Source organism: Lacerta agilis, chromosome 12, assembly GCF_009819535.1.
Source record: "Lacerta agilis isolate rLacAgi1 chromosome 12, rLacAgi1.pri, whole genome shotgun sequence".
Lineage (NCBI taxonomy): Eukaryota > Metazoa > Chordata > Lepidosauria > Squamata > Lacertidae > Lacerta > Lacerta agilis.
The window spans coordinates 41,688,880-41,833,058 of record NC_046323.1 but is presented as its reverse complement, the minus strand read 5'-3'; the positions used below and the strand labels follow the sequence as shown (position 1 = coordinate 41,833,058).

Genomic DNA, 144,179 nt, shown 5'->3' with positions numbered 1-144,179 from the left:
GTTGCTCTTCTGAGGTCAATTGCTAATTTGCTTTGGAGAGAGCCTCCCGTGTTAACATTTGCATTTCCTACCAATGCAAATAGCAATTTCAAAGGGGTGGTTTTCATAAGGACCACAACAGGTGTGGAAAGGGTTGAACTCTCCATCTGCTGTGGCCCTGATTATTATCAACTGCCCCAATTGATGCTATTTGCATTTAAAACAATAACAGCAAGCCAGCACACTGGATGCAAAGACACATTTAACATCACATCTTGCTTGCCCCTAGAAATGCTTGTAAGGAAAAAGAAAAAGAAAACCTTTTGGAGCAGCACTATAATCTCTATCTGTTACTGCTATTCAGAGACTGTGCATAAGATGAGTTATTTCCACTATGCTAACACATATATCTGCCTGACCAGAAGCTTAATTTTAGCACATATTCTGTTATAGTGATCCATTTATTTATTCGATATAAAAATTCTGTCAATGTTCTACTTCTGCCTGTGTCTCCATCTGTTCACGAAGATCCACAAATACCATTTGGACACAATTTCAGATGCAGTGTTCAGAACTGGGCTCTATCAGTACTTGACATCCTGATCATATGCATATTGTTTCAGTCTGAATCAAAGTTGAAATAGTAACAAACTATCTAAATATCACCTCCTGGCAAATAGAAGGGGAAGAAATGGAGGCAATGAGAGATTTTACTTTCTTGGGCTCCATGATCACTGCAGATGGTGACAGCAGTCACGAAATTAGAAGACGCCTGCTTCTTGGGAGAAAAGCAATGACAAACCTAGACAGCATCTTAAAAAGCAGAGACATCACCTTGCCGACAAAGGTCCGTATACTTAAAGCTATAGTTTTCCCAGTAGTGATGTATGGAAGGGGGAGCTGGACCATAAAGAAGGCTGATCGCCAAAGAATTGATGCTTTTGAATTATGGTGCTGGAGGAGGCTCTTTAGAGTCCCATGGACTGCAAGAAGATCAAACCTATCCATTCTTAAAGAAATCAGCCCTGAGTGCTCACTAGAAGGACAGATCCTGATGTTGAGGCTACAGTACTTTGGCCACCTCATGAGAAGAGAAGACTCCCTAGAAAAGACCCTGATGTTGGGAAAGATGGAGGGCACAAGGAGAAGGGGATGACAGAGGATGAGATGGTTGGACAGTGTTCTCGAAGCTACTAACATGAATTTGGCCAAACTACGAGAGGCAGTGAAGGATAGGCGTGCCTGGCATGCTCTGGTCCATGGGGTCACGAAGAGTCGGACACAACTGAACGACTGAACAACAACAAGGCTTGTTCCATACAATGTCAGTCTGGCATATAATCATTATTACAAGTTGAGTATCCCTTTGTCTAAAATACATGCACATGTAGAGTTTATGGGTTTTTTTCAATAAAAAACTGTAACATTGAAAACTTTGTTATTGTGTTTTACTTTTACTTTTAAGACTGCAAATGTTTGGACAACTGTAGGTGTTTTTTCTAACTAAAAACCTCGATATTCAGGTTTAATTGCAGTGTTGGCACTTTGAAATAAAAAAGTTGGTTTTCCGCTGCAGTTTGGGCACTCGGGCTCAAAAAGGTTCGCCATCACTGATCTATGGACTAGAGCCCATGAGATGGGTGGCATTTTATTAGAGGTGTGGGGAGAGAGTTAATAGGGTCACCAATAGACCTTGAAATGCAAGAGGTACATTCTGGGATGATTCAGTAGCTCATTTTGCATGGTCTGCATGCAACATTCATCTCCACTGACCCCCCCCCCCCAACATCTCCACAGTAAGTGAGATTTCTGCATTGCAGGAGGTTGGACTAGATGACCCTTGAGGTCCTTTCCAACTTTACAGTTCTATGATTCTTTGATTCTAGGTGTGGGTGTCTGACTCCTTCACACATGTAAGCTGGCCTTTGTTTCATCCAGGTATTTACATACTGGATATTCAGAATTTTCTGTTCATCATTAACTGTTTCATGTTTATATTTTGTGCACTGATTTTATATAATAAAGTTTTTTTAAAAAAAAAACAGAAAAATAAGTATCTTTTATTATCTATAAGGTAAAGGGTAAAGGTAAAGGACCCCTGGATGGTTAAGTCCAGTCAAAGGCGATTATAGGGTTGCGGTGCTCATCTCACTTTCTGGCCAAGGGAACCGGTGTTTGTCCACAGACAGCTTTCCGGGTCATGTAGCCGGCATGATTAAATTGCTTCTGGCACAACGGGACACTGTGATGGAAACCAGAGCGCACGGAAATGTAGGTGGCCCTGTGGTCTAAACCAGTGTTCCCCAACCTTTGGCCTACAACTGTTTTTGGCCTACAATTCCCACCATCCCTGACCACTGGCCTTGCTAGCTAGGGATGATGGGAGCTGTAGTCCAAAAACAGCTGGAGGCCCAAGGTTGGGGAACACTGGTCCAGACCACTGAGCCTCTTGGGCTTGCCAATCAGAAGGTCAGCGGTTCGGATTCATGCAACGTTGCTCTGTCCCAGCTCCTGCCAACTAGCAATTTGAAAGCACGCCAGTGCAATTAGATAAATAGGTACCACTGCAGCGGGAAGGTAAACAGCGTAGTATCTATAATTTATATATTTCTGCACATAAAATAAATTTACAAGTGTTGTACAAGTAAAGTGTGCAGTGATAAAACAACAGCTAAAATGACAGCCATAGTTTCAAAAAAACATTAGACTACTAAGCCACAACACATTGTAGGGGGGGGGGCGGACATTTCAACAAGCAGGGAAAGTCTAAATAAATGAGTAGGGTTTTTAAATCTCAGCACCCTTGACAAGAGTAGGGGTGGTGGGTGCTTGAATTCGCACTTGCATCACCCTTTGACCTCTGGCATTTTATCCATTCATCATTTCCCATTCATAAGTTTCCATTTCACCGTAATCCATGGGTCTCCAAAGTCGGTTTTGGCGACACCTTCCACTTCCTTGGGCAAAAATGAGCACATACCATCTTTCAATGAAGACTTTCGTGCAAGTTGAGACACAGGCACAGGATTTCTGGGCATTGTTTGAATTAGTATTTGGTGTGCAGGAAGGGAAAGAGAGGGTTGTAAATGAACTGCTTTCCACGCCCTCCCCAAAACATCCTTTTATGCTTCTGACACTTGCCATGCTCTGCTCTCAAATGTGCTGCAATGAAGTGTTACTTAGGAAACTAGCCTGTGGTTACAGTATCACCAGCTGAATGATGTTTTTAAAATGGATAAAAGAAACGGTTTCACTACCGGACTATTGAAGTTTGAGAAAGAATTGTTACAAAATAATGTGAAACTACTTTCTAAAATGTATAAACTATTGTTGGAATGGTTCGCCAAAGATGAAGAAGTTAAATTGGTAATGATTCAGTGGGCAAGAGATTTGGGGTATAATATGCAGTTTGCGGAATGGGAAAAACTTTGGAGAGAGGATTTAAAATTCACAGTGTGTTACACATTGAAAGAAAATTATATGAAAATGATGTACCGTTGCTATTTAACTTGGGTGTGGGTGGCCCTGTGGTCTAAACCAGAGTGGCTGGGGAAACTCAGCCAGATGGGCAGGGTACAAATAAATTATTATTATAAATTATTATAAACTACTGAGCCTAGGGCTTGCCAATTGGAAGGACGGCGGTTTGAATCCCCACAATGGGGTGTGCTCCCGTTGCTCAGTCCCGGCTCCTGCCAACCTAGCAGTTTGAAAGCATACCAAAAAGTGCAAGTAGATAAATAGGTACCACTCTGGTGGGAAGGTAAACGGCATTTCTGTGCGCTGCTCTGGTTTTGGTGTTCCATTGTGCCACATGATGTGGAAAAATTGTCATGCTGGCCACATGATGCAGAAAAACTGTCTGTGGACAAACGCTGGCTCCCTCGGCCTGTAAAGCGAGATGAGCGCCGCAACCCCAGAGTCATCTGTGACTGGACTTAACTGTCAGGGGTCCCTTTACCTTTACCTTTTTTTAAGTTAGCAAAAATGTACAGGACTAATTCAAATGTCTGTTGGAAATGTAAGGAAAAGGAGGGCACCTTTTATCGTATGTGGTGGAATTGTAAAGTAATAAAGGAATTCTGGGAAATGATATATAATGAACTGAAATAAATGTTTCAAATAACCTTTGTTCAAAAACCAGAAACCTTTTGCTTCCGGTTTGATCGCCGTAGCGAGCGGTCGGGTGCTGCCTCCGTTCCGCGGCAGCGCCGGTGTTTTTCGGGACGTGGAGCGACCGCAACCGCATTGCGGGCTCCGAAAACTTCGGAAAGGGAGTTCCGAAGCCGAGGGTTCTAGCGGGCGCCAGAAAGTGCCGCCCCAGCTCTCAGGAACCTCTTGTAAAGGAGGAAGACTGAGCGAGCTGGGCAACGGTACGGTGCTGAGGAGCCATCTTCTACCCGGAGACACGAAGCGGCGTGACTGCAACTCGCGAGCGATCGACCCTTCCTCAATTTGGCACAAAAAAGACCTCCGTAAGTACTGCTTTAGATTTGGACCTAAATTGGAAATTTGGCTTGCGGGGAGAAAATAAAACGAGGAAGCCTTTCTCCCTCGGAACGCGACCAAGAAAGTAACGGGAATGAGCTTGAGCCATTCGAACTTGCTTTAAAGTTGCGGAGCTAATTCCTTTGACTGAGAAAACCCCATTTCGGGGGGTATTTCTTGCGATATCGCTATTTTATGGTGGATCTCTTTACGATGGATTTATAATTGAGCCGCTTCACCCTCTGGAGTACGGAGTGCCGGGTCAGTAAGCGGGCGACAGAGTGAATGGATACTTTGTTTTTGATTGTTTCCAAAGGACCTTTCTGTTTGAGTGTTGACTGATACAAGTTGGCTAAGACTGCTAAAAGACACACTGGAATTTGACTTTAAGTAACGATCGGGCTGGATTTCTCTTCTTTGGATTATTTTGTGACTTTGGAATACTTTTTGGTGACTTGGCTGTAGTTTAAAAAACTTTTGGAAGGCTTCCGGCGGCGACGCCATCGCCGGGTGGTCGAAGGCTGCTTCGGGTCCGAAGCGCCTTGTCCATCCCGGGGGTTAGGAGCCGCGCTACCGCAGCGCGCGGCTCCGGTTGGGGTGCGGGAAGAGCGTCCCGCACCCTGGGCTCCCCGGCTGCGCCCGCGGAGGCTCTGAACCCTTCCCTTGCCCCCCCTGTAAAGGGGGAGTGGGGGTGAAGGGCAAACGGAGCCGGGCTTCGGGGACATGCCCCAACCGGGATGCAAATGCGGCGACAGAGCCCGCGGTGAGCGTCCAAGTTCTACCTGTGAAGAATGGAGCTAAAAGAACCCGGTGGTCGTGAGTAAAGAATTTGATTAGAAATTGTGCTTTTGGAACGATCCGGGGGGAAGGAGAATGGCAGCCTGCCCTCCCTCCCTTCGAGCTCAAGAATCTAACCAATCTGAGTGATTGCTGCTACAGAACTGGTTACAATGTATTTAAAATTGACACAGGAGACTGGCAAACTTTTCTTTTGGGAAGTTAACTAGAGGAAAATATCTCCTTTTAAAGTTGCGGTATTTGCGCTCCAGTTCAGGAAAATGGCGACGAACAAAGAGGGGAGTAGAAATATGACACCCGCTTCCTCCTCCTCTGCCAGTATGCTGGGTTTCGTCCTTGAACTGGCACTGAACTCTGGACTAACGGACGAACAGAGACTCACTGCCTTGAAGGTGGAACTGCTTTATAGAAAAGTCAAAGTCTTGTGTGGGGGTCTGAAATGGAACCAATTGCCCACAGAGGAGGCTTACAAAACTTTTGATACTTTGGAAGAAAGCCTTGCCAAAGAGCTGAGAGGATGGATGCAAAGATGGAGTGAAATGAATGAGCTACTTCGGAGAAGAAAATCGCCTTTTGGGGGTGGCAGCCCCAAGGCGACGTTAAGATTTCGTATATCCAGTCCCCGAGGTGTGAGCTCGGGGGCCAGGGACAGAGAATTAAGGCATCTGCAAGAAGAAAAGGAATGTTACAAAGAACCGAAGAAGCTGAGAGATGATGAGAGGGACACCTCTGAACTCGCGGCAAGGAGAGGTTTGGACTATGCCTGGATCTGTGGACGCTTGGAGAGGGAAGAGATATGGAAGTTCAGTGCTGATGCCATCAGGAGAAGAATAATGGACAGAGGGGGTGTGGGGTGAAGCATTAAGTAAACTCTAAGCAGCCTGATATGGTAAATTGAAATCGGAGGGTGAATACTGTCAACAACATTTTGTTATATTTTTATTTGAACATGAAAGGAGATATTTCAAGTTTTTACGTTACTAGCAGCAACCTTAAGGATAGAAGAGATAGATTAGATGCGAATGATTTGCGAAGATCTATGAGGTGGAGTATAAGCAAAGTGAATTTAAGTGGATTAAGTTTATGGATTTAGAAGATTAAATGGTGAGGTATTATTATGATGATGCATTTTTAGTAAATGTTGAAGATATAATTGAATGTAATTATACAATTGAAGTTAATGTTTTTTTTTTGTAGGAGAAATGGTTATAAAATAGATTAAGGATACAAACTCGAAGGTGAAAAGGCAGGGGAAGTCAAAAGTCAAGATATGGAATTAGAAATTTTTTTTTCTAGAAAGATGCAATAAGAAAGCTTGACATTGTTTGTATTTGTTTTATCTGTTTTGCATTTGTTTAATTGTAGGTGTGGGTGTGGGTATATGTTTGTTATAGAAAAATGCCAATAAATTCTTATAAAAAAAAAAAAAAAAAAAAACTTTTGGAAAGTTGGAGTGGAGAAGCTTCTGTGGAAACCGAAACTGTGTGAGGACTCCTGTTGACAAAGAGCAGGATTGCTCTGAATGTCTCTTTGTTCTCTGGCAGTAATTTGACTCTGGCCACCTGGTGTTTATTTTGAGGAATTGTTTGGGAACTGGTCAACTGGAACTGTTTCTGTGAGAGTGACCTTGAATCCAGCAGCCAACTTTAGAAATGCATGAGCCTACCTCCACCCCCCCGGTGTCAGCTAGTACAAGAACTAAATTAAAGCTAAAGGACGAGGAGGGGGAGAAGAAACGAAAAGGTTCAACAACAAAAAGTCTGGAGGAGCAAATGCTTGCTGCTTTTGACAAAGTTAATGAGAAGCTGCAGGCAGTCTCAGATACATTAGAAAACAAAATTAAAGATCTGTCAGAGAATTTAAAATCTGAGATAAAGGAATCTTCGGAAAAATTAGACTCTTCAATTAAATCAATTGAAAAGACGGTGAAGGAGAATAGAGTGGCAATTCAGTCAATTAATAAAGAAGTCAAAGTATTGAAAAAGGAATCTGAGGAATTTAAAGAAAAAATTTCTATTGTGGAAACTAAAATCAAGAATCTGGATTTTGAAAAGGTGGAGAGAGTTGAGGCACAACAAAGAGACGTCCAAGAATCTCTGGCGTTTTTGCAATTGAAGGAAAGAGAGGCTAACCTGAGATTGAGAAATCTTCCGGAGCTCGAGGAGGGAAGCTTAAAGGACTTTATTGTGAAAGAATTATCGGCATTTTGGCAGCTGAAGGAAGACGACCTACAGTCATTCATCGTGAAGGCTTACAGATTTGGAGTTAAGGGAAAGAAAAACCCTAAAAGAGTGAATGATTGTATGGTGATACTCCAGAACAGACACCAGAGAGACCAGATCCTAGACTTTCATTACAAGAATAACCTAGTGGTGCAGCAGAAGAAAGTAATAATTTATAAAGACGTTCCAAGGTACTTTTTGAACCTGAGGCTTAACTACAACGACTTGTCAACAGCTCTACGATTGAAGAAGATACCTTTCAGCTGGGAATTCCCGCAGGGCCTAACATTTAAATACAGAGATAGAAGAGTGAGAATTCGATCATTTGAGGACAAGAAGAAATTTCTGGACCGTTACTCAGACGACTTCAAGGTTGCTTCAAGTGGCCCTGCGGCTTCAATCCCAGCGAGACCAGAAGACAAGGAACTAGAAGAAGACGAAGCGACATCCTCGTCAGAAGAAGAGCTAGAAGGAGCTACAGGTGGAACTGGAAAGTAAGATGGCAATGAAAGTGCTGACATGGAATGTCCACGGTTTGAACCAGAGGCCGAAGAGACACAGAGTGTATCATGCATTGGAAAAGAAAAATTTGGATATAATTTGTTTGCAGGAGACCCATGTGGTTCGGCACCACAGAAGGATCCTACAAAATAAAAAGCTAGGCCAAGAATTCATTTCATCAGATAAAGTCAAGAAGAGAGGTGTAGTAATATATGCAAGAGAAAAATTCAACCCAAAGCAGTTATTTAAGGATGAAGAAGGAAGATATATTGCAATTGAAATCAACGCACAAGGTGACAAATTTTTAATTCTGGGACTGTACGCACCAAATGAGGGGAAGTCAACGTTTTATAAAAAGATTCATGATATATTGTTGGACTATTTGGACTATAAAATTATTTGTCTTGGAGATTTCAATGGAGCAGTCTCCACTTTGATGGACAGATCACAAAGATCTAAAATTACAAATGAAGGGAAACTGCCCAGGACTTTGTTTGACATGGTGGACAATTTGGACTTGATAGATTCATGGAGAGTGAAAAATCCAACAGCAACAGAGGCAACGTACTTTTCTGAACCACAACAGTCGTGGTCACGGCTGGATTACATCTGGATTTCGAGAGAGTTGACACCCAAAATTCAAAGGGCGGAAATCTGCCCAAAGACCTGTTCAGATCATAATGCAGTGCAATTGGATTTAAAACTATATCCAAAGGATTCTTTCAGATGGAGAATGGACGATGGTTTGTTGAGAGATACAAAAGTAGTGGAAGAAGTTGTTAAAAAGATTAAAGAATATTTTCAAATAAATTTGAATGCTCAAGTAGAAACTAGGGTTGTGTGGGATGCAAGTAAAGCGGTAATGAGAGGGGTCCTCATAAGAGAAAAAGCAATGAAGAAAAGGAAACAGAATCAGGAGAAAGAAAAACTTTTAGATCAAATTAAAGATAAAGAAAAGAAGTTGAGAGGACATCCCAAAAATCAGCAAATCCAAAAAGAGATAAAATTGTTGCAGACCCAATATGCAAAAATTCTGAATCAGGATATTGAGTGGAAAATTAAAATGATGAAACAAAAAACTTTCGAATCAGCCAATAAATGTGGAAAAATGTTAGCATGGCAACTTAAGAAAAGGCAAAGAATGAATACCATCACTAATTTGAAGGTTAACGATAAGGAAGTGGAGAATCCAGAGGAGATTAGAAAATGTTTCCAGAAATTCTTCAAACAATTGTATAAAGAGGAAAATATTAAAGAGGAATTAATTGAACAGTTCTTAGAAAAGAATGGCTTGCGAGCAGTCCCAGAAGACAAAATTAATATACTCAACCACCCTATTACAGTACAAGAGATTTTCGATGCAATTAATAATATGCAACTAGGAAAAGCCCCAGGACCGGATGGATTAACTGCAAAGTATTACAAGATATTAAAAGATTGGTTAATTCAACCATTGAAAGAAGTTTGCAATGGACTTTTAGAAGGAGGTAGGGCACCCGACTCATGGAGAGAAGCGTATATCACGTTAATTTTGAAACCTGACTCTGATAAAACTTTAATGAAGAATTACCGACCCATATCGCTTCTGAATGGGGATTATAAAATTTTTGCTAATGTCATGGCCACGAGGTTGAAGAGAGTGCTGAAAGAATATATTCACAAGGATCAAGCGGGTTTTCTACCTGGAAGACATATAGGCAGCAATACAAGAAATATTGTGAATATATTAGAGAGATTAGAGAAAAAGATAAATACGGAAGCAGTGTTGATGTTTATTGACGCGGAGAAGGCCTTTGATAACATATCTTGGACGTTTATGAAAAAGAACTTGGAAAGGATGAAGGTTGGAGATAAATTTATGAATGGCATCAACGCCATTTATAAAGAACAGAAAGCTAAAATTATTGTAAATAACGTGATATGCGAAGAAATTAGAATTGAAAAGGGAACGAGACAAGGGTGCCCTATATCTCCGTTGCTCTTTATTACGGTCCTGGAGGTCCTCTTGAATATGATCAGAACAGAGAAACAAATAAAAGGAATTAGGGTGGGAGAGAAGGAATACAAACTGAGAGCCTTTGCGGATGATTTAGTATTGTCCTTACAGGACCCTGAAACCAGTGTGCCCAAAGCATTAGAGATAAATTGACTTATTTGGAAAAGTAGCAGGATTTAAGCTAAACAAATTAAAGACTAAGGTATTGTCAAAGAATATGTCTTCGTTGCAGATACAGAAATTACAAGAACAAACTGGATTAAGTTTTGTTAAAAAGGTAAAATATTTAGGAGTAATTTTGACATCAAGGAATCTGAACCTTTTCAAGGACAATTACGAGAAATTGTGGAACGAGATTAAAAGAGAGCTGGATATATGGACAAGATTAAAATTATCTTTGATGGGCAGGATAGCAGCCATAAAGATGAATATATTGCCTAAGATATTGTTCCTTTTCCAAGTACTTCCGATTATAGATAAGTTGGATTGTTTTAAAAGATGGCAAAAGGACTTATCAAAATTTATCTGGCAGGGAAAGAAACCCAGAATAAAATATAAGATATTAACGGACTCGAAAGAAAGAGGTGGATTTTCCCTGCCGGATCTAAGAATTTATTATGAAGCTGCAGCATTTTGCTGGTTGAAAGACTGGATTAAGTTAGAAGATACAGATGTTTTGGATCTGGAAGGACATGATAATGTTTTTGGCTGGCACGCTTATTTATGGTATGACAAGGTTAAGGCCCATAACGCGTTTAAAAATCATATCATTAGAAACTCCTTGTATAAGGTTTGGATTCGCAATAAGGACTTGTTAGAAAGGAAAACTCCGAGATGGTTATCTCCAGTGGAAGCTAAAGCGGTTAAAAGACCTAACATGTCTGCAAGGTGGTTGAAATATTCTGATATACTGGAACAGGAGGGTCAGAACTTTAAGCTGAAAAGTTACGAGCAACTGAAGGAAGGTCTGACCGACTGGTTGCAGTATTATCAATTAAATGAAGTCTTCAAATTGGATAAGAAACAAGGCTTTCAGACAGAAAGATCTAAGTTGGAAACTGAACTAATAGAACCAAATACAAAGAATCTTTCCAGGATGTACAAACTGTTGCTAGAGTGGCATACAAAAGATGAAATGGTGAAATCGGTGATGATTGACTGGGCTAAAGATGTTGGACATAACATAATGATGGAGGATTGGGAAAGGTTGTGGAGGGAAGGTACTAAGTTTACTGCATGCAATGTATTAAGAGAGAATATGATGAAAATGATGTATAGATGGTATTTAACACCAGTAAAATTAGCAAAGATGTATCATAATGTTAGTAATCAATGCTGGAAATGTAAACAGACTGAAGGTACCTTCTACCACATGTGGTGGACATGCCCAAAAGTAAAGGATTTCTGGGAAAAAATTTATAATGAACTAAAGAAAGTGTTGAAAAACACTTTTTTAAAGAAACCAGAGGCCTTCCTGTTGGGCATGGTTAATCAGGTGATACCTAACAAGGATAGAACTTTCTTTATGTATGCCACAACAGCGGCAAGAATTTTGATGGCTAAAAACTGGAAAACAGAAGATTTACCAACAGTGGAAGATTGGCAAGTTAAGATGATTGAATATATGGAACTCGCGGAACTGACAGCGAAACTCCGTGACCAGAGGGAGGAGAAGGTGCAAGAAGAATGGAAGAAATTCAAAGACTATCTAAAGAAACGAGAAAAAATAGAGATTTAATGGGAATTAGATGAAAGAAATAGGCGATAGTAATAAGTTGTTAAGGTGAAGTAGGATGTAAGTAGGTAGTATTGTAAATTATGATGTTTTAATTTTGAGATAAAAGTGTGACTAGAAGATATTAAATATGAGGTAGATAAGTTTGTTAAAAAAGGTTTTAAAGAGGTTACAAAGTTACTACAGTATATTCGAAATGAACGCAGAAGAGAGAGTAGGGGGAAGTTCATCAAGATTTTATAAGTTTAATATGTATGGATGCAACTTTGTTTTGATATAGTATTTTTTTTGTCCTTTTTTTGTTTTTTGTCTCTTTGTATTGTTTTGTTGTTGTGTAGTTGTTTGTGGAATGTTTTTATTTCTTTTCTATTTTGGAAAATCTTTAATAAATTTCTTTAAAAAAAAAAAAAAAAAACCCAGAAACCTTTTGGTTAGGAATAACAGGTGCAGAGATACCGAAAGAACTGAAAAGACTGTTTATGTACATTACAACAGCTGCAAGGATGCTGTTTGCCCAGAGCTGGAAAGATGGTAAGATACCTACGAGAGCAGACTGGCAGATGAAATTACTGGAGTATGCAGAGATGGCAAGACTGACCAGGGAAATCTGAAACCAGCAGGATCAAAACTTCAATAGAGAATGGGACATATATAGATCATTTATAAAATAATACTGTAAACACTTGAACTCTTTGGCAGGCTTTCAATAACACTTGCAATGATACAAAGACTTTGAATAAAATGGAGGACTGTAATTTGGAAGAATTTATAATATGCAGTTGATAAAGGTATTTAAAGAACCCACGGAGGGGAGGAGGGGAGTCCTAAGATTTGGAAGAATCTTGTTTTAATTCTAAGATTTGCAAGTATTTTATTCATGTGAATGAACTTGTAAAACCAATAAAAACTGTATGAAGAGGGAGGGAAAGGAAACTACCCTGTGCTGAGTCAGACCACTCAGTGTTTTCCAGATCGGATGTAGGCAATGTGGTGCTTTTCCCTAAAGATGTTGCTCTCCTGCAACTTCCACCATGCCTCACCATTGGTCACGTGGGCCAGAGAGGGTGGGATTTGGAGTCCAAGAATATCCCGTAGGTCTCACATTGACTACCCTTGGGTCAATGACTGGCAGGTGACCTCCAGAATTTCGTACAGCTGCCTCTCCTAGCCTCCCTAGGATGCTTGAATCTTCTGCACACAAAGCATGTGGTCTAGCATGCATGTGATCCAGAAAATGGCAGCCAAGATGATATAAAGAATGGAGAACCCCACACCACCCCCCAAGGAAATGTTGCCACATTTGGGACTTTTTAGATTAGAGAAAAGGCAAATAATACGAGACATAACAGAAGTGTATAAAAAATTATGCATGGCATGGAGAACTCGTGGACATCCAATGAAGCTGAACATTATATTTGTGTCAATTAGTTCAATGTTTTTTTATTACAGTCGTACGTTGGAAGTCGAACGGAATCCGTTCCAGAAGTCCTTTGACTTCCAAAATGTTCAGAAACCAAAACACAGCTTCTGACTGGCTGCAGGAAACTCCTGCAGCCAATCGGAAGCTGTGGAAACCGCATCGGATGTTCGGCTTCCAAAAAAAGTTCGAAAACCAGAACACTCACTTCTCGTTTTCGATCGTTTGGGAGACGAAACGTTCAGCAACTAAGCTGTTTGAGATCCAAGGTACGGCTGTATATTTATTCTTTGTTTTATTTATATCCCACTTTTCTTCCAAGTAGCTTAAGGTGGCTTGTTATCATCACAGCCCTGTAGCGTAGATTAGGCTAAGAAGTAGTAACTGGCCCAAGATCACTCAATGAGATTCATGGCTGACTAGGGATTTGAACCTAGTTCAGCACTCTAACCATTGCACCATATTGGCTCTCAAAACTGCTGCACATCTTGACAAAGCACTTAAAGGACTTCCAACCTTCCTGTTGGATCAGTCAAAGTACTGCTTTTACAGCAGATGAAAAACATTGTTGCATAGGCAAGGAGGAATTCACCTTTTCAAAATTGAGGTTAACACCTGCCAAGTCCATGCTAACCTGTACAGTGATAAGCCAGGAAATACACTTCTTAAAAAGAAAAAAGGAAAGGGGTTGGGCAGACAAGGAGCCTGTGTAAACCTGACTTCTACTGACAGAGACTTCCTCTCCTCCTCTCCCACCCCAAAATAAAATCATTTCACTTTCAGTTTTCAGAAATTAAGAAAAGGAATAGAAAGAGAGAAAGGCACACAGAGAAAAGAGTGCATAGATCATTTCCAATAATAGGCAAAAGGGACATATGTGTGCATGACTTGAAAAATTTGCATATAAAGTCATAATTTGCTTACGTGATCATCTCTTGGGAAATTTCAGGTGATACTACTTATATAACATGCTCGTGTGCTTTTTTCTCTTAAATTGTTGTTTGTTTTCTTATTTCTCTTAACACAGCATGAGAGACATTTACAAGAAAGCCCATTGAAATGGATGTCCCTGAATTTTGTTCATGAATTTTGTTCCATTCATGAATGAATTGTTTTTTTTAAAGAAATTCATTAGTTGATTGTAATCAAATCTCAAAGTGGCTTACAAAAAGACTAAAACAATAAAATTATCAGGAAAGAATCCCAGTCTAAAACAACTATTTGAAACATAAAAAATAAACTAAAATTGGATTAAAATACATGTCTGTATATGCTTTCCAATTAAGATTAAGATTGCCGGAAAAAATATCAACAACCTCAGATATGCTGATGATACTACCTTGATGGCAGAAAGTGAGGAGGAATTAAAGAACCTTTTAATGAGGGTGAAAGAGGAAAGTGCAAAATATGGTCTGAAGCTCAACATCAAAAAAACTAAGATCATGGCCACTGGTCCCATCACCTCCTGGCAAATAGAAGGGGGGGAAATGGAGGCAGTGAGAGATTTCACTTTCTTGGGTTCCATGATCACTGCAGATGGTGACAGCAGTCACAAAATTAGAAGACGCCTGCTTCTTGGGAGAAAAGCAATGACAAACCTAGACAGCATCTTAAAAAGCAAAGACATCACCTTGCCGACAAAGGTCCGTATAGTTAAAGCTATGGTTTTCCCAGTAGTAATGTACGGAAGTGAGAGCTGGACCATAAAGAAGGCTGATCGCCGAAGAATTGATGCTTTTGAATTATGGTGCTGGAGGAGACTCTTGAGAGTCCCATGGACTGCAAGAAGATCAAACCTATCCATCCTTAAAGAAATCAGCCCTGAGTGCTCACTGGAAGGACAGATCCTGAAGTTGAGGCTCCAGTACTTTGGCCACCTCATGAGAAGAGAAGACTCCCTGGAAAAGACCCTGATGCTGGGAAAGATGGAGGGCACAAGCAGAAGGGGATGACAGAGGATGAGATGGTTGGACAGTGTTCTCGAAGCTACTAACATGAGTTTGGCCAAACTGCGAGAAGCAGTGAAGGATAGGCGTGCCTGGCGTGCTCTGGTCCATGGGGTCACGAAGAGTCGGACACGACTGAACGACTGAACAACAACATATGCTTTCCAAAACAAAACAAAAAACATATCCAGCAGGTGCCAAATGAATGAATTTTGCAGAAGGGAAGAGTACCAGTATTTCTTTTCTGTTGTAGATTTCAAGATAGTTTGCAACCTAAAATTACAATAGATAAAACACAAAATGAATTACAAAAATACAGTAGAAACAAAGGCAAACCACTAATCCCTCCTTCAACAATGAATTTAAAAGGGCATGAGATGTCAATCAGCCAAAGGCCTGGTTAAAGAGAAATGTTTTTGCCTGGCATATAAACGTGTATAATGAAGACGCCAGCTGAGCTTCCCTGGGGAGAGCATTCCACAAATGTGGAACAAGACTCATACAAAGGTGTAACTCTTGCAGTTCAAGGATTCTACATGAATGGAAGATACTGTCAGGGACTGGGTGGATGAGGAAGAATGGTGGAGACCGCAGCCCCAGGAATCACCTAGAGAGGAGGAAGGGGCCGGTAGCATAGACCTCCAGGAGTGGATTGGCACAGGGCATACCTCAGAGGGAGATGAGGGCAAAAGTTGGGAAATAATGGGAGAGGAGGAGGAGGAGGAAGTAGATAGCATTCAGCAGGCAGAGCCCGAGCAGCAGTTGAATGAGACGCTGTCACTGGAGAGAATCCCAGAACCCGTACCCTTGCCCCCAAACCAGGTGTTCACTGAGAATAGCAGAACAGAGAGCTCAGAAGCAATTGTCATGTACAAGCCACCGTCGGAGGCCGGAGGGAGGAGTCAGATGAAGTAACGGAGAAGGGGGTGGAGCTTCACTTGGGGCAACGCTAGGCATTACGGTGCATCTCAAATTCGTCTCTGTAAATTGTATTGATAAACAGAAATGAAAAAGCTTACCAGTTCCAGAAAGGATACCAGTTCCTCCCCTCCCACTGGGAATTTCCCTGAACAGTATCTCTAGTGCCATGGGACCCTCCAGATTCACTTTTTAGAGGTACAGAGGACTAGAGACTCACTGTCTCAAACCGCAGAGTGGTGGAGAAAGTTTCATGCCACAATTGGAAGTCTCTTGTGCTAGTGGAACAGCAATGTTTGAGACTATCCTAGGCTATCTGCATATCTGTTCTCCCCAAAAAGAATAAGATGGTAGAACAAGGGCTCCGATTAAGATGTATTTGCACTTGTGAAACAAACATGCTGAGGAATCGATTCTGGGGCCTTCTGCAGCAAGCCACATATTCTACCAAACATGTGGGCCACCTTGCCCCTGTGGTTGAGGGGGCCTGGGGCCATGAGACATCAGCACACCTTGTGTGCACGCCCCACAGTGTGCACACACGTCATCAGCATGCCCTGCAGTGTGTTGTGCAGACACACTGCAGCTTGTGTGTGGGACACAAACATGCCCCATGTCGTGCATACACTGCTACCATGGAACTTTGGGGTGCAGCCCTTTCATAGGAAATATTGATTTTTGAATACAGCTGTATTCAAAAATATTGAAATATTTTTGAATACAGCTGTCCTTGCTGGACTGCTTATGACTGTCTGCCAAGAGATATACCTATATTTTATTGATTTACGTTATATAAATATATATATATATACACACACACACACACACTGCTTTTTCAGGCAAAGCTCACAAAGCAGTTGTCAGGAGATTTCTACAACAATAAGAGCCACTCTTTAAACAAACAGAAATAAGGTTACAATAAAATGGATAAGACAAGTTATTTGTTTAGAAATAGCTGCTGCTGATGATCCCCTCCTCTCAGGGTAAAGATGCTCTTTCAGATTCCCCTGTGGTAGCATTTGTGGAGACCACTGTACATAATGTCTGATATTGAGATTCTGTGTCCATTCCTTAGCTGTATTAACATGTGTTTCTATCACTGTTATCAGTTGTAATTGTCAGTTGTTCTAAAATGTTTTAATGGTCTGCTGGCTGCAGATAAAGAAAACCCTTCCATCACTGAAGTACTAATATTACTACTAATATCGTGGCAGGTTACTACTACTACTGTTGCTATTATTACACGTAGTACAAATATTATTACATGCATTATTACATATTGCTAATATTACATGTCCATCTGAAATCGCACCAGATCAACATCTCAAATTCGGTTGTTGACTCCTGTGAATATGATGCTGAATTCTAGGAATGAGGGTTCCCCCCCCCCCTCTTCTAACCTTGCCACCCACACATCACATTTTTTCATTGCCTGGAATTAAATTTACCTGAACAGGTGGAATACTGAAAGAAGGAAGTGTTTCATGCTTTATTGAGAAGTGGGCAGGACAGTGATGGAAGGGGAGATGGATATTTATAAGGCACTCGACACAGCCTGCAGAATGGGGTCTCCAACTCTTTTCCAAAGCGGTGTGTCAAGATCTGAATTGCCTCGGCGAGGTAAGAATCTGTCAACTTCTCTTTGAAAGCTATTGCCTAAGTAACATTCTTCCACCACCACTGTGATGAAGAGGATAAAGTAGTTCCTTTGAACTACTTAGCCATGAAACTCACTGGGTGGTCTTAGGCCAGATATTCTGTTGTCAGCCTAGTTTGCCTCACAGGGTTTCTGTGAGGGTAAAAGGATATAAGGATTTATGTCCCCTCAGCTCCTTGGAGAATGAATAGGATATAAATGTAATAGATGGGTAGTTCCCAAACATCTTCCGCACCACAAACGTTTGGGGGAAACACCTAATGCTTTTTCTGCCTGCTGTAGCAATTGTAATGCCCTGTGCTGGGTGGGTTTTTTTTAATTGTGAAGAATACAACAGTAGAGGGAAAGTTTAGTTCCTCGACTGGTGGCTCCATTTTGGCTTCTTTGGGTACCTTCCAGCAGATGTGGCTTTCCAAGCAAGAATACAAAGGAGGAAAGCAATGTGTAGAAAGGAAATGCCCATAAAAATCTGTGATTAAAAAAAAGAAGAAGCAAAAACTGCTGCCTTCCCCAGCACTTCTAATATTAGATAGCTTTAGCATACTCAGGAATCCAAAGTTTTGTGTCTCTTTTTTTAGGATATGTATAATTTTGTGGCTTCTGCAATTTCCATTGCTCCTTTTATTTCATATATATTGCATTTTATTGTATCGCTCAGAATTTGAATTGTAATACAACGAAATACAATATAGGAAATCAAAGAAGAAATAAAAACGTAACTAAAATCAACATGAAGGCTTAATGCGATGGATGTGCCACATCACAGATCCACAGCCATGGCGTGGAGCACTTGAATGAAGCTCATGGACCACAGTTTAGGAACCTCTGATGTAGAGGATGCCATGTTTTCATTGAATCAGGATGAGCTGATGTGTGATGTAGAGCAAGGGGTTCACAAAGTGTGATCCATGGACCACCGGCGGTCCGTGAGCTTCATTCAGGCGGCCTGCAGCATGTCTGCATTCAATATTCATGAAGAAATCTGGAACGATTATTTAAGTGATAAGGCGGATAGTGATGGGAAGTAGGGGGAGGAGAGAGAGGTGGGAAAATAGTGTTTAAAAAGGTGTAGCCATAGGTATATCAGTGTATTCAAAACTGAATTGTCAAATAGTGTTGTTATTGTTATTATGGTTTTTGTTGTATGTGTCTTTTGCGGTTGATGTTTGTATCGAAAAAATGATTAAATAAATTAAAAAAAATGTTTGGGAGCAACTGATGTAGAGTGTGATGTAGAGCTGATGGAGCTAGGAGCTCTGCTTCCTTTCTCCCCTTTTACTAGAGCCTGATTCTGCCAGTTGGGGGGAAGGAGGACACTGATGGAGCTAGTCTTTCAGTAAAGTCATTGGGGTTAGAATAAATCCCCATTCCCAATGCCCATGGTGTTACCACTAGCAGCACAGACAACTATGCTGACATTCATTCTCATGATCAGGACACGAAAATGCAAAAGAAACTATAAGCCGTTCCTTCTTGATCAAAAAGGAGTTGAAACATAGGAGAAATCCTCACTAGAAGGCTGTGCTAGGGCAGTAATTTTTTCCCCCAGGTGCGGGATAGCACAGAAAGTTATCCCATACATGCAACATCATTTTGTCATGTGCAAAAGTGTGTTACTGGCAAACATGGGCAAAGATCTTTGACACTGTTTCAAAGCAAGCGACAGCTGCTGTTGCAGTTGCTAAAGTTTGATGTGGGTTAATGTTAAGACCAAGTTTCTATCTGTCAGAAAATGTGCTGGTTCGGAAGCCTCCTTTTCTTGGCAACTGGCTGCTTCCTTGCACAGGCTCTGGTGCATGCCAGAACCATTGAGGAAAACTGTCCCACGGTGAGGAGGTTGCGTGAAACTTGGAAGGAAATTGAAAAACTGGTAAGATTGCTCTCTCCTCCTTTTCTTCCTAATGTCTCGACAACAAAAACTGATTTGTAAAAATGTTATATGGAAAAATATGAGAGAGACATTGCACTAACTTTGTAAATCAAGAAAATCTTTAATAAAAATATTTTTTAAAAAACAAAAAACAAAAAACTGGTAAGTAGCATTGGCACTGTTATGTGTACACCAATCTTTGAGAGATTTCGGTTTGGTTTCCTTGGAACGAAGGTCACCAGAGACTGAGGGAGTTTTTGGTGATAGAAGGTTTTTTTTTGGGGGGGGGGTATAGTCAGGGCTTTTTTTCAGCCAGAACTTGCTGGAACGCCATTACCATTCTAAGAGAATGAGGGCGGTGTTCATGGTGAGTTCTGGTACCTCTTTTTTCTAGAAAAATAGCACTGGCATAGTGATTAGTGTGTTGGGCTAGGACCTGGGAGGTGGGGGTTCAAATCCTTGCTCCACCGTGAAGCACACCAGGGGACCCTGGGCCTGTCATAGTCTCTTGGCCCAACCAACCTCAAAGGGTTATTGTGAGGATAAAATGGGGAGGAAGAGAACCATGTGTGTCACCTTGAGATCCTTGGAGGAAATAATAAGGGGAAGCAGATAAACAAAAAATAAGGTGGGAGCCTCACAGAATTAACTCTCCTGCTCCCCTGTTTGGTATCTGCTCCGCCATTAGATTTCTACAGGGGGTCACCAAAGGCATAGCTTTGGATTCTCACATAGAAAAGCAGACCAGTTCTAGAACCAAAGATGCTTGTTTGTTTTGTTCTCTTTCACATCACCTCTAGTCAGAGGAGGAAGGGAAGCGAGATCTGCCCCCTTCCGCTGACCTTCCAGAAGCTTCTTTATCTTTTAGCTCCAGTGACAACAGGTCACCAGCACTTGGCCTACTTTTTGGATAAGCAAAGACCCATTTCCCCCCAACAAAATGAGATGTGCCAAGCTATCTACTTAACAAAAGAAACTGTTTTGACCATTCCCCCCCCCAATCCTCTTTTTCTACAGGGTCAGATCTTTGAGCTGTAATATTTCAGAGCTGGAAGCACAACACTGTCCCCTCACAATACTATAATATTACAAATAAGCCTTACACTTTCCATGATTTACCAGCTGCCTCAACATGATTTGTGTTTTTGTTCTGTTTTTTTGATGAACCATTGTATGTGTTGTAAATGGTGTTCCTTTTCGCTTTGTAAACCTTCTTTTCCTGATCTAAGAATGGAGGAGGCTCGTCCCAGGAATGTGCATTTATGAACAAAAGCAGTTTGTGTGAACCAGCACAGATCGTGAAAATGGTAAGATGTTGAGCTTCAGTTATGCATTGCAACCCTTCTGCTGTTAAATGTTTTCAATGTAAGCCATGATATCAGCCTACTGGCTGAAAATGTGAGATAGAAATAAGTGATAATGCATTTTCGATGGGTATATGTTTATTTCAGCAATTTATATACTGCTTCATTACAAGAATCTCTAAGTGGTGTACTGTAAGTCAAAACAATAAAAAATAAAATACATTCCCCATCCTTGTACTTTTAAACTAGTTTCACAAAGTAGTAGTCCATCTCAGTGGATTTTTTAGGAACAGAAAACACCCCAAATTTTTAAAAAGTACAGTTCTCTAAATTCAGGGTAGTAGCCAGCACGATACTCCCCAAATGTTATGTGCTAAAGCTCCCAGGATCCTTGGTGCTGCTAGTGGCAGCTCATGTGAGCTGCAATTCAACATCTGAAATGCACCATTTGGGCTACCCCCTCCTCTAAATCGTTCTTTTACAATTTATTTTGCAGGGTGTCTCTGATAAAGCAGCTATTGTTCTTCAAATCCTCAATGAAACAGCTAAGCTCTTTGAAAGGAAGGACGTCCCCTTCTCCAATGTGAGAGGCATTCTGGAGTATATCTATTATATACAAGATCAGCTAAAACCTTGCGTAAGTACTAAGAATTATTTTCCTAAGGAGTTATTACGGCAACATGAAGCAGAATAAAACTTGGTGTGCAAAAGAAACAGAGGGCAAGACAGAAAAAAAAATGGATTTGTACATGCCTGTCTCTCTATTAATGTAGGTGTGTCCTCATGGCATATTCCCCAATGTTGTCCCAGACCTTTCTCCTCTTTGAAAGTGCTCCCACAGGTCCTGGCCCTTTTGGATTTTCTAAGTATAGAGGGGGGAAACATTTTTAAAGGAGAAAAGGTCTGAGACAACACTGAGAAGCCCCTAAATTTATGGGGAGACAGACAGATGCAAATCCACATTTTGCTCCAGTGTTGACAAGCCCAGAATTTGCATATTCCTCACTTTAACTGCTGCAGCATGGGTTGGCAAACTAAGGCCCACGGGCCGGATCAGGCCCAAATTGCCTTCTGGATTTGTCCCGCGGGCGGTCCAGGAATCACCACGTGGATTGCCAGCATGCACATTCTTTCCCTCTCCCTCCCTCTCCCTCACACGGCGGCAGCACCTCCTCCCTCCCTCCTCCTGGCTTCTCCCTACCCTGCCTAGAGGAGGAAGGGGGCTGGGCTTTGTTGCTGCCAGCAGCAGCAGCGCTCGAGCAGCCACCATTTTCAGCATCCCCTCTCCGGAGCCCTTTTGCGCGCTGCTGTTTGTCCCGCCACTGCCGCCAGCCCCTGTCGCTCGCAAGACACAGGTAAGCAGCCCTGGGGCTCGTGGTGCTGTTGCATCATTTTTTTTTCTTTCCAAAATATAGTCCAGCCCCCCACAAGGCCTGAGGGATAGCTGAAAAAGTTTGCTGACCCCTGTGCTACAGGGAAGTCATTTGTCTTCAGTTTACTCTATAGCAGATAGCTGAATAGAAACTGAGCCTCAAATAGCCAATCTCCAAACATCACCTCTCTTTCTGTTTTCTTCAGAGGTGGGAAACAACCTGATCTTGCCAACTATACAAGTAAGGGTCTGTGTTCAAATTCTCTTCCCACTTAATTTACAGCTGCAATCCAAAACCAGTCTTCCTCTGACGGAGAGCCCGATAGAAGATTGTTTCAAAAAGCTGCAGATATTTTTGAACGATGTAAGTAGACTGAGCATCTCTTCAATGAAGCTTTTAATTCTAGGAATGCTTCTAACTCATTCTGAGTTTCCAGCTGATCATGTAGGCCAATCACGTAAATCAAGAATGGGGCGCTTGCAGGTCTTCCAGATGTTGTTGGACTCTAGCTGCCATCGTTCCTGACAGTTAGCCAAGCTGGCAGGGGCTGATGCGAGCTGGCATTCAATCACATCTAGAGGGCCAGAGGTTCCCCCTCTGCCATAAATGGTTTCTCAAGGTCAGTGCTCCCCAAACTTTGTTTCCCACAGACCACTAGAAAATTGCTGAGGGTCTCCACAAACCACTGAGTGCTGTTTCCCCCCCCCCCCGCTTGCTGTAGAACTTGTAATGCACTGCGCTAGATGCAATGTGATTTCAAATTGCATTTTTATTGCTTATTTTATTTCCAAAATACTTCTGTTTTATCGCATCACAATTTGAATTCCACAGAGGTCAAATTGTAATACTGTAAAATTTGAAAGAAGAAATAAAAGCAGCAATAAAAAATACAATTAAAGACTCAATATCAGTGTTTAATGCAATGGATGTGGTGTCTCCACAACCTTCAACCACAAATGCACAGACAAATCATGGACCACCAGAAGGAAACTCACGGACCACAGACTGGGAAGCTTTCGTTGATGTTTTGCTGCCACCTCCCACCATACTGCTTCATCACCAGGGTTTTCCAGATGACAGCTCATGGGGGGGGGCAGGGATAAAGTGTGCCTGTCCCTATATCTGCATATGAGGCCCTTTAAAAAGAACAGGATTATTGTTATTATAATAATAATATGATTTTATTACCCACCCTCCGCCATAAGGGTGTGCTATAACGATTTCAAATACAATATATAAAGTGGTTTTAAACAAACTACAGTCACAAGGATAGAGTGGGTCCTAAATATATAAGCCTACCTGATTTCAGTAGTGCACCTGAAATTCCCAAACAAAAATTAGGAGAGAAATTGCTCTAATGATCTGATCCCAGCCTCGCTAAGATGTGCAGGGGTGGTTTGGGGACAGCAGCGTGAGCAGTGCACTCCCCCCAAAAATGCATTTGGCAGCCCCCCCCCCCATGCTACACCCCTGCTCTCAGCCTAGCCTACCTCAATTGGGAATTCAGTTGGGAGGAGAACTTTGTATTGAGCTCATTGGAGTCAGGACCGGTGCTAGGGTTTATTGCGCCCTAGGCAGACCCCCATCGCCCGCCCCCCGCCAAAGCCTGCTTTAGCGGGAGGTGGGGAGTGGTGGAGAGGCGAGCAGCAGCTTCTCCGCTACAGCTTCTCCTGCTTTAGCGGGAGCCGGGGGGTGGTGTAGGGGGCAAGCAGCACCTCTCTGCTACAGCGGAGAAGCTGCTGCTAGCTCGCCCCGCCCCCCTGCCCAATCCTGGCTAGCGCCCCCTCCATTTTGGCGCCCTAGGCAATTGCCTAGTTCGCCTTAATGGACATGCCGGCCCTGATTGGGGTATAAGTACCAAAAATAAATAGCAAATGAACCCAAGAAATCCTTTACCATTCTTCCTTGTTTTTAGACTGTTAGCGGTCCTGGGAAAGTAGGATATCAATGTTTTAAATAAATAAATACTGTATTTTTTCCGTGTATAGGACTATATTTTTCCCTGAATTTTTGAAGTTTAAAATAAGGGGTCATCTTATACATAGATAGTGCCTGGTGCATTTTCTTAATTTTGAGTCCCCCCCCCCCAAAAAATAGGGGGTGACTTATACACGGGGGCGTGTTATACACAGAAAAATATGGTAATACCTGCAACAACATATTCCACCAGATGACTAAAATGGACCCGTGACTATATGGGAGTAAACAAACCACCTGCCAGAGAGCAGCACAGTATATAAAGGGCTGTAAAGTGGGTAATAAATATAGAAATAGATTAATGAGGATTCCTTTTTTGTGTGTGTTCGCCATGCTTGAAACAGGGGATCAGTCACTGCACTTGGCAAGTGGCTCGCGAAGATGTCATGGTGGTTTTCCAACAACTTGAACTTGAGATTTCTGCTTCACGGCATCGACTGCGAAGAGCTGAGGTGAAGAATCTTCTGCTTCCATGAGTCGACCGATGCCACCACATGGGCCTGTAGTGTTGAATATATCTGTAAAATAATATTTGTTTCCAAAACTAATTATAATAAATGTATTTTGAATAGAACATCGGGTGTCACTCATTTGCTCCATTTCAGGGCTGGGGAAATGTTTTCATCTCAAAGGCCACAATCACTTCTGGGCAAGATATACTGGCAAGCTCCTTGACTATTCCTTACTTGTGTGCATGTTACTATTAATTGAATTTGTTTGCAAACTACTTTCCCCAGCAGCATCATTAGCAAATTCATTTGCAAGCACCTTGTTGTTGCCGCTGCTGAATTTATTTGCAAAATACTTATTTTCTTTCATCATAATTGTTAAGTTTACATACAAAATATAAAGACTACTTTTTATTCAAAGTGCACAAAGTGATGTACAATCAACTCAAGTTAAAACAACGCACACATACACAACCAGAAATCCAAATGGAAGAAAAATGTATCCTAATGTTATAAGAAACAAAAACTGCTCCCTTTCCCTTCTGGGGTATTCCAGAGCCCTTATAGCAGGGGACGGCAACCTAAGGCCTATGGGCCACAAGCTCCCATGGGGGTCATTTAACTGGCCCACGAGCTGCCCCCAAACCGAGCCACCCACTTGGTAAGTCCCCGCGCGCTGCACTAAACTGGTGCAGTGCGGCGCAGGGACTTGCTTCCGCAGCGCCAGAAATCGCATCTGCACAGATGCTGGAAATCATGGGCACACACGCAATCTGGCCCATGGAGGGATCTCCGCTGGAGTGAACCGGCCCAGAGGAGGTAAACCTTGCCGACCCCTGCCTTATAGTTACCAGTTGTCCCCGTTTCCCGGGGACAGTCCCCGGATTTGCGAATAAGTCCCGGGACAAATTCCATCCCTGAAATGTTCCCAGATTTCATCTAATGTCCCTGGGTAACGCAGCAGCGGCAGTCTCAGCAGCCCGGAGCAGTTGGCTCTGGCTGGCTTCAAGAGCTCCTCGTAAGTCCCCATATGATGGTGGCGCAGGGGCTCTAAGATGCAGCTTCCGGGCTGCCTCCCCCTTCCCTGACCCCAGCAACTAAGCTGTGAAGGGAGGCCTATCAGAGCAGCCTCCCAACTCCTACTTGCGTGCAAGCAGGAGGGGGCAGAGATCTCTCAGTTAGGCAACGGGAAGCCTCCCTTCCCAGCTGAGGGATCCCTGCCCCCTCCTGCTTGCAAGTAGGAATGTGATTGGGGCTGCTCCAATGGGAAGGGAGGCATCGCGCTGCCTGAGCCTCGCCGCCTCGCATGCCTGACCCACGTTGCACCGCTTCCCCACCACCATCACCACCGAAGAACCAACAGCTCAGGGGCTGCCCAGACTCATGGAGAAAGGAGATAGAAGCCTCAGAGGAAGGGGAAACATGGCGGTTGAGGTCAAGGTGGCAGCTGCCCCTCTTCCACCGCCATTGCTGCAGCATCGGTGTCCCGAATGTGTAGTATTTATTTATTTGTTTGTTTGTTTGTTTGTTTGTTTAAAGTGTCCCCAGATTCATTGAAAAAAATCTGGTAACCTTATTATAGAGTCCTTAAGTGGGTTCCCTATCGGTAGGAGAAAAACAACAGAGGTCAACCAGAGTATATTGAGAAGCAAAGCGGCTAGTAAGCCTGATCTTTATTGAAGGGAAACAAGCTGTTGCAACATGGTCCCCACTCACCACACGCAGGAGAAACTCAGTATCAGCAACAATATGAAAACAAAGCAAGCTAAGTAAGCCCAGGGAAAGCTCATTTGAAACAGCCAAATTGTAATTCAGTGGGGGGGGGGCAGCATAAAATGATGGAAATAAGTTGTACATTGCAAAGCTCTCTCACTGTTGTTATTGGTTTATTGCTAAAATGTTCAAAGCAGTTTCTCTGTTGAGTAAACGGTCCTAGCTGGGTCTGCTAAATATCTGCTTTGTTATGTAGAAACGAAATAGCTGCGAGGTAAACAGAAGGGACGCGGGTGGCGCTGTGGGTTAAACCACTGAGCCTAGGGCTTGCCAATCACTGCGTTTTGAATCCCCGCAACAGCGTGATCTCCCGTTGCTGGGTCCCAGCTCCTGCCCACCTAGCAGTTCGAAAGCACCTCAAAGTGCAGGTAGATAAATAGGCGGGAAGGTAAATGGCATTTCCGTGCGCTGCTCTGGTTCGCCAGAAGCGGCTTTGTCATGCTGGCCACATGACCCAGAAGCTGTATGCCGGCTCCCTCGGCCAGTAAAGCGAGATGAGCGCCGCAACCCCAGAGTCAGACATGACTGGACCTAATGGTCCAGGGTACCTTTACCTTTACCTTTACCAAACAGAAGGGGGTATGCTCTTTCTCCTTTCCCTGGCTCTGGTCATCATGGGTGCTGAGTGTATGAAAGGGAACACCAGGCTGGCAGTCTTGTCATGGAATTGGCTTGGAAACAGAGAGACCTGATTCTCTCTCTGTAACAATCCAGTGCCATGACTTTGGGGAGTCCACTCCTTAGACACCTATTGGGAGATATCTGCTGTAGTGACAATGCTGCGGATCTTCCAGCTTATGCTCAGCCCATAGATAAGTGTAAACAAGCCATATATCACAGGGAAAAAAACCTCTACCTCCAGTGACCTCCATTCCAAGGAAACCCAACCCAACACATGAGCTTGGACTCTTGAGATCTCACAGCTTGGAAATTTGGGTACACCCAATTTTATTTTGGGAAATTAATTAATAGCACAATATTAGGCTAAGTGGGCAATTGGATGGAGTCGGTGTAAGGCAACTCGTAACTTTGTTTGGAACACTGTCCTTAACACTACACAAAGATTTGTTTGCTGCCAAAACTTTTACAGTGGTACCTCAGGTTACAGACGCTTCAGGTTACAGACTCCGCTAACCCAGAAATAACGCTTCAGGTTAACAACTTTGCTTCAGGTTAAGAACAGTTTCATGTTAAGAACGGACCTCCAGAACAAATTAAGTACTTAACCCGAGGTACCACTGGTACTAAGTTTGGCTCTGCAGAAGTTGCTGTGCTCCGACTCCCATGGGCCCAACTAGCATGCCAGGGAAAGCAGGAGTTTAATTCAGCACCTTCTATCTAGAGGGTCATACAGCTTCCCTAACCCTGCTCTAAGTACTTAAAAAAAACGGAAAGCATAATTTTGTACAATATGACTCGTCGTAACGCATGTCTATTCATTTTTTTTTTTTTAGCAAGGTCAATAAAATAACATTCCAAACTTGGTTAATGTGTGTGAAAATGTGGAAGGGGGTCATGAGAAGGAAGTTTTGACCATATAAATTGGGAATACGACATCTACTGGGCTGCAGATTACAAAAAGCTCATCTTTCCTGCGGTTTCAAGCAGGAGGGAAATCTGGAAAATAAACCAATGCCGCTGTTTCAGAGCCAGGGTATATATGAAGCTCACCACGCGAGAGCAGTCTGGAGCTGTCTGTTGAGAATGACTTCCCTGCTGACAGAGAAAGTGAGAGAGGAGACCACAGTAAAGTACCAGCACCCAGGATGAGGAAAAAGTCACTGGCTGCTCTGTTCTCTTTCCCAGTCTCTCACTCTCTCCCTCTCTCTCTCTCAGCAGAGAAAGCAGGAGCACACACCCCAACACAGCAATTATATAAACAACTATAAACCAAGAATACTGTAAAAACTATAAAAAGTGGGCTCATATATTAAACCATTTAAAAAAATTCCATATGTGAAATTTTAAAACAATTCCACATACAGAAACAGCTAAAAAATAAGATCCAAATACTATTATGCACCACCCTAATCTCCAAGTGGTGCGAGGTTCCAGGAGCTATAGTTGCTAGTTATATAAAGGTTTCCCAAACTTGGGTCTCCAGCTGTTTTTGGACTAAAACTCCCATCATCCCTAGCTAGCAGGATCAATGGTCAGGGATGATGGGAACTGGAGTCCAAAAACAGCAGGAGACCCACTAAGCTGTGACAACATTCACATGAACTGCTAACCGTTTCTTACATTATCTTTTTGGCAGTTTTGTGAGCTCAGTGGTATTTCTCCGCTTCTTCCTAAGACTGGAATTCTTTTCCTCCCTCTATTTATGATGCTTTACTCTTCTAAAAATGCTTCTTTTGATGAATTAACTTTCTCTTGGTTCATCCCCTCTCACATTTCTCTTCTTTGTATGTGTGTGTGTATTGCATATAACCCAACCAAAGGAAATTTACATCTTTTTTAACACTGCTTGTCCATTTTTACGAAGGCATTTGCTTTTATAAATTACGCATTATCTCCTCCCATTCTATCTGATTCCCCTCTCTGTTCTTCCTGCTCTTTTCCTACTGGTGGTTGAACCTTACTAGATTATGTTGTAAGAACTTTAAGGTCTTTCATAAATAATAATTGTTATTAATGTACCAAACAAATAAGGCCACATGTCTGAAAACAGCCCAGGAAGACAGGCCTCACTCCATTTTGATCCTAGCTGGCCAAGTGTTTTCATCTGCAGGGAGGAGGTGAGAAGTCTCTGCCTGAGTGCCAGATGATGGGCCATTTCCCTCACAAAGGAACAGCCATTAGCCCTACCGGCCAGGGCAGGAAACCTTTTGTTTTGCAGAAATGTGTGTCTGGGAGGGGTCAAGGAGAGATGGCACAGGTGTGGAAAACTCCCAAGTTACCTCCTCTGACCCTCCCCAATTTGTGATGTAGCTCTGATGTATGGGGGGGGGGGTTGGTCTTGGGTTACATCTCTTCTGTTGATTGGATGATGTTTCTGGGGGTGAACTAGACTCCAGGAGGGATTTTGAAATGTCTTTATAAGAGTATGGCTGCATTGTTCTGGGTCTTTTCCCCTGAAAATCACCACTGTTGCAACAGCTTCAATAAAGATCAAGCTTACTAGCTGCTTTGCTTCTCAATCTTCTCTGGTTGGCCTCTGTTTTTTACTCCTACCAATGGAGAACCTGCAAAGGACTTTGCAAGGGCTCTTGTGTACCCCATAAGGGAATAAGGGCAGATTTTTTTCCTATAACAATTACCTGCATGGCAGGCAGGAGTCTGTTCAATTCCAATGCCTCAGCCAATACCACTCACATTCTGTAACCAATAAAACCGTGGCCTTAATTATTCCATTAACCTGAAATTCTGGTGTCCATGTGTTTTATTATTCAGCAAATTGGGGAGGGCTCAGGGCCTTGAGATGACAAGTGCTTCTGGGACAGCAGAAACAGCCTTGAAAAGTATTGACATTATATACTTAGGAGTCTTCTGGGAGAACTACATTATTCAAAAAAGAAGATAAAGTAGTTTGAGCTCAAGCGTAACCACATCTTCCTGCTCAGGAGTTTTGACAAAGGAAACCGGAAGAGGCAGGGCTTCCTGCTTTCTAAGTTGTTGGCATTCTACACCGTTATCTGATGGAATAGGAATAGGGATAGTAGATTTCTTTAAACAATTTACTTGTTGGCCTTTAACCAATTAATCACTTACATGTGCAGACAAATTACATGTGGTACGTATCATGTAACCTAAATAACGGTCTTTTCTAAAATCCTGACGGAAGGGGGCAGTTTCTGTTACAAGTGAGATAACATTCAAATTTAACCAAAAATACACTAATCTTTTTGAAGAACAGGGCATCTTTATATTGATCATTTGCAGTTATGAGGTATTTTAGTGTTTTGATTTCTTGTTGAGACTAACAGCCACCTTATTCTTTCTTATTTCTGATTCTATTATATTCCTTTAGGCAAAAGGGCCTGAAAAATATTGTTGTGAAAGAGGGACATATAAATGACATAAGAGCTTCATCTACCTGAAGTTTTTATAAGGAAGGAAAGCAATGGCACTTTTGCCAGGAAAGGAAAATTACATTCCACCCTCTCTAAACCGGAAAGGTGTTTTGGCACAGAGCAGCTGGAAAGAACAAACGCTTCTGGCTGATTTCCCAGGATGCAACTGACTCATGGGGAAAAATAGGTCCTGGGAGAATTCCTGTGCTCCTAATTGTACACGGTACCACCCAGCAAGGTTTGTGAGGAGCTACCTTCTTGATGATGGGACGTGGGTGGCACTGTGGGTTAAACCACAGAGCCTAGGGCTTGCTGATCAGAAGGCCGGCGGTTTGAATCCCCGCCACGGGGTGAGCTCCCGTTGCTCAGTCCCAGCTCCTGCCCACCTAGCAGTTTGAAAGCACGTCAAAGTGCAAGTAGATAAATAGGTACCGCTCCGGCGGGAAGGTAAACAGCATTTCCGTGTGCTGCTCTGGTTCGCCAGAAGCGGCTTTGTCATGCTGGCCACATGACCCAGAAGCTGTATGCCAGCTCCCTCGGCCATTAACGCAAGATGAGCGCTGCAACCCCAGAGCTGTACACGACTGGACCTGATGGTCAGGGTCCCTTTACCTACTTGATGTACCCTTTAAAAGGAAAGTTCGTGGTCACTTAATGGAGAACAGGTTAGTTGTCCTCAACACACACTGTAACAAAACCTTTTGCGGTCATATAATTGGGGTGGTGATCAATGCATGCTAACAGGTGAAGCAGGGAGCCGGGTATGCCTTCCTGATTGTGAATATAGATCCAAAAAGGTGTTTGCTTTTTCTAGCCAAATATACCGGACCTGATGTCTGCAGTGTAAGATTCAGTGAAGCTGGAACACTATGAGGAATGCTATCCCTTATTAAAGAGGTAATAAACATTTCAGAAATCTGCTGAGCCATACATTTCTGTCTGTTTCACTCTGCATTTCTAGACATGTAAGCAATTTGAAATATTTGCCTTGTCTGTGCCACAGAGGCAATCATTTTTTTTGCATGCTTTAAAAAAAAAAAAAAAACTCACCCCATTCATGAAGGCTGCTGTTTGGAACAAACAAACAAAAAATGTAAAACAGCACATTAAGTGGCCTGGCTTGTTCAGCAGCACAGAAGGCAAGCTTAAAATAGCACAAGATCTTAAGATGCACTTGAATGAACACATCCCCCAAAGGGGACAATTTTTGAAGTTTTATTAGTAAGTGATGTGGAATATTAAAACGACCAATGCTGGTGTGATGATGTAGTTTAGTGAAAGGGATTTGAGGCAGTGTTTATAATTTGCACTACCTTTTAAAAGTAGGTGTGAAGAGGGGAAAAAATAGTAGGGTAGGTGGGTAATAAGAACCTAAAATGTCCCCATTAAACAGACCAAAAAGGATAATCAGGGGTAAAACTGGGTGGTTTTTGAGGTTGGTCTTGAAATTTACTGGTAGATTTCAGATTTCTTCGATGTTTCCTATGGTGTTCTTCATCATCTAAGAGAGCCTTTCTCAGCCTTAAGCCACCCAAATGTTTTGAAACTACAGTTCCCATAAGCCCCATCCAGCATGGCCAACGGTGAGTCGTGATGGGAGTTGTAGTCCAAAGCATGTGGGGGGGCACCAGTTTGGGGAAGGCTGAGTTAAGCATGAACGGTATATTATGTCCTGCCTCAGATGAGATGAGAGTCTGCAGGGAGCAAGGGTCATTTGGCACTGGTTAGCCTTATCAGGTGTCAGGCAACAGGATGCTAGATTCCTGATAGCAGGAGTCTGCAGGACCAGGGAGGGAGAGATCTCAGTGACAGATGATGCTTCCACAAACAAAAGCAGTCTGAGATCAAATAGCTGAATTACAATGAAGACCTGCTGAGTGCCCCTAAGATGCAGGAATTTAAAGAGACTTTGAGCTGTGAACTCAAAGATTGCTGGGCTTTCCGGTATGTCAGGAAGATCTTTTGGAAGAATGAGGGGTTGGGGACATTTAGTGAGGTGGTTCCTCATTTGAGTCTGAGTCCTGGGTAGAGTCTGGTGTCACATTCTTTTCCACTGGCTTAGATTCTGTGCAGTAGACATTAAGGCAGACTCCTGCTGACCTCAGTCAGATGTCTTTGCTTTGCTCACTGTCCAAACATCCAGGAATTGAGACTTGCAGACACTCAATGTTCACTGCATTTCCAACATTCCACAATATGATAAAACATACTGGTACCCCCTGTGGGTTTTCAGTGATGGAAATATACTCTGAAAAGTGCACTGTGAGATGCAGCACAGCACATAATGTAGATTTCACAGGCAGGATGCCCAGCCGCAAGCAAAGCTCTTTATGCGCTTGTCTGTGCTCTCTAGATGCCTCAGTAGACAAGATGTCTCTCTCCTCAAGCTGAGTCATTGCAGGTCCTTCCTTGAACTTTCATGAATGACTCAGTATATGATGGGGCGGGTGAATATCTGAAGAGGTCTTCAGAAGCCTTGCCAAGGATGCTTTAAAAAGCAGTAAACAAAGTAGCAAGACAGTGTATTGATCTGATGAATCATGACCACTGTTTCTCTTCTGGAGAACTGACCATTAATAAATGATAGGTGTGATCAGAATGGAGCATATACTGGCAAATATATTGAAAGCTAGGAATTTCAGACTTCACATTTTAACAAGTCTGAAATGGGGCATTTCACCTTGTTCACATTTTATTACAGAGCAACAAAAGTCTTTTATGTATTTCATACATCCATGATTGTTCCATTTAAACTCAGAATCTGGATACTGAGAATGTCAGCTTTCATTTAGAGAAAATAATGGGATTCAAGCCCTTGTGTTATGGAGATAAGCTTGTAAACATATTGGTTTGCCGGTGCGTGATAAAATCTCACAAACCAGGGAAGAGCTTGGCAGGACTTGCATTGAAAGGGGGGTTAGGCTAGCGATAATATGTTGTGCTCTCCAGATGTTGTAAGGTGATGACTCCCACCAGTTCCAAGCAGTGTTGCCAATGGCTAGTGCTGATGTGAATTGTGGTCTGCCAGTGCTTTGGCACAGCCATAGCACCTTGGTGTTTGTCATGCCTAGGCAAACAACAATACATTGTGGAGAACAAGTGTACATAATACACACTTGATTAACAACTCAGACAAGTAGTGTAGCCTTGCATTTCTTGCTCAGCATTCTGGCTATTGTTGTTGTTGTTAATAATAAAAATAATGATAATAAATGTATTTCTAAATAGCTCTTCATCTCATGATCTCATGCATTGCATTCAACAATGCAGGAATATGCAGCTATCTCTTACCTGTAACCTTGGCGTCGTCCACACATTTTCAAAAGTCCTTGCATTCATAAGGACTAGAAGATTGCTCTTAAAAAAAATGAAAGTGGATGTGGTCATGCCACCTTTTGTGCTCATGAAAATGATGGCATATTCACAATCCTCTGCATGAGTAAAAGCAGCCAAAGAAATATTTCCTTGGGAATGATGTGGACAGATGACTTCCCCCCCACTAGTTAGCTGATAGGTTCTTGGCCTCTGTAGTGACATCTGTATGCACAATTGAATTGCAATTGGATATAATAGATTTTCCCCTGACAGGTGACATAATAAAAGTAACCTCATTTGCTGTTGTTTCTGGTCAGTGGAAGACAGCATAATTTATTATAAAATGAACCTTTCCATTTGCCTTACATAGGATCAATACAAGAGACTACTATCCATTTAGGTTTTCGTTGCCAGTTGGAACCATTGTCATAATTCCATCCAAAACCATGGGAGCAGCATCTTCATTCTAAAAGTTTCAAATCCTTTGCTTTGGAAGATCTCCAGTAAAGTAAACCAAAGGGTTGCCTGTTTATTTTTAAAAGGTGATGAAAGGCATAAACATCTTGGTTGTTTTCCTTCACGTTTATCAGGCTGTTACTTAGTCTTTTTCTTCACTGAGTGTTTTTACCACTAAAAGGATCTGGAAAAGTCATTTTGGAACAATGCAGGTTGGCTTTTAAGAGCCAGCTTAAAAGGAATCTCTGCTGATAGCACCTTTGACTGTCAGATACTTTAGCTGAGTCTACAAGTTAATGGTTTAATGCCTTGATTTTTCACTGGTGCTCAATAAGCATTATGAAAGCTCTAACCTAAACAGAGAAGAACAGCTACACCTGTTTTAAGATGTGTTACCTTAATTATTAGGGACGCGGGTGGCGCTGTAGTCTAAACCACAGAGCCTAGGGCTTGTTGATGGAGTGAGCTACCGTTGCTTGGTCCCTGCTCCTGCCAACCTAGCAGTTCGAAAGCACATCAAAGTGCAAGTAGATAAATAGGTACTGCTCCAGCGGGAAGGAAAACGGCATTTCCGTGTACTGCTCTGGTTTGCCAGAAGCGGATTAGTCATGCTGGCCACATGACCTGGAAGCTGTATGCCGGCTCCCTCAGCCAGTAAAGCGAGATGAGCGCCACAACCCCAGAGTCGTCCGTGACTGGACCTAACGGTCAGGGGTACCTTTACCTTTACCTTAATTATTATTTTCTTGAGGAGATCTATATCCCACCTTTTGTTTTCTAAAAAGAAATACACAAGGCAGATTCTCGAGCAAACCTTATAGTTAAACAGAAAATTACCACTGGATTCCATACAATGCCTGCAAACGTTATGGGCATATCTAGCAGGAAATGAATGTGCAGATGTAACTTAGACTAAGCATTTTTGAATACTGGATCAAATTAAGTACTTGACATTGCTCAGAGGTAAACACTTTGAACAGGGCAATCCAAACCAGTGTGAGACAAGATCTAAATATTGTCCAGACCATTAGGCATACCCGGTACTTACAGGTGAAATAGATAAACATTCATAATTTGATAAACATTCAAGGGATGCATACTTTGATATGCAGAACCTCCTCTTCTATCATCCATTATTATATCCTATAATTCAACCTGAAAGCTTAGTCCTGCTACTGCAGCAAATTGGTGGATATGTGAAATGTGTTGCGACCACTTTGTGCCCTGAGGGGCTCCAAAAGTTCAGTTTTCCAGTGAGCTGAAGATGCAGAATGACAATGGTAAACACAGACCAAGCATTGATTACAGGTTTTGGACTCTAAATTTTGGGTTAGTTTTACCTCAAAATGTTTGTTTTGAATGACTGTTGTGATGATAGAACAGAGAGTTGTTTGTCCACTCACTCCCAGACTCTTTTTTTTTTTTTTACAGGCTTCTGACCTTGATGAGATACAGCTAGCTGATAACACTCAGGCTGCAGCAACAGTGAGTCTTAGACTTAGAGGATGTCATTATATGTAGTTATTAAAAAACACAGAAGCCACAACTACGTCTCAGAGCCAGACTCAGGGCAATATTGGTCTAAGTGCTTTTCCTTATGATTATATATAATTGAACATGGAAACCTTGGCTGGTGCCACTTTTTATGATTCTAAGATCATCCTTCCACTGCAAATGGTTTCTCAGTCATTGATCTTCAGAATTGTTTCTTAGTCTCAGTGTGACCCTATAACAAACTTGCCAGATGGTTTAGAGTAGGGGTAGGTAACCTAAGGCCTGGGGGCCGGATGCGGCCCAATCGCCTTCTAAATCCGGCCCGCGGATGGTCGGGGAATCAGCATGTTTTTACATGAGTAGAATGTGTCCTTTTATTTAAAATGCATCTCTGGGTTATTTGTGGGGCCTGCCAGGTGTTTTTACATGAGTAGAATGTGTGCTTTTATTTAAAATGCATCTCTGAGTTATTTGTCGGGTATAGGAATTTGTTCATTTTTATATATTTTTTTCAAAATATAGTCCAGCCCACCACATGGTCTGAAGGACGGTGGACCGGCCCACGGTTGAAAAAGGTTGCTGACCCCTGGTTTAGAGAGCCATTTGCCTGGTGAAAATGCGTCCTTGGACTCTTTGCATGGAGGACTGAGAGGACTGTGTGAGGACACTAGACTGCTGTGCAGAGATGAAATTTACATTTGTTGCCCTGATCACCGCTGGCAAATGACCTTGATGCTCAGGCCTCAACAGCAACCTGTGAACCTAACAGGATATTATTATAAATAGTTAGAGGAGAAGAGAGAAGAAACCACAATAAAAGGGTGGGGAATCTTTTTCAGCCTGAGGGCTGTATGGAAAATATACGGAAGACATGTTGGGATCACAAGAAGAGAGCTGGCATTTCAATGGGTTTAATTTTTGTGAGCCGCCTTGAGTCCTGGTTCTGGGGAAAAGGTGGGATGATGATGATTTCATCTCTCTGAGGCCTTCTGCAGCTAAACCCCAAACTAATAAAGAGCTAATAATAGGCTCTTGCATCCTACATAAGTTGTGTAGAAATGTGTGGTCTTCTGAGGAAGGGATGTGGCATTCTGCTAAGACCACAGCGTGAGAAAGTACACTCATAATGGTGGTGTGCTCCCCTCAGAGACCACCAAGATAAGGCACCGGAGAGCTGATGCACGATGACAGCATAAAAGTAATGAACCACCCCCCCCCCTCGGCCACTGGCCAGGCCTCTGCAGTCCCCAGTCGGGAGAGTTGGAAAGCTTGTGATATCGTCATAGGATATTTAAGAACAATATAAAGCCCAGTAGTATCCTTGCTTAATTGAAGATCCTACTGCCAGCTGCACTGAAGGAATAGAGGGACATGCTGCTGTTCTGGAAGAGCTTTCCCAGAAACTCAGAGGGCAGTGAGAGCTCTTCTTTTATGCTTTTATGCTTCTTGTTTAGCAAATAAACCCTATTGAAGTCTCAGCTTGGTGTTTCCTTTCTTGCTTGCCCTGGTGGGAAAGTCTCTCACACAGAGTGCAAATGGTCAAAGGAAGCAGCCTGCTCCTCTTCAGCAATTTTTTTAGGTCCCATTGGAATTTTTGCACATTTGAGATAAATGATATCTGCACGGACACTATGTCCCCCGTGAAAAGGAAGGATAGGCAGCACAAGGGCCTGCTCAGGTTCGACTGTTCCCTCCTAAAACACAACGGCCGACTTTACATCTTATATCCTTTGTTTTGGGTATTTTAAAATGGTATACCTCCTTGGGTGCCTTGGCAGAAAGGTGACTGGCAAGTGCAATAACAACCGAAGTAAAATGTTTTTGGGTAAATAAAATATGCTGTTGGAACTTGCTATGTTAGGGCGGGCCACATCTTGTGGCCGCCCATGGGCTAGAAAATTCCCTCTATTTTCCTGTCCCAAGAATGAAAGCAGAAAGGGGGGACACCAATTGTGGCAGGTGGATTGAAGTCTGTTTGGTGGGTTGTACAAGTTGTGCAGACCCTGTATATCTTCACATATCCAAAACAATCTCAGAGAAAAATCAGCTAGGCAGAAGCTTAGCAATGGGTTTTAATAAAAGGTAGATTTCAATTAAACATTGGGGGGATGTCTAAACTAGGAGTTAGCCAATAAAAAGAAGATCACTGAAGCTTTCCCCTCCCTTGAGGTTTCACAGGAAATGTTGGGCCACACATTGGGCCGATCCACCTCTAGAGTTTGGCATATTTATATATATGCAACACATTATTTCAGTCCAGTAAACGAGTTATACAATGATTCCCCTCCCCCAAAAGGCAAGAATTTCTGCTGTCTCAGACTGAGTGCTCTTATGTAAGCACCAACATTGCCAATTCCACACACACACACACCCACACACACCCACACACCTCACCCTCCTGCATCATGCGCCCTATAAAAAGAAAGCATTGTTATGTGAATTTGGGTCTCTGACTTGCAGAAAACCCGAAGCTTTTCCTCTGGTTACTTTGAACTGTAGCAAACTGGGGTGGTTATTTGCTTCACTGTTTTTATTGTTTTTTAAGAAAATATATAAACAAAAGTCACAATTCTCAGCTACAACGCCTCGCCATCTGTAGTGTAAGGCAATACCAAACAGAATCATTGCAGAGATTTCATAGTTAATGTATGTGATTGCCTGTACGTACCATTTAAGGAGGGCAGGAGGAAAAGACCTCCCCCCCCCCCCCGTCCTTTGAACCATTTGTGATTATTCCCCAGGCAAATGCTAATATAGCCTATGCAGCTTTTTAGCAGAGCGCTTTTGAACATATCCAAAACAGGCTTTTTATATATATATATATAAATTTATTAAATTTCCCAATAAGACAAAATACAAACCACAATCAAACAAACAATAACAAACAAACAAACAAAAACAGATATCAAACCTACAAAAAAAAAACCAAAAATACAAAACTATAATACTACAAAAATACAAAAATCTCATTATCTTTCCCAGGTTTTTAACATTCTATTGGGACCTCCTCACGTCCTCTCCTCTGCGTTCATTTCCAATCCTCTTTTAGTAACTTTGTAACATTGTCCAAAACAGGCTTTTGGACCTTGCACCTTAAAACTGTCATATAAGTATAAAAGTATGACTCATTTATACTATCAAACTGCTCCTTTATTAACCTGGGGCTTAATTCCTCACTTCCTTATCTCAAGGAATTTCATTTTTAATTAATTTCACCCACCAGTTTTTTATGCTTAAAGCATGACTCAAGGAGCCCAAGCAGCAAAGGCCTTGTAGCTACGTCACAGTAAACTATAGTTAGCAGTTTGCTGCAAACACACTGAACTAGTTCAGTTTGCTCCTCTCTGCTAGTGTGACAAAATAACCAAAATGGTGTTTTCTTCCCTCCCTCCACCATCTTTTTTTTACTCTCTAAGGAAAACGGCTATGCAGACCATACTCCTATCATGGCTGTTGGATGAAGCCCCTTCAGATCCTATCCCATGGAAGGCAATAGCCCATTGAAGCTAAGGAAGGCTGATTCCTCTCTTTAAAAGGCCATTTCGACCTGCTGCTCAAATGGCAAAATAGGTTTGCCAACTTCTCAACCTGACTCCTGTAACTATGCCTGTAACACTAACACCATCTTGAGAGGCAGGCGATTAGCAGGTGGATAATGTTTATTTCCGTGCAGAATCGGCTGCTGACAACTGGCCATCAAGCTGAAGTTCAAGAGAAGGCCTGGCTAAGTGTCCCCCACCTGGCAACCATATTTGCAAAAGGGCTCCGTGGAACATATTGCAGTCTGTGAACCAAATGAATTTCAAACAAGACAACAAAGTTTATGCTGTATAAATATTTGCTTTTCCTTACAGAGTTATTGTTTCATAAGTGAGACACGGAACAATCCTAACCACAGCCTCCAAATTTTGATCAACCAATGCTCAGGTTTTGTAGGTTTTCAAAAATTTGGTGTGAGGATAGGCCTGCTACCCTGTTATTTCTTTTATTACATTTATGCCCCATCTCCCCCACCCCAGGAGCTCAAGGTGGCACGCACAGCTCTCCCCATTTTATTCTCACAACAACCCACGGAGGTAGGTGCAGCTGGAAGACCAAATGACAAGCTGAAGGTCACCTAGTCAGCTTCAGGGCTGAACAGGGATTTGAACCTGTGCCTCCGTCCAGTGCCCTAACCACTACACCCCATTGCCTGTCAATGTGCTCAGTGTTCGTTCAGACCATGGACAAGACACACATATAATATAAATGCAAAAGAATCCAACAGAGTAAATTAAAAACACTTAAAAACCTCCCCTCATAGCAGACTTGGCGTGTTGCATTGGGCAAAAGGCCCTTCTTCTGAGCTACGCCAATAAAACTCAAGAGACTAGAGCAGCTAGGAGTCCATTTTGTTTTCTTTATTGCAAAGCAATAAGGGTTACAGTGGAATCGTTTCACAAATCTGCAACCCCGCCCAAAGGTCTGGGCAGGGGTATTTATAACATTTCAAACAAAGGATTTCAAATTAACCAATCGTATTTCATTACCTCATTTCAGTTTAGTACGCATGTACATTACCTAATCTAATACGCATGCGCAATAAGCATTGTTAACTAACCTTGATTTTCAGAGATTGTTACATTCTGTGAGTGTGCCAATGCATGGGAACCATTGTAGCCATTTTCATGTATCAACTTATGCTCTAGCTTATGAATGGCATCTTTGTGCGATTGACATATTCGCTGTACTACTTTCCCTGTAGGGAAGGTCTCATGCCAAATCATCTGTTCCTTAAAGCTGCAGGTTACCATAATTCTCTATTAGAAGCATATTAAATGATTTATTGGGGTTCACATTATCATATTCATTGTGGCCCCTTTGGGCCACTGCTACAGGTGACCTTACCCACCAACCACCCAGCCACTGCAAGACAAGTGGCTTTTGCCGGGTGAGCAGACTCCCTAGAAAGGCAGAAAAATGTTTTTAAAAAACAAAATGCAAATAATAACTCTATCGCTACCACACACACACACACACACACCCTCCCGATGAGGGCCGCACATGAGCAAAGCTCCACACGAGCTGAACATTTTATTTTATTAAGGCCTGGTTTATGCTCACAACAACCCTGTGTGGTAGGTAGGCCAGGCTAGAAAACAGTGATTGGCCCAAGGTCACCCAGTGATCTGACAGGGATGAAATGGAGGGAGGGGAAGAGAGAGCAGGGAGATGGCAGTTGATGGCAGTTAATGGCAGTTGGTCTGGGGGTGAAATCCCAGCAGAGCGCATAGGTCTTGTAGGGTTTTGGAGCAAGGAAAGGTATACACAGCAGCAGCAACAGCAACAGCAACAGCAACAGCAGCAAGATGTCGGAAAGTAAGTCCATAAGGAAAGGTTTTTAAATGATGTAAATGGAAGGGAATGAGTGATGGAGTGCCGCATTAGAAGAAGGTAGGTGGGTGACATTGTAGCGCAGAGGAAGAAAACGGGGCGCTGGCGGTTTCAAAGCCATAGATAAGGCACCCACATTTGGGGAGCAGCAATTTATCAGCGTTAGAAAAGAAACCAGAAACCCAGGTAAAGGAAAGGTATGGATGCAAGTGCCAGGACAGAAATTTAGTGAGGGGGGAAATGAAGGCAGTCGTGGAAAAATTGGGTATATCCATAGTATGAACTTGTATGTGTGTGCAAAAAATAAAAAGGGTTTTATATACAACTCCACTCCAACATGTAAAGGCAGTGTTGTATAGTGGTGAGAGGGTCGGACCAGGACCTGGGAAACCCGGGTTCGAATCCCCAGTCGGCCATGAATCTCACTGGGGTGACTTTGGGCCAGTTCGCTGGCCGTCTCCCTAGCCTACCTTACAGGGTTGTTGCAGGGATTAATTGAGGAGAGGGAGAACCGTGAATGCCACTTTGAGCAACTTGGAGAAAAATAGCAGGATATTAAGGCAAACCCAGTGGGAAGACCAAAACCAAAACAGGTTTAGTTTAAGTTCAGTTACAGGCTGCTAATAATAGTCCAGTAAGATATTTCTGAGGCCCTCCAGGAGATTTCTAAAACAGATCAAAGTGATATTTGAGAGCAGATTGTCAAAACACCCAGAATCAAAATAATAACAATGGTTCGAATCCCTGAGACGGGGTGAGCTCCCGTTGCTCGGTCCCAGCTCCTGCCCACCTAACAGTTCGAAAACACGTCAAAGTGCAAGCAGATAAATAGGGACCGCTCCAGCAGGAAGGTAAACGGTGTTTCCATGCGCTGCTCTGGTTCACCCAAAGCGGCTTAGTCATGCTGGCCACATGACCCGGAAGCTGTACGCCGGCTCCCTCGGCCAATAAAGCGAGATGAGCACCGCAACCCCAGAGTCGGACACGACTGGACCAATGGTCAGGGGTCCCTTTACCTTTACCATAAGGCCCCATGGCGAGCTACAGTGATTTAAAATACAATATTAAAAGCAGTTTATAACACTAGCCAACTGTAAGTAGGTTAGCAGAGCTGTTGCCAGTTTAGTAACTTTAAGACAATGCTTTTCTCAGCAGTTCAGTATAGCAGCTCTCTTTCCTATGTACACCTGAAAAGGAGATGCCTAATTTTGTACCTACTGTAAGGGATTTAAAATCATGTTTCAACTTCTACTCAACAACTTTCGGGGTGTCCTGGTTTTTACTTTTTGCCAGTTGTCATATATTGGGACTTTGACTGCATATGGCTTGGACTGCAGACTTTTCTCTGTTGTCAGCCCAATCATAACCATGCAAATTGTCCTGAATTCATTGAGGCTTGCTCTCAGGTAAGTAGGGTTAGGATTGCTGTCTTAAGTTTTTCCTTTGCTAACTTCCGAAGAAAGGATATAATAACAAAGTGACCATAATAATTTACTTTAGTGAAAGAAGATTTAATTTTATGGTAGATCTCATTATACTATAGTATAACTGCAGCTCAAAAACATACAAGTACATTTGCTATCATGATAGGGGAGAGGCATGGAAGGGAAGGACATTGCATGTATTTCTCTTCATGCTCCCTGGGGTCAATGTCCATCTTACAACCTACGAACTTATTCTAGAGACTTTTTGTCAGGGGGCTGAAATCTGAAGAATCACAACTCTAGCAACTCACATGAAGATTTTTTTGGGGGGAAGAAAGGCACCCTCAAATTTATCCAAAACATAAAATATGGACCAAGCAGGAACAATGATATATCAATATAAGTACCAGAAAACAGGGACTGTTACCTGGTAAAGGGATGATACAGATCATAGACTCCAATCTAGGTAGTCTGGACGAATCTCTAATACTTAATTGGGCTATCACGCAAGGCAGGGAGTGGAGAGGAGGTTTGTAGGCTCTAGTAAAACATATAAGCCCAAGCCTCAACATATTTACTCTGAAGTAAGCCCCACAGAGTTCAGTGGCATATGCCCACAGAAAGCACTGCAGCTCAGTTTCCTCTGCCTGTCCTAAACTCATTGAAATAACTTGGTTTATGTGTGTCTCATAGCCACATATTTGGAAGTAATTCCTGTTAAATACATTGTGGTTTATTTCTAAATAAACATGCATAGGACAGGGCTATGAGTGTGTTTATCTGCTTGCACTGATAATTTGCTATATTTAATTAGGGCTAATATAATTAAATCCTTATCACTTCTTCAGAGAAAACTTTGGTGTAAACAAAAAGCAACATAAATGGTTTTCATTAAAGTGGTAGGCATACTCTCCTTACAGATCATCAATACAAAAGACATTAAAAAGATGCATTGGGATTGTTAAACAAACATCATAAAAGAGTAACAACAGAAATGCATTCTAGGGAACAAAATCTTTCCTAAACTTGGTTACTGCATATGAGTGGGTTGCACAGATAGCTGCATTTCACACTTTTTTGTGTGCATGATCCAGGTAGGACTTAACTAGATTAGCTAACGAAAATCCTATTATGCACCAACCATATAAAAGCTGCTCTTAGAGCCTCTGCTGCAGACAGTTCAGGGTGGCAATAAACTTAGGGTTGTAATGGTTTCAGCAAACTGCTTTAACTGTTCCTTTAACCTATGTTAAGACAGATACGTGGATGGTGCGAGGTATAGTTGACACTGGAGATGGTGGATCTGGGTGACATAGGATTCCTTCTGAAGGTTGATGTCCACAATTTTGGGGATATGGTGGACCCTTCACTTGTTCTGGAAACTCAGGTAGCAGTCAGATCCATGAATCTGAAGTTGGTTTGCCAGCTGTAACCACACCAAGAAAAGTGTGGCCTAACTACCGGCATATGACGCACTTCCTGGCAATCTCCAGGCTGGACTACTGCAATGTGTGGGGAATTGTCACTGAAGACTGTTCTGAAACTTCAGATACTTCCAAATGCATTAGCCTCTGTTTTAGTGGGAATGACTTGCAACTAAAAGCTGTGCAACATTTCCCCCCTAGCCCTTTTCAACCTATTTATTTATTTATTTGGAATACTTGTTTTCCATTTTACAGACCCAAGAAGCTCTCAGAAAGGGCATACAAAAGATGTTTGCAATAAAAATCACATTCAAGTCTGGCATAAGGAACAGAACCAAAGTCCATGAAGGAAGCCTATGCTACAATACCTTTGTTAGTCTACAGTGGGAGGTAGTAATGCTTCTGAATGCCAGTTGCTGAGGTCCAGCGCCAAGGGCCTTCTGCTGGTTCCCTGACTGTGAGAAGTGAGGTTATAGGGAACCAGGCAGAGGGCCTTCTCGGTAGTGACCCTCACCCTGTGGAACGCCCTCCCATCAGATGTCAAAGAAATTAACAACTACAGTGGTACCTCGGGTTACAGACGCTTCAGGTTACAGACTCTGCTAACCCAGAAATACAGTACCTCTGGTTAAGAACTTTGCTTCAGGATGAGAACAGAAATCGCACGGTGGCGAGGCAGTGGCAGTGGGAGGCCCCATTAGCTAAAGTGGTACCTCAGGTTAAGAACAGTTTCAGGTTAAGAACGGACCTCCAGAACGAATTAAGTTCTTAACACAAGGTACCACTGTATCAGACTTTTAGAAGACATCTGTTTAGGGAAGTTTTTAATACTGGATGAATCATTATATTTTAATATTCTGCTGGAAGCTGCCCAGAGTGGCTGGGGAAACCCAGCCTGACTGGCGGGGTATAAATAATAATAATAATAATAATAATAATAATAATAATAATTGCTACAAACTCCAGGAAGGGAGAGTGCTCTTGTGCTTGGGATTCTCCTTGCTAGTTTCCCACAGGCATCTGGCTGGCCACTGTGAGACCAGGATGCTGGGACTAGATCAGGGCCGGATCTAGGTTAGATGAGGCCCTAAGCTACTGAAGGTAACGGGGCCCTTTATATGTCCAGCTGTCCTTTGTCAACAACAAACTGTTGCTTTTTTGTGTTGAATATATGCTATATGGTTATTTATGGACCTAATAGGTATCTCAAGTCATTTGCACATAACAAATAGGAGCCTACACAACAGAAAACACTGTTGCTGTATGTAGGTTTTATTTTATTTGTTTTTTATCTTATATTTTGTAAATGTACATGCAGGTTTTTCCCCCCTTTAAATTTTTTGGGGGCCCCCAAGAGAGTGGGGCCCTAAGCTATAGCTTGTTTAGCTTATATGTAAATCCGGCACTGGCAGCAGCCTCATCTTATGTTCTCATGTTTAAGGTGCTACTAGACTCGCCCCCCAAGCCCCTCTTCTTCCCTCCCCTCTGCTCTCCACGCATTACTCTCCCTTCCACTCCACCTAAGCATCTTTACACCTCCGAGTCCGACGTCACTCGCAACCCGACGCAAGATCTACCTCCCGCCCCTGCATGCGCTTTGCCATTGGCTCTTTCTTCCTGCCCGTCAAAGTGCCGACAAGCGGCTTTCTCCGGGGAGGAGGCGGGGCTGCTGCTGCTGCTTGGCGTAGAGCTGTCACCGGAGGGAGATTGGGAAGGAAGAGTCTATCGTGTCGCCACTGCAGGAGGAGGGGGGACTCCTGCTTGCGCCGCCCGGTTTGCACGCACAGCCTCTCTCTCTGCCGGGTTTAATCGTTTCTCTTTCTCTTCTTCCCCGCTCCCTCCCTCCCCCCGGGATTTAGGAAGCAGCCAGGTCTATTATTCGTTCAAAATCCAAACTTTGCGCGTGGAGTCCGTGCACAGCCCTCCTCCGGCCGAGGGTGCCGTCCAGCAGCAGCGCTCCGAGGCGCCGCGCTCCGCCTCGCCGAAGGAAGCAGCCGTCGCTTCGCCCAAGGAAGGAGCGAGACCCAAGGAAGGGGCGCCAGGCAAGGAAGCTCCTTCACCCACCGAAGGAGCCAGACCCAAGGAAGTTGCTTCGCTTAAGGAGGCTCGTTCACCCAACGAAGGAGCCAGACCCAAGGAAGTCGCGCCAGGCAAGCAGGGCTCGGCGCCTGCGCTGCACCAGCTCCTTTCCCCCGGCGACAGGGACAAAGGCGTCCAGGATCCTGCCCCGAAAGTCTTCATCCCTTCCTCCGACAGCATGCCAGACAAGAAGTTCTTCGAGAATCTCTCGGGAGAAGGGAAAGCCATCGGGGTGTTGACCAGCGGAGGCGATGCGCAAGGTAAGACAGTTACCCACAATTATTATTATTTTTTTGGGGGGGGGGAGGGTAATGCTATGCGCACTCCCCAACCCCACCGAAGGGGGGGAGCTCATTGTCAGATGCTAGTCTAGGGGGTGGACCTGAAAGGGGACTGGACGTGGTTTCCGTGTGGGGAGTCTTCAGCTGCGCACGCATGGCTCCGGGAAATAAACTGCTTTACAGGTGGAAAGGGAGGGGTCCCTAAGAAGGAATAGGGTAGTGGACGTGAGACGGCTGGGCCAGAAAGCAGTGGGGATTCATATATTCAGGAGCAGGGGGGGGAAGGGTTGGTGGGGGTGTTGACAGGTGAAGATTGCAAGAATAAGCTTAGGTGGTGGAGGGATAAAGTAAAATGAAAGAGGGTACGCGCTGCGTAGCTAAGATGATTATTTTTCTGCTGGTGGTAAAGTAGCTAAGAACTGAGGTGCAGTTTAACAGGAGAAACCCCTAAACCTTTTTGCAAAGGTTGAGCTAAAAATGTGCTTGGAGTGAGAGTGAAACAGACTGGGGGGGGGGGGTCGCTTCTGCCATTCCTCCTCCCTCTCTCATCACATTCCCAAACGTGTGACCTTCCTCTTAAAGGACCAAGCACCGCCAGGCTCTCTGGGAACTCTGTTATCATTCAGATGAGGATGTCTTTCCCCTCTCTGGGAGGAGAGGGAAGACCAGAGGAGGGGGGAAGGCCGAAGGAGGCATTTGTTGTATGGGCTGGTTTTGTAAGTGATGCCTGCTACAAGAGGGAAGAGGAAACCCACTGGGTGGTATTCAACTAACTTATTCATCTCAGAGCTGTTGAAACCAAGGGACCTAACTTAGTCATGTTCATTGATTTCACTGGGTCTGCTTAGTCATACCACCCTCTGTACCGCTTTGGTTCTGCCAGATCTGATCTGATATCCTCAGGCTTTCCCTTCACTTTATATTACACACAATTGATCCGGAATAGACAAAGGGCTCTCCAAGACAGCCTTATACTGTATGGCTAAAAACAACAAGCCACTTAGTGGAAATAGTAGTATGACTTGTGTGTTTGGCCAAAGAGGAAATTGGTTTTTAATTCTTAAGAATTTAAGAGGCTGCTGGATGAGGCCCATCTAGTCCAGCATCCTGTTCTCAAGGATGCCCGTGGGACCTAAGCTCCCTCCCTTCTTGCAGTTTCCAGCAACTAACACGTTAATTCTGGACAGTTAATTCTGGATTCACTTCCTTATGCATTCATTCAATTCGAATCATGCACTGAGGCTTCAGAGGGCAAAGACAGTGGCTTTAGGGATGACAAATCCGCGGTTAAGTGAACTTGACCATGCACCCTAAGAGGAAGAAATGGCGATGGCGCGGTGGTAAACGTGCATGGGAATCACGCACGTGTCTAACGAGGGCCAGGATAGCACCCTGCGTCTCATTCATAACTTCCCCCAACAGTTGCAACTGGTGACTAAGAGGCTGCATGGGATTTCCAGGGGGTGGTAGGCTCGCGTTGCAAGACGCCTGGCTCCTTCTTGGGCAGCAGCCAACTGGGGTTTGTTCTTCGCCTGCTCCTGTTGGCATCCGTCTGTCTCGGGAGGCAATGGAGGATTAACACCTCTGGAATTTGCAACACGACCAAGAGCCACCATTTCCGTTAAGGGCTGAACCGGCTCGAGATCACTCCCCTGCGGCTAACTGAGTCGGTTGTTTCCGTTGAGATTCCTGCATTGTAGGGGGTTGGACTAGATGAGACTGCCCTGTGCAGCGGGTCTACTCAGAAGTAAAGCCCACCGACTTCATTGGAGGTTTCTAACCGGAGCTTGGATAGGCATCTGTCAGGCATGCTTTAGCTGTAATTCGTGCCTTGCAACGGGGTTGGACTAGATGGCCCTTTGGGATCCCTTCCAAGTGTACGATTCGGTGATTCGATTATTCTATGACGACTCCGCTTGCAACTCGCGGCCCCGCGTGCCCTTCTTCCCGGTATCCTCGGAGGCAGGGCTCTTCTGGCCGGCGCAGGCTCCGCCTCCAGTGCGTACGTGATCCTTTGCGAGTCGCTGCGGATTGTGCTTCGGTACGTCACGCTCGCTTGTTGGACGCATCGGCGGCACATCATCTCCCCGTCTGCCTTGTTCCACCGGGAACATTGCCCATCCATCAGCTAGTAACTGGACCCCGGCTTGCTTTGAGACCGGGAGTTAAAGCCTGGGGGTTCTCCTTGCGTACACGTGAAGGAAAACCGTTCACCTGAGAGTGTGCAGAGGGCAGCCACCTCGCCAGTGCTGTGGAGCAAGCTTTCCAAGCGGAAGGTTGCTAAGTTGCGTTATTAACTTGCACAGAAGCAATTTCACTGAACTACTTGGGGTCAAATAGTTTTATTACCCGCCCCCCCCAAACTCCTCCACGTGTATATACACACATACACACAGAAAGAGAGAAATCGACCTGCTTTCTTAAGCTTTCATCATACCGGCGAAAGAACGTGACTAGGTAGCAACCCGAGTACAGTAATCCACACTCAAGTGCTGCCTCTGTGAAGTGGGAGGAGGGCAAATCCTAGTTTTCCCAAGGATATAAACTGCATCATTCGGAGGGCGAGCCCTGGCACTCATTCCAGCGTGACTGGGGCTTATATAATAAAGGCAACAGCAGCCGGGGGGGGGGGCGGTGAGAGAGAGAGAGAGAGAAGAAAAATATATTTTTTGCCACAAGGCAGTCCATTGCTGCATTTAAACCTTCTCCTGAAATTGTCCCTCTGTTTGGTTACCTAAATAGCCCATTGACAACTGTAGCATGTGAACAGCCAAGAGGGAAGAAGAAAAGTTTGCATTGCAAACGCGTGGACATCAGCCAAACCCTTTTGTTTTCTTCCAGGAGGGGAAGAGCACGGGCTGAATCCAGCGAGTTTGAATGATTATTTTTTCTGGAGGGTGTAACGGAAATTTCTGTAACAAGGGAGATTAAAGGGACCCCTCTGGAAAAAGTAGGGGTGTGTGTGTGTTTCTGTTTTATTAACCTGCCAGGGAAACAGAAACACAGGCAGAGTTCTGTATCCACATCCCGGAAGGAGAGAGTAAAGCATGCACTGGTTGCCTTTGAGTCATAATCTTTCAAGGTCATTGAGACAAGGTGGAGCAAGTGCAACTTCTGACTAAAAGTTGCAATGATGGAGGTTACAGAGGAAAGCTTATGCAAAGCAGCTCTTTAGATCCACTAGTTTTTCCTTGTTCGCTGGTCCTTTAGTGCCCAAACCTTTTCTTTCAACAGGCTTTATAGTCGGAGATATGTCATTTGTACGCATCAGTAATTGGAGCTGGAAATTCGAAAAACTGAATGCACATTCTTGTTCTGAAAGTCAATCACTGATTTAAGTGTCACGTGTGCACATCTCTATTATATCAAGTTTCTCCTTATTTGCTCCCGTATATTCATACAATCCTAGAATTTTAGTTTTGTATGTGTGTATAGTCGAACTAGACTGGAGAATACATACAGATATTAATACTTCATATTTTAAAGCAAGGATTAAGAATGTTGTCATGAACACAATTACTTAGGAGTAAGTCTCGCTGACTTTGGCAGGACTCTTAATTAGGCTACTGATGCATATGATTTGGGCTGCATATTTTCTAAGCTGCACACTGCTATACTATAGTTCCTTTTCAGTAAAAGACTTGCCAATGTCCTGTCTGAAAGCGAAGACAGTACACTCATGATGTGAGAGACATTGCAAGGCTGCCTTTTCAGGCACTGCAAAAAAAAAAGTCTCTCAGGGTAGATTCCGGAATTGTACCAGCTCCTTAATGGTATGCTCTGGGATATATTCACAGCTGGTAGAAATCGGCATCATCATTATGATGTCAGGCGACAAATGGAAAGGGTCTAGCATTTGAAATCCATTTGCGGTTTTGGTTCAAACTCTTACACAAACTCCCTTCAAGAGATGTCTCAGTGCCCATCAACTGATCAGAGCTGAGAGAAGTCCATTTGCAAACAGTTTATTATTGATAGGTGGCTCATATTGGGGATAGGGCAATATTTATGACAGTTGTCATAAATACTGTGGTTGAGGATGAAATTTCTTTGTAATTCACCAGCCACTAAAACCTACCTATACTAAAATGCCACTATTTCTGTAAAATCCACTGTATTTAGTCCTGTATTTGTCCTGCTGAATTAAAGGGGACAGGTTGTTGTGAAAATTGGTAGTACTGAATTGTAAGTTATTTTGCATTATCATGTCACATGTCTAGTAGTTCCATCCATCAAACAAACAAACAAACAAACAAACAGTATCCATCTATAAACTCCTTCGCGGCCAAAATAAAAGGCTCAGCATACTCATAAAGTGCTGCTAAAATCTGATGTCTGCAGCTGTGCAGCAGTGACTGAGCACTGTTAATGCTTGAGGATAGTTTTCTGAATATGAGAAGATAATTACATTGCTGTAGATATAATTGAATTTCTATTACGGCAGTGAAGAAACCAAGGTTAATAAAATAAAGCCTTTCTTTCCATGGCCTCTCGTTAGCCTTCTAACAGAAATACAATTCCTCTGTGTCTCTGCATATTCTCGTTGCCTGATTAGAAGTTTCAAGATTAAATTGAAAATGCAAACTGTGACAAAAGTCTTAGGTTCTCTGAGAAGTAACATGACATTTAAAAGTGTTGAGAAGTGACATTGGATTGGAGTTAGTTGAACTTTGGTGCCATTGAAACCAGCCTGACCAAACTCTCTTAAGACTATTGGAACCCATATTCCATGGCCTAGAAATCTTTTCCCTAGATTAATATGCATAGTGGTCAGCTGCAGTCACTCAGAAATGACACCTTGGTTTTCCTGCAGGTCCTCCATGGCTGAGCAGTGGAATAGAGAATAGGGCCTGGTAACTAAACTATAGCAAAATTGCTCGGAAACAATAGGGAAGGGAAAAAGTTGCAAGGAAACAACTCGAAGATCTGACCAGACACTTTCATTTTAGTTGAAATGTTACCTAACAAGAGCAATCAGCAGCTGAGCTTCATTAATATAGAAGGCATGCAAGGGAGGAAAAACCCTGTTAACCTACCTATTCCATTTTACTTTTCTAATTTGGGGAAAAACTTACTATAGAAAAGGATTACCAGGAAAAAAAATCGTTAAAGTGAGGACACTACTTACTAAGAAGGGCAGATTTTGGGTTCCCTTTGGGAAATATAAATTATGCAGCTTTAATCATGGCTTATGAGATTATCATGGCTGTAGGATATCTGATATTATTTTTATTGAAATACAGCATGACTTTGATTAAAGCACCTTATTAGTTCTGTTCAAAATGAAACAATAAGTATTGTGTCATTTTATTGGAGACCTACAGCTACTGTCGGAGAGATCCAGCATCACATCAGCAGGCATGGCTGGGCTTTTCCTTCTCTCCTCCATTTGCAGCCTCCGCGTTCTCAGTCTTCTCTGGACAATTCCTCGACCTGCTGGAGCAGATTTTTAGGGTGGGGTAGGAACTGTGGCATTGGGGTAGAGGAGAGGAAGGGAAAGCCCCATACATTCTAGTGGAAGTCTGTTCCACAAGTGGGATCCTGCAAGTGAAAATAATTCAGTGCTATGGTGTGTCACGCTTTTGCGTTATGCAATATGGGTGATCCTTTCTTTTGACTTTGATGTGGGCTGATTATTGATAGATAATGAGCATCAATGAGCAATTGATTATTTTGAGCTGCTGAAATTTGAGTCGTCACCATCGATCAGGATAGAGGCCGAAAACGTTTTGTCTGACATGGTTTGCACCAGAAGGGCTAGACATCAGCCGGTTTTAAATTTGATTTGGGGAGAATTGATCTGGATTCTTGCGAACAGGGTGATACCGCTGAATTCAGTGCTGTATTTTCTCCTACACCCACACAGTGAGCACTCAGAATAAAGGCTGCACTTGACTTGGAGGAGACATGAAACTGCATAATCCAAGCTCTCTGGATAACAATCAGATCAGATTCAAATTACTGTAAGTGAGGGTTCAGGAAGAGGACTAGGGAGGAATACATTCACACTAGGCCCAAGACAACAAAGAACCCTATGGTGTCTTCAAGAATATCAAATTTGTTGTTATTGCATGAGCTTTCCTGGACTGAGGCCCAGTTAGCTACTGTGGCAAAATTATCCTAAGACATAATAATGTCACCTACAACATCAGGGATTCTTTCACTTGTTCATTTTCCAGGGTGATTGTGCTATGATGCTATCATCTGCCCACGCTGGGACGCGGGTGGTACTGTGGTCTAAACCACTGAGCCTCTTGGGCTTGCCGATTGGAAGGTCAGCGGTTCGAATCCCCGCAACGGGGTGAGCTCCCGTTGCTCGTTCCCTGCTCCTGCCAACCTAGCAGTTCGAAAGCATGTCAAAGTGCAAGTAGATAAATAGGTACCGCTCCAGCGGGAAGGTAAATGGCATTTCCATGCGCTGCTCTGGTTCGCACAGAAGCGGCTTTGTCATGCTGGCCACATGACCCGGAAGCTGTACGCCGGCTCCCTTGGCCAGTAAAGCGAGATGAGTGCAGCAACCCCAGAGTCATCCACGACATGTGTTAATTATCTTACCAATGCCTGGACATCTGTGCTATCTATAACTGTAGCTTGTGATTAGCTCCATGCCCAACTGCAGGTATTAAATAATAATAATAATAATAATAATAATAATAATAATAATAATAATAATAATAATAATAAATTTTATTTATTTATTTATTTATTTATTTACTTATACATACATACCCCGCTCATCTGGCTGCCCCACTCTGGGCAGCTTCCAACTAAATATTAAAATACAGTAGTCCGCCAGCCATTAAAAGCTTCCCTAAACATTAATTCACTCAGCAATGCTGAGGTTGATTGCATTATCACCAATCTGCTTCCTTTGTAAAAGGTTAAAGATGTGCTTATTTAACATACACTTAAATTCTAATTAAGACTGACTTCATTGCAAGGTGAGAGCTAAAGGTCAAATGCATGAAGCGAAGTCTTAGGTATGAAAAGCAGAACATTGACAAAGTGGACTTACCGTAAGTTCAAGAAAGCTTATGCCAGGGGTAGTCAGGATTTTGCCTATCAGGTGTTGTTGGTACACCTGTTGGAGTGCAGCAGTGCCTTGTGAGTGCCACATTGGCTAACCCTGGCGTATGCCATAAAATTTAGCTAGTTCTTAAGGTACCCCAATATTATTTTGTGGGTTTCTTGAGGGGGGTGACTGCAAGGGTTCCCCTCTGGAAATTTTTACAAGGTCGTGACTTTCAAATCCAGGTGTCAGTAGTGGTTTGGCAGGTGACCCTCCTAAGTTCCGATGGGAGGTGTACTTCAAGACCCTAGTTCAGTGAATGTCAAGATCCAGAAACCGCTGAGGTGCATGCAACTCACAAATAAGTGACTTAGGTTCTGACTGTAATCTTTGGCAGAGTGAGTATTTTCTGGCAAATTTCTCTGGAATTTTGATGAGGCTGTTGAAGCAGAACAATAGACAATTTCCCCTCTCTTCATTTAGTGCAGAGAGTGCAAGGGGGCCATTAACAAATACAAAGCTACCTTATAATGAGTCAGGTATTTCCAAATATGGCTGACTATAGATGCCTAGGATTGAACCATGTGAGACACGAACTTTACAACTGAGCTGCAATCCCACCAAAGGTGCTATATGCCAGCTGCTCACCGATATCTCTTGTTTCAGGCCACATGTGGTTACTCATCTCTGGTCAACTCACTGATTCTCAGTGGATTTTAGAATAATTGAATGTGTACTGTACTAGCTGTGCACGTGTGCTGAAGGCACAGAACTCTTTGCTCCCCGGATTACATGACAGAATTGTTTTGCCATGGCACATGCTGAACTTTAGATCTGCTCACACATGTCCAGTTGATCATGGCGTTTAAATAGTCATAATTTCAGGGTTCTCTGCATGTACCAAATGACTCAGGGAAGGGAGGCAACTGTCTCATATCATACTTCTGTCTGCATCAGTTTTTAGTGTGACTCCACCCCACATTCTCTCTGAATTTGTGTGCTGGGCACTGTGTGCTACTGGACATGCTACCTTGCCAGGGCACAAGGGGCATTTGTCCTTCAACAAGCTGGTACTGGATTCTTGAAGATCTATTTTCTGCTGTTGTGGGCCTGTGCTCCCAAGCCATAAATGATCTTCAGTGCATAAGACACCTTCAGGCAATTAAAACCGCAGTTGAATGTTCAGGAAGGTGAATGGATCCAGCTACCTATTTGGCAATAGCGCGTTGCTGTCATACAGGCAGTCAGGCCATATTAATGTTCATCATCGGTGATGGGATTAGGTATTTGGGTCATCTTGTTCACTGGTCTGCGCAACTGGTTCCAAGGATGCCATTGGTGCATCTTTGGAGCCTTGTGAGTGGGTCATCAAGTTGTTGGGAAAGGATGTTGATCCAGGGAAGAGGACAGGAAAAAGTTTTCATTTGGGGTGGGGGGGGGTTACAATTCTCTTTACAGACCCATTTGTAAAAAAGCTTGGGAGCTACTAGCCTCTGCTTGTCTTATGCTTTGTAAATCAAGAAGCTTTTAAAGTATTGAACCCTAGTTTGTGGAACAAGGATATTAGTAACTAATTTCTGGTAGCTTGTACAGACTTTTGTTATGAATCAGTGAAACTTGCAAACAAAGAAAGCTCTTATGAACCTAACCGGGTCTGTAACATCCACACAGTAAGACTGGAGTTTGGAGTGGTGTTCTGGAATACTGCCAGACAGGAATACTTTTTCTTAAGATAACTAAGGGGGGAGGGAATCTTGGTGTAGATTTTACAGTATAACCATTGCAGCTAGCTCCATCATCTGCATCGTTCCACTTCCCAATTTAGATCCCTTTGTGTTCCATTTACAAATTCCTTGATATGTAACCCTCATACCCAGTAGGGCAATCCTGCACTCCACCACTTAGAGATTACTGTGTGCTATACAGGGCAAATTAAAGCACATCACTGTTAGATCTGCCTGGCGGTTGCTCATGAGTAACCAAGCACGAGTCCCAACTGTCTTTTAACAGTTTATTGGTGCAGACTATTTACAGTGTGGAGAAACAGAAAAACACGACCGTCCTAGTCACTAGCAGAATTCCGGCTGTGACCCCAACAAAGGAATTTCGGCATCCCCAGGCGCCTCCTCCCCTGTCTCCTTTTGACCCCCCTGCGCAACTGGGGTGATGGAAGTGGCATGCTCCCCTCTAAACGAATGTCGCAGGAGGCGCTGGGGCTCACAGCAACATCCTCAAGCTGCTGCCTCTCCGGACTGCTGGTTCCCTGACTTTCCCCACCAGAGGAGGAGTAGCTTTGCCCGCTGGGAGATGTATCACTGCCTAGGAGGTGTCTGGGCTCTCTGTACATCAGCGAGACCTCTCGCGGGGCCAAGGGCAGTTCCCTGACAATCACAGATATTGGAAATTCTTTATTGTGACATATTGCAATATCATAATACTGCCTTACACTTACCCTTCAATTTATCCTGAAAGGAAATTGCCGTCAGGACTACTCAAACCCAAATTCTGCAGGGCTCTGTGGTTCACAGTGGTACCCTGAGGTTATTCAGCAAACACATGGTGACTTGTCATACCACATGCAGAACATTTTGCAATTTACTGAAGAAAATGGGACAATGTTGAAGGAGATCTTGATATTTTGTTTGTATCTTGCCTCCCCCGATGGAGCTCAGGGTGATTGATGTACATGAAGATTCGACTATTGGTAGTTCAGGTGAGAGGTAGTAATTGGCTCAGGGTCATCCAATGAGCTTCATGGCTGAGCAGGGAATTGTCTCTCTTGTATCTCTGTCCATGCTGGCACCGTGCAGGCCTGACGGTGTGATGGTCTCCTGTTGGTTGTGGCGGGTCTTTGGGACATCCTGGAATGTTGCGTCAACAAATATTCGACCATTCCTTTTTTTATTTCATTTCATAATGAAATAATTAAGAATGTATTTGAGAGTAGATATAAGAGATAGTATGGGATTGTAAGCATTCATATTAATTGCAGTTTAAGCAAAGGGGTTTGTCAGGAAGTCGGTCTAGAGGATTTGGAATACATGGTATGTGAAAATTAAACAGGGGAAACCCTGTGTGTGTGTTTTTGTTTTTTGTTTTGTTTTTTCCTCTCTTTCTTTTTCTTCTTCTCTTTTTTTCCTTTTTTCTTTTTGTTTCTTCTGTTTTTGTTTTTGTTGTTGTTGTTTTTCTTTACAGTGATTGGTATGGGATACAGTAATTGGTTATAGTGCAAAAGTAAGACATAGACAAATATAATATTATTGTAAATAATTTTATTGGCACTGAAAGGTTCTTTGTTCATATTTGCTGTTTGATGTATCTGAAATTCTGGAATTCTGTTTGTGGAAAATTTAAATTTTGCAAATAAAATTTACAAAAAACAAACAAACATCCGACCATTCCTTGATGCCATGTGAATTTCCCCAGAGTGGCTGGGGAAACTCAGCCAGATGGCCGGGGTACAAATAATAAATTACTATTATAAATTATTATTATTATTATTATGGAGAGACTGCACATTTCTACATGGGCTTCCTGTGCCGGTCAACTGGAGTGCATTGCTTCAAGCATTCATTAATCTCTCTCTATATGGCAACGAAACATATAATTACAATACACAGTGTCCGTTCTCCGGACACAATCAGAATTAGTTTTGTAATATGCCTTTCATGCTAAAAATTACAGTTTGTTTATCGTTAAAGACACTTCAAGTTACTGTTTCTTTGGCAACAATGTTAACCTTTCCTCTCTTTGCTTTCTCTTTTCCAGGTATGAATGCAGCAGTCCGTGCGGTAGTGCGTATGGGAATTTATGTTGAAGCAAAAGTATATTTTATCTATGAGGTTGGTGTTCACATTTGTTATATGTATGCCCCCACGGTCCATCTTTTGGTCTATGCAGAGAGAGAGAGAAAAAAAAACACTCCTTTGGAAAGTGTGGAATGACAAGGAGAAAAGCAGGGACAAATTGAGAAATGCAGCCATTGTCTTCTCAGCACTACATGCTTGACTGAAAGTATAGGAAACAAAAAAGGGGGGATCAGCAAAATATGGCGACACAGAGAGGGAAAGTAAGGACCCCCCCTAATTTTATCCTCCTCCTCTGCTCCACACCTTTGCTTTTTTCCTTGATCCAACTAAGGAGGTCCACACATGGAAGCAGCCTTCTCTGTGCATGACACTTGCTCAATCTGAAGCCAGGAGCTTGATTGCTGGTTCTAATACTTCGTTCTGCATATCCATCCAAGTTGTTTTTATAGTGGGTGGTTTCCTTATTGTGGGACATAATAATATTTGAATCTATGCATGCTGAATGTTCATTGGACTTCTTCCAAAGCCACACAATGAGCCTATTGTCCTTAAGTTTATAAGCTAATAAAGCATTCGGCTCTTGATGAAGTTGCATCTGAATTGATGTGATTGTAGAGATTCAAAGTGCATTAGGAAGTGTTTTTATAAGGAAAATTATTCCCCCCCTCCCCCGTCTGGCTCTTTCTCTTTGCTGACCCATGCCTGTCTACTTCTGTAACTTGTGAGTCGAGGAACTGTAAAACATATGAATATACAGGCAAGCGGAACTCTGTGCACCACAATCCTCTGTAGTATTGCCACAGCAACTAACCAAGTATTTGTGTGTCATGCCAGCTCTGGAAGTTCCTGTTTTTACTGACAAGTATTTTGCCACCTTGCTTGAAAGAAGCTGGGTGCTTTTATGGTTGGAAAGATTTTTCTTTCCCTTATCTCTGCAAAAAGGTATCTCAAATCTGTCCTCTAATAGTGCTGGCTGACTGGGGGGGGGGTGTCACATCCTGAACTGAACACTGGCTCTCCACAGAATCCCTGAGCAGAGGTTCAGGCAAAGGGCCTCTTAAGCCCCACTTTGGCACAGGCCCCTCTGATGACCCACATTACGTTTAGCATGAGATACATACTAAAGAAAGTCTCTCTAGCTGTTCACCCTGGAGGAGGATGTTAAACAGCCCTCTGCCTGTCTCTTTGCTCAAGTGGCAAAAAGCAACTGATACATTTAATAGGAATACGGAGACTATGCAGGTGGGCAGAGTCACTAATGGTTTATCCCTGGCATGATTTCATTGGCATTCTGGATGCAATCTTCTGTTTTCTGTATGCAATGCATTTGAAGTGCTGCCTTTTTTTTTTTGTTCGTGCAGAAAACTTATTCTATAATGGAAGTGATTTCATTACATTAACATTATTTTAAGCAAATGCTTCAAAAAGACTCTCAAAACCTTTTAGTAGTTAAAAAGACAATTTCCTAAGATTATGAAAAGGTAAATTTCATGGTAGAGCACCTGTTTTGCAGGCAGGAGTTCCCCAGGTTCAGTTTCTGACATCTCTAGGTAAAGCTAGGCAGACAATAATAATCATAATAACAACAACTAGATGCTGCCACTATGTACATGTATATCACTGGAAGAATTGCATAAATATGAAACTAAACTGACAATATCATAATGCAAAGGGCATTTATAAATATTTCACCAGAGGCAAACCTATATATGCTTTAAATCATCAAAGTGCTAGTACAAAGTGCAAAAATACAAAGTGCCATATAATGTTCAATATAATGATGAAGATGGTATAGCAAATGTCTATCAGACGCGTAGGTCCATCCTCACAATGTTGGGGAAGGTTATTCAGAATCCCTCCAACATGTGGGTGTGTTCTCCCGACGGGTGGCTAGCTTCAAACTTCCCGTTTCACCAACGGTTTCTTCAAGGTCTGGACTTTTCTTTGGTAACAACAATACAAACCATCAACTTCACTACAGATATAAATTCAATTATAGAATAAAAATTCAATTATACAATAAAAAATTCATGTACTCACCATCAAATCAGAACAAAGGAAGAAAACATAACTCAGCTATTCACAGTGCCTCAGACTCCCATCCTTCCAATACAGCTAATGAGGACTCAAAGTATCTCCAAGTTAAATACTTGCAGGCAGGCTAGCATTTAAAGGAACAGATTACTATTTGTGCTTGATGTAAATATTTAAAGATATAGCTCCATTCAAAGATCTAAACTCATTGACAACATCAGTACATGATATACAGACTTTAACCACTTCTCAAGTATTTTTTCTGAAGTACAGATACCGTGACTGTCTGTTGTTGTTTCTACTATGTACATGTAGGCTGCACTGTATGTACCTATAGCTGACTTGATACAAGGCAGCGTAATATATCCATATCAGTAATTAACCTAACTATGCTCTGGGACTATTTCCTCTTTAAGTTCCAAAGGTCAAAGTTAAAACTTGGGAGGTAATAGCTAACTCCTACTTGCTTCCGTTGTTTTGACCTTTGAAGGTGGGAAGGTTGGCAAATGTTTGATACCTTTTTAAAAAGTTTAATTTGACTAGTAGCGCAGCTTACTCCAAAGTAAGTCTCACTGATTTCAGTGGGCCTTACTCTCTACTGCATAGAATTGCAGCCTATTTGTGTTTAGGATAATTGTCCCCTGATTGTACCCTGAGCCAAGTCGTGGAGTTCCGGGTCTTACATTAATGTGCTACAGAGCTGTAGTCCCTAGCATCTTTATTCTGCTTCTTTTTTTTATCCCGTTTCCTCCCAGCGAGAGTTTTATTTGTTCAGTGAAGTAATTATGCTTGAGGTCGTGGGGAAAAGTAGCCCCCATGTCGGCACTGCTGCAGTTTTCTGTCAGCTGTGCATTCCAAGCTGTCATAACCTGGAAGTTGTGCTGACTGTAACTTAGCAAAGGCAGAAATGCAAACTGGCTGCGGACAAGTTGCGGGGTGTTTTGTCTTCAATATCCCTTTCTTTTTAAACACACAAGTGCCTATCAGAAAAATAACTTTTCTCTAAGAGCCCCCTGGAATGACGGAAGTGTTTGGTGTGTATTTGTATTAGTGATGATTAATAGACTGTAATCCCATCTCGGCACAAAATAATCTAGTAAAAACACCTTGAACTATTTATTTTGATACCACTTCTCTGGTGAATCTTACAAATCTTACCAAAAAATCCCCAGAAAGTATTAAAAGTATATGATAAAACAATATTTGTTTTAACTTTCTGGTGGCTACATGCCAGCCAGCAGTGGGTGAGGACCCAGAGGAATGGAGCCATAGATGTGGTCTTTGTAGGTAAAGCTAAAAAAAAGATAAAAGACCCCTGGACAGTTAAGTGCAGTCAAAGGCAATTATGGGGTTGTGGCACTAATCTCGCTTTCAGGCCGACGTTTGTCCACAGACAGCTTTCCGGGTCACGTGGCCAGCATGACTAAACCACTTCTGGTGCACAGGGGACTGTGACGGAAGCCAGAGCACACAGAAACGCCATTTACTTTCCTGCCGGAGTGGTACCTATTTATCTACTTGCACTGGCTTGCTTTCGAATTGCTAGGTTGGCAGGAGCAGGGACCGAGCAATGGGAGCTCACCCCGTCGTGGGAATCCGAACCACCGACCTTCCGATCAGCAAGCCCAAGCTGGCAATGCTCCAGCCACATGAAAGCCAGAAGTTTCCACTCACACAGCCACATTCAGGCAAAAGCACTTCTGTAGAGCTCAGAGCAGGATTAGTAAGGGGTATGCCCTTGGAAGAATCTAGAGAGATACATAGAGTGTTGCATTTACTCCCACCCCAGATTCCCTACCTTGTGGTAAGGTTTCAGGGTACAATGTTTATGAGGAGAAATTATAATTATTGCTCATTAATATGGATGAACAGGTTATTGAGTGGCTAATAGTCTCTAGGTATAAATCAAGAGAAATTAGATATCTGGGAATTTGTCAGATTATGCCTTTATTACGCACAATATTTTTCAAGTGTATGAGAAAGCAACATTAGATAAGAAAAAGTGGGCCACTTTAGCTCAACATGTGTATATGTGTGTGTGTGTGTGTTGTGATATATTCAAGAAGAAAAGGTTGCTGAATATATTTAGACTGCAGCAGTTAGCTTGTCCTAAATGAGAAGTTTAATACACTGCTTAACCTCACAATGGATCAGGATTTACTATAGAATAGATTTAATTCAAACACATTCAGCACCATCTATTACATAGCTGTCAACTTTTTCCTTTTTTTAAGGGAAATTCTCTTATTCCAAATAGGATTCCTCGCAAGAAAAGGGAAAAGTTGACAGCTATTATCTGGATAGAAGGGTGTTGGGGCAATAGAGGGAGAAGTTTATTTCCAATTCTATCTCCCACCCCACCACCCACAAAAGTCTGGCCATTGGTTTTTCTTTTAAGAAGTGTGTGATATGAGATTCAGGTAACTAGAAAACCACAAATGCCTTCTAGCATTATAAGGCAAAGTAAACCTTACCAGCTACAGTCTGTGAAATAATCTTTGTTTAAGATGTGGTGTGCATCTGCTTCTAGAGAATTTGGGGGTGGTGCTGAAATGTAACAAATGGAAAATTTAGCAACTCTAGTGCCTATTGTACCAACTTAAACATTAAAATTAAGGTACTCCCCATCCCAAATCTCAAAAATCAAAAGAGTGAGAAAATTGACCCGCTATTTTTTAGGAATAGGGATCAGAAATTCAGGACTACCCTGGGAGAACTGGAGCATATGATGAGATGCAGTTTAAAAAACAAAAACAAAACTCCCCGCTTCATTAGCTGAAGAATAAATGATAGCCAACATCTCTTGAATGCATGGGTCTGCCACAAAGAGGTATTTGTTGTAGGTACAGTACCAGAATATAATCGGGCAAATCCGGTGCCTTGGCACGTAGGCTGGGAAATTCCAAAGGATATGTTGAAAGGACAGAGATTTCCTCCGCTCCACTTCAGAAACCATCATGAGCACAGCAGCTTCAATGGACATTGTTGTTCTGGTGATTTGCCCTCTGTCTGCAATGGAGAGTAGCCATGGTTGCTGTAACATGCTTGCACTTGTTAATTAGTGTAGCATTTTCTGTGTTTGTGTGTGAATACCTTTGTCTCTGTGCTTACTCTGTCTCTGTGAACACTGCAACATTCTCAGGTTTATCAGCTGCAAAACTGTTTGGATTTACATTACCTCAGCTGGAAGTACAGTCAAATTATGTAGGAAATGGATACGCATTAAATGTTAAGGCTTTCAACAAGCAATCTGCTCTTTTCAAAGAAAAAGCAACAACGTTTGGAAATTATAGATCAGAGGTTTGTTCTGAAATGTATATTCAGAGAAAGGGACAGGTAGCACTTAGGAATTTTGCAGATGATCACAATGCCCTAATACCGTATGCATACAGCCTGAGTGAATTTTTACACAAAATGTTTATCTACACTACAAATGTATAGTTCTTAACATGTTTATAGTGCCATAGCTTCCCTCAAAGACTACTGGGAATTACATGTGTGTAGTTCGGCCTTTTTCCTTCTCTTGCAGCAATGTGACCTCTTTGGATTTGTCTTGACTGCATACAACTGAAATGCACTTTTTCTGTCCAGCTCTGAACAAAACAAAACAAAACAACAAAAATACGATTTGGCAACAGAAGCTGGTTCTAAATGCTGCATCATGATGGGCTGCGACATATATCTGGCAATAACCCCCATCCCCAGACCAGTCTTCACTTTTTAAAAGCATGCTTTAAAAAAAAAAGATAGATAAGCTGTAAGAAAACCCTCTGCATGGATCCTAAAAGGCAATTTCCCCCAATAACCATGTCCACAAATATTGCAGCTTGCCCCTCAGGTTATTTCTCCAAGAGGGCACAAGAAAATGAGAAGAAAACTAGTCTTGACCAGGGCTAGCCCAAGACATTTTACCTCTGAGGTGAAACACAAAATGGTGCCCCCTTCCTCCAGGGAAGAGAGTGAGTGAATATCTACATCAGGTACAAGGGTGGGAATAAAGATTTACACCAGGATCAGCTGCTTCTGTGGATCCTGCTGCCTGAGGCAGTTGCCTCAACTTGCCTCATGGGTGGGCCAGCCCTGGTATTGACATGTATACAGCAACTGTTAGTAGTATAGTATTCAACTGGCGTGGATGCATCATATCTCTGAGCAACCACATAAGATCATGGGGCTATTCTTGAAGTTGGAAGGGCTTGTTGCATGGCAATACCTGACCCCTCCCGTGGTGAAATAAAGACTCAGGACACAATAAGTAAGGATAATGGGCATAGAAAGGCCACAACTTTATTGGTTACGGATGTTGAGCAGTATTGGCCCCAGGCATTGGATCTAACCAACTATATCTGGCTCACTCCAGCCTGATGTGCTGGGAGTCCGGGAAGTGTTAACCACCGATGGGGAGCCCTGTTGCTGCACATTAACTAGGAACTTGCCCTGGGGCCACCAATGAGGGCGTGCCTTAGGCCCTCACCTTCCACGGCTTCGGACAGGGCCACGCCCCCCAGACTCCTTTAATGGAATACCCTTCAGCATTTCGGGGGAGGTGATGGCCCAATCTCTCCCCCCCTTCAGCCTTCCAGAGATAACCCAAAGCCAGTGTGGTGTAGTGGTTAAGAGCGGTAGACTCGTAATCTGGGGAACCGGGTTCGCGTCCCCACTCCTCCACATGCAGCTGCTGGGTGACCTTGGGCTAGTCACACTTCTTTGAAGTCTCTCAGCCCCATTCACCTCACAGAGTGTTTGTTGTGGGGGCGGAAGGGAAAGGAGAATGTTAGCTGCTTTGAGACTCTTTGGGTAGTGATAAAGCGGGATATCAAATCCAAACTCTTCTTCTTCTTCTTCTTCTTCTTCTTCTTCTTCTTCTTCTTCTTACCGCGAAAACCAAAGTTGTGACGAATTGCTACGAGGTAGGCGAAAACCACCAGGCCATAGCCAATTTGCCAAGCGGGAAAATTCCTACCAGGCCCCTCAACAGCGACCAACCGAGGTCCATAGCAAAGTCAGGAGAAACCTGCCTAAAGGGTGGGTGGGTGGGAAAATCTTCATGGCTGGGAGCAGGAAGCAAGAGATTGAGCCCAGGCCGCGGGCTTGCTTAAATGCAGCAAGCCATGCCCCCCCGGAGCGACCAGGTTGTTCGCTCAGAGCAGTAATGCGCCCGGGGCTCAACCAATGGCTCAGGGGATGGCAGCCATCCCCTGAGCACGTGAAGGGCTCGTGGCGCCTGCAACCCCCCCTCCTTGCTATGGGCGGAAGGGGCTTTATATTTAAAAATGACATCTATCAGCTGAAGCTTGTGTCACATATGGTGTAGATAGTGGAGGAAGAATACATCTGATAAGAGAGAGCAGCTAGCTAGTTTTATGAAATATATTAGTTCTCGATAAGCTCCACTCTTGTGTTTTATCAGCCTTCTAATAACTTCAATGGGATCTATGTTGGCATCCATCTGTCTCGGAAGCCAATGGAGTGAAACCTTTGCATTAGCAGCAGTGAAGTGACCTCCTTGGGACGCAAGCCTGGGCAGTGTGTATGGAGGTCTTGGGCTGCCCGGACGACAAGACCCTCCTCTCAGCCTCACTGATGTGGTTCAAAGGAAAGCAGATCAATACATTTGGCATCAGCTGGGCTGCAGGAGCTGCAGAGGATCTATAAAAATATGAATCTATAAGCAGCGATTCACAAAATGTCCAGGTCTGCCTTAAGAGTTCCAACCCCCACCGGTTAAAGTGCATGCATTCTGGAAACCTTCAAGAGAGTGAGGAAGGGGAGTTGTTAGGCTTCAGATTGAACATGTAGGCACCAAGTATGTGATATGTGGCCCTGTGTTTGAGGAGAGGTGTTTCCATAGAATATGTTTGCAGATACAGTCGTACCTCAGCTCCCGAACGACTTGGGAGTCGGACATTTTGACTCCCGAATGATTGAAAACCGGAAGTGAGTGTTCCGGTTTTCAAACATTCTTTCGGATGCCAAATATCTGACGGGGCTTCTGCAGCTTCCGATTGGCTGCAGGAAGTCGAAGCCGTGCTTTGGAAGTCGAATGTTTTGGAAGTCAAACGGACTTCTGGAACAGATTCTGTTCGACTTCCGAAGTACGACTGTAGTTGGCTGAAGATTGTTGAATGTGCAGGCCTGGGATGGCTCTTTTGTATTGAATTGAGAGCTGCTGTGATGTTGAGCAGCTCTCAGTTTTTTTGTTACTGTTGGCATTCAAGAAGCCATTTCATTTTTTTTATGTTCTTCGAGAAGGCCCACGTCGAATCTTTTCAGTGCAATTATTTATCTGCTGAAGTCTGCCCTAAAACAATCATTTTATGGTTGAGATAGCCTTATTTCACAAACTGAAATCCTTTGGTTAGTACCCCACTGTTCCTCCAAGGTGTTAAGTAAAGCATACTTGTTGAAATCATGTGTGCTGATGTACCATGAAATATCAAACTGAAGCAGGAGTTTATAACCAGGTTTTCTGAGTTCAGTGCTGTATGTATGGATGTTGACAGGGGTGACAACTTGAATAAAATATTGGGGAAGCACAGGAAAGCCATGATCATATGACTGGGCACACACACACACACACACACACACACAATTTGAATGCCAATGCCCATAATCGGGGGGGGGGGCTGTCCCCCTCAAATATCTTATTGGTTGGGGGTGAGGTCCCCTCAGCCCCTAAGAGTTGGCTCCTGTGGTTGCTGATGCTATAAACCACTTTAGCCTTTCATTTCAAATCTTCATGCTTGCAGTGGTGACACCATTCTCTTTCTTTCCTGTCCGTCTTACTTGATCATAAGCTTAGCATAGGTTTTATCATAAAAACCCTTTTATGCTACAATTGTCTTTCATCCCCTCTTAAATAAATGCTCTTTTTTATATGTCAGGTTTCTATAATGTTTCTCTCTTGTCACAGGGTTACGAGGGCATGGTTGATGGAGGTGACAACATTGTTGAAGTCACATGGGAAAGTGTTTCAAGCATCCTCCAAGTGGTAGGTCCTGAATTAAGAATTATTTTCATGCAAGTGCGTTACTTTTCTAAAAAACCATCCCTAAATATCTAATGAATAAAATGTTTTAGCAATTAAGCAAAATGCTTTGCACTAAACAGCTTTGTGTTTTGGTCCCAAGCCTGTTTATTTGAAAGTAAGTCTTAGATATACTTACTTAGAATTTTTGCTTCTGTCACCATCCAACATTTTCAGTGCACAAATATCTGGGCATTCTTGTTCTCTCTCTTTTTTATGCTCAGGGAAGAGAAATGGAGCAGCATTCAAGCAGAAGGATGCCAGCAGAGCTTGGTGTCTCTCTTTCCTTTTTATTTCTCCCTCCTAGTATGAGTCAGTATAAAAAATGTTCCTAATAACTGTTTTGTGTTGGCTTGAGTTTGGCTCCTCTTGCAGGAAAATTCCCTGCCTGCTGTGACTTGCATCACGTATGGGTATGGTAGTGCCAAGAAAAAAATTCAGCCTAGATGAGCCCTGTGCCACAGTAAATTGACACTGTTCTGAGAGCAAAATATGGACATAGCCTTAATTCTTTTTCCTGCATCAAAAAAGAGGAATTAATATTGCATAATCAGCAACTAGCACGTTTTCAGCAAAGGAAATTACATAACAGTTTTCTCTTATATTGACATTCTTCTAGTATGCAAAAAATAAAAATCCTTTTGCCACTTCTGACCGGTGGCAGAACTTCAGTCAAGGATAATAAATGTGATTTAAACCTTGACTGAAGGGATTTATGCCTTTGAACCATATACTATAAAACTAACTGAACAGATAATCTGTTTCATAAGATTCAGCTGAAACACTGATTCTTCCTGACTTTTAAATCTTACACAGCAGCCGTTCTGAAGGTGTGGAGGGACAGAATACCAAGTCCAGATTGAAAAATAGATAAAGAAATAAAGGAAACTGTTGTGCAATGATAGCAGGAAGGCGAAAATGAATGTGGCTGAAATTCTACTTTGTCCTATAGTCATGAGTAACAGTAATGTGTGTAACAAAATAAATTTTTTTTTTAAAAAAAATCCTTCTAGTAGCACCTTAAAGACCAACTGTCTTATTACAAAGCTGTCTTATTACAAAGGAATTTCAGAAATAGACTGGAAAGAGAAGTTGCCAATTGCAGTCCTTAACAGTCGCCAACAGGTTTACCTCACCTATCAGCCAATCACCCATTCCCACCACCCTTCTGAGTAATACCCCTCCCCACTCTCTCACTATATATAAGGGTCTGGTGACTTCTATTTCAGTGTATCTGAAGAAGTGTGCATGCACACGAAAGCTCATACCAAGAACAAACCTAGTTGGTCTCTAAGGTGCTACTGGAAGGAATTTTTTTTATTTTTTATTTTGTTTCGACTATGGCAGACCAACACAGCTGCCTACCAGTAATGTGTATGTTACTTATTAAGGAACTTGTCATTAATGTTGTTTATTCCCCAGTAGCAATCACTTTATCATCTCATCTGTTATCTATAATTCAAGTTTATATATAACTGACTACCGGTACCAGCCATCATTTTTAGTCACCATCTGTACCAGGCGACCATAAATGATTTGCTTTGTACATAAGCCAAGTAAAGAGGATTAAAGTCCGCTAAATGTAAGATATTGGATCATCTGGTCAATGTCATACTTTCACACCTGCATCCTGCCCCTTCTCCGTGGAGTTCCGCGTAGCACGCATGGGCTTACCCCATTTAATACTCACAACAACGACCCTAGTCTCTCCTTTTCTTGTTTCTTGCCCCCGATCTGAAATGAAATGACCTCTGCAGAAAATCAACATACTGTTGCTGCTCTATGTTGGACAAGCACTGCATATGGTGTAGGGAAGCCTTTCCATATCAACGTTCTCTGCTTTTGTCTTAGCCTGGATCTCAGGCATGAGAGGGATGTAGCAACAAGCTCTCTACTGCCCTCAACATTTTTCGTGGTCAGGGGGAGTCCCCCCAAACCCCGAGCAGCCCCTGAGGGAAATATCGACACGGGACTACGTTCTATGGGATTAAAATTGGCCACAACTTTATTAAGATTCAGATGTAGGGAGACCTTGGCTCAGGCATTGGGCGTTTATCCTTCCCAGCCCCCAGCCGGGGATCTGGGAAACTTCAGGGTTATCCAGAATGTGTGGGGATTGGGCTAGCTCTGGAGAACTTATGTTCAAGCAGAGAGCAAGCCCCCCTGTTCGCTGCCGCTGGAGGGGGAGGGCAATGACGACCTCTGGGCGTATGGGCCAATGCCTCCCCCTAAGACCCCTTTAACGGGAACCCTGGTATCACCGCCGCAATGGGGGCGGGGGTCACCACCCCACCCCCACCCCATTTTAGGTAGATGACTAAAGGATTCCGCCCAAGGCCTGCAACCGCCAAAGTTGTGACGAATTGCTACGGGAAAGGCGAAACCTGCCAATGCAGGGAAATTCCTTTAAGGCCCTTCAATACTGACCTTGACATAGCAGCGCCTGCGTGCCTGTGTGGCTGTGGAAAAGAAAAGGTTAAACTGCAAAATAAACGTTGATTGGGGGGAGTGGAGGGTGGGGAAGCTCTGAAGCCAACAGCCACTTCCCAGGTATGACTCAACTTCTATTGTGTGCACTGTGTATTCCCTCCTTCTACCTGGCCAATCCCCCCCCCCCCGCAACACCTCCCCAGGCGGGATTGGGTGGCTGCTGGAGTAGGTGAAGACCACAGGTATCCAGCCCGGGAAGGTGGTGCCAGACCCAACTGCCAGCAGCTGCCCTGGGAACTCAGGCAGCTACGCAAAATGTGCACCCCATTTGATGTGGGGAACGGTCATTACCAGCTGAGGCTTCCTGGACTGATCCTTCTTGTCTGGTGCTTAGCTGACTTATGAACAGGTTTGACAGGAAACCCACCCTTAGCTACCCAGCCCCTGGCCACCTCCAGGCTTCCTGGCAAGAGAGGAAGTGTCTCTCTTGTTACAGCAATTGAGTCAACTCTCCCTGCCACCTTGCTTTCCGTCTCTGCCATCCTGAGTTCTCAGTCCCCTGTCAATAAAGGCATTGCTATGGCAAGTATCAACCATGTGTCAGAGTAGCTGTTATTTGACCGTTTATAATGAATTTTGTCCCTAGAATAAAAGGAATAGTTTGGAACCAGGGACCTACAAAATAAGCACAATAGATTAAAATAATTTTCAATCCCCCCAAAGGCAAGGAAATGTATATGTGTCGCATATTTCTTTAACCAAGTAGTGTTTACAGCTGACAACAGAGGTAGGAAATGTATACAGACCAGGGGTCAGCAAACTTTTTCAGCAGGGGGCCGGTCCACTGTCCCTCAGAACTTGTGGGGGGCCGGACTATATTTTGAAGAAAAAATAATGAACGAATTCTATGCCCCACAAATAACCCAGAGATACATTTTAAATAAAAGGGCACATTCTACTCATGTAAAAACATACTGATTCCTGAACTGTCTGCGGGCTGAATTTAGAAGGTGATTGGGCCGGATCAGGCCCCCGGGTCTTAGTTTGCCTACCCATGGACTATATGCCCCATCATACTCCTGTCAGCGCCAGCTTCTGCATTAGTGCTTATTGTTCCCTCAAGCAGATTCTTCTCTTTTACCTTGAAGGGAGGAACGGTCATTGGCAGTGCACGCTGCAAAGCTTTTCGGACCCGGGAGGGCCGCTTGAAGGCAGCCTGCAACCTGGTGAAGTGTGGCATCACCAACCTTTGTGTGATTGGTGGGGACGGCAGCTTAACAGGGGCTAATCTTTTCCGTGAGGAGTGGAATAGCCTTTTAGAGGAACTGGCACAAAATGGTAAGTCATGGTTAAGCTTGTGGGACATTAAGCTCCTCAAGTTCTATGTCAATTATTTTAGTATTTTAAAATTGCAAACCACCTTTGGTACATCAGCAGAAAAGTGCTGCATAAGTGCACAGAAAACGTATTTGTTGTGCTGTACAAGCGCTTACGTTCTTAGTTTATTGTATAAGATTTATATCCCTCCCTACATCACCATGATCTCGGAGCATTTCGCAATTAAGTAAAAACCAAGTAGAACATACTTTAAAGTGCAATCATCTCCCTTCTATTAAATATATCTGTCAGATTAGACATGCACCAACAAATATCACTTGGACTCATGACAGCCCATTCAAAAACCCTTTGTGAAATAGGAGAGTCTTCAGCTGTTGTTAAAATATAACCAAGGTTTGTGCTGGTCAAAGCTTGGAGGGGAGAGTATTCTATACCTGGGGAGCATTTACAATAGGATTGCAAGTTGATACAGAGGTGGAGGTGCTTGGATTGACGTACTAGTGTTACACAATGATGCAGTTTGTCACTTATTTCCTTGTTGATTCCAAGAAGGCACCTGAGAGACAAACTGTACCTAGACTGTTCTGTTCTCCCACTTGCCTCTGTCACAGAATTAGGCTCTTAATCCTAGCTTTTGCCCTTAAAAGCCAGTAGAGTACTGATAGCCACTGCCGTGTAGTTTTATCCCTGGTTGAGAGCGCGTAGCACTGTGGTAACATCTTATTTGGCAGTAGAGCTTTAATGGCCCTTGATACAATTAACTGGTTTTGTGAAACTCTTAATAACAAATAAAGAGCATATGGCTGCTTTGAAAATGGCCGGCATTTGTAATACAGTCATACCTCTGGTTGTGTTCGCTGCGGGTTGTGTTCGCTACGGGTTACAAACGCGCCAAACCTGGAAGTACTGGAACGGGTTACTTCCGGGTTCCAGCATGCATGCATGCACAGAAACACTAAATCGTGCTTTGCGCATGCACAGAAGCACCGAATCGCACCGTGCACATGTGCAGATATGGCGCTTCAGGTTGCGCTCTTTTCATGTTGCAAACGGGCCTCTGGAACTGATCCCATTTGCAACCAGAGGTACCACTGTATATGGATGACAAATGAGAATTTGAGTCACCGTTTCAGGGTTGGTCAGCTACTCTATTCTGTAGTGGATGCTCTTTTGTCCAGCCTGTGCTCTGGGTAACAGAAGTGTATTTTGCCTCTCAAGCAGTACTCAGTTTGGTCAAACTCTGAAGTACAGTTAGTGACATCTGGCAATCATATTTTCACACCACAAAACCTAAAGAGATCAAGAGTTTTAAACCTAAAAATTTCAATGTGAGCTCTCTCTCTTGTGTGAAAACAATTGCTTTTTCTTTGGAGTGAAACTGTGAACAAGCATTCTACCCTTAGAACATTACTTAGGGGGCAGAAGTGGCTCTGAGACCACCAATTGGACCGCCTTGTGTTGTATTGAGCACAGCTGAATACGTTTAAAGGTTAATAGTTTTTTTGTGTATTCATACAAGCACAGTCTTATCAAAACTTCAGTTCCATAACCCCAATAAAGTGAGGACATCTCTGGTTTCCCAGCTCACTTCCCATTCTTTCCCAATAACTAAAGGCAGAAATAAAACTTCCATTCATTGGTGAAGCTTCATGTGGCATTAATTCACTTAATCCTTTCTTCATAAAGAGCATTTTCTTGCCTCTTACACATGCCAAAACTGTAATAAATGATAAAGCTACATTGCTTTAACTTCATGGGGGGGGCGTGTTTGTCAGACATTTCTGGATCTATTTTTCTATTGCTTTTTTGCCAGGTGAGATTGAAAAAGGGGCTGTCAAGAAGTACGCTTACCTCAACATTGTGGGAATGGTTGGCTCCATCGACAATGACTTCTGTGGTACCGATATGACCATTGGCACTGACTCTGCCTTGCACAGAATCATTGAAGTTGTGGATGCCATTATGACCACTGCTCAAAGGTACTTTGAACTCAGGATGTGAGATTTTAAGATGGCCACTTGGGCAATGGCGAAGAGCCATGGTTCTTTTCTTTAGCAGTACTAAAGTGTACCAAAGTTGTATTAATTTCATCCTTTTGCCAAAGTTGAAAGGGTGGTTATGTGCACACAGCAAACCCGCCTGCGTTGCATTTTATGACAAAGGGAGGAGCCAGGTGAGAATCTAAACATGGATGTCAAAAATGGCATCCCTATCTTTCCTGTATTGTGTGTTTGTGGAAAGATGTGGCAGCCTTTGACTGCATCCACTATCATTTTTAACCCTGCCACCATTGGCATGCACAGAATGCTGCCCTCGGGATAAAAAGGGGTTATCACTCTCAATTTAAACTAACTGGAGCTCCCAGTTCCAATGGATTGAGGAACTGCTTAGTTTAAACTAGGAAGCACATATACCTCTAATCTCCTCACAGCTGTTCCAGAGGAGGAGCGGGGAGCAAGTGAGGTCAAGGCTTACAGTTACTCATTCACACAATGCTAAAACACAGATTGGCGTTGCATTCAAACTTTTGACCATAGTCTGCTTAAATACTATTGAAGTCAATGGAATTTAAGCAGTTTCTGTGGAGGCTTGCAGCCTTCTGCATTGTGTAGCCAGAGGAAAACGGAGCTCTGGAAGGCATTTCTGGATTCCTGGGAATGGCAGCTGAGTCCTGTCAACACTTGGGCTGGTATTTATCACATCATCAGACACATGCAGTGGTATGAAAACTGCATGTGGAGGTCAACAGGGAGGGGGGGAGCCCATCTTGCATAGATCAGGGGTTTTTAAGTTGGGCTTTGCTTTAATATTGCTTTTTTTGAATATAGTTTAGTTCTGTGAACAAATGGGGGGGGGGTTGAGATTTTATTGTGAGGACTTGCCTAGTTCTGCGGTTATTCAAATCTGTCTTTCAGTGAAAGGCAATTAAGATTTGAGGAATAACCTGTACACTCTCTTAAATGGCATGACTTCATTAAATTTAGTGTGACACAGTGGTCTGCAATCTTAGTTTGGGGGGTGGAAATAATAATGCAAAGAATAATGGCACATGATAGTATGCTGCAAACCAGAAAAATATGAAGTGCCTGGGGGAAGACTGAAAACGCAAGCGCAAATGTAGTTTCTGCAGTGCCAAACAACCGTCTGTCTTCTTTCTGTGCATTCATACTTTGATGCTGTTGTGACGCTATTAATATTTATTGTAATTGTTACAGCCATCAGAGGACCTTTGTCCTGGAGGTGATGGGGAGACACTGTGGGTATGTATGTCTGCCAACACCACATTTAATTAAAATTGCCGAAATATACAGTTCACGCTCTCATTTGGATTTTCTGATTCTATTCTAGGTACCTAGCTCTTGTTAGTGCCTTAGCCTGTGGTGCAGATTATGTCTTTATTCCTGAATATCCACCTGAGGAAGGATGGGAAGATCATATGTGTTCTAGGCTTTCTGAGGTAATTATTTTCTGCAGTGGCTTTCAAACTCTGTCCTGGGATCTCTTAGGCTTCTTTGAAAGCTTACTAGGTTCCTCAATGAAAAGATCAGAGATGGCCGGAAAGCTTTCAATCCCACCATGTCCTAGGTAGAGCCAAAATGAAGGAAGTGTTCCATGGCATTGTTTTCCTACTGTGAAATTGTCCTCTTTTTTCATGATCTTTCCATTCCCACCTAGTAAAGACCACCCACCCCCCTGCATCACATGGGGCAGCGTAGAGGGTGGCCCAAAACATTTTGGCACCTGAGGTAAACCACAAAATGGCGCCCCCCTCCCCGCCAGGAAAGAAGGGGTGGGTGAAAAACTACATCAGGAACAGGGGGGGGGGGAAATAAAGATCCACATTGGAATTTGCTGCCCCTGTGGATCCTGCCACCCGAAGCAGTCACCTTGCCTCATGGGTGGGCCGACCCTGTCTGTGGAACATGTTCAGGTAGCAGGCACCTGGCATTTAGGTGACAGCACTCCCTTGTGAACTGCTTTTTAGCCCACCTGACTCTTATCTTTGGTTCTATTGTACAGAATGGAAGATATCGCTAGTGTTGACGATTTAGACCTGATCACCTCAGGCATGTCCAACAGGTAGATCATGATCTACCAGTAGATCACTGGATGTCTGTGGTAGATCATTGGTAGATCAGTGGTTACCCCCAAAGAAGCTAAAAAACTTTGGCTGCCCTAAAAAAAACCTCAACTTCTTTGCCCTGCACCCTTAAAATGACCTGAACCACCAAAAAAGGGCTTTCCTTCCTTTTTTTATTGAAAATTGTCGTTTATTTATCAGATATACAATGTTTACCACAGTTATACAACAAATGTTCCAAACGCAAATAAAGATAAAAATAAAAAACCTTTTAAAAGCTCTGTGTCGTTTTCCTCCTCCCTAAAGAAGCTCAACAACTTTTACGTGAACCCCCCAAAAACAGGGCTTTCCTTCCTAAAAAAAGCTCAACAACTTTGCAAAAGGGGGTAGATCACTGCCAATTTTTAACCCTGTGAGTAGATCACAGTCTCTTGGAAGTTGGCCACCCCTGACCTATATGATCTGCTGTTGCAGTGAGGAAGGGTTATTTGCCAACAAGGCAATCCACAGCTGGCTGGGGTTGCCAACAGTAATGAGGTGGCAAAAACGTGTTAGGAAGGACTATTTTTTATCCTGGCTTAGTAAGGTCTGTGGGGTGATTAATGTTCATTTTCGAAATGGCAACAGCGCATTAAGTAGTTGTAATAGTCTGAGAAGCTTTCAAGGTACAGCCCAACTTTGATCTTCAGCTATTTTCTGTGGTCTCAGACCATGAGGCAGATTTAATGGCTTTTCTGCATTATTATTTTTTAACCCTAGAACCGTGCACGAAAGAAAAGGCTGAATATCATAATCGTAGCAGAAGGTGCCATTGATTGCCACAACCAGCCTATAACTTCAGAGCAAGTTAAGGATGTAAGTATCAAGCTGCCAATCAAATCTGCTACCAAGGATATATGTAACTGAATGCTTCCTCTTCCACAAAGTCTAAAGCATGTATCATTTCTCTATTAACATTGTTATGCCTTACTTTATATTGTTGATTGCATTTTAATAATTTCAGGCGATACAATAAGTATTACGTGTCCTTTAGCAGTAACGTAATCAGGAATTATGGTTATAACCTAGCTGCTGCCTTTCAAAAGGCATAAAACATAAACATGCAAATACAAATGAGTATACAATGTTATTTGGGTATTTTGTAGGACCTGGTCAAAACATTCAAAACAAGGAGGACGCCTTCAGTTCTCAGTGCTGAACTGATTTTTGTTAAAAAATATATATCCATTATATGAACTAAGTGTGGTATTTATCAACTTGGCTACAATCCCAGCAATTTGAGCCTGCTCTTATCATGAAGGCTTCTCAGAACAAACTGTTACACTGTTCAGCCAGACAGTGACCCAGAAGTGCTATAAAAGGAAAGAAAAATCTTCACTTTAATGTGGATTGGAAAATAGTTCCAAGATGAGTAAGATGATGCTGCACAAACCACGAGGAGGCCATAACTTACCTTGACATATTATGGGTTTCTTCCGTGTTTGCAAGTGGGGGTGGGGTGGGGTTGAACACACAGCCTTTCAAAATTGTGTGGCCATTCCCTGCTGCATACACTCTAGCTTTGCTTCTGCCGCCAACACATTTATACTTGTAAAAATTCTTTTAAACCACCTCTGACCCAGATGTAGAGCCTGGAGTCTGTTTGGACTTTATTTTCTGTCACATCAGCACACTGCAAACTTTCAAGTGCTTTGCGTGGTTCCTTACCCATTCTCCACTTCCTCACAATGTACAAAAGGCAGGGGCATTCTTAGCCCCTTGGCTGCCCGGGGCGGGAAGCCAAGAGGCACCCCTGGGGGCGGGGCATCGTGGTGCGTGCGTGCGTCATGACGTCGCCTGCATGAAGGGGTACCGGGAGGTGGATTTGGGAGTCTCTGTGGGCTGCAAAGACTCCCGAATCCGCCGCCCGGGCTCCCTTGGCGGAGCGCAAGTCGGGGCAGGGAGAGGGACGGGTCAGCGAGGAGGGGTGTCCCTCCTCGCTGGCCCGCCCCTCTCCATGCCCCAGCTCCGCAAGCCAGCCAGCAGCGGAGCTCAGCATAGAGGCAAGGGATGGGCCAGCGAGGAGGGGGTGGCACCCCACCTCGCTGGCCCGCCCCTTGCCTCCATGCTGAGCTCCACCGCTGGAAGGGGGGGACTATTTTCGGCGCTGCTGGGGCGGAGCCGCAGGGGCGGCCAGCGAGGGGGAGGTGACACCCCTCCTCACTGGCCGCCCCTGTGGCTCCACCCCAGCAGTGCCGAAAATAGCCTAAAAATAGCCCCCGCCTCCTCCGCCCCCCTTGCTACGCCTCTGCAAAAGGGAATGCCAAACAGGGAGATCTCACAGTAGTTCAGATAAAAGGTCTCTCTCTAACCCCATATACCAAAACCCCTTTCTGTATCACTTTCTGCACCCTGGGTTAAGAGAGATCTTGCATTCAGACAATTGCAGGTCTCTTGGTTTGGGCTTTCACTTCTGTACCTCAAGGCCTTGTCCCAAAGTTACCATACATGGAGGTAGGTGAAGGATTAATGCCCAAACATTCCCACTAAGATGTCCAGTCAAAGTCTGGGGTTACAGGGTCACAGTGTCGGGTTGTAATTCTTAATCTTGATCTGCAAGAGGCCAGATTCTCCAGGAATCTTGCCCCACAAATGGAGTGGACTTTTCAGAAAGAAACATTTTCACAGATCTGTAGTTAGGAGAGTATAGGCTTGATTGTAACAAGGAATAGGACAATACTGGATTCCTCCCCCCTTGCTATTACTCCTCTGTATACAATGGTAGATATTTTTGTAACATACACCAAAAGTTATTCTTTTGTTTGTGTAATATTTGCGCACTAGAGTTAAGTGATTTCAAAATGTTCTATTTTAATTATTATAGGGAACAGTCTTTCAGGATGAAGACAAACAATAGTTTTTCAAAGACTCGAAGTGGGAGTAGTGGTGACAACGTTGCCAGTGCTGTACACACCTTTTTTTTTTTATCCTGCTGTTGCTTCAAGTCAAACTGGTTCTGAAACCTTGTCACCTTCACTTTTTAAAAATACTTGCTGAATACATAGGGATCAATTTTGCTTGCCCTAAGGTTAAGGGGATTTGAGAGCGTTGCTCCATCGCTATGAAAGAATCCTAACTCTTCATAATCTTTGTATTGTATGCATTCTTAAAGTTTTAAACTAGGATTTCCACCTATTGTTCAGGCACAATAGTACCCCCCGCCAGTGTGTTTCTGCAGCTGTTACAGCTCATAATCCTGTCCTCGTCTTTAACTTGACACTTTGTCTTTTTTGCAGCTTGTGGTGCAGCGACTAGGGTATGACACTCGCGTGACTATCCTTGGCCATGTGCAAAGGGGAGGCACTCCCTCTGCATTTGATAGGATTTTGGTAAGTAGACGCAGGCAGCCTGTGTGCTCAGCACCGTTGTTTACGGTGTTACATAGTTCCTTATCCTCATTCAGATTGTAGAACAGTCACCAACGTCACTGGCTCTCTAGTGTGTGGCGCAGTGAAGGGAAACAAGTCATGAATTTAAATTTGTACTCCGCCATTATGTTCTCTGGATGGATTTTGGACAGTAAGTGTCTCTCAGCCTAACCTTTAGGATAAAACAAGATAGAATCATGTATGCCACTCTAACCACGGAGGACTAGGTAATTCTTTAATGCACATACTTGGCAGGGGTGTGGGTCATACTCCCCGCAACAGTTGGGCGTCGTTCCGCCAACTCATGTGCCATCTTACCTATCATCTCTCTCTATTGCCAGTCATCGTTTTGCTTTTATCAAAGCACGTTTTAATGTTTCCCCTTCGAATTCCCTTTTTCATAGATTCTCTAAAGGTCAAGTTTCGGTTTTATGTTCTTGTGATAATAGAACGATTGAAACACTTCATCATATAGTGTTTATATCCCCTTTATACTGTGCTGTCTGGAAGAATTTATTGTTACCATTAATTCACAAATTGTCTGTGCACCCGGCAGATTTCCAACTTACTTTTTTTATTGCAAGATACAGATCAGTTTGTAACTTTACAAATGGCGAAATTTTTAACATCCGTTTTGACATACAAATTTTTAACTTCCGTTTTGACATAGGCTGCTGTTTAGGACCTGAAATCTCCTTATAATATTTATCTAATTCTCCCTGCTTAATAAGTCTTTTATTGTTACCAATTTTAAATCAAACAGTGTGTGTGTATTTCCCTTGTAGTTGCTTTTGTTTTTTCTATGAGCTTTAAGCTGAAATAAAATCGATTGATTTAATGCACATACAGCATCTAACACTGAAATCAGTTTTCTGTCTGTCTCATAATTTCCTGCTGTGACATTCCATCAAAATGGCTGGTCCAGAGTAAATGAAGCCATAGCATAAGAGGTCTGCACCTGGCAGCACTTAGCACAGAGCTAGCCTTCTGAAGGGTGCTATCTGCCCACTGCTCATTTTCTTCTCCATAGGAAAAAGGGGAGAATGGATAAGCAATATTTGTGGCAGTGGGGACTGGACTTCTTTTTGCCTATTTCCTGCAAGATTTGACCTTCCAGCACAATGAGTTGCTGATCAGGGAATAGCATTGAAACTGCCAAGGACGTACAGTATATAGGTGCTTAGCAAAATGGAAGTAGAGGCCGTATAGATAAAGAAGTAGACTCTTAATCAGCTATGGAATTATGTACACGATTGAGGAGCTCTTTGCGTTCTCATCTGTTCCGCGATAGATTTTAAAGCAACCTGTGGTCATTTGTTCCAGAGCCTAGGGCTTGCCGATCAGAAGGTCGGCGGTTCGAATCCCTGCGACGGGGTGAGCTCCCGTTGCCCTGTCCCAGCTCCTGCACACCTAGCAGTTTGAAAGCACGTCAAAGTGCAAGTAGATAAATAGGTACCGCTCTGGCGGGAAGGTAAACGGCGTTTCCATGGGCTGCTCTGGTTCGCCAGAAGTGACTTATTTATACTGGCCACATGACCTGGAAAAACTGTCTGTGGACAAACGTCGGCTCCTTCGGCCAGTAAAGCGAGATGAGCGCCACAACCCCAGAGTCGTCCGTGACTGGACCTACTGGTCAGGGGTCCCTTGACCTTTACCTATTTCTAATTCTAATGCTGTGAAATTGATCTTTACAAAGAACATTCTGTAGATGCTTGTTGGCATGTATCAAAGTCTGCATAGCCTCCATGTAAACTGTTCTCGTATCGGCAAAGGTTTCTTACGGATTTCTTATGGGGTTTTTTCATTTTCAGGCAAGTCGCATGGGTGTGGAGGCTGTCCTTGCCCTTCTAGAGGGCACACCTGAAACTCCTGCCTGTGTGGTCTCCCTGTCTGGAAACCAAGCTGTCCGCCTGCCTTTAATGGAGTGTGTGCAGATGGTGAGTTGCTGAAAAGAAGCAGTTGTGTTTGTTCATTGACACTCTCTTGTTGGTTAGCCATCAATAGTCGGTTGTTACTTGGAGCCTGGAAATGTGTGAGCAGAACTCTTACCCACGTTGGGCACAATGAACTCCAGTCATTCCTTCAGTGACAGTAACTGGGCTATTTGTTACTGTCCCATGAATCTCGACAGCAAACAGCACTGCTTACCTTTTGTAATGCTGATCCCTTTAACAGTGTAGCCGCACATTTATATTCGCAACGAGTCTCTTGCTATCTAAACTTTCATTTCTGGTTGCTAGTTTAGTGACTACACAGTAACACCCGCATACCATAATACACCTACCAATGAGCTGCATGCTGAGATTATTCTGGTTTCCCAAAACCTTCGCAGTAATGTTCAATTGGGGCGTTCTGTATGTTGCAATCTTATAATGCATGATTTGAGACCATGAACCCAATAAAAGATGGTCCTTTCCTGTTTATTTCTGATTTAAAATTTATGCTTTAACTTTCCCAGGCATTGAAGTAACATTGGCTGAAGTGCCAAGCCGGTTAAGAGTCCAGTTATACACATATCTACTGAGACACCAGTCCCATTGAACTCAATGGGGCTTATTTCTAAGTAGACAGATTGCGTTATAAATCCCACTGAAATAATTTGGATTTGCTAACCTGAGCAAGGCTATAGCGATTGTTACCATTCGGAACTACTTCATAGCCTTCTAGCATTGTGATAGATAATATCATTTTCTAATAAATGATGACCTTTTTTCTTCTTTATTTCAAAAAGACCCAAGAAGTACAGAAAGCCATGGATGGAAAAAGATTCAGTGAGGCTGTGCAACTTCGTGGAAGGTGCTCCTCTGTTGTTTATTTCTCTGCTGGCAGCAATAACTTTTCCAGTAAATCATAGCTAATTGTGTTAAGGCAGGCATAGGCAAACTCAGCCCTCCAGGTGTTTTGGGACTACAACTCCCATCATCCATAGCTAACAGGACCAGTGGTCAGGGATGATGGGAGTTGTAGTCCCAAAACATCTGGAGGGCCGAGTTTGCCTATGCCTGTGTTAAGGGATTATTTTTCACGGCTAAGGAATAGGCGGGAAATAGATTCTTTTACTCTAGTTTCTTTTTGGAAATGTGTACACATTTTAACCCCAAAATCCCTCCAAAGTTATATGACTATACTAGGCCAATTCTATACCAGAAAAGGAATTCACTACCAGTATTATCTCTGCAGAATTTAAAAGGCCATTTCATCAGAAATGGTGCTTGCATTGCCTTTCACAGTTCATAGAGCACATAATATTGAATGCTAAGTGGGTATCAGTTGTGGAGTTGCACAGGGAGGAGCAAATGTAATTTCTGAAAGATTCCCTCAAATGGCAGATCATAAGTGGTCTATCTCAAATGTACATGAGACATTTGTTGTTGCTGCTGTCTATCTCAAGAGACATTGGAGTGCGCCTCTGGAGGTGAAATCAAACCGTTGAAAGCAGAGTGAAGATATTTCCCATTCAGTCCTCTCCAAAATAAAACAAGTTGCACGAGGGAAAATCATTCACATTCCATGATTTGCATCCAGTGATGTTGAAGGGCCGATGATGGAAAGCACTGGTGGAAATGGAGGAATCTACTAGCCGGGAAGGGGGGAATTTTTCACCAGTCCCCTAAACCACATTTCACATTGTTCCATTCGTTCCTAAGCCAACTAGGGCGGGTTGTGCCCGAAGCGGAATTGGTGACTCTGTCAGCGGAGAGACACCAATGGATGCAACCTATGTCTCAAATACAATCTCACAAGTTACTAAATGCTCTGAGTGACACTTTAGGTTAGAAAAATACCTCTCGGTATTCTCTAACATTGTGAAATAGCTTTATTATTCAGACAACAGCATGAAAATATCGTTTTCTGTTGCAGGAGTTTTGAGAACAACTTGAATACTTACAAGCTGCTGTCTACCAAAAAGTCGGCTGCCGACCTTCCCAAGGTACTTCTTAGATAGTTGTCAAGTTTTGTCTGGTTAATTCCTCATTCCTGTGTCCTTAGGGTGGCCAATTAAGTGCATCACCAAGAAAGGGCATGCCAATTTGCATAAAATTTGAAAATGCTAATGTATATGAATTTAAAAATAGTTGCTACAATTTAAATAGAAACACCATCTTGCCGTTGTGGGGAAGACCTTCCTCCTTACTCAGTTTGCTGTCCCAAGAGCTAATGGATGGCTTACAGCAAACATGCCAATCTGTAGATTGGCCCTTCCTCTTCCTCCTTACGGTTCTTTGTACTTTTCTTGCTTTTCAACTGCTTTCAAATAGAGGGCTGTCCTCTGTATAGTAGAAGACGATACATGTTTTGTTGAGAAAGCATCTAAACACACACAGCAGGTTGTTCAGAATTTTGAAAACTGTCTCCATGGAAACATCTATGGACTATGGACTTGTATATTGAGTTGAGTGATCTAAATTTTGTAAATATAGCATTTTGTATACAGTCTAAATTTTGTAAACATTGCCACGTCTATTTCCATTTTTAAACTACCAAAATAGCATTTTTCCTGAAAGGTCTAGGCCTCTCTCAGATAACCAATTCCATGTCTAGTTGTGAAATTCAAAGGTGTGCCTAACAACAGGTACTGAATGCATCTATATACAGCAAGCTGTGTTACAGTGGTCTACCAGTTAGTCAGCTGAACAGTATTTTAAAACAAGGTTTTTCGTATTTCGGGAGAAATGTACATACTGGTTTTGCAAAATGGCTCAATAAGTGGGAAATATCTGCAGCTACAGTATTACTTTTAAATCTTTCTGTTTTCTTTAACAGGATGGCATCTCATGTAGCGTATGTAAAAAATAAATAAGTAAAGTGACTAACCTTAGCAAGGTCTTTCGCTTGCTAGGCAGGCTCTATTATTTTTGCATGGCAATGGGACTTGCTATATAGTTCTTTTTTGTTTTTTGACTGTGCACTTCTTTGCTTAAAGCTGGACAACCACTATGCTCTTCTGATTTACACTAAGCGTGCCTTTGCAGAAGCTTTAATAGAGCGCATAAGAAGTGCTTCTTGTGTAGTTGAAAGAATTCTCCAGAAAATGCGAAAGGTCCCCATTTATTGTCATGGTGAAAAGGCAGAAAAATGCCATGTATTTCAAGAATCGCTTGAAATACCGCATGACTTTTATACCCCTCATTTTCAGTTCCACTGTTTTTATATGACTTGGCATAGGCAGACATGGTCCTCTGAAAATACCCCTTGTTGTGAGGCCTCCTCATTTTCCACACAAAAAGTGACATAAATGGCTCCACGTGAGGCCTGCCATACTACCAGACTCTCCAGTAGGGCTGCCATTTTTGTGATGAAGAAGGTAGAAGGAGCATGAGCAGGTTGTGCTTTCTTTTCTGCTTTCTGAGACTCATAAGAGGCAGATGATACATTAAAATGGCCTTGAAGTGGCTCTCATTTTTCATTTACGCCACAGAAGCTGGCAGGCTTAGGAGAATTCCAGCCATTCTTGCAACATACGCAAGCATGAATTAATTACCGGAGACCGTGAGAGCCATAGGGAAGGAGGGATTATAAGGGCACCAGTTTTCCAGGGAGGCACTCCCAACATACGCTTCCTTCTTAGAAAGTACAGGAGAAAGATTCTTCAGAAAAATGCTTTTTGATGAAATGCTGTGCAGCGGTGGGAATAAGACCTCAGTCAGAGGAGTGACGTATAGGCCTGTGCTTTCCAAGAGCCCAAATTTTCTCTCGAGAGGGCGGGTAATTGCCGATTTAGTCAGTTGTCTAGATAAGAGTAGACTAGCCTCCTTAAAGACACACTCACATTCCAGTGCTGCTATGAAACTAGATAGCAAATGGACAGTAGATAACGAAAGGAAAAGATCATGGAAACAACTGGCGGCCATGGCTTATTTTGATCGCACATTGGCCTGCTTCTCACAGACAGTAGATAAGGAGGCAAACCTCTTTCTGCCTTCGTCGTTTCAGGTGGAGGCTCATGTGACAATGCACCTTAAAAGTCCTTGCACAGAACTTTCCATGTGCAGGAGACTTTAATGCAGGGGTCAGCAAACTTTTTCAGCAGGGGGCCGGTCCACATTCCCTCAGACCTTGTGGGGGGCCGGACTATATTTTGAAAAAAAAAATACGAACGAATTCCTATTCCCCACAAATAACCCAGAGATGCATTTTAAATAAAAGGGCACATTCTACTCATGTAAAAACACCAGGCAGGCCCCACAAATAACTCAGAGATGCATTTTAAATAAAAGGACACATTCTACTCATGTAAAAACAAACTGATCCCCGGACCGTCCGCGGGCTGCATTTAGAAGGCGTTTGGACTGCATCCGGCCCCCGGGCCTTAGTTTGGGCACCCCTGCTTTAATGAAATGTGAAGTGACGTTCTGTCATGTGAACATAGTCCTGTTGTCTGTACTCTCACAGTCCAGACATAGGTTTAGGGGTACTCTTATTTTGGCTCAAGAAAATCACCATTTCATAGTTCAAATCAGGAAAAATAAATACAATAAATGAACAAACGTACAAAGATTCACAAAATGTTTAGGGGTACCCCTGCATCCCCCCAGAAAAAAGCACTGGGTTTAGCACTTCATCTGCTGTTTACAAGAACTAGGTCATAGTTGCTATTGGAGACAGGAGGTATATTATATTGCCTGCGAAAGGGCTTGGGAAACATTAACTGCATCATGCCAGTTGTGCCCCTAATGCAACTAAACTTCATTAACTCAGAACCACAAATAGAATTCAGAATTATTTTATTCAGCCGGCTCGTGATTCATCACCCCTTGTCTGTGTTTAATGATGCTATGTAGACGGTCCTTTAAATTACTTGGTGTGGTGGCTGTTGAAATGTGAGCTATTTGTGTAGATCTGCTTTAGACAAGCTGTGTTTCTCCACATCTGTGCAAACCTTTCCTTCTCAGACATTTCTGCTAGAGGTTTTTTTGGGGGGTGGGGGTGGAGATGCCCCAAACACATGCTGAGTTGTCCCACATAAGTGCCATGCCTATCACCTGAACCAGAGCCTATCCGCAACTTGCAAGTTGTGACTATTTGCTACGCGGCAGGCAAAACCCAAATGGCACCAGCCAATCAGCCAAGTGGGGGAAATTCCTGCCGTGCCCCTGCCCCAACGGCAGACGACACACGACGGCATAGCAAGGTCAAGCGCAAGCCCTAAATATAGGGAGAAGTGGGCGGGTGTTCCGATGCAAAAGCCCCAAAGAGGAAGCTCAGTAGCCTCGCATGGGCTTATATAGGTCCCGTGTTGCTGCTCTTTTGTGACACCCCGTTGGTCAGATTGCACCCCAGCAACACGGGACCGACCTATCAGGGGTTGTGGCCGATTCCAGATTACGCCCCACAACACCGGGTCAGGTGGTCAGGTCACACCACAACACGTGCCCTCTTTTATGGAGGACATGCTCTATCGGATGTAAATCCCACTGAGTCCAATACGGCTAAGTCCCAGTTAAATTTTTATGCTCCCACCCAATTCTTTTGCACCTGGCTAGAACAGCTCGTTTACCTTCCTGCTGGAGCGGTACCTATTTATCTACTTGCACTTTGACGTGCTTTCGAACTGCTAGGTGGGCAGGAGCTGGGACCGAGCAATGGGAGCTCACCCCGTCACGGGGATTCAAACCGCCAACCTTCTGATCGGCAAGCCGTAGGCTCTGTGGTTTAACCCACAGCGTTTATCCCACACTTGAGCAAACTAAAGGCAGATGGTATGGCAATAGTTTTATAACACTGAAAAGAGTGGTTGTCAAATGCCAAACGGATAGGGTTCTCACATACTTTAAAACATTGTTAGGTGCTGGCAATAATGCATCAATCGCTTGTGCCATAGGTCAACACAATGCGGCATGTGGCATCACATACTTTAGTTGCAATGGGCCAAGGAACAACATTGCACAAAAGCCATGTATGCATGCATATAGTTGTTTGGGTTACAATTCCTATTCTGTATTAATATGTTTCTGTATGTAATGCATGTGCTTGTTTCTCTATGTTGGGTTATTGTTATGCCAGAATCTGGACTGGATAGTTCAGTGCCTCACGTTTTAATTTGGACCTGCTGCTGATTGCAAATAGCTGAAGGCTCCCTGAGTGCTATGAATGGTTGACCCCACAATCTAATATTAGTGTTTTTTGATGTTTTAAAATTAAGTTCTATATAATGTGACGGGGTTCAGAAGGTAAGGCGTGTGTCTTGCTTTCTTTTGATGCACTTTTATATATTTGTCACTGGAGATACGGTAGCAGCAGGATAAAAGGTAAACTGGATGTTCAGATTTACTGCTTGATGATTCCTTTTGCCTGCTATGGGGTTTATGTCCCTGACTATATTTTCTCTTCCTTCTGCTGCAGACTAACTTCAATGTAGCTGTTTTAAATGTTGGTGCTCCAGCAGCTGGAATGAATGCTGCAGTCCGCTCTGCCGTGAGGATCGGTATAACTGAAGGACACAAAATGTTTGCTGTCACTGATGGATTTGAAGGCTTTTCTAGAGGGCTGGTTCGTATATCCCAAGGATTGTATTTTTTAAGAAATCTTAATACTATGGGAAGTGTTCCAGTTGCTGGAAACCAGAGGAGGGGAGAGAGAACAGGATGCTGGACTGGATAGGCCAGCAGGCTCTTCTTATTTTCCTATTTTTAATTTTGTTTTAACTTGCCCTCTGGCAGGCCCCCAAAACTTAATTTTCCAGCTTTCAAAATGCACTTTCGTACAAAGATTGCAATTCAAAGAAACCAGAGCTAGGTTTTCCACTGATAGTTACGATGCAATGGGAATGGAGAAGAGAGGGTCCTCCTTGGGGAGAACATACGTCGACTGCAGAGATAAATTTAGTGAAATTTATCGTGGGAGGGGTGTTTGAGGTATTTTTAGAACACTAAACACAAGTGACTAACACCACCAAAAAACACTAAGCAGGAGTCTTGTTATGACAGATGGATATTGTGCATCTCCCACACGGGCTCTCCTCGTAGAGGCAAGACTATCCAGTTTCAAATATAGTAAGAGCAGTAACGGTTTGATCTATTTTTGTTTGCATTGCGGCTAATTCTACCCCACACATCTTAAAAATACCCTTAAAATCTTCTTGAAGAAGGAATGATTAACTATGTTTACATGAAGTATTTGTTTCTTTGATACTTCATGAGAAATCTTCCATATCAGAGTCAATATATTTGGTCTCAAGGGTAGCTTTGAAGTGACCCTGGCAAGAGGCCATATTTGGCAGTTTGCCTATCCTGGAATAGCTGTGGGAGTCTGAAATCTATGGAGATAAGAATACATGCTAGATAAACTATTCCTGAAATTATATCACAAAATCTGTTGTGTTTGATTCCTGTTTCTCAGTTGTTAAGGTGGTGTTTGTTAAATGCTACATTTATGGTGTACCCAGTCCTGGGACTCCTGATGCGGCATGCAAAATATATTTATATATGTTATTATAAATTGTTCAAAAGAAATCCAGATTGCCTCTTCGTTAGACAGGTAGAAATTGGCTTAAACATTTCACTCCATATGTCAGCTGCATTACATTGTGACACTTGTTAGGACTGCAGAATGGTAGTCAACTAAATTTTACTCAGACTAGATCTACTGAAATTAATGGACTTAACGTAGATTGATTCATTTTAGTGCGTCTTCTCCGAGTAAAACATAACTGAATACCACCTGCAAAATTTCATTCCCAAACCATTGACAAGTTTAGGCCCAGCCTGCTTTCCACCATAAGGAGAGACCATTGCTCAAAAGTACTAAAAATATATATGTAGCTGTAGCTTATAAGAATGCATTTTGACTTCCATTTTGTTTAACCCATTAGATAAAGTAGAGCTGAGCAAAAATTCTCAGAAGACATTTTGCTGAGATTTTTCTTTTTCTGAACCCCCTCCACCCCGCAAAAAAAGAAAGCCACTCTAAATTTTCTGTGCCACATATTTGTTGGAGCCACCATTCTCTGCCCTTCCATGTCTGTGAATGACTCTAGATCTGGGGCTTTGTGGAGGACACAAAATGGTGGTCAGAGGATCAGCACAGTTAGCACTTGCAGCAGCAGCAGCAAAACATGCACACACAGCCCTGCACCATTGTGGGAGTGGGGAGAAAGAAACTGTGCTGCTGCCATTGCTAATACCGAGCCACATCTTGGAGAAGCTGCCGCCGACTTTATCCTCCCCCTGGAAAAATGTTGATTTCCCCAGTTTCTCCGCTCACAGACAAGGGTGGAGAATATTGAGTGGCCATTTGTGCACGACTGGAGAAAAAGAATGCCAGAGCCCCAGGCCATGTTCTATCTATTTTTGTTTCACTTCTTGCAATGTTTTTGTGCAATCGTTCAGGACAGAAGGCTTGTATCCCTCCCCATTTCACTAGATGGTTCCCTTGTCTGCTTTATTATCCTCACTGGAAAAGTGGAGGTCAAAAACTGAAATGGAAGAAACACTGGTTTGGACACTCTGTACAGTGTAGTGCTTAATGAAGTTAACTTTTGTATCCATTGCAGAAATGACCTACAATGAGTATCTAAACTAGGCCATAGTAATTCAAAAACTATGTCTTTTTTGTTTTGAATTATAGATCAAAGAAATCAGCTGGGGAGATGTTGGAGGTTGGACTGGCCAAGGCGGGTCAATTCTTGGCACAAAACGGTAATGTGATCTTTCATATTGATGTCTTTGAGAAAATTGACTTTCACGTGCGTGTGTTTGTGTGTAATTTAGTGTGAAGATTTATATACAGACTTCATGCAGCAGTCAATAAAGGGGAAATTATTGTGAACATTGCTAGTGCAGATTTGGAAGATCATAGGGGCGAGAGAAGAGGACTGTGAAGTCCCATTTCTTAAGCAGATCTGCTCATGCAACATTGGATTCTGCCTCATGGTTTTAATTAATGCTTATTATAAAAAGGGAGAGAAGACTCAGTGGCGTACCAAGGAGGGGCGATGGGGGTGGAGCACCCTGGCTGCCAGCCTGGGGGGAGGGTGACACTTGGCGCCACACCCCCCCCACTCCCAAGCCGCCGCCCAGCACCCCTTCTGTGTGGCGGCGGCAACTTTTAAGGCTGCAGCGCGCAAGCAGCAGCACAAATCAAAGTTGCCGGTGCCGGCTGCTCACGCCTGGATGCTGCACATGCGTCATGACGTCAAGGCGCGCATGCGTGCTAGGGAGTGGCGCCCCACCCCCAGGGGGTGCCCCCACATTTGCCGCTCCAGGCGGCAAAGCAGCTCCCTACGCCACTGAGAAGACTTGCTTAATGGTGTAATAGAAAGAGCTTCTATAACTTGATCCTGAAATTTAAATGTTTTTACCTCTGCATGTATTATAGATAGATATTGTAAAGGGGGAAATATAATTTTTTAAAGGAACATAATTAATTTGCAGTTACATTTTTATGAAGCGTAAAGTGTGTGTAGGTTGGACAATGTCAACCAGTCATCACAGGAAGCAAAGGCTTTTCAGAAAGTGCTATAATGTATTAGTTTAGAGATTGGGTGTAACCTTCAAAACTAAGATGTGGAAAAACACTTAGTGTAAAAAATTATTCTCTCTTAATCATATAGCCTTAAGTGCCCAGCAAAAAGCCTTTTTTAATGTTTTTATTGAAGATTTTCAAAGGTAGTACAATGTCTCTCTCGAATTTTTCCATATAACATTTAAAAGCCTTTTTAACAGAGATGTGTATATATTTTAGTGCACTCCCTGGAAAGTATTTGGAGAAGATTGCAGAACAAATGCGAACTCATAACATCAGTGCCCTCCTGGTAATTGGTGGATTTGAGGTATGTCACTTTGTTTTGTTTCCCTTGCAAATTCTTGTTGAATGAGCATGTAACAGCTGAAATATTGTAGTCAAGGATTAACGTTAGAATTTAGATTCCAGTAAGACTAGCAAGATTATTTAACTTAAACCTAACCAATCAGTCCACAAGGCTCCAATATGTTAAATGTCTAGACATGAACTAAGTTACATTACAGTTATATAGTAGGAGTTAGAACTCTATGGGGGGTTTCTATTTTCATGTATCTTATTATGCTTAGAATTATGCTGTGGGTATTTTTTAATGAATTGCATTTAATTAATCTTCCCACAGCATGGGGCCAATTCTGAAAGCCAAGCTCCTGTTCAGGAGTCCAACTTTCCTAAACATAGCTTTCGTAAACCTGTTATTTAATCAACATTATTGAAATACTGGTGTCATCCATGTAGGATTTGGGGGGGGACCTTAAATTTGTAAGATTTTATTCTCTGTGTTATACAAAACTTGGAGGAATGTTTAGATGTATTTACAGTATTATGCTTGTCTGTTGTCTTACATATTCTGTTTTGGCCTTTCCTAGTGTGTCTCTGTGGCTGGCAATAGATAGTCGTTTTCAAGTGCGTTTTGAGAGAGGCTTCACTTCCCATATAATACACATTTGTTTTTGTTCTACTAACATCTGTAGTGAAACAGAATTTCAAAACATTGCGAAAGCCTGTTTACCAAATGTGTCATGAGCAGTGATTCCCTCTTTCAAATCACTTTTGACTCTCTGGAAAAAAACCCAAACAAACCACTATTTCCAGCATGTGTGTGTTTGTGATACAGTAACCAAACCCCTCTGCCCAAACCCCATCCATGTTGCAAGCCTTGTCCTCTTGTTGTCCCCTCTAATTTTGCATTCGTTACCACATGTGCCCATCAGGCCTACTTGGGACTTTTGGAACTGTCCGCTGCCCGGGAGAAATTTGAGGAGTTCTGTATTCCCATGGTTATGGTTCCTGCAACCGTATCCAACAATGTACCGGGTTCTGATTTCAGCATTGGTGCAGACACTGCTCTGAACACTATCACTGATGTAAGTTTCTCTTCTCTTGGTGCATGCTCACTAACATAGCTATCCCGGGTGCTGCTGACCACGGCTGGAGCTGGAGACTTGTGAACCAGAATGCCCCAAAAACATGATTGTGGCAGAAACTAGGTGTAAAATCATGTGCGTGCACACACACACACAATTTTTTTTTATTCGCCCACTGATTTCAGAAAGTTTGAAAACCACATTTTAATTTTATTCATTCATACAAAAATTATATTGCACCTTTCCCAAAATTTGATCTTCAAGGTTTTTTTTTTACAAATACAGTGGTGCCCCGCTAGACGAATGCCTCGCTAGACGAAAAACTCGCTAGACGAAAGGCATTCGCTAGCGGAAGGCTGCCCCGCAAGACGAAAAAGTCAATGGGCTTGCCTCGCAAGACAAATCCCCCCCCCCCCGGTGAAAACCGCTATTTTGCATTGGTGCTTCGCAAGACGAAAAAATCGCTATACGAAGACACTCGCAGAACGAATTATTTTCGGCTTGCGAGGCACCACTGTACTTAAAACAATGTAAAAACATATATAATAATGGAACCAGTCAGAAAATAGCAGCGAAGACAGATAACCATTAAAAGCTCAGAGTTAATTTGGCATCTAAAAGATTGTCATTATGAATTTGGGTGAATGGTTTTAGTTAATCATCACTCTTTGGCTATTTACTTTCTGAGGATAGAAAGAAGCCTGTTTATTTCCATCAAACCTACAATGTGCTTGTGCACATCTGTGTGACTTGAATTCATGGCTAGCATGCTCAGGATTGGGGGACCATTTCTGATGAAGGATTTACCATTTTTTAATAGAATTATCTAGATTATTGCAAAGCAGACTGCTATCGTATCACTGGAAAATAAATGCATAGCTGCTTATCCATCTCCAAGGGCACTTGGGGTAGATTTTCCTCAAGCAGTCTCTTTTCTCCATTCTGTTTGGCAAACTGCAACATGCAATGAGCTATATAAATCTTTAAAGAACCCTGTAAAAAATTACATGTTTGATTGTAACACGTTTCATAGTTGCAAGCCTACTTTATTAGATGCAAAAAAAAGAAGACACGGAGAGCTCAAAGCAGTTCTTCTTTTTCCTGCTGATGTCATTCTTGGCAATTAAAGTTTTCTTCCTCACAAGACACTTAACGTATTTCCAGTTCTGGTACATAACATTCTCCACCTCTAGTTTTATAGGCAAACTAAGGTGAGTAATGGTCTCATGCATGTTTCTTGTTATCCTCTCTGCTTCATGGATTTTCTTGGGAGCTGTAGATTGCTTTTCTTAAAGAAGTGGTTTCTCCTTCTTTTGCATTATACTCAAAATGCAGATGTCACCAAGTTGGACTAGACTGTAGGTAGATGGTAGGTTCTACATTTCTTTCAGTAGAAGTTGAACCATCTTAGAATCGCTGTGGCTTCTATACGAGGGAAGCATTGTGGCTGGTTTAGCATTTGTTTTCTTCAGTCAGTAGTTCGCAAATGGTATTATGGTGGTGGTAAGGAACAGAGAAGTTTCTCACCACTGTGATCTTCTGCTACCACGTTCAACCACTGAGGATTATGGAATACATACTCCGCTTCCAACAGGTACAGCTTGCTCCACACAGGAACTGACCATGTGCCCTAAAGATACCTCAGAATCCTCTGCAACCTGGAAGATGTTGATGAAGAAAGGAAGTTCTAAAAACAATGGCATATATGTCGCTTCCAGGTGGATGTTTAGCTTTCAAACTTTTATTTTTGCCTTGGGCGTCTGTCCTTCAGGCTGCCACCTGTCGTCCGAAGACAGGAAGTGCAACATCGTTGAGAATTGCAATGCCGTTACCTGTTCTCACCTGTCCATTTCCTGTCTTCATCCGAGATTGTTCTCTCCCAGTCCTAGCTGTTACATTTGATTTTGTGAGATCTTAACTGGTCTGTCCTTTTGTCCATTTTTCTTCTCTCGCCATTCTTTCCCCCTCAGTTTCTTTGTCCTTCATTTTGTTTCCTTTCTGCTTCCCTCTCTGTCTCCTTTTCTCATTCCCTGCAGCCATCTTGGGCTCAGGAGTGATTGGTTTTGTGCTTTTTAAAAATACAACTCTAGTTTACAGCCACCTCTTTCTGCTCATCTGCCTCCTCCACTGTGGTGGTTGCTCTGTTGAAGGCCACTCAAGGCCACAACTGATCGCCAGTTGAGCAAGTCTTACTGCCCAAGTGAAACGGCTTGTAACCTTGGGAAGAAAGTTACCGTGTCATGTTGGAATTTGTAAGCAATGTGAAAATTGTGCGTATTTGGAGATGTACCCTGAACTTTAGGAAGAGCTCAGATTAAAATTGAGTACAATCCTATGGCTTGAAATTTTGAAAGAGAAAAGTGTTCAAGAGGGGTGAGAGATTCTAGAAAGTGAAATACTGAAGTCATAGTTGCAGACATTTCCAATGAGGAGAAAAAATGTGAGACATCTAAGTGGCTGCACAGGGGTATGGAGATGGAAGGAAAAACATTTAACTAAGGACAAATACAGCAGAGTGACTTGAACCCATAAGGACTGTGTCAGGAAGGCTAAATCTCAGAATGAACAAAGGCTTCCAGGGGTTTCTGAACACAACAAAAATGGATTCTGTGTTCAGAGCAAGAAGGTAAAGAAACAAGCAAATTTCCTGTTTAGGAAAGGTGGCGAAGCGTTAACAGAGGATGGAGAGAAGGTAGAACTACTCAACTCCCATTTCAGGAAAAGTTAGACAAACTATATATGGATGGATTTGTAGTCCAGGATAGGCAAGGAAATAGCTGGAGAAGAGAACACATAACAACTTTAAGTAAGTTGACGTCTCCAGTGTCAGATGAAGTACATCTGAAAGTGCTGAAGGGGCTTGCAGAGTTTATTTCAGAACTGCTCTCTGTAATCTTTGAGAATTCCTGGAGAATGTCTGAGAGCCTGGACAGAGACAAATGTACCTATTTTCAAAAAGAGGGAAAGGTGAATCTACAAAACCACAGACCAGTTGGCTTGATGCTGGTACCTGGCAAAACTGTAGAACATATTAGTAAGCAGTCCATCTATGAGCATATAAAAATGAATGCACTGATTACTAGGAGCTTTCACAGGTTTATCAAGAATGAGTCCTGCCAGACAACCATCTCTCCTTTCCTGATAGAATGACTATTTTGGTAGGTCATGGAAATGCCATGGACATAGTGTATCTTGATTTCATTTTGTTGGCTGAACAAAACTACTGTTAAGCAGATTCACAACTGGTTGAACCCTTGTACCCAGTGCATGCTTCTTACTGGCTCTGCATCAAACTAGGTATCAGTATAGTGATATTTGTTAGTGTTTGTTCGACCTCGACTAGGGAGGCTGGGCTCAATTCCCTATTCAACCATCAGGCTCATTGACAGTTACAAGTTGACATACCTTACAGGATTGTGTGGATGAATTGAATCCTCAAACAATACTTCACGTATGCTAACCTGTGATCCTTGGGAGAGAGGATTATGTTTGAAAGCTTAAATGTGTAATACAATAAATCTCCTTCAAACTGATTGTCAAATTCTTGGTTTGTTAGTTCACTAAATGTAGGAGCTGGTCTCCACATTATGCAGAAGGAGTTGGTGGAAATTATGGACTGTGGTACTTGGGATAGCTATATTCTTTAATGTGTTCTTTCGAAAACAAAAACAAAATCCTACCTGCACATCAAAGTGATTGTTATGCTAACCCTTTCTGTTTGACGTATTAGTTTTCTACATGTTCTTCTTCCTCCTTTTTCTGATTCAGGGGAATTAAAAAGTTATGAACCTATCCATAGAATCCTGTCACCACATTCTGCATAACTTGTGTAGTCCAGTTTTTTTTTTTTAAAAAAGGATTCTTTATAGGAAGGGTTTTTTCAAATATTAAGTATGCCTCTTCAGTACACTTGATGTTTCTCAGTCACACAGACAGCTACTCTCCCATGACATAGCAGGAAGCAGCAATATCAGTGTGACACACAACAGTCTAAATGGATTAAGTGCAAAGGATAGACTATAAATGTGAATAAGTGTTTTACATGTAATTTGCGCTTCACAACCAAAAGTTAACAAATAGGATAAAATAAGATAAAATGCAAAAGGCTACACACTCTGTAAACCGAAGACATTGAAACCATTTCTAAAATCACACAATTAGTAAAATAAAAGGACTGAGTCAGACTTCATGGAAATCCTTCTTAAACACAAATATCTTGATTAGCTGCCCAAATGTAAAAATACTCAAGGCATTTCTGATTCCAGTTAGTAACTCATTCCAGAGGGCTGGAGCCGCAACACTTAAAAGCCTGCTTTCTAGTGAATACAGTACAGTGCAAGAGTGTAGTTGACAGGCACTGATGTTTGGGGAAGGCAATCCTTTAGGTCACTTTGTCCCAAGTTGTTTAGGGCTTTTAATGCTAAAAGTAAATCCTTGACTTGTGGTAAGGTTGCATATTAGCACCCAGTACAGTTCCCTCAGCAGATGTTACACGGTGCGAATGGCATGTCAGAGCCAGCTACCTTGTTCTGCACCAGCTGCAATGGGAGATTTAGTGCTTATACATACATGAGAAACTTCTTTTGAGAGGAATGAATGAATGAAGTAAAACCACATGGCCAAAATCTGAAGATTTTCATCGCTTGATAGAACACTGCTATATAAAAAGTTCAGTTCTATTAAGTTAGTGGTTGCATCATTCAGAAGTAAGAATTTAAATTCATCTTGTCAGGGATAAAGGCATCTTGTAATAGGGCTGCTCTTGACAGGCCTTCACCAATCTGCTTACCAGGGCCTTTTTGCTTTGGCCTTCTCACATGGCCTGTGTACAGCATTACATGAGAAACACCCTGTCCCCTTGACTTTGGAGATAGAAGGAGAGTTGTCTCATGTCGTGCTTAACTTTGGCAAGCCTTGGCCTGCTCCACAGCCCAGTGTGATGATATGACTGTCCCCAACCTCTCTGGCATGTACAGAAAACGAGAGGAAGATTAGCAGTGTGCCCACAAATGACGGCCGGCTAGTAAGCTGTGCCTAGCTCCTTCCGTGCTCCTAATCCATTTTGAAAGCTGAGTTTGACATGCAGGGTATAAATAACCTAAATGGTTATTTTCCTTAACCTTTCAGAAAACAGAACCGTTGCTAATTTCCTTTACTACTAAAGAACTTCAGTCTCTCTGTGCTTTCCACGTTCTGCTTGTTTCACCTTTCTACTAACTTCTGCCAATCTTTCTTCTGCACCAATGCAAATCCAGCAACCTGTGGTGGGTCTACACGAGCAAAGCCCTTCTTAAAAATCACCAGCTTGGGAAGTCTTTGCACCCTCGGAAAGTCAGACCTTCCATTGCCACGCACAAAGAGCCACTAGCATAATGCCTAATCAGTAACTATGCAAAGCAAGGGCACCAAGAGTGTTGCTTATCATTCCTTGTACCACCACTTCAGGCCTTCGATGGCTGTTTGCAGTTATTTGAAGCACGGCCCCGTTTTGAGGAGTTTTGCATTCCTATCTGCGTTGTGCCTGCTACTATTAGCAACAATGTGCCCGGCACTGACCTCAGTATCGGTGCTGACACTTCCCTGAATGCCATTGTAGAGGTAAGACGGAAAATACTTAAACCCATGTCTGCAAGACGAAAGAGAAGAAACATTTCCCTTTGGTTTTATGCCACTAAGTTATTGGGGCTGAATCAAAATTGTGGTTTCAAATTCTGAAGTTCAAAACTCCTGAAATTTAGCCAGGATCCCATGCAGCAGATCTCTTCAACAATACCAGCCCATAAAATGCAGGTGCTGGTGCACAGGGAAGAAGTCAAAACGCCAAGTTATGCTCCCAACCGTCAGTCATTTGAGCTCCCTAAATTTTGGTTGCTTTAACTATGTGCTTTTGGAGCAGAAAGGTGGCACGAGCATTTAATTGCAACAAATTATTATTATTATTATTATTATTATTATTATTATTATTATTGCATCATCAGTGATTTTTTTTGAGGGGGGAGGTGCTGGTACTCACCATGACGTTGTTACAATAAGTGCCACACTTGTAACATTTGGAGAGAGAAAAAGGTGCTGGTACTGCATATAATTAATAATAATTATAATAATTTATTATTTTTATCCCGCCCATCTGGCTGGGTTTCCCCAGCCACTCTGCGCGGCTTCCAACAAAAGAGTAAAAATACATTAAAACATCAGTCACTGAAAACTTCCCTAAACAGGGCTGCCTTCAGATGTCTTCTGAACATCAGATAGTTGTTTAATTCTTTGACATCTGATGGGAGGGCGTTCCACAGGGCAGGTGCCACTACTGAGAAGGCCCTCTGCTTGAGTACCCCTAGAAAAGCTACAGTAGTAGTAGTAGTAGTAGTAGTAGTAGTTAAAGATACTTCCTTTGTGGTTGCTATCCTCCAGGAATTCAGAAAAGTGTTGTAAGATCAAAACAGAGATGTTAGAAAGGCACAGTCTCCTACAGCTGAAAGCAGTGTTCTTCAACCTTTGGTGGATCACAACTCCCATCATCCACAGGCCAAAGATGATGGGAGTTGGGTTTCCAGATGTGGGTGAGTTAGAAGGTTGAAGAGCACTGATCCTAGAGGCTTGGGCTGCCAGCTGTGCATCAAACTCCCTCCTTATGGAAGAGTAAGCCTGAGCCGGCACAAAGACAGGTGCTTTTGATGTTCTAAATAAATGGACCCTGTGGTGCCGGGTTGGGGGGCAGGTTGCATTCAAGGGACAATCAAAACCATGAGATCTCCTTCTCCAGGTGAAAGAGAAAACTCTGACTTCATAGAGGGCAGTTACAGGTAGGTAGCATTGTTGGTCTGCCATAGTCAAAACAAAATGAAAAATAAAAAAATTCCTTCCAGTAGCACCTTAGAGACCAACTAAGTTTGTTCTTGGTATGAGCTTTCGTGTGCATGCACACTTCTAAAGCTCATACCAAGAACAAACTTAGTTGGTCTCTAAGGTGCTACTGGAAGGATTTTTTATTTTTATTTTTTATTTTGTTTTCATAGAGGGCAGTTCTGATGTTGGATTCCCATTGTCTGCAGTGTGAAATTTTCTACTGTCCTATCCAGTGTCACAGCTCCAGATGTTGATAGGGGTGAGATGGGTGTGTGTGCTGAGGTTGACCAGAGGAAGGCTTGGATGAGGAGGGGAATGATTTTTTGAATTTATATACTGCCCCATATCCGGAAGTCTCAGGGTGGTTGGATCTGAAGGACCCAACACTTTCCCACTCTTCCAAGTCAGCCCTGAAGCTGGTATAGCTCAGTCTCTTTTATTTACTTGGAGGGAAGTGTTTTGTTCTGATTTGAAGAAATGTAAGAAGTAGGGAGGTGCCCAAGAGCATTTCCACCCTGCTGCAAAAATCTTTCAGAGCACTAGATAGGCTAGAACCTTCAGTTCTCTCCCTTCCCTGCCCAAGACCCATGGTCCTATAAAATAGGCAGTTGAAGAAACTATTAGTTAATATTGTGACAATATATATCACATGTCAGGCTGTTAAGTTACCCAACTGATTGCTTTAGAAGGTAGTAAAGTGTAAGTAACAGTTCTATCTGGATCCACATATTATAAAATATATAACATCTCAGCAAACTTTTTCAGCAGGGGGCCGGTCCACTGTCCCTCAGACCTTGTGGGGGGCGGGAGTATATATATATATATTTGGGGGGTGAACAAATTCCTATGCCCCACAAATAACCCAGAGATGCATTTTAAATAAATGGACACATTCTACTCATGTAAAAACACATTGATTCCCTGACTGTCTGCGGGCCGGTTTTAGAAGGTGATTGGGCCGGATCCGGCCCCCGGGCCTTAGTTTGCCTACCCATGTAACATCTGTTTCCTTGCAAGTAATATACACATGAATGGAACAGTGTTTCTAGAATGGGCCTTGTCTACATTTACCCCCAAAATTGGATCTGGAAGGTTGGGGGATATGTTGTATTTTGAGGAGGTGAGAGCAGTTGGAAATGATCGTCTCTCTTATATGTACTGAGGAACAACTTTGGATCTGGCAGCGCAATGCTAGCCATGCTTACTCAGAAGTAAGTCCTATTGAAGTCAGTGGGACTTGCTTCCAAGAATGTGGGGTTAGGATTTCAGGTGAAGCCCGAATCATTAGAGGGAAAACCTTCTGATTTATAGCAAAGACTTGATCTCGGTCATAGCTTATGTTGAAATCTAAGAATCAAGAGGAGTCATGGATCTTTGCTCCAGAAAAATGGCATTTGTAATATTTTCGGGGGGGGGAGGGGAACTACTGGTTTTTTATGCCAATTTTCACCTAATGTTGTGTGAAGCATTGCAGATGACATGTGGAAATCTCAGAGAAACGTTTTTTCAACTAATTATTTTTAGTTCTCATGCTGCATGATAAAAACAAAGCAGCTGTGGTCCAAATGATACTAAAATATCATCCTTAAAGGGTGGTGAGCATTTTGGTTTGAAAGTCATTAATAGACCATTCTTTGCTAGACATGCGACCGAATCAAACTGTCGGCAAGTGGGACAAAGCGACGTGTGTTCATCATTGAAACTATGGGCGGCTATTGCGGCTACTTGGCAAATATGGGTGCCCTCGCTGCAGGAGCTGATGCTGCATACATCTTTGAAGAGAAATTTGATATCAGAGAGCTCCAGGTATGCTGATCCTATATTTTACCTATTGGCTACCTTGTGCTCCATTGGGAGGAAGGGCAGAATGTGGACTGAACTCAGTAAGTAATAATATGTAAATTCAATGTCTGTGGAGCAGGTATATCAACAGATTTATCAATGGCTGATGGCTCAACGCTGCGCGTGAGAACCCTTCTCTCTTGACTAGAGTTGTATTAGGGGTGATATAAAGTAATGGGATTTCTGTGTGGCAGGCCTCCTTAAGGATGTGCACAAGGCAAAGGTTAGCAGTGGGCAAATTTCCATCACTTGACTCACAGTCTTAAATGATGCATTCTTTTTAGGCCAACGTGGAACATTTGACTGAAAAGATGAAAACCAGCATTCAACGTGGTTTGGTGCTGAGGTAAGATGACTGCTCACTAAAGTGCACTGTAAAAGGAAGTTAATTTGTTGTTGGGATGGTACTTTGGATGGGGAGGGGAGAAGAATGGCAAATGTCACCACTGGAAAGTGCTGTAGTTCACTGATAGAGTGCAGGTTCAATCCCAGAGTGCAGGATCTCTGATGAAAGGAACAGCAGAGACCTCTGCCTGAACTCTTGGGAGAGCTCTTGCCAGTTATAGGAGACCAGACTGGAATAGTTGGACCAATAATCTAGCCTAGTATAGGAGTAAGCATGGACCAATGGTACCAAATAGTGTGGGAAACAGCCTTACTAGAAAAATTAACCAATAAACTAAAACTTAGAGGAAGACGCCTTCACCCCGGTATGGCTCCCCTTTATCACATACACAGCCCAGCAAGACAATGACAAGAACCCACCAACAGCATACGAATCAATATGGCTAACCTGATTCAAAAACACCCAGCCACCCCACTCACACATGAAAACAAAGATCACCACAGCCAATCACAAACAAGCAACCACACCCTAAGCCAACCCCAATTTCTCTCACCACCAAAGGAACACAAGCGAATAGCAAAGAGAGCCTGCAAAAACGACGCTGACACAAAACCCCACACATACATTAAGTAAAATGGAAACATTGCCACCTGACCCCACCCCTACCCAACATGGCCCCATCTACCTCTTCCCCCCTTTTCTTCCCAATGTAACCCTAATGTCTCAACAAATGAAACTGACCTGTAGAAAATGTAACTTGAAAAAAGAGACATTGCACAGACTTTTGTAAACCAAAAAAAAAAAAAAAAAAAATTATCTATCTATCTATCTATCTATCTATCTATCTATCTATCTATCTACAGGTGAAACTCGACAAATTAGAATATCGTGGAAAAGTCCATTTATGTAAGCAATTGTTTTCATTAGCTACTGGAGTTTAATATATGAGATAGACTCATGACATGCAAAGCGAGATATGTCAAGCCTTTGTTTGTTATAATTGTGATGATTATGGCATGCAGCTGATGAAAACCCCAAAGTTGAAATTGTGAATTTGGGGTTCTTATCAGCTGTACACCATAATAATCACAATTATAACAAATATAGGCTTGACATATCTTGCTTTGCATGTCACGAGTCTATCTCATATATTAGTTTAACCTTTTAAGTTGAATTACTGAACGAAATGAACCTTTCCACAATATTCTAATTTTTCGAGTTTCACCTGTATCTATCTATCTGTCTGTCTGTCTGTCTGTCTGTCTGTCTGTCTGTCTGTCTGTCTGTCTGTCTATATAGAGAGTGAGTCTAGCCTAGTATAGGCAGAGCCATCTCCACTTCCAAAGGGGGCACCTTTGAAAAGTTATGTTGGCTGCCAAGTCAGTTCACCCACCCCCCCACCCCCATACCCTGGTGAGCTTGTGGTGGTTGGCAGTGGCAGTGCAATAGCCCACCACAGGCAGTGGCGAAGTCCTTGCTATTTGAGATTTCACTCCAGGACATAGCAAGAAATTTTGGAATGGCAGGCAGCTTCCAGTCACCACACAAACTAAGAAAAGGCCAGACTGGGACTACAATTAGACCCAAGCCAGCTCAGGTATCAGTGCCATACGCCGACACTGAGCCTGGTTAAAGGCAGTTGCATATGCTCAGCCATTCTCTCTCTCCCTGTCTGTACATTGCAGCTGGACAGCTGCTTTTTTTAATGTAGTGTCCTACAGTATTTCAGTTTTGAAGGCGATAAGCTGTAGGGATTTCTACTGACAATTCCCTTCAGTCGTATTTGCACCACTGTTACTTGTTTGAGAGTCAAATTTAAGGGCACGGAGTTCCTTCTGGATTTTGTTTTGCTTGGTTTTGTTCTTTTTTAAAAAAAAGCTCCGGGTGTTTGGGTCTGGTCCGTGCCTGGATGGAAGGCTTGGGTTCCATAACATGTAATTTGATAAATATAAGCCAACCACACTTATGCTTGTGTTGTACAGGAATGAAAACAGTAGCGAGAATTACACAACTGACTTCATTTACCAGCTCTATTCCGAAGAAGGGAAAGGAGTCTTTGACTGCAGAAAGAACGTACTGGGTCACATGCAGCAGGTAGGCATGCCTTACAGTATTCTAGTGCTGCAGTTGTGAGTGCAGGAGCTGGTTTCATGTTTCCTGCTGGACTGGAAACCTCCCAGGACAAATGCTGCAGGGCACATGGCTTCCAGTGCTTAATTCCTGCATCCATCGCCTGGGACAAAATCTGCCATAGATGCACATACATCTGCATAGCTTGAAAGGACCTTTTTGCCTACTTCAGTGTTGCAGATAGTATTACATAACAAATAGCTCCGTTGGCAGAGCAGGAGACTCTTAATCTCAGGGTCGTTAGTTCGAGCCCCATGGTGGATGAAAGATGCCTGCCTTGCAGGGGGTTGGACTAGATTGGCCCTTGTGGTCCCTTCCAACTCTACAATTCTCTGCTTCTAAGTTTAACAGCATTTAGCTAGTTTTAATACTAATTCATTGGTAACACTGAGGCATGAAGATATTAGCACTGGGACCACAACCACTGAATTGAGGACTTGCAGCTCTGTGTGTCAGTCAGTATGATTTAAATTATAACTATCCGATGCTGCACAAAGAGTTGTATGTAGAAGCAGTCATTTGTTTATGATGCTGCCTTTGTTCAGTGGAGACCAAGTTCACTGCAGGCGCAGGTCATCTTCCAACCTGGATCCCTAGTTGCTGTCCATGACTATGGGCATGTGGCCATGCCTCAATTTCTGCCTAAGTGTGAGACACTAAGTCTCATAATTGCTTTGTAACTCCAAACAGAGTCCTAAAACTTCAACTCACTGTTAACGTACGTGTTGAATTTCACAGGGTGGCGCTCCTTCGCCATTTGACAGAAACTTTGGGACAAAAATTTCAGCGAAAGCTGTGCTTTGGCTCTCCAAGAAACTCCAAGAATGCTATCGAAGAGGTAAGGAAATGCTGATGGCATTTTTTAAAAAATAAAAAATTAAGTAGTTTAATGTGTCAGCTGCTAACATCAATGTTTAGGACCAAGGTTGTTTGCATTATCAAGAATATGTGATGCTGATAATTCAGAATACTTAATCCACAATTTTTTATTTACAGGGGCTAAAGTATCCTTGCATGTTAGGTATACCTCATGGTATTCTATATATCAAGCCACATTCAAGTGGTTGCAACAGAACTAAGTAAAAACCTGTCAGTTACTAATGAATTCTTTCATTTAACGGACTTCTAATTTTCTGAGCAAAACTAAGTCTAGACAAGCTTACTCAGGGTGTAAGATCCACCAAATTCTAATGGTACATTGTTTGAGTAAACCTGCGTAGGATAAGGCTTCAGATTTCTTAGAATATTAGGCAAATTACCAAAGCTTGCCATGATTTGGTCATGTTGATTGTTATTTTACTTCAGGGTAGTCAACTTGGTGCTGTCTGGAGTTTTGGACTACAGCTTCCATAATTTCTGGTTGGTTAAGCTGATGGGCATTATAATTCAAAATGTCTGAAAGGCACCATGTTGGCTATCCCAGCTCTACTTTTTTTTTATTATGAACGATTCCTTCAACTGTACTAAAATTTGTGAGTAATCTCAGAATTCCAACCCCAACCCCGCAAGACTTAAAAGTTTCTGACAATAATTTGTAAAAGCATAGGAATAAACTGCATGAGTTACATATATTCTTCCTTTCTTGTTTTGTTTTCTTGGTTGCTGCATGGATCACAGATGAAGGTAACATGCTTCATTCTTTTGCAGTTTTATAAGGTTTGAGGAACAGTTCTTACTGTAACAATGAACAATTTCTAGCGAAAATTAACTATCGCCAATGACACCAGTTATTCATCCATTCTTTCACTCTAATTACCGATTTGAAAACCATGCCCTCTAACACTTTCCCAGTCCCTAATTTTTGTTGTTGTTCTTCCCGGAATATTTCAGCTAAACAAATTCAATTAAAAACCCTATGTGGAATTCTTTAACATTTCATTTCCCCCCCTACACTATTCCCGTATGTTACTCTTTGTATAGCTAAAATGAGAAAATGTATTTTTTCCCCAAAGGAAGGGTATTTGCCAACACTGAGGACAGTGCTTGCCTCCTGGGAATGCGCCGGAGGAACTTTATTTTCCAGCCTGTGGTTCAACTAAAGGATGAAACAGACTTTGAGTAAGTAAAGACAGTGCGGAAAAAAACACCGGTGTCCACACGAAGATTAGAATTAAGAATTGCACATATTGGTATCTCTATGGGGACAAATGGTAGACTCTAGTTCAGAGGTCGCCAAACTAAGGTCCATGGGCCGGATACAGCCCACCAGGCTTGTTAATCCGGCCCGCGAACCTTGCAGACCCTGCCTCCTGCTCAGTCCCCACATTAAACAGGCGCGGTGCGGAGGCCTCACTGTGCAGAGACTGACTTCCGTGATGTGGCACGGCTTCCGATTGGCTGCAGGAAGTTCTTGCAGCCAATCAGAAGCCGCGGACGCCTCTGGGTGCCGCCCCTTCCTTCCCGCTGAGGCGGCTGAGCAGGAGGAAGCGGCAGTGGCACGGAGGCTGCCTCCGCCGCCCAGGCCAGCGTCATGGGCTCTGTGCTCCGCCGAGACAAAGGACGCCGACACTGCCGAGGACGAGGTGTCGGCGTGTCATCAGCGGGGTGTGTGTGCTTTTGGCAGGGGGTGGGTCCGGCCCCCCACAAGGTCTGAGGCACAGTGGACCGGCCCCCTCGTAACAAAGTTTGCTGACCCCTGCTCTAGTTCAACTTTAGACTTGACGTGCACCCCCCAAAAAAAACTCCTGGGATTCTAGTCCCTCTGCCAATTATGTACAGCCACCATTCCAAACTCAAATGCTCAAGGTGGCATACATGGCCCCTCCCTCATTTCACAACAACCCTCTGAGGTAGGTTAGGCTGAGAGGCAGTAGCTGGCCCAAGCTCACTCAGAGAGCTTCATGGCTGAGTGGGGATTTGAACCCTGGTCTCCCAGGTCCTAGGCAGACACCCTAACCACTACTCCATACTGACTCTCTTAAAACAACTTGTTTTAGGGTGTTCAGTGATCAGTCCTATATGAAAGATCTTTAAATGCATTCTGGTTGCATGCAAGGAATCCATACATGCCCATGATAGTTTCCCTTGTAAATTCTCTTGGTCTAAGGATAGTCTCTGAACAGTTGAAGGAAATGGCGAGTTTAGATCCCAGAATTAGTGACAGTTAAGGGTGGAGATTCCCTTCTCCCTTCCTCAGCACCATTACTGGACACCTCTGGGGTAGCCTTGTCCCCCCTTCACACATGTATGGCAGTCCCATTTCTCCCCATCTATAAGAGCCAGAAGATGGGGAACCAGAGGCAGAAGTGGTGCAGAACAATTCAGCTTGGTATCAGTCCTTTCAGGGATTTTTTTTTCCAAAGGAGAATTTATCTTTTACAAGGACCTGGCAGCGCTGAACCAGACACAATCTTCTTTAACCCCCCTTTTAATCTTGTAATAGCAAATGCTTCCAATGTACTGTTGCTGTTGTGGGTGGTGCCCAGCTATTGGGTAGCATGGCAACTGAATTTTTCAAAATTCTCTTAATCCCTGCATCATCTCTACTGTGCCTTTTGCCCAGCCAAGCTAGGTGCCAAGCCTGAAGCTTGGATTTTAAGAGAAGCAACATGCCCCAGTGGAAGAGCATAAACTTTGCATGTTTACATTTTGCTTCTGCGGTATTATTTAGTGGTATCAGTAAAGACCTCAGCTTGAGCCATTTGACTGCTTTGGCTACCTGCACCAGACAAGCCAAGAGTCTCACTGAGCCCATGGTAATGTTGGCAGACTTGCGTTAAATTGCTTGTCTAACCAGCAAAACCAGCAAATTAGAATCTTCGTTTTAACGGAAGAAGGGGAGTGTGTTCCCATGATCTGTTGGCTCTCCTATTGCATCGCTTGTGCAAACAGGCAGCTAGTTTATCTGCTGGTCACAAGTTGACATGACAGCGTGTCACTAGCACAAACTCTCAATATAAACCAGCTATTTATATGAGCAGTGACAACAGACCCTATTGCAAAGTTCCTGTGTCTTGTTTCAAGTTGAGCAGCACCCTCAGTTGTTGGTGTTCCTTATAGCCTGCCTGCCTATAAGCTTAAATAATGATGATGATGACAATAATAATAATATTTATTATTTGTACCCCGCCCATCTGGCTGGGCTTCCTCAGCCACCCTGGGCGGCTTCCAACAAATGTTTAAATACATTTAAAATGAGAACTTCTAAAAGCATTTTCCCTCTCTCTTGCTAAACAGGCACCGAATTCCCCGCGAACAGTGGTGGCTGAAGTTACGGCCCCTGATGAAAATTCTGGCCAAATACAAGACCAGCTATGATGTGTCAGATTCGGGCCAGTTGGAGCATGTGCGCAGACCAAAACAGGCAGAAGCGTGAGCCGACGGGTCCAAGGTGTCCTCCTGTTAAAAGGTTGCAATAGCTCTCCATTGTGTGTCAACGATGTTTTAGAATACTTGTTGCAGCTTCGTTTCGTAACATCTTAAGTTATTGTACCAGCACTTTATGTGGAAAAACAAAAAGCCGCCATCACAGACACTCTCTGCCTGTTATTGTCCTAGGCTTCTTAAAAAGACACCACACAAAACACCCTAGAGCCTAACTTAACAACAAAAAACCCAACTTACCAATGTGCTCCTTACCAATAACCTGTGCAAAAACGGTTCTATGCACTCCGTGTGATGCTATTCATCTCTTGCACTTTTACCAGATAGTGTTTACACTTAGAGAGTATGTTACAGAGGCTTAGTTTTGTGTCAAACTAAAAAGGAAACATATATGTCCCCCAACAAAATAAAATACTATATTAAAAGTAAGCTCTGGAGTCATTTGTTCTGTACAACCTGGGACGAGCTTGCTTCATCCTACCCACTGGCTAGAACTTCTTGGGCCAATGTGGCATCTTCCCCATGTTATTGGTACAACTTTACCAGCCCAAGCTAATGTGACCAATGGTCAGAGGTGATAGGAGCTGTAGTGTGGCAAATGTTGGCTAACCTGCACTAGCTGAACGTGCTCTTAAAAGGAAAAAAAAACCATTGGATTTCAAGGCCTACAAATTCAAGGCAATTTCTTGCTTGTGTAGTGCAACCAACTTCAGTCCAGCTGCTTGGGTATCTAAAGAGCAAGAGTAAAAATAGCAATTTAGCAAATGCAAGACTATGATTTTTCTCTGCTGTCATTACAAAGAGAGACCCCAGCTTCAAAACTAATGTTGCCACAACCCCTGCAGTGGCCTGGATTCCAAAGCAGATGCAAAGATCTGCTCTGGAATCCACTTGCATGGGGTGTGACTTTTGCTTTGAAGACAAGTGACTTCTCCCTATGCTTAGAGCCCCCAACCAGGGGCGGAGTTAGCAGAGCAGCCACATGGTACCCAAGTAGGCTGGGGCCAAGTAAGAAGACAGCTGGAATGCATCGCCATGCGTAAAATCACCACCTGCTTGTGCTGCATATATATTAAGGTGGTAGGCGCAACCCTGTATTTAAAATTCCCAGTGTTGATATGAGTGCTTCTGCGAATACATCCTTTACTACCTAAAAGACCAAGGAAGAAAGGAGTAACCTCTCACCAACCCCATCACTAAACAAAACGGGGCAGGCACAGACTTGCCTTCTGCTGTGTTGTCTCTAAAGATAAGCTACCTGATGCGGGAATAAGATGTCCCATGACAAAGATACTAAGCAGAACAACTCACCAGAGGCTGGAAATATTTAATGGCACAAGGTTGAGACACACAATATTCAAACAAGAGTACTGAAGATGGTCAATGACAGTAATCTTAAAAAAAGAGGAAACCCTAACTCTATTAGACATGATTTAAAGAAAACAGAAAACCTAATTGTGTGCTTCTACAAAGTGCTAGGTACCATCTAGTTAAACTTAATCATGATCAGCTAGGCAGAACCAACAGTAGTTCCGGTGGGAAATTAGTCACAGTTACTGAGCTAGATTGGGACTATAACCCAGAGCTTCAGCTAGGCAAATAGTGAAAGAGGGTGAAATCCTGCTTGAGAAGTAAGCACCACTGTGGATTCAATCTCTTTTGCTGTCTCTGTCACACACATGATTGCATCTAAGCTGAGCCGGCAGCAAATATCATCGTATAACCCACGAAGGGTCTTTGGCAGTGTGTGGGTTTTCTGGGCCAAGAATAGCCAGTCCTTTGGTTCTCTTCCCAGTGGCAAGATACCTGAAAGTCAACAAAGCATGTGCCATTAGTCTACCATTAATGTGCAATTGCCTGTTCATCGGATAAGTGTAGAGAATATTAGGAGTCTTCAGTTCTCAATGGGCAAAAGTGATGCTTTCGTTTTAAGCTGCACTGGGATCATTATTGATAAAGGGCAATTCAGAAACTGAACAGCACTTGTCATTCTGAAAAACGTTTAAATTTTAGACGGCATCAAAGTCTCTGGAGCTCCCTTTCATTTGATGCTGGAGGGTTGTTCAAGCTGGAGAAATAGAGCGTATTTGTATGTACCCATTGCTCAGTCTGCAATTCATGCTTGGCTTGCTTATGAGATATTCTAGAGCTTCACCACAGTCCCAATGACACCTTAGCCTAGTGCCATCCAACTAGCTAGATTTGATTCGCAAATCTAGGTTCTGTGTAAGTTTTCCACATCCAACTGTTTTGTCCCATTGGATTCAATGGCCCCATGCCACAGGAAACCCACAATCCTGAAAATTAAAGGCAAACATCGGTTCCCCCCGCTCCCCTTGTGGCTTTCGGAAAGCTATCTGAGAAGTCTCGCACTTCCCGGTCAGGCACACAAACTCACTTGTTGGCTGCATCTATGAGGTTATCTTTGGAGACGGCGAAAAGATGCTCTCTGTGCCTCTGTTTCATCTCATCGGAGATCCCGTACAAAAAGGTATTCATCCCTACAAAGAAGAATTCACAAACGTTAAGAAAACTAACTTGATTCTTAAGAGTGAAAGCAGGAGGTGGCAAACCCCACCTCCATCCTTCAGCTCCTACTTTTAGACTGATCTGTCTCGTAAACGCACCGAGATCACTCCCAATTCTTCTGGAATGGCATATGTAGCCAAGAATTATGCGACAAATTTTAGATAATTTCTCCCATGCTGAAAATGCCTGGTAATGTCAGGAACTATTTTTGTCTGCGATTTAGACATCTGAAACTGGGTCTGTCTCCCCCCCCCCCCCCCACTCAAAAGCATCAAAGATAACTAAAATGTGTGCAAAATCATATTTTGGCTTTCAGAATGATGGCTATTTTGATCCAGGAAAAGCTATTCGCTCTACTCATTTGGCTCAAACCCAAGCTGAGAAGTCAACATACCTTTGTCTGACGGTGCCTGGGGGGCATCCACAGATGCAAACATGGCAAGCTTGGCTTCGTCGATGTCTTGCTGTGTGAATTTTCCTGCCTTGGCCCATTCGGCAGCCTTTTCAAAAGTAGACAGGGTACCCATTGAATTTGGATCCCTAAAATGCAAGGAAGGTACAGGTAAGTTTATACAGCCAGGTTTTTTACAGAGAAATGACACCACAAAGTGACTTGCCCTTGTTCAGTGGTTGCCTTTTCTAGCTTTGCCTCACACTGTGACCACAGATGAAAACCCAACTGCTAAAAAGCAGTGTTGACTTCTGAAGGGCAATTCTGTCCCAACGGCATCGTATTGAGCAGTTTCTTACAACAAATAAATCTGTTGGCTTCTCTGAACTTAGAAAGCTTGAAATCATGGGAACATACAGTAGAAATGTGCTTTAAACTGAAAGAGACCTTTCTAGCTCCATATCTACATGGACTGGCAGCAGGGTTTCAAATGGCGGCCTCTCCCATCCCTACCTGGAGATGCCGGGGATAGAACCTGGGACCTTCTGCATGCAAAGCAGATGCTCTAGCATTGAGCTACAGCCTTCCCCTGCCACTGACCTCAGGACCTGATCCATATATTCAGTGCATCCCAACACTTACGAGCCACACAGTGCTGGCATTCTGTTCAGCACTGCAAAAGCGGAAAGCAATTACACAGCTTTAAAAGCACTGATCTGAGTGCTCTGGGGCAGATGGCAATAATCTACTCTCCCTTTACCACTCAATGGTTTGTACAATTCCAGTTCCTGAGCTCATTTTATTTGGCAGAGAACGCTGGTTTACAAAAAACAAAAACAAATGACAAACAAGAACAGTCGAAGGAAGACATTGTGGTTCCACTCAGTCCACTAGTTACCTATAGGAGTAGAAACTGAATATGCCATTACTGGCAAGTTGCGCACCACCTCCATATGCACCTCCTTTCTCTCTAATTTCCGTATGCAGAAATTTAGCAGTCATGAGCCGGGCGAGGATGCGAAGGCTGAAAAAAGAGATCAATAGTGAACAAGAGATTTCTACTTTGCAGGGGACTGAAGCTAGATGACCCTTCCAACGCTTCAATTCTGATTAAGATGCTCTCTCCCTGGCCCTTTTTTCATTTAATAATAAAATAATAATAATAATAATAATAATAATAATAATAATAATAATAATAATAATAATACTGGATTTAAGTCTGCATGAACAAATGTACCTAATCGGCAAAATTTCAGACTCAGTAAGATTTCATACCTTGTCTCCCCAAAGAAGTTAGGATCTCTGATCTCCACCATTTTCATCACATTTTATTCTCCTTTTTAAAAGCACGAGAGTTATGCATGTAAGGGAATGTGCTTCTCCAAGTGGAAGTTTTAATGCACTTGCTAGATCATGGTGCCTTCTAGCTGCTGCTAAGACTCCCAACTCCAATCAGCCCCAGTCAGCAAGGCCAGGTAGGGATGATAGGAATAGCAGCAGTGGCTACCCCTGCTGTCCTAGACATCCCTTGGGGAGAGCGAACTGGGGGCTCCGCAGGCAGAACCGGTGCCAGCTACTGTGTTCCTTCTTGCTGCTCCAAAGCAGCACCTCCGCCTAATGAGAGCCAGGAGAGTGCAGGTGTCATTAGCTCAGAAGTGGTCCCTTATCAGCTGCTGTTAGCTTGGCAGTCATGTGGTGTAGTGGTTAAGAGCGGTAGACTCGTAATCTGGGGAACCGGGTTCGCGTCTCCGCTCCTCCACATGCAGCTGCTGGGTGACCTTGGGCTAGTCACACTTCTTTGAAGTCTCTCAGCCCCACTCACCTCACAGAGTGTTTGTTGTGGGGGAGGAAGGGAAAGGAGAATGTTAGCTGCTTTGAGACTCCTTCGGGTAGTGAAAAGCGGGATATCAAATCCAAACTCTTCTTCATGCCCCCTGAAGACGCGCATGGGAAGCAGTGTTGCTGAAGTCAAACCCACAAGCAAAGCTTACGAGCCAAACTCACCTGTGACCCACAGATGCTCTCCTGAGCTGAGAGGCAGGCAGCAACACAGAGCCAACAGGCAAGTGGGGGAAAGAAAGCCTGATTTTGTGAGCTGTGGGTCACCCTGCCTGTGAGTCCAGACATAAATGCACTACTTGTAGCAGCCTCTAACTCAGAAAACGTCCCAGTGTTTTGAAAGCAAACGTCTTCCCGAGAGCACCGCCGGTTACTTCTGAATGCAGTTCTCAACACAGCCGCAACTGGAGATTTAATTTATTCCACACTGACCACGCACCATTTCCCAATCTATTTGGCAGCACTTCCCATCGTCCTACCTTGCGTGGTCCGGGGCTGTAAAGGGAACTGTCCGAACGCAGGCGCCAACGTAATTGACAGGGAAGGGCAGAAGGAAATGAGTCTTCATCTGGCATGGCTGGAAAGTGGGATCCTGGAGGAAAAGTTGCATGGTGTTTCGTTTAGATCACCTCTGGCAGTGTGTGTGTAGAGAGAGCAACGCGGGCACTCAATTTTAGGTGATCGCCTCTTTTTACCCATTCAAGAGCATCAAAAGGAGTCCAGAAAGGTTAATAGTCTGCATTTGGTTACTTGGAAAGAGAAGGAAGGAGGAAAATGAGACTGCGAAGTCTCAGTGTGATTGCTTGGTGGGCTTAGAACAGCCGATAGCAAGAGAGAAGAGGGAAAGTATTTTAAGAATTTGATGCCCCTTATTATTATTATTTTAAAGGCAGTAGTTGTCAAAGGCAAGGAACAGCTCAGCACAGCCCCAAATTTGAAGGGGGCACAGTTTGCAAAGGGGATGTGCATTCCCCAGGCGTGCAACAGAACACACTTTCACTTGACATGTAACTAACTCTCTTCTCCCTCCCTAGCCTAGTGTTGCTTTTTATAAGCAATGAAGGCAGGGCTTGGGTTAGCTCTAATTTCTGGACACAGCCTAGCAACGTTGGTAGCTTTAGAAATATAACTTTATGAAGCCCAAAGTGGGGATAAATCAGGAGACATCTTTGGCACACAAGAGCAGACTGTTTATATTCCATTCAACTTTTTTTTAAAAAAAGATCTTGTATGCCACTTTGAAGAACTTTCTGGAGTCAAAATTGTTTCAGAGATAGGTCATAGGTAAGTGTCCCCCCCATCCAGTTTGTGGGGCAAAAAAATGGACCCTAGAATCATATGTCATTGTTGAATTTACATAGAGGAATGTCTACATCAAAGTCTTTCTTGGGTAGGGACAGAAACGTTATGGCTCCAAAAATCTGCTGGACTCCAACTCCCATCATCCCTGACCATTGGGCTATGCAGACAGGGGCTGATGGGAGTTGGAGACCAACGACAATGGGGCACAGGATTGCCATTTTTGTTCTAAGACATTTTTTCCTGTGCAGGTGACAAACAACGTCCTCAATTGCCAGCCACTTATCTTCTTCTCATAAATGAAGAAAGCACTCAAACGAAACAAAACAAAACAAAACAAAACAAAACACTCTAAGAAATCTTGATTTTTGCCCCTGGGGTTGTTTCTTTCTTTTCTGTCCAGCCAGTATGGAGCAATAATTCTAAAAGAAAAACCAACTCATGGAAGCAGAATGGGGTGCCACCATCACACAATTGTTTTTGGGTGATGGGGAACATTTTACTTCCCCGAGTTTTTACCTGATTTTAGCTTCCTGCTAAGGCTTCAGGTGACTATAAAGGAGTACATTAATCTTCAGAGCAGTAGGGCTCAATTTGGGGAGGAGTGACAAATACTGGCAACCTTGACCTAAGGCAAATGAGCTAAGACTCACCGTAATGAGCTTCCTGGTGATCTGGGAGCAAGCAAGCGCTTCACTGCCATCAGTTTTGGAGTCTGAAGGTTTCTACAAAGAGAAAACTTGGTTAAAACAACAGAGAACCGATTGGTTTCTCCCAAGTAACCAGCACAGCTTCTCCAAGCATTTCCTTTTCGCCCTGTCCAATATCCTGCTGCTCCTCACACCAAGGGTTGCCTCCAAAACATGTCCTGCAGGCAGTGCTAATGCTGTGAGGATTACAATGTAAGACAGGGGTGGGAAGCCTCCGGGTCAGGGGCCAAATGCGGCCCTCCGTGTCTTTCTATCTGGCTCTCAGAACACTCCCTCTCCCCAGGCTTAATCCCTCTAGGGCATCTGCTTTGTGCCCCCAGCGTTTCTACCTAACTTACAGGTGGGTAGCTGTGTTGGTCTGCCATAGTCGAAACAAAATAGAAAATTCTTTCCAGTAGCACCTTAGAGACCAACTTCAGTGTATCTGAAGAATCAGTTGGTCTCTAAGGTGCTACTGGAAAGAATTTTCTATTTTGTTTCTACCTAACTTAAACTGTAATAATGCAGGAATGGAGAACGGGGATATGAGTGTGTACAGGAACTTGCGATTTGGAGCCAAAATGCAGCCTATTGCATAAAGCTAAGGGTCACGGCCATTGCTCTGCCCACACCCAACTCTGGCATGCGGCCCCCAGAAGGTTCTCTACAAAGGAATGTGGCTCCCAGGCTGAAACAGGTTCCCACCTAAGCAACGAGAACAGCCAAAGCCGAAGTGACATGGGCTATCAGAAAGGACACCACCCAGCCTTCCAGCCCTCCTCTGGCTTCAAAAAACTGCTGCAGGGGGCTTCATACATTATTGGAGCTCTGTAGGACATTTTCCCTGATCTAAATCCCCAACCCCACTCCCAGAAGCTATCAGGCCCACTGGGGAGAAATACAAGCACTGTTGGGGTATCTCCCTCTACGGAGCTAACAGCATCTTTGGAGGGAAGCTGTCTATGTCTTCTCTCCCTCTCAACTGCCCTCAAATTCTATTGCACGGATCAAATTTGGACTCAGCAGCATCTTCTGTTTCTCCATATAATAGGAGAATTTGGTCGCAACTGTAGAATTCAGCTATAATACCAATGAACCAAAAGACACCGGCCATTCTCATGTTTAGCCTGGAGAAGAGAAGGTTAAGGGGTGATATGATAGCCATGTTCAAATATATCAAAGGATGTCATATAGAGGAGGGAGAAAGGTTGTTTTCTGCTGCTCCAGAGAAGTGGACACGGGGCAATGGATTCAAACTACAAGAAAGAAGATTCCACCTAAACATTAGGAAGAACTTCCTGACAGTAAGAGCTGTCCGACAGTGGAATTTGCTGCCAAGGAGTGTGGTGGAGTCTCCTTCTTTTGAGGTCTTTAAGCGGAGGCTTGACAGCCATCTGTCAGGAATGCTTTGATGGTGTTTCCTGCTTGGAAGGGGGTTGGACTGGATGGCCCTTGTGGTCTCTTCCAACTCTATGATTCTATGATTCTCATCTCAGCCTCAGCTCCCTCTGGAAGGGATGGAAGAATAGTACTTGAAACATGCTAACGTTTGTAGGAACCACAGCAGGAAGGAAATGTGAGAGAGCAGGGGGAGGCGCCCTCGACAGCCCGTGTTGCAGGATTTGTATTTCCACAAGCTACAGAAAAAAACGCACCGGATACGTAGCCAACTCTGCCTCTCATTGGCATGAGAACTGGAAAGTCACCTGCAAGGCAAACGCTTTCTCTGCTAACCCTCCGTTACCTCAATCACATGGGGGCGGATGGCCTTGCGTTCCTTTTTACTCCGGGCGATGCCCTTTATGAAACTTTCGACGGCTTTCGCAGCGTGTGGCATCTGCTGAGGGGTGGCGTTCACCGAACATCTAGGCAGAAATTAAATTGCATCTAGTCGCACGCACAAACTGCGCTTTTACACCTTCCCGGCTTTCCGAGTCAAGAGCTCTGTTTAGCCATCAAATATCACCAGCTCTTAAAAAATGCTGTGCGGACTTTAATTCTGGTCTCTGAGTGCTCTGCGTGGCGAGGGCAGTACGTAGCCAGGCTTCCCTCCAACTCTGAAGCTGAAGAGGCTATGCAGGGAGGTTTCGGAGGTCCTGGCAGCAGCGCTGCAACTTCCCCAGCTACAAAGCTGGGAGATTATTTGCCGTATTTTTCGCTCCGCAAGACGCACTTTTTTCCTCCTAAAAATTAAGGGGGGAATATCTGCGCGTCTTATGGAGCGAATGGTGGTCCCTGGAGCTAAATTGCCCAGGGGCCAAAAGCAAATAGTGCTTTTTATTTTACAAAGAGAAAAGGGGGTGTTGAAAGGACCCCGCTCAGCAGCTGATCAGCAAGAGATCGGGAGAGAGTTAAGAGTCCTGGCTCCCTTTCAGCCCCGCCTTCCATTGTTGAATGTGTTGCAGAGGGAGGCTGTTTGTTTCCCCAGCCACATGTGACTGGCTGATTAGATTATCTATCTGGAAACTGTAGAAATGGCTCTCTTTCCTTCAGAAGCTGCAGAAATGTGAGTTGAACCCCATTAAAAATGGGGCTTTTCCTCTTTGCTTTTCCCCCTTTGCAAAAGGAGCTTTTCTTTTCTCCCTTTGCAAAAAAGCTGCAAAACCTTTAGCTGATCCTGAAAAAAACAGGGCTTTTCCCTTTGCAAAAAAGCTGCAAAACGTTTAGCTGATCCTCAAAAAAACAGGGCTTTTAGAGGAGGAAAACCAGAAAAATAATTTTTTTTCTTGTTTCCTCCTCTAAAAACGAGGTGCGCCCTATGGTCCGGTGCGCCCTATGGAGCAAAAAATACGGTATTTATTTTATAGCCCGCCTTTTTCACTCCAAGGTGGTGTACACGGTTCTTCATCTCCACATTTAATCGCCACACCCTCCCCTGCGAGGTAGGGTCAATCCCAGGGGCAGTGACTGGCCCAAGGTCACCCAGTGAGCTTCACTGGTCAAGCGAGGATTTGAACCCTGGTCTCCCAAGTCCTAGTCCAACACTCTTAATTGCTACATCACGACACTCCCCTCATTGCCGCACCTTCCCAAGCTATGCCGATGCACTTGCCGCTGCCTGAAATCAGGAGCTGTGTTCAAGCCGCGGTAACCCAAGTAATCACACTCCCTTCTTCTCCCTGCTGGTGAGAGGGATGGAGACCAGAAATCTTGCTTTGAGCTGCCAAAAGTTTGTGGACTCCCAAGGCCGCTGTCTTGAGAAGTGATATATTATTTTCCAGCTGCATTCATACAGAACCTTCCTGGCCAAGGAACTCAAGGCAGTTCAGTTTTAAAATACCACGAACAAGCAAATAGTGAAACACAGAATAACAGTGTTCTCTCGGGTCAATGGAGAGAGGGGGGCTCAAGAATTCTCCTTTGTTGCCGATGGTTGCATCGGCAACAGATTTCATGTACTACACCCCCTCCTGCAGACCAACAAGCGGTGTTTCCAAACTATGTAAAAATGCAATTTACTTTTTTTAAAAAAAATCTTAAATTTATTTCATGCTTTAGTTTGCCACTAGAGTTTCGGACTTCGGATGCTTTAATTCCTGGATAACGCTCGAGAAGGCAGACTAATGGGTTTCTCAAATGCCCACTGCCTGCTAACTGAATGCTGTGTGGAGTACCTGTCTCTCACACAGTTGTGTACATGCAAGATTCACCATTGGGAGGCTAGGGGGGAAGCCAGCAAAGGGCTTAATCTACTCGGGGCTAGCTTAGGGTCACACCAGGCAAACATTAACAGAGCCTCACCGCATGTTGTCGCTGTTCAAGAGGTACCTCTTGATGCGTGGCAATTTCCGCAGCACTGGTTTAATGTCGGACATTTCTGCAATCCTCTTCATCAATCTCACCTGAACGGAATTGGGGCAGCAGAGAGGAGAGAGGGAATGAAGAGTAAAGCAAAAGGAATGAAAGCCCACCAAGCAGACCCGAGACCTTAAAATATGTGACTATAAACAACCGGGGCACCTTCTTCCCTCTTAAGATTTAGTGTCAGGAGTATAACGTATTCCTGGACACCGCAGAGTTAGATGCAGACTTTTCTGGAAGCTTCTGGCTGTTGTGTAATTGACTGGACAGCACAACGCAGGAACTCAGCAACTCACTGGATAACTATATACAGTATTTATTGAAACAACTAGTATCCATAAGTTACTATTTACAGACTATATAAAATAAAAGAAACAAAACATAAAATCTTTTCCTCTCTGTCTCTCTCTCTCTACACTGACCACTTTCTCACACCAACACCTGCACCACACACTAACCACACTAACCACAAAGCTCTCACACAGAGCTCAGTCTTTAGGAACTCATTGACCAATCACAGGTCGTTGCTAAGGGTCTGAGAGAGAGCAGATCTGGGCTTTCTGCCAACTGCTAATTGCTTGGAGATAGACAGCTGCATTTCTGCACGTAGGCAACTCTGAAATCTCTAACATTCCCCACATACAGGTATGGCTGCTGGGAATTTCTCCCTTGTTTCAACGTGCTTCTCTAGAAACCTCAGGCAAGAACTCTTGTCGGAACAGAAACAGCAGTGTGCAGAAGAGGTTACTTGAGAGACTGCTTCAATCTCTGTGGAGCCGCTGCTGTTAGGCACTGGGCTGGGTAGACAAATCAGACACCTTCACCTAAGCCAGTTCTCCCCTTCCGGAATGATGGAAGCCTTCTCCTCTCGGCTGTCCCCTTACCTGCTCCATGCCGTTGAACATTTCCTGCAGCTCTCCGGCGGGCGTCAGAGTTCTGCTGGCTCTAATTGAGGCGTACATGTGCCCGGAATCGGGAATCCCGTTCGAGAGCTCTTGAGCCGTCATCTTGACTAGAACCTTGAAGTGTTCCTCGTCTTCAAAGTGAGGGCTGCAGAAAGTGGAGAGAGGAAGCAGAAAGGCATCAGTTGTGTGTGTGTGTGTGTGTGTGTGTGTGTAATCACAGCAGAAAAACACTGCAAGGGCTTAGAAGCAGCCATCGCTGAAGACCAACTTCTTCCAAGTATAATCACCAAGAGTTGGGCAAAAAACTTCCAGCTATAACCACCAGCCCTGGTCGTTCCGCTGGAAGGTATAGAGTGCTTTTCAGAGATGCTCTCAGCAGCTGCTCAGTTTTTAGGGCAATTTCTTCTTCTTCTTCTTAGTATTCAAGCGGCCTGGCTACTGTGTTCTGCACCAGCCACGGCTTCTAGATTAGATATAAAGTCAGCCTAGTTCTGGGCTCAGATAACCCAGCAAGCTATGTTGAATCAAAAGCTTCTCAATTACTCTTTCCAGCTACCCCTGATGCAACTCCCACACAAGGATACCACGGCTGGATCAGGCCAACAGCCCATCTAGTCCAGGGGGCAGCAGTTTGTTCACCCAAGTTTGTTCACATCACGCTGAACGATGGCTGCGCATGACATCTTTAAGTGCTTGTGGACTGGGCTCATAGTTTGTTGGCAGAGTACATGCCTTGGATGTGAGAAACTCCAGTTTAAGTCTGTTAAAGGTGAAGATCTCAGGCATTCAGGGAAACTGCTATTCAGCCTGAGACTCACAAGGAGGACTGCCAGTCACAGGAGACAACAGGCTGCCCCATGGACCAATGGTCTGCTTCAGTAGAATGAACCCTCTTATATTCATGGAGAATCATGGAGTTGGAAGGGAACACAAGGGTCATCCAGTCCAACCCCCTGCAATTTAGGAAACTGGCTCAACGTGGGGCTCGAATCCATGATCCTGAGTTTTAGGCTCTACTAACGGAGCTACATTCTTCTCTCTCTCTCTCTCTTTTAAAAAAGTGTGTTACCTTGTTATAAATTAAAGTTATACACTGAGATTTCTGAAGGGGCCAAGAAGAATTAGCAAGCACAGAGGGAAACTACCAAATTGCAACAAAACAAAACAAAAACCCAACAGCAGCAACAAACAAAACAACCTATGTTTGATCCTGTGCACGTTTAGCTGTGCACTTATTTCATTTTCAGGGTGATATGAAATGAATGGCCACGTTTTGGGGGGTATTATTCTATTTTCTAGTATCTCCAAGCTTTGTGACATGTATCAAAAGCAAGCCATTTAGATATTTTAGCAGGAAAGCACACATCTGGCAAACAAGAAACACCCCCACCCAATATCTATCTATCTATATATATACACAGTACTTGTTGAATATTTCACTCCAGATGTGCATCATGGCAGGCAGATTTCGATCCAGGCAGAGAGAAGAAAAGAGCACACCCTAAAGGAGAAATTTAACAAGAAAACTCAGGTCAGTAGACAAACCAGTAAGAGATCCTCAAATAATTACTTAAGGAATAACAGTTATCTGCTCAGGTGTGATTCCCAGACAGTTATTTACTGGGTACAGTGCCACAGAAATAGGAAGCTGTTTGCTCACACCATGCTAAGCGATGGCCTTGCATGACATCTGAATGCAGCCCATAAGTGCTTACGGAATGGGCTCTGTGTCAGAAGAAGATACAGGAATGGTTGTCTAATTAAAGCAGCAACATTGCCAGTCATTAATAATAATAATAATAATAATAATAATAATAATAATAAATTTATTTGTACCCCGCCCTTCCCAGCCAGAAAACCGGGCTCAGGGCAGCTAACATCAATTAAAATCACAGCAAAAAAACACATAAAAACGATCAATTTAAAATAACAGATTAAAATACAAATTTAAAAATTCAATTAAAACTGCAGGTCTCAATTTCAAAATAACCCACCAATAAAAGATGAAGCATAAATATTAAACAGAAACCAACCCAAAGGCCAGGTGGAACAGCTCCGTCTTGCAGGCCCTGCGGAAAGATGCCAAATCCCGCAGGGCCCTGGTCTCTTGTGATAGACTGTTCCACCAAGTCGGGGCCAATATTGAGAAGGCCCTGGCCCTAGTTGAGGCCAACCTAGCGTCTTTGTTGCTCGGGACCTCCAAAAGATTATTATTTGAGGACCTTAAGGTCCTACATGGGACATACCAGGAGAGGCGGTCCCTTAAGTACGAGGGTCCTAATTAGGTTTGCATCTCATCTGCAACAAGGGAGGCACTCACATCTCTAGCCAACACAGCCCCAACACAGCCCCAGGAAAGAGACACCCTACCTGGACTGACTTACCTGCTCATACATGTCCAAGTGGGAGTCGTCCACGGTGATATGAGGGCAGACGGAAAGGCCCCCCGTTTTCAGATCTATTTCTTGAGCCTGTTCTCTGTAACTGAGAGCGCCACACCCCATCCTGCAAGAGGGAGAGAGCAAGCAGGGTGTGGACAGCAGGCCAAGCAAAAGCCTGCAGCATTTAATTGTCTTCTCTCCTTGCATTTATTTTGCATGTGTCGGAGAAGGGTTTTTGGAAGCCGAGCCCTATGAGGAACGGTAGAAAGAGCTGGGAAAGAGTAGCCTGGGGGACGGAAAATCTGAAGATTTAGGCACAAGTCCAATGGCGGAATTAGAGGAGGACGTGCCAGGTGTCCTCTTAAAACCTGCCGGCCCAAAACAACAGCAGAAAGGAAGAGGGACTGTTGGAGTTTACAAGCTCCCCATTTCCCTCCCTGCAGCTTCTACAAGTAGCACAGCAGATTTGGGGGGCAGCAACACTAAACCTCAGCAGCCAAGAAGAAATTATACCCAGCTCTGCACAATCCCAGGGATGTAGCTCAGCAACAAAGTCTAGACAGCAACAGCTTTAGGGTTGTTATTTCTGTTATTGGATGTTGCATGTTGTTGAAGTAATCTTGTTGTATTTTTAGTACTGAAATGCAGATTTTTTTTGGTATGTTATTATATTTCTGCTTCGCTGCTATTATGAAATGGTTTTGCTACATTGTTTTGAAATTGTTGCTGTGTTCTTGTTTTGCTATTATGAGGCTGTGGTGTTTTGTTTGAGATGTTTCTTTGTTGCAAGCCACTTTGAGCATGCAATAAAATGAATGAATGAATGAATGAATGGTTCCAAGGTTCAATCCCTGGGCATCTCCAGGCAGAGGTGGGAGAGACCACCGCCAGTCAGTGTAAGGGAGGGATGGCAAAATCACTGGCCCTCCAGATGTGGCTTGGCTGCTGCTTCCATCATCCCTGGCAGGCGGCTGCAGCTGATAGGGGCTACACCTGGAAGGCCGCAGGTAAGCCACCCCAAATGGTACAAAGCACCTTCCTTTAGAACTACAGGATCACTGAACTGTAGCGTTGGAAAGGGACCCAAACGGTCATCTAGCCCAACCCCCTGCAATGCAGGAATCACAGCTGTGCTCCTCTTCTCCCGCGAACTTTGCACTCCAAGTCGCCAGCCCCAGTACCGGAGGGCCTGCCCCACAATTGCTCCGAGAACTGTTTAATAACTTTCTTGGCCAAGGATATACATATTCTGTTCAAACTCATTACACCATAAAGACAAGACTGTAATACCATTAAACGAGCAATATCCACAACATGCATCCCAATAGTCTCCCTGCAAAAAAATAATAATTTGAATTTAGGCCAACTCATCAACCCCAAAAGAAGGGAGAGGGAAGAGAAAGTGTTCATTAACCACCTTGGCTGGAATGAAGTGTATTGCAGAGACAGCCCATGGGGTGCCCTGCAGATGTTCACAGAATCTTAGATATGTACAGCTGGAATCCCCTGCAATGCAGGAATCTTTTGCCCAACTTGGGCCAGAACTCACGACCCTGAGATTAAGAGTCTCGTGCTCTACCAACTGAGCTATTCCAACCAAGCTGCTGTAGGACTATGCATCACATCAGCCCGAGGGAGTATGGTCGGTGGTCAGGACTGATGGGGAGCTGGCAGTCCAACATCTGGAGGCAACATCTGAAGGCAGCCCTGTTTAGGGAGGCTTTTAATGTTTAATAGATTACTGCATTTTAGTAAAGCCGCCCAGAGTGGCTGGGGAAACCCGGCCAGATGGGCGGGGTATAAATTATTATTATTATTATTATTATTATTATTATTATTATTATTACCATATGGGCTCTCTCTGGAATAATGCCCAAAAGCACGAATAGAAAACTCCTCCTTACTTGGTGATGACGTTGCAAAAAAGCGGGATGTAAGGTCGGAGCTCCTCCGGAAGTGTGTTCAGACTGGAAACTGCTCTGAAATACACCATGCCATTTGTGGGCTGAGCGCAGTACTGGACCGGGACATCCTCAGCTACAGGCAAGCGAGACGAACCCATCAATATATGGTGTCATAGTTGGAGAGTGGAGGGAGCAGTGTTTCAGAAACAAGCCCGGCTTCCTTTAGAAATAGAGCTCTGTACAATTCAAGCCCAAATCCTTCTCTTGGCTCGTATAAAAGCTCAAGCTGCCCCACCTCCCAGGTTTGATCCCTTATATCTCTAGGTATATATCCCTAGAGATATAAGGGATCTAGGTTCGATCCCTTCTATCTCTAGGGAGAAACTCCTTCCTGAAACCCCAAAGAGCTGCTACCAGTCAGTGCTGAAAATACTGGGCTAGACAGACTTGTGGTCTGACTCAGGAGGAGACGATTTCCTCGGAAAACATGGGAAATGGAATGGAGCACCCAGAAAAATGGACTGGCTGGCTGCAACCCTGGACAGGAGCACTCACTGTGCAACGTTACGCAGGCTCCTTTAAGACACCTACTAAAACCTCCCTGTCCCACCCCAGTCTATCTGGATGCAAAAATCAGTTATGTAAACATGACTTTAAATTGCAGTGATTTTATCTGTACATTAGTGATAATTATTTTACTGTCTCAAGACTTTTTGATTAGGCCATTTATAAAATTTACTGTATCCAGCAAGCATTATGTTGCAGAGCCCTCTCATACTAAACCAACGGCTGCCTGCATTTCCATCTGGGAAGGAACCCAGAGTAACGTTAGCAGCCCCTACCTCTGAGAAAGAGCTGCTATTCCAACACAAGGCTAACTACATTCACAGGCTCTACGTTTTCTGTTTTGTAACAGAACATCAGCATTGAGCGACTCCGTCTTACCTGTAAGTGATGTCTCCAGCTCAGTAAACACAATCCTAGGCTCAATATCGGAGACCTTCAGAGCCGGGAGGCAAGATGTGTCTTGAGGCTTGCTTTGCAGATCAAGCAGTTCCAGCCCTAGCAGAAAATGTGGAGCATCTGTCAGCGGTTCTCAGAAAAAAAATATCCGACCGTGATTCAGGTTCAGTGGCAACAGTAGGGATTTGACAAGGTTCTCCTGGGAATTTAATGAATTTGCTTCCCAAACAGCTCCTGGTGGTTTTCAAAGTTAAGTCCCCTGCTGCCAAATTTTGGAGAGGCAGCAGAATAAAAAGGGATGGGGATGGGGATATGTCCCCTCACTTATTTATTTCTTTTAAAACTTTTATACTGCCTTTCATTGAGGGCACAGGGTGGTTCACACTATAAAAACACAAAAGGGCGCATTGACCTCAAATGGGAAACCGCAATGAACGCGGTATAAATTCTGTTATTTTTTAATACAGAAATGGGGGAAAGGGGAACAAGAAGTGGGCAGAGATCAACCACCAACTCAAGCTGCAACTTATTCACATCCTCTTTCTGTCCATCCCTCCATCCACATAAACATAAGAGAGTCAAAGCAGGAAGAAAAACGCCCCACCTTTTTCATATGTCTGCTTCTTCTCTTCTTCAGAAAGGGCCTCAAGTTTTTCCTTCAGCTTTGCCGCTTCCATCGAGGTTTGCTTCTCATAGAAAGCCCCGTCTGGACTCATGGACAGCGTCAGTCTATGGGGGTTACCCTTGTTGCCCAGGTCCACGGCGAAGAAAACAGAAAATGGGAGTGCCCATCAATGCAAAGAACAGCCTGCTATTTTAAGACCTATCCTGGCCGTCATGGGAGAGGGGTGTTCTTCTAAGCCTGGGGCACTTGGCTGACCACTGTCAAGAGACAGGGTGCTGGACATCACGGACCTTTGTGAGTCCAGAGTCTGTCCCCCTTGCCCTGTAACTGGGTCCTTACCTTAAAGTACTGCTTCATCTTTTTCTGAAGGAACTGGGGGTCCTCCTTAAGGCACTGCCTGAACCGAGCCACTTTCTCGGCGATCTTTAGAAGGTCAACGGGGTCTCCTTCGTGGTTCCAGCAGGAGGCAATATACTTGAGGGATGAGAAGAGGCGAGGATTTAGAATCCAGCCATGGAAGACAGGAGGACTGCTGCTCAGAGCAACAACCCTTGAAGCGGCCATTTTGCCATCTACACATGCAGATGCCTCTGCTTATGGAGCCCAACTTGCAGGCCAGGCAAACACCCGAAAGGTAGGCCACGGAGCAGGCTCTGCATGAGTTTGGATTGGATTTGGATTTGATATCCCGCTTTATCACTACCCGAAGGAGTCTCAAAGCGGCTAACATTCTCCTTTCCCTTCCTCCCCCACAACAAACACTCTGTGAGGTGAGTGGGGTTGAGAGACTTCAAAGAAGTGTGACTAGCCCAAGGTCACCCAGCAGCTGCATGTGGAGGAGCGGAGACGCGAACCCGGTTCACCAGATTACAAGTCTACCGCTCTTAACCACTACACCACACTGGCTCTCTCCACATGAGCCATAGTACAATCACAGGGCTTGAATGCACTGGTCTAGTATCCCCAGTTAAAAGAACTTGAGTGTTTTGGAAGACCTCTGCCTGAGGCTTTGGACAGCCTCTGTCATTTGGAGCAGGAACAAAGCCTGACGTGGCAGAAGGAGGTATGTCCATCTACCCTGGTTCTGCCTGCTCGAAGCAGCAGCGGCTCTCCAGAGGCACAGAAAGGTCATTCCCACCACCAGCTGCAGAATGATTTAACTGGAGATGGCATGGGTTGAATCTGGGACATTTTGCATGCAAAGCATGTTCTCTCTACCCCTGGGTTTCCACTTGACCTGCCCTCAAAAAAGGTACTGAGCTCAGGTCTAAGTATGTAAGATAATCACTCTCTTGCAGCTATCCAAACTTTATTCTGAAGCAGTAGAGCCCCCTAAGAGGGGCTGTTCCAGAACAAAAAGACAAAAAACAAACAAACCACCATTTGATGCACATGTGTAACATATAGGAAAAAAGGAAAACGCACAACCAGGGTGGATAAAAATCAATAATCAATAAATCAATCAATAAAATCGGATTTTTTTAAAATTTAAATCAGATTTTTTAAAATAAAATGCTTTTGGAGGAAAAATCTTTCTAAAGATAGTTTTCTATTTAAGTTACATTATAGTCCAAAGGCTATTCATCAACAAATAAGGATTTGTTTTAATTTTTTCATGTGTGCTAAAACTCAGTCTAAGTTGTTTTCTTTTTTAAGTTTAACCACATCAGTTAACAAACAAGGATACATAAGCTATAATGTTACTGTTCTAGTTAAATAAATTGTTTAAATTGTTATTAAGGAAATAATTATTTTTCTCCTCCCAACAAAGTACAGCAGAGAAGTTGTCCAAATATAAACAATAATGTCATAATTACCTGTCTATGTATTTCTAATAGTATAACCAAATCAGTAATTTTTGATACAACTGTAAAAACTACTCTGAAAATTATTTATTATTCCAAAAATGAAACCTTCCTCTGGTTGTAAATATTAAGATTATACCAGCAAGAATGAGTCTTTCTGTAAGAAAAACGATTTAAATCATGTCTTACTGACCAAAGCACTACCAATGCCAATGAGTGCAGCAGGGGAAATCTGACGAAAAGATGATTTAGCTAAAAAAGCAATGGCAAGATGGAACCCTTGATGCCATTGTCCTGAATATGGAAGGTTAATTTTAAAAGCTAACTGGACTTGGAACTGGGGAAATGCTGTCGTTTCTCACTTGTTGTCAGGGAACTGTCCCCGGCGCAGCTCAAGGTGGTGGCAGGGCTCTCGGGATGCTACAGGGAGCCCCGGCCCCACCTGACCAGCAGCATCTCCTCTGGCAGCGGAGGGAGCAGCGAGGCTTCCAGCGGGGAGGGGCATGGGTTTCAGGGGACGGAGGGTCGAGGCTCTGGGGATGCCGGAGAGACCCTGCACTCCCCTAGCCCAAGGGGTGATGAAGGAGGCACGCAATTTCCATCTCCCCAAAGGCGTCGAAGGGTGAAACGAAAGGATGGAAGGCGGGGTTTTCGTATACCGAAACTCTTTTGCTGGGGTCAGAACTGGAAGGGGCCATTCCCGGATTCTGCTGACGTTTGATACAGACATGAACTTGTTAGCTCTGTACTGTACATAGTGTGCACAATAAAATTACTAAAGGAAAACTCGGGAGTTTTGCCTGCTTACTCATGAGCAACTAACCGAGGACCTTACACTTGTGATCAACCCTTTCCCTACCCCATTACACAAGAATGTGGCCAACGTATCAACAGGGTATTGTTAAGAAATGCTGTAACTCGAGAAGAAGCAAGCTACAGACCCATCACTGGGGAAACGGCACTTACTGAGGTCAAAGCAAGTCCAAAGCTAGTTGACTGATGCTTCATCTGGATTTCAATCTTGTGAAGCAGTGCTTCAATCCTTTCTTCCTCAAACCCATTCCTTGGGAGAAAACAAGCAAGCAAGCAAGCGGACAGTTAATATTGCTCTTAAAGCACACGCGGAAGAGAGAGACTTCCACTCCCATGAAAACAAGAAAAAAACAGGCAGAAGGAAAGACTCACACACTCCCCAGCCACTACAAAACAATACAAATACAAAACAACCCCACACAGCTGTTACTTACTCAATAACTTCATCAATAGTCCTGGAAATAATTTGCTTCACAGTCTCAATGTTCTCTTCGGCGATCCCTTGAAGGCCAACGCTGAAATAAGCCTCTCTCGTGGAGCCGTTAAACCTGCAGAACCCAGAAAACAAAGAAACAAAATGTCTTGACTGCTCATGGCAGGAGTGGGGAGACATCTTGCAATTCAAGGGCCACATCCTTTCAACTGCAGCTTCCTTGGGGCCACGAGACAGTTATGGGTGGAACCTGAGAAAGTGGTTGAGGCAATAAATGTGAATTTAACTTTGTAGAGAGTCACATTTAGGGCCTTCTCGGTAGGGCCTTCTCGGTAGTGGCGCCCGCCCTGTGGAACGCCCTCCCATCAGAAGTCAAGGGAATAAACAACTACCTGACATTCAGAAAATACCTGAAGGCAGCCCTGTTTAGGGAAGTTTTTAAACTGTGATATTTTAAATGTATTTTAATGTTTGGTGGAAGCCACCCAGAGTGGCTGGGGAGACCCAGCCAGATGGGCGGGGTACAAATAAATTATTATTATTATTATTATTATTATTATTATTATTATTATGAAGGTGACGTACCAGCTGTGCACTAGATAGGTTCGTACAAAGATAGACACACTTATTCTCTCCATCCAGCCAAGGAAGAGGCACCGTCGCAGTTGAGGCATGTGTCCCAGCCAGGCAAAAGTACCCACAGAAGGTGAACAGCAGGACTACCAAGGGGTGTGGCTTGCAGAGTCCCATGGACCACACGGAAAGGCCTGGAAGATCCACATTTTGTCCCTAGGGACTGAGATCCCCCACTTCTGCCTTTCGCTCTTGGGCAGCTGAGTTTTGAAAGAGTTGTGTCCCATGAAGGGAAGGGCAAGTGGGAAAGAAGTGGCACGCTGCATTAAATTTGTCCCAGCGGCAGAAGGACAGCAGAGGCCAGACAAGGTGAATGAAGGCAAACAGCAAGGGTAGAAACACAGGCGAACAGCGCATTCACCAGAAGGAAGCAATAACATAAAGCTATGAAGACTAGTTCAAAAATTTCAGGAAGCCAGAATGCTTTTAGTGCATTTAGCACTAGTTAGAAGAGGGAAGTCCAGACATTTCACGATCCGAGATCCGGTCAACCAGGAATCCCGAGAAGGTGTGGGTCCTGATCCAATTTCCCAGGAGATTTCATCCATGAAATTACAGTACAGGTAATTTGCAACTTACACACATTTAACTTGTGTGCATTCAGCTTTATGCACTTGGTAAAAATGTTTTAAAAATTTTAAAAGGGGGGTGGGGAGTGGGCATCTGGGAAAAGACTTTGGCAGCCCCATCCGGCACTGAACCCAAGGTTTTGACTATACGTGATTCTGGCTTTGCACGCTCTCCCTCCCGGAACGTAACCCCAAATTGAGAGTCACCTGCAGTTGTGCGTTTTCAACTACTTGGCTGGTCTTGCCCTGAACTATTTTCTGCCCCTCAAAGTCAAATCAGGGAACAGCAGTGTGAAATATTTCATTTGTGTCAGCCTAGTGTGACTGGCCCAAAGTCACTCTGTAAGCTTTGTGGCATGAGTGGGGATTTTGAACCCAGGTCTTCTGGATCCTAGTCCGACACTCTGATCATAACATCGCATTGGCTTATTGCAACCTTATTTTATGTCACTTAGAAGTCACAGTGTTAAGCAGTACATAAAATGGTTGGGTGGATTTGGGGCGGGGAGTGAAATAAAGAGCGAAGCGTGCTTTGCCGCTATTTTAAATGCCTAGCCTGAGAAATCTAATTAAAAAACGACAAATGGAACTAAAGCTGTGGGGCGAAGTCCTACAGCGCTGCATGTGGCCCAGGCACTTACCCAACATCTGGCGAAAAATCTGAACCCAGACCAGCCTCGATTAAAGCTTTATAAAAGGGGGAATTGGGGCCACCAACCAACAGCGAAGATAACAAGTTCAGTGTGAAGGATTCGAAATTATCTGTAATGCTAAAAAGAGAAAAAGTTTACAATAGTACTGTGGGATTCAGCATATAAAGGACGACGACAGCAGTTAAGACCAAACCAAAACCTGAATCCAGGTGCAGAGTTACACAAGGCTGGTCAAGATATTCCGGCAAAAGAACGCAAAAAATGGGAGAGATTCTTCTGCGACATTTTTATAGGTTCCGGAAACATTCTTAGTAGCTGTGGATTATAGACAGGAATCTCTATAGATTATGTCTCACGTTTGTTGTCATAAAAATACAGAATCAATAAAGAAAATGGCCAAATAATTTGCCCTTTCGTGACTCCTGAAATAATCAGCTGGCTCAGGAGCCACTTCACTCCTCCCCAACAGAAGGCTGACTGACCTACCTTATCAGGCTGTGTTAAGTTTTATAACAAAGTAACACATGTGAATCACTTTGAACCTTCTAAGATGCTAATTGCTAAGGATTCTACTGGTAATTCCACTGTGTCCAGTGCTGAGTTAGCTGTGGATTCACGAAACATTATGAGGGTGGGAAAGGGGCAATGGTGCCACAAGCCTATAGCTTTTATTTTCTTTTTTTGCCCAAAGTTGTTTGTGAAAGAAAAAAAAAATCACCAAAATCTACACTACCGGCATGGGCGATTTCTGCCCAGACACTGCTTAAGGGGGCTGAATACCGGCTATGTCCAGAAAACTCCGGACGTATGGCAACTCTGTTCAGCCATATTCTGCAAATGTGTAATCCCAGCTCATCATATAACTGCAGGGATGTAACCTTCATGGATTTTATCTGTCAGAGGACTGACAACATGGCAAAAGACAGCAGCGCCCCCTGGTGACAACTCCATATCACTACTCAAACATGAAGCCTAGTGACTTTCTATCAGTCATATACTGAAGAAGAAGAAGAAGAAGAGGAAGAGGAAGAGGAATTTGGATTCAATATCCCACTTTGTCACTACCTGAAGGAGTCTCAAAGCGGCTAACCTTCTCCTTTCCCTTCCTCCCCCACAACAAACACTCTGTGAGGTGAGTGGGGCTGAGAGACTTCAAAGAAGTGAGACTAGCCCAAGGTCACCCAGCAGCTGCATGCGGAGGAGCGGAGACGCAAACCCGGTTCCCCAGATTACGAGCCTACCGCTCTTAACCACTACACCACACTGCCCCTCACCGAGCCTTAACTACCTGGCAGGATTGCTGTTGGGAGACAAAGGACACTGCCCTAAGCTTTTGGGAGATGGGCAGACTGCTTCATAATGTAATAAATAAATGCAAGTTAGCCCTCTGAAAAACAACAACAACCACTGCACCCCTTTCTCAGCTAAGCCTTGCTGAAAAGAAAGTATGGGGGGTGGGGAGCCAGGAACACCAAACTAGCCATTTTATGCTTTTGGTGGCTGGGGTCAATATGCACTTAGCACAACTGGAGAAGGCAGAGATGATGGGAGCCCAATGCAATGCATTTCAGGGTTCCCTGTACAGCAGGGAATGGCCAGCTGTTTGAAACTCATCCATTTCCCGTTCCACGTACTCTGCTAGGAGGTAGCTGACGCTGACCATCGTCTGCTTCTTGGAGTCTGCAGCAAGCGAATCAGTCCCACAGGTCACATGGTGTTCCCTCTGCAAAAGAGAAACCGATGATTTGAGAAGGCAGGGGAATGCAGCCCTCTTTCTCTCTCTGCCTCCAATATATGAAAGCGCCAGAGTTAAGCCCAAAGGCAAGGGATGCCTGAGAGGTGAGATACTGTAGCTGAGCATGTGCACCCTTACACTGAATCAGACTATCGGCCCATCGGATGTAAGAAGAGCCTGCTGGATCAGGCCTCAGCCCAGTATTGCTGAAGGAGCGTCTCCACCCCCATCGTTCAGCCCAGACACTGAGGTCCAGCTCCGAGGGCCTTCAGGCGGTTCCCTCACTGCGAGAAGTCAAGTTACAGGGAACCAGGCAGAGGGCCTTCTTGGTAGTGGCACCCGCCCTGTGGAACGCCCTCCCATTAGATGTCAAGGAAATAAACAACTGCCTGACTTTTAGAAGCCATCTGAAGGCAGCCCTGTATCGGGAAGTTTTTAACGTTTGATGCTTTATCGTGTTTTTAATATTCTGTTGGGAGCCGCCCAGAGTGGCTGGGGAAACCCAGCCAGATGGGCGGGGTATACGTAATAAATTATTATTAGTCCAGCATCCTGTTCTTACATTGGTCAACCAGGTGCCTGTGGGAAACCCAAGGAGCAGTACCTGGGCAGAAGAGCACCCTCCCCTCCTGGGGTTTCCAGGTATTCAGAAGCACGACTGCCTCCAACTGTACAAGCTGAGAATCACCCAGCACAGTCGAGGCACGACTGGCTGTGGATCCCCAAAGTCTCAGGCAAAGGTCTTTTCCCAGACCTGCTTCACTGAGAGATAGCAGTCTTTTGGAGCATTTGCACTGCATGCAGAAGGTCGGAGGTTCAGTCAACCAGACAGGCATCTTCAGGCTCCGGCCTGAAGCACTGAAGAGTTGCTGCCAAACAGTGTGGACAATTCTGAGCTACGTGGACCAATGGTGTGACTCGGTGTAAGGCCCATGAACCCAGCCTCTTCCACCCAAGGTAAAACAGGCAGCTAAAAGAAATAGGCTGATCGCCGAAGAATTGATGCTTTTGAATTATGGTGCTGGAGGAGACTCTTGAGAGTCCCATGAACTGCAAGAAGATCAAACCTATCCATTCTTAAAGAAATCAGCCCTGAGTGCTCACTAGAGGGACAGATCCTGAAGTTGAGGCTCCAGTACTTTGGCCACCTCATGAGAAGACTCCCTAGAAAAGACCCTGGTGTTGGGAAAGATGGAGGGCACAAGGAGAAGGGGACGACAGAGGATGAGATGGTTGGACAGTGTTCTCGAAGCTACTAACATGAGTTTGGCCAAACTGCGAGAGGCAGTGAAGGATAGGCGTGCCTGGCATGCTCTGGTCCATGGGGTCACGAATTGTCGGACATGACTGAACGACTGAACAACAACAAAAGAAATAGAGACAGGGCCTTCTCTGCAGTGGGGCCCATACTGTGCAACTCCCTCCCCTATGCATACCTCACTGGTGCTTAAAACCTAAATTAAAACACTGTACAAAGCCCTTGATCTAGTTCAGAACCAAGGCTGCACAACCCTAGATATTTTCTCTTTTTCTTGTGTTGTTATTATGCTGTTGGTTGTTGTTTTTTAAGGTGCATTCCTGTGCATTTGTGGGAAATATGGCATGTAAAAAAACTGAACTGCGACTAAACGTTTCCTAGAAATTTTTCCACATTCAAAATGTACCAGAAAAGCCACATCATTACGGTGGGAGGAGATGAAAAAGCTAGGCAGATTTTCATCTTTCCTCAATCAGGAACTATTCACAAGAAAACCAGATGCCACACTTGACTGCGGCTGTTACGGTCATCCCTGCTAAACATTTAGGCTGGAAAGTGTTCTGTGGGAAACAACAATGGATAAAGCAGTTTCCATGTGGGTCTCAAGAGTCACCTATGGAAATCCAGAGCAGAAATCTTATTGTCAATGACATACTCACAGGCTTATCCCAGAGCTGTTGTGTTGGGACAGCAGTGTCCAGCTCAATTTTCTGGAATTTACTCAGGGCATCCTTGTGGATCTGTTCCAAGTGTTGTTCCATTGGGAAGTTACCATAAGTGAAGAACCTGGAATTTTTTAAATTATTATTATAGACTCCCATTTGCACATACAAATGTCGCAAGATTTATTTCCCATGTTTTAGACCAGTAGTCTTCAACTGGTCGAGCCCAAAGGCCCATCTCTGACTCAGAGAGGTTGGAGGACCACCTGCCACGTAAGATCTAGTTGAGATTCCTGCCTTGCAGGGGGTTGGACTAGATGACCCTTGGGGGTCCCCTCCAACTCTACAATTCTACGATGCTGTTATTCTGCAGATCTTTCACTTCTGATTTATACTTTACCAATGCTAATGATACACATCATTAATCCTAAAACGACAATTCACGGAGCAGTATACCTCAGCATCGCTCCTAAGCGAAAAGCAATTATTTCTACGCTTAATCTTAGTCGAAAGGCTGAGAAACTACTGAAAACCAGTGATTTTTGCATTCTTGGAGCAGTCTAGAATACTAAGAAAAATAGGCTAGAAAGTGAACGGCGCATCGTTGTGCCAAAAAGAGCTCCCTCAATAGAGGCACAGAGATAGGAAGTTTGGACATGTGTTTGGACAGAAACATGTACCTTATTTTAAAAATGGCTCATTTTTTTCTCCGGCCACAATGAAGCACTCTTAGAAAGTGATAAACTGAGTGTCTCATCAGAGGAAGGCAGCTTTGGTCTAGTCAGCCTTAGCCAGAATCCAACATGGCAGAACAACTTTGCTGAGCCCCACCTGGGGTAACCCTTAAAACTCCCTGGGTCATTCGCACAGGAAATGAAACACACACACACCTCACACACCCAGCTAGGACTGACTGATGTCTTGGCTCCCCCAACTGAGAGCTGTGTTGGGGACACCCGGGATTATTACAAAGCACTCCTTTCCCTTTCAGGCGCACCCTTCTCACCTTGCATTACTAGGGTGGTAATGTGTTGCGTGGAATTGCTTCAGCTGTTCCCAGGAAAGATCGGGGATCTTCAGCGGGTCGCCGCCGGACACAACTGCGTACGTGTGGTCGGGGAGAATCTTGTTCTGAAGGTGCTGGGAGAATACTCTCTCGTTGTCTGTCTTAAAAGAAATCGTTTAGGTAGGAGTAAAAAAGCTTCAGCAAAACTCACCTGCAACGACCACTGCTACTTCAGGGTAATAGCCAGTTTTCCTGGAGAACCCAATAATCCCCAGAAGACAGGAAAACAGTGGAAGGAATCACAAAACTGTAGAGTTGAATGGGTTCCTGAGGGTCATCTAGTCCAACCCCGTTCTTAACCAAGACTCAGGGTGGAGTTAAGAGTTGCATGTGGCCCTCAGCAAGTTTCCCAGGAGGGACAGTGGCCCTCAAGCTGAAGAAGCTTCCCCATTTCAACATTAAATTGTGGAAAAATATATAGATTGATAGGAAAGGACTGTGAACGCACTGAAACATTGTGACGAGTGTTGCTGGCTTATCATGGTTTGTTGCGGAGAAGCACCATGCTGGTACACGATACCTGATCATTCCTGCGTTACTCCTCCGACATGAGAAAGGACAACTGATATTACCTGAAGTGTAGATTTAGGAGGGGCTCCAGCATCCCATGATGTAAACTGTGGATTCTTGGTTTGTTTCCCCAGCTCATGCCAGGGAGAAGCAAAGCCAGACTGATGGAGCTGTGTGCACTAATCTACTGCTTGTTTCACAATAAACCATGGTTAGCTAGAAACACTGGCTTACGACAAATACAGCCAATAGCTCAATTGGACATGATGACAATGATGATGATTTTTTATTTATTCCCCAGCCACTCTTACAGCACATAAAAATTGTAAAATGTACTATATATATATAATGTGCTCTCTCTCTCTCTCTCTCTCTGTGTGTGTGTGTGTGTGTATTATACAGGGCTCATCCATACTTCTGCATGTGCTGTGCCTAGAAAGCACATGTCCTGGCCATTTCCCGCTTGACACACACTTTCTAAGCATGGGTCCAAGGAGATTTCCCCTTGCCCCACTCCTTTCTAATGGAAAACCAGCTCTTTAGTGATACATCAGAACAAATGACAATCTGGGGAAAACCCAAATTCCTGTTAGCTCTGATTGAGCACTAAAGAGCAGTTTGGTTTTTTCCCAGGAGGGTGATGGAAGCAGCAGAACAAAGGGAGGTGTGGATAAGCCAGTCTGTATATACATAATGCCAAAACATGCTTAGGAGAGCTTAACTATGAATGGCTGCTGCTGGGAATCAGAAGTAGAGAGTGTGCTCTTGTACTCAGGTCTAGTGTGTGGGCTTCCATAAACATCAGGTTGGCCACTGACAGTACAAGATGCTGGACTTAGATGGGCCTTTGGCCTGATCCAGCAGGACTCTTCTTACATTCTTAAAATAAAACGATTTTGAAAAAGGAACTTACAAATGCTCCCTTCATCTCATTGAAGACAACTCCTTTGAAGACTAAGGGCGTCTCAGGGTCTGCTGGATTCTCATGTTCTAATCTCCAGCCTTCCTGCCTGTGCAAGATGAAGACACACAACACAGAGGGGTCAACACTCCTTCGGGCAGCACCACCACATGTGTGTATATGTGCCCAAAACATGAAAGTCTTACCAGAAGTCGAGATGTCTCAAACTAGGGAAAAACACGGCGTCCAGGTATACAGACAGAAGGTTCTGAAAATCTTTGGGATTTTGGGTGGAAAACGGGTAGAGAGTATAGTCGCTAGCTGTGGGGAAAAGGTAACAAAATAAATGTCAAGGATTTAATGAAGGTGTCCCAGTGACAATGGAATTCCGTAGTTTTCCCTTTCCAGGAGGGAGGCCTCTCCTCTGAAGCCCCTTCCTAGAAGAAGAAGAAGAAGAAGAGTTTGGATTTGATATCCCGCTTTTCACTACCCGAAGGAGTCTCAAAGCGGCTAACATTCTCCTTTCCCTTCCTCCCCCACAACAAACACTCTGTGAGGTGAGTGGGGCTGAGAGACTTCAGAGAAGTGTGACTAGCCCAAGGTCACCCAGCAGCTGCATGTGGAGGAGCGGAGACACGAACCCGGTTCCCCAGATTACGAGTCTACCGCTCTTAACCACTACACCACACTGGCTCTCAAGGATTGCTGCTGTATCCCCCTCCTCTGTTGCAATTCTGAGAAGGGTGTGTGTTCCAATCCAAGGCTTTAGATCCACTGGATTCACGCTCCCAGGATGGACAGGAGATGGTGAGGCTATTGCTCCAATAGTCTTGCTCATCTTGTTTATAAACAGAGCTCCTCTCAGGTATTATAGTTAGCAGATCAGGGAGGCAGGGTGTTTTTTGTAACTCGCTCCCCAAGACCACATGATTCCATGGCTATCTACATCCACAGCTGCCTTACACAGAATTGTAGCCTTCCTCCATTCACTCCACTACCATCTGCAACGACTGGGAGGGGCTCTTCACGATCCCCAGCTCTGCCCCCAGAGACTCTTTTAACTGCAGGCGTCAAGGGTTAAACCTAGAAGCTTCTGCCTGCAAACGATATATTTTGCCCCACCCTTGAACCAAAGAGGGCGGGCACATTATCAAGTAGCAGTCTTGATCATGTATCTGTAGAAGCTAGTTGTAGGAGCCTGTGTGGCTTCATCTTTTCAAATTAATGAGTTTTGTTAGGTTTTTTTCTCACACTGTTTAGGTTAGCTAACCTGAGTTTAATTTATATTAAACAGCTTGGGAGGAATTCCCCCTACTGCTCTTGAGTCCTTTATGTTGTTGCAGCCTTGAAAGCCTTTTTCATTTCCTATAGTCTCTAGAATTAATTTCCCTCTGAGGAAACAGACTACAGTGGTGCCCCGCTAGACGAAAATAATTCGTTCTACAAGTTTTTTCGTCTAGCAGGTTTTTCGTCTAGCGAAGCGGCAATGCAAACCGCGGTTTTCGCGATACGGGGGGGGGGGGAATCGTCTTGTGAGGCAGCCCCATAGACAAATTCGTCTTGCGGGGAAGCCTTCCGCTAGACGAATGCCTTCGTCTAGCGAGTTTTTCGTCTAGCGAGGAATTCGTCTAGCGGGGCACCACTGTACATCCAGTGAAACGAGAAAAGAGCTGGCATCTCGTTGGGGTTTTCCGTTTGATTTATAAGTTATATATATGCTTGTTTAACTCGTCACATAGCTATTTAGGGGCTCTCACCCCATATTTTTTGGATTTGAGTTTAGTTGAGTTTGGGTTTATATCCCATTAGTCTCTCCATCTCGTTTCAGGGATTGTCATGGCTGAGTTCTTTATACTTTTTTTTGGACATTATCAAGGGCAGCAATCGTCCCCAGATCTGAGCCAGACGTTAAGTTTTGCAGAAGCTTCCCGGCACTGCGCTCTCGTCTCCTTTTCCCAAGTCAGTTTTCTTTCCATCAGTAAACAGACAAGAAGCATGTATCGATGGGGATCTTGGGTGCAGGGGCTGCCTTGCCGACACCCCAAATGGGCTATGCATCAAAATGGGGCTGCAGTTTGCATTTTTCCAAGGTCTCAACGCAACATGCAGAACTCCAATCGCTGCTTAAGGAAAGCGCTGGGTCTCTCAGTAAGTCGCATAAGGCTCCTTCCACATATCTAAACCAGTTCTACAGCAACTGACATGCAGCTGAGGCCTGCAATAAAATGTTGTTGCATTTCCTCCTGCCTAAAGGGAGTTTAATATACCAGGAACATTCCAAACAAGGCCCTTCATTCTTCCCCCTCCCTCCCGTGTTATTTTCCAACTGTAACTATACATTCAATATCTGCAGAGCATGCTCAGTCCTGATTTGAAGATTTTGTGGCTTTTTTACCCTCTTAGCTTTCTTTTCTTTATTTTTGTTCTCGTGCAATCACACACACACCGCCCCAAGCATGCATTTACCTCCCCCTCTCATTTCTCGGCAGCCTTGGGTTTGGCTACAGTCCTGCCGGCACTCTCCACTCGAGTTTGGAATTGGAAGGAGCGACAGGAACCATGGATTTCATCGTATGAGTAAACTGCCGTTTGCACGGGGGAAACGCAAGAGGCTGCTTGTTCCCGTTTGCTCACCTGTAAAGGCATTCATGAACGTGGAGAGTGACCTGTTTAGCATTTTGAAGAAAGGATCTCGGACGGGATACTTCTGCGAACCACAAAGCACAGTGTGTTCAAGGATATGGGGGACGCCTGTACTGTCCAATGGAGTGGTACGGAATTGAACACTGTAAGGTGACCAGGAAAGCGTTGGAAGAGGTTAGAATACGGAAGTAAAACATCACCGTACACATAAAAATAATTGGTTATTTCTATAATGCCGGACCCCAGATTTCCCCTCCTTTTTGTGGGAGCTGCATTCTTAGTGGCACCTTAAGAAACTCAGAATTCTTATACTGACCTCTGACCTTCCAGGGACCTTCCACACAAATTGATGGCAAGAGGGCCCTCCGATGCACCTGGGATGGTCTCAGAACATACCCGCAAGCCCTAAACGGCACTCCCGTAAAGTCACGACTCTATCCCCATCCCTAGTGAGACTTGTCGAACCCTGATCCCAACACACCTACCTGAAGAGATTGTTGGAATCCTCTCTTGCCACATGCAAATACTTGGCTCCCGTCTGATCATGGCTCAGGTTGACAGTAGTTAAGAATAACTCGGGCACAGCTGTCACCTGCGGTGGGCAAGCAAGCACACACACACACACACGTATATTTCGGTTAATACAAATGGCCACAATCGTTTTTATTATCGTTAAGCTATTTGACGCACACTAACAATGATCTCAGAAGTTGAACAATGCACAAATAAATAAAGGCAAAGGCAAAGCTTGGGGGCCTCTTTAGTGAGCACAAGCTACCACTGTCTACCAAGTTGCCTGCGCACAATTCTTAGGGAATGCAGGCAGGCAGTTAAGCACCAAGCAAAAAAACAAGAAAAGGAAAAAAGAGGGATTGGACATTAGATAAGAGGCGTATGAAATAACGCACGGTGTGTAGATCGTGGATACAGATAATTTATTCTCCCTCTCATAATATTAGAGCCTGGATTCACAGAATAAAATACATGTAGGGACCATGAGGGTCATGTAGTCCAGGGGTCAGCAAACTTTTTCAGCAGGGGGATGGTCCACTGTCCCTCAGACCTTGTGGGGGGCCAGACTATATTTTGGGGGAAAAACAACGAACGAATTCCTATGCCCCACAAATAACCCAGAGATGCATTTTAAATAAAAGGACACATTCTACTCATGTAAAAACACGCTGATTCCCGACCGTCTGCGGGCCGGATTTAGAAGGCGATTGGGCCGCATCCGGGCCCCGGGCCTTAGTTTGGGGACCCCTGATCTAGTCCAACCCCCTGCAATGCAGGAACCTTTCATCCAACGTGGCGCTTGAACCCAGAACCTCAAGATGAAGCGTCTCATGCTCCACTGAGGGATTGAGCTATCCCTCCTATAGGTGATACCCAATGCTAGTCATTCTCAAGAGCAGGCACACTGAAATCAACGGAGTTATGCAGCCTCTCCATTGTTTTCAGCGTGTCCTACTCTGAGCAGCACCAGCATTGGTTATCGCCCAAAGCAGCCGTATGGTAGGAGATTCGGGACAGAAAAGCGGATGTGCTTCTTTCACATAGTGCAACTAAGGAATTTGCTACCGCAAAATGCAGTCATGGCCGCCAGCTTTAAAAGGAGATTAGATAAATATATGGAGAATGGGGTGATCCATGGTTACACATTACCCTGACTAGCAGAGGAAGGCTGCCTCTGAATCCCAGTTGCTGAGCAGAATGCACACTATTTATTTTTGTGGGCTTGCTAAGGGCACCTAGCTGGCCACTGTGAGAACAGAAGGCTGGATTAGATGGACCTTTTAGTCTGACCCAGCAGGGCTCTCCTTATGCTTTTAGCTGTTTATAAACTGACTCATTGTGCCCCCAGAATCAGCTGCAAAATGCAGCATGTATGTTCCTCCGCGGAGGAGCTGATGCAGAAAGGCCTTCCAGAGTTTTCAAGCTTTCTTTTTTTTTTTTAACCGTCAGATCAGACCAAATGCACCCCAAATTTCTTGGGAGAAGAGAGCCAGAGAGCCCCGAGCGACCAGGAAGACCAGACAAGTACCTGGTTTACTGTGAATCCATGGATGCGATCTCCAGTTTTGTACTGCAGTGCCCTTTCGTTGGCAGAAGTACTCTTCCATCTCTGATTAAGTGGTCTGAAACTATATACACAAAAAAGCGAGAGGAAGAGGAGAAAGCAAACAATGAGACTTCCTTTAAAAAATAATAATAATATTTGGGGTGAGGAAAATCAGGCTCAGGAGCCAATGCAGGCTTCCTCAAACTCGGCCCTCCAGATGTTTCTGGCCTACAACTCCCACGATCCCTAGCTAGCAGGACCAGTGGTCAGGGATGATGGGAAGTGTAGTCTCAAAACATCTGGAGGGCCAAGTTTGAGGAGCCCTGAGCCAATGCATCAAGGCGAGTTAAGCAAATGTGTGAGCAGAGGCACCCATTTGTTCAGCTATATAATTAAAACAGCTTAGACTAATTAGGGCACAGGAAAATTGTGTGTGTGTGCTAGGAGCCAAATCCTGCAATAAGTACCTATAACTCAGGAGCTAAATTCCAGGGATGTGAAGTCTGTAAGAAAGCTGGTGTTTAGGGCCACACTAGCAAATCTGTTCCAGTCCTGGACTTTGGGAACACCAGCAAACAGGTGAGATACAAGCGCAAATCCTTAACTACATCAATCACTATATTTAAGGATCTGGTGACTTCTGTTTCAGTGTATCTGAAGAAGTGTGCATGCACACGAAAGCTCATACCAAGAACAAACTCAGTTGGTCTCTAAGGTGCTACTGGAAAGAATTTTCTATTTTACATCAATCTTAGTTCAGCCCAAGTGTTATAAGGCAAGGCCTTCATAAATCAAACTATGCTGTCCAGGCTACAGCATAAAACCATTAAAAGAGTCCTGCTGGATCACACCAAATCTTAGGATACCAAAACCTGTGGCCTTCCGGTTCTTGGGACTACGACTCCCACCATCCTTGACCGACTGTTTCGCTGATGGGAGCTGGGGGTTCACAAACATCTAGACAGCTACCCTTGATCCGGGTGCAATGTCACGTTTCCCAAAGTGGCAAGTCCGAAGCCTCCACTCAAGAAGACAACACAAGCAGCAGGCAGGCCTTCCACCACTGTGGATTCCCAGCATTTGGTGTTTAGAGATAAACTAGCATGACAGCCAGAGTCAGAAAGTTGGGGTTCTCGCCCCTAAATAAGACCACTGCTCCCAATACTTCACAAAACCCAGCCGCCGAGAATTCCAGGGAGAAATGTGGCATGTTTCACCAGCGCCTTCCACCCAAACCCCCCACCCACAATTCCTCTTTTCTTTTATCAGTCCCAGACCAGCAGAGGAGGTAGGTGTGGCAGCGGGGAGAGACAGTTAAGACAAAACAGCCTCCTTCAGAAAAATAAAAATAAAAACGTCAGAAAGCAGGCTTTCATCCATCAGATTTTCCAGGAAGGTTATTTCCTCCCCTCTGCTTAAGAGTTTTAAGCGGGCAGCGCATGGCAGGAAAAATAGGCTTAAGGTTGGCCAAGCACCTGAGTTACTAAAAACAAGTGCTGGGGGTCAAATACAACCATAAAAAAGAAAAACCCTTTCCCCCAGCAGTCCAAATGCAGAAAGTGCATTCTGCATATGTTCAGGGAAACCCTTTACCTCTCACCCTCCAGTAAGAACAAGTCATAGAAAACGGGGGTTCTGAGCGTCGGTTCCCCAGGGGTTCGTCCTAACACCCCCCCAAAGCAGTATGACCCATGGAAAAGGATGAGGGAAGCTGCAGCCCGATCATTTCTAGGGGGCCCCCACGGGATGAAACCCCGGCTCGGAACACGGGGCTTCATAACCGTGGGAGAAAGCTGAGGAGGAGAAGGGGAGTCTCTGAGCACGTGCAAAGTGTTTCTTCGCCCCGCCCGGAGAAGCCCCCACCCCACGATCCGACCAGCGGCGGCTGCTGCTCACCGGCCGGGACTCGTCCGCGCCAGCCGCCGCCCCGCCGCGCAGAACCGGCTCCACATGGCGCAGCGCGACCTCCCCGGCGGCCACCGCGGAAGCGAACGGAAGGGGCGGCCGCGATGCCCGGGACGACCCCGCGGGGCGCATGCGCGGGACCCTTTCTCGACGGGGGCGGGGCGGGGTATCAGACGTGCGCTAGCTCCGCCTCTGGGGCGTGGCCGCTCGGGCGACCGCCCCTTTCCCCACCCGCTCCTCGCATCGCTCTTCTTGCCCGGGAAGCTTCGCGAAGGGGCTGCCTAGCGCACCGGGCGATTCAGTCCTGCCTGCGCTTGCTGGGAGCTGCTATATCTGCCCTCCCTTTAAAGGGAATTGGGAGTTGTAGTTTGTTCAGGGTGATGGGAACTGTAGTTAATTTTTTTTTGGGGGGGGGCCGAAAGTACAGCGCCCAGGATTCATTTGCGGTAGGTGGGTGCAGTGCCAGATTTACCTGTAAGCTGAACAAGCTATAGCTTAGGACCCCCCCAAAAAAAATTAAAGGGAAAAAACAACCCCTGGATGTACATTTTCAAAATATAAGATAAAAAACAAATAAAATAAAACCTACCTACAGCAACAGTGTTTTGTTCTGTGTAGGCTCCTATTTGTTATGTGCAAATGGCTCTGGATACCTATGAGGTCCATAAATTACCATATAGCATATATTCAACACACAAAAAACAGTGACAAGTTGTTGTTGACAAAGGACAGCTGGACATATAAAGGGCCCCATTACCTTCAGTTGCTTAGGGCCTCATGAAACCTAAATCCTGCCCTGGTTTCTGGGTTCAATGGATTGCAGCCTTATAGAATCATAGAATCTTAAGAGTTGGAAGGGACCCCAAATGCCATCTAGTCCAACCCCCTGCAATGCAGGGATCTCAGCTAAAGCATCCCTGACAGATAGCCACCCAACCTCTATTTAAAAACCTCCAAGGAAGGAGAGTCTTCTCCCATCTCTTGTGGCAGTCTGTTCCACTGCTGAACAGCTCTTGCTGCCAAAAGTACCCCCCCCCCAATGTTTAGTCGGAATCTCCTTTCTTGCAACGTGAAGCCATTGGTTCGAGTCCTACCCTCCAGAGCAGAAGAAAACAAGCATGCTCCCTTCTCCATGTGACAGCCCTTAAGATATTTGAAGATGGCTGTTATATCTCCTCTCAGTCTCCTCTTTTCCAGGCTAAACATACGCAGCTCCCTCCGCCGTTCCTCGTAAGCCTTGGTTTCCAGACTCCTGACCATTTTGGTTGCCTTCCTCTGCACATGTCCCAACTTGTCTATACCCTTCTTAAATTTTGGTGCACAGAACTGGACACGGTACTCCAGATGTGGTCCAACCAAGGCAGAATAGAGTGGTACTGTTACTTCCCTTGATCTGGACATTATACTTCTATTGTTGCAGCCTAGAATAGCATTAGTTTTTTTTTTGCTGCTGCTGCTGCTGCTGCTGCTGCATCTCACTATTGACTCCTGCTGAGCTAGGGGTCAACTAAGAAGTCCAGCTTTGCCTGGCAGGACTTGAATCTCCAGGTGGGAGTGAGTGCATTTTAAATATAAGGTTTTGTTGTAAGAATTTTAAGGTATGTTATTTATATATAATAATTGTTATTAATGTACCAAAACAAATAAGGCCACATGTCTGAAAAAACAGCACAGGAAGACAGGCCTCACTCCATTTTGACTCCCAACTGACCAAGTATTTCTTTGTCTCAGGAACAAAGGGGGGGTTGCCCCTCCAGCTACTCAACAGCCCTCTGCCTGAGTGATAATCTCTGGCATCCTGATACCTGAGTGCCAGACAAAAGGGTGTGATTAACTTGGCTGGGAAATAGGGAAATGTAAATATCTTTTGTTTCACTTGATGGGTTTTTGGTGGAGGGCAAGAGGAGACATGGGGACAGGGTCCAAGATGCTCAGATCACTGCTACCAGACCCTCCCAACTTGTGATGTAATTCTAATGTATGGAGGGGTGGTCTTGAGCTGGAGGGGGGCAATTTCAAAAGTCTATATAGGAGCTTGCGCGCCTTTGTTGGAGGTCTTTTTGCTTGCAAAACACCCTGCTGCAGCAGTTTTCTAATAAAGGGCTATCGCCTTGCTTTGGGAGATTCTGTATCGTCTCTATTTGTTCTTAGGTGCTCTTGACAGGAGGGGAGCCCTGCTGAGGCTCTCCCTCGGGTTTGTGGACTCCCTTCTGGGGCCGAACCTAATTTTTATTACAGTTTAAATAAATACCACAGAGCTACATCCCTTCCCCGTGTATAGGGCTGCACATCTGTCAACATCCTTCATAAATTTTGGTGCCCAGAATTGGACACAGTATTCCAAGTGTGGTCTGACTAAGTCAGAATAGAGTGGCACTATTACTTCCTTTGATCTGGACACTAAACATTTGTTGATGCAACCTAGAATAGCATTTGCTTTTTTTGCTGCTGCGTCACACTGTGCACTCATGTTCAGCTTGTGGTCCACCGGGACCCCTAGATCCTTTTCACATGTAAGCCAGGTGTCCCCCATCCTGTATTTGTGCATCTGGTTCTTCCTGCCTAAGTGCAGAACCTTACACTTGTCCCTATTGAAATTCATTTTGTTAGCTCGTGCCCAGTTCTCAGTCATTGTCTACAACAGGAGCCACAAACCCGGTGCTCATCTGTGCGCCTACTCGCAGCTCCTGTGCTGCCCACAAAAAGTCCCACTAAATATCCTCTCAAAATTCACAAGTTTGGGGGTGTGAGCAGGTGCATACTGTTTTGCATTCCTGTCACTTCTTCTGGTTTTTTTTAAAGATGTGTCTGCCATTACATGTTATGCCATACAGCCATTTTTGTGACTGGTGCCCAAGGCACTTTCTCAAAATTCCCAGGGTGCCAACTAGTCTGAGAAGTTTGGCAAACCCCCTGGTCAACAGTGACAGGCAGCAGATCTCCAGGACTTCAGGTAAGGAGTCCCCTCCTCTGCCATTGTATGAAATTCAGGAAACTACTTCAGGCCTCGGGAAGGGTGGAAGTCTGTGGTAGTTTAGGTGAGCTCTGGAGTGGATCTACACTCATGGTTTATAACTTTAAGGAAGGGTTAAGGAGTGGTTATCATAACATATTTGAACATATTACGTGTTGCTTGTAATGTTAATAATTTGTTATTAAAACATGACTCCAGAACAACCAGGAACCAGGCAATAGGGAAACTGTGTTGTTACGGAGGAAACAGATAAGGAAATTTTTTTGTTTTGCCTGTGTGCCCTGTGACGTTTTAGAACCAGTGCTTTTTTCTGGGGGTACACAGGGGTTCACATACCCTTAAACATTTTGTGAATCTACTGGTAAGTTTGGCCTCGTTGAGGGGCAGTATTTCAATATGAGTAGGAAAACGAGAGTACCCCTAAAAAATTTTTTAAAGAAAAAAGTATGGTTTTAGAACGATATATCTAATATCTTTCTAATAACGTTATAAAGGTCAGTGTAGATCCAGCCCAGGTGAGGTT

At 43.8% G+C, this 144,179-nt stretch overlaps 2 protein-coding genes across 5 annotated transcripts; one reads left to right on the top strand and one right to left on the bottom strand.

Moving 5' to 3' along the window:
* Positions 1–41,010: 41,010 nt before the first annotated feature.
* On the top strand, positions 41,011–106,140 carry PFKP (phosphofructokinase, platelet). Of its 4 annotated transcripts, none has more exons than XM_033165050.1 (24): positions 41,011–41,039; positions 45,762–46,241; positions 57,040–57,113; positions 66,028–66,105; positions 69,720–69,909; positions 71,723–71,888; positions 73,125–73,169; positions 73,258–73,366; positions 74,750–74,845; positions 77,266–77,358; positions 79,209–79,334; positions 80,129–80,193; positions 81,259–81,328; positions 85,741–85,887; positions 87,964–88,034; positions 89,080–89,167; positions 95,670–95,822; positions 98,712–98,876; positions 99,197–99,258; positions 101,241–101,352; positions 102,127–102,226; positions 103,006–103,011; positions 103,341–103,446; positions 105,565–106,140. In XM_033165050.1, exons 1-24 carry the CDS (start codon positions 41,030–41,032, stop codon positions 105,701–105,703), a joined length of 2,751 nt encoding a protein of 916 aa, XP_033020941.1. In that variant the 5' UTR covers positions 41,011–41,029; the 3' UTR covers positions 105,704–106,140. The 4 variants fall into 4 exon arrangements, with proteins under 4 accessions (XP_033020941.1, XP_033020940.1, XP_033020944.1 ...); XM_033165049.1 differs by lacking the exon at positions 95,670–95,822 and adding an exon at positions 90,072–90,224; XM_033165053.1 differs by lacking the exon at positions 103,006–103,011.
* A 1,235-nt stretch (positions 106,141–107,375) lies between these two features.
* On the bottom strand, positions 107,376–138,849 carry PITRM1 (pitrilysin metallopeptidase 1). Its single transcript, XM_033165266.1, has 26 exons — positions 138,760–138,849; positions 137,204–137,310; positions 136,710–136,861; positions 134,282–134,396; positions 134,088–134,184; positions 132,605–132,765; positions 131,596–131,722; positions 129,578–129,666; positions 127,932–128,060; positions 126,090–126,203; positions 125,809–125,905; positions 123,377–123,511; positions 123,017–123,155; positions 122,395–122,511; positions 121,450–121,582; positions 119,549–119,669; positions 118,589–118,665; positions 117,144–117,309; positions 116,200–116,300; positions 114,203–114,323; positions 112,423–112,494; positions 110,950–111,062; positions 109,530–109,655; positions 108,635–108,780; positions 108,110–108,212; positions 107,376–107,517 (listed from the first exon to the last, which is right to left on the bottom strand). The coding sequence occupies exons 3-26, from the start codon at positions 136,750–136,752 to the stop codon at positions 107,424–107,426; spliced, it is 2,736 nt and encodes a 911-aa protein (XP_033021157.1). The 5' UTR covers positions 136,753–136,861; positions 137,204–137,310; positions 138,760–138,849; the 3' UTR covers positions 107,376–107,423.
* Between the last annotated feature and the right edge of the window lie 5,330 nt (positions 138,850–144,179).

Coding starts and splice junctions, on each gene's coding strand:
- PITRM1 (XM_033165266.1), bottom strand. CDS start 136,752: ATGCTAAACAGGTCACTCTCCACGTTCATGAATGCCTTTACAG. Junction 122,512..123,016: donor GAAGCAGACATATGAAAAAG/GTGGGGCGTTTT, acceptor ATTTTCTGCTAG/GGCTGGAACTGCTTGATCTG. Junction 118,666..119,548: donor ACTTGGACATGTATGAGCAG/GTAAGTCAGTCC, acceptor TTTCTCCTTTAG/GGTGTGCTCTTTTCTTCTCT.
- PFKP (XM_033165050.1), top strand. Junction 69,910..71,722: donor AGAGGAACTGGCACAAAATG/GTAAGTCATGGT, acceptor CTTTTTTGCCAG/GTGAGATTGAAAAAGGGGCT. Junction 98,877..99,196: donor TTGATATCAGAGAGCTCCAG/GTATGCTGATCC, acceptor CATTCTTTTTAG/GCCAACGTGGAACATTTGAC.